This window comes from Brienomyrus brachyistius, chromosome 14 (genome assembly GCF_023856365.1).
Source record: "Brienomyrus brachyistius isolate T26 chromosome 14, BBRACH_0.4, whole genome shotgun sequence".
Taxonomy (NCBI): domain Eukaryota; kingdom Metazoa; phylum Chordata; class Actinopteri; order Osteoglossiformes; family Mormyridae; genus Brienomyrus; species Brienomyrus brachyistius.
In genome coordinates, this window is record NC_064546.1 from 19,955,553 (window position 1) to 20,079,703 (window position 124,151).

A 124,151-nucleotide genomic window follows, 5' to 3' on the forward strand; every position below is an offset into this window, starting at 1 on the left:
TGAGATCTTTAATCATCTTTTAGACCTGCTGCCATTTTCCATCACTCCATAGCTACTTATCTGCCGCAGGGTGGAGGTGAGCGCAAGACAGGAGATACCCTGCATGGGACAACAGTTCGTCACAGGGCACAGGCACTAGGGGCACCCCAGAGACACCACTATGCCTATGGGGACCGTAGGAGGATGTCAGAAAAAGCACCCAAAGTACCCAAAGCAAACATACAAACACAGACCCGCCGCCCTGGATGTGTGAGACCACAGTGCATAACCACCGACTGCTAACCACCGTGCCAAAGCTGTTATAATTATTATTTTCCAAATGACCATTTCACTGATTAGCTAGAGCTCAGTTTTTTATTTAACTGGGTATGTTAAATTCAAGATGTCTGAAATATGTATCTTAAGTACCATTCTCCAAAGCACAACAGTAGGCACCCCCCCCCCCCCCCCCCCCAGGCGAGGTGAACTGGAAAGCTGCCACCTGCTGTCCAGACGTGGTTAAACGCCTACGTCTTTTTCTGAGGCTGGAGGTGAGGGGGCCGCCTTCTGTTTGCCTTTAAGCCATCCAGCCGTGACAGGGTCGTCACGGACGGACGGCCGCCTATCCCCCCCCCCCCCCCCCCCAGCCCCCCACCCTGTGCGAGTAGCGATCATGGCAGGCAAGCAAGGCACCATGGATCTAAACTCCGAAGGTAGAGCCCGGCATTAAAAGACCCCCGTTGCCATGGAGACCTACAGCCGCGCATATCAGTCCAGCAGAGGGAGTAAATTATGATGGCTTCCCGCGGAGTGTTTGACAAGCTCCTTAAGTGGAATATGGCAACTTGTCTGTTCAAAGAGATACTCAAGCACCATTTCAGTGGAGTTCTGCTTGCAAATGTTTGATGTTTACAAACAGTGCTCCACATCCATCCAACCAGTTATCCAGGATGTGGCCATGGGTGGAGCGTGGTGCACAGGGTACAGGACCAGGGTACCAGGGTACAACCTGGATGGATGATAGTGCGCTACAGGGCAGGCACTCACACACAGTCAGCACGCTCTGGGGAGCTTCAAGATCTGGCAGTTTGTCCAACTGCATTGGTCTGGACTGGAAGAAGCCTCCTACAAATGCAGGAAGAACATGCAAATCATAGACACACGCAGCCGAGGGCAGGAACTGAACCCCAGCCATGGAGGTGTGGGATCCAGTGAGTCACTTTACTGCATACACACAATGTATCACATTCTGCATCAATCCCAGAATCCTCATCCGGACTGTCATTGCTGCATAGCAGGGTCGGTGCCATGGGGGGGTGGAGGTATTCACAGGCAATGTGCCATCCCCCCTCCCAAATTTCATCTATCCCAAATGACATCCACCAAGGACACAATCTTTTATTCTGTTTAAGCTTTATTTTTTTTAATGAAGGCATATTTCCTAAAGCAAATAAACAAAAACATCTGAAAAATGTAATATCACAACTTAATTTGGTGTCAGATTTTTCCACACAGCGCCCCCCTGCCCACCCCCCCACCCCCCAATTGACAACTTTTAGCAAAACTGCCTAGAGCTGCCATCCATCACGGTCCAGCACGATCGCTTTCCCCCGTACTTGCACAGACGCCAGCCACATTGCATAGGGGTTAAAGGATAGGAATGGACAGGAGTTCTAATTTTGAAAACATAGTTCTGAAGAAACTACTCCTCTTTTTAATTTGTGACTTTTATTTTCACTATGGTACGGTTCTCAGATCCGATGACTTACTTCTGCACACCGCAAAAGGCAGTACATACTGTTTCTGTTGGGTTTTATTGTGGATTTGAGCATATCGTAGTACAAAGGACATCTACCTGAGGTTAAGGCCACCATCAAGCTTAAGAGGAATGCGAATGAGGGCAAGTGTCAGTCCTGGTAGAAAATGGACCATTCAGATTTTTTATATTACACCTTCGAACCGGTGACTTTGATGGCTAATCTGAACTCTGACCTCCCCATTGGAACGATATCTTGAGTTTGCAGTGAATAAAGCAAAGCGTTATAGAACTCCAGTTCTGCCCCACTACTGCTGAGATGTCCTCCGTCACGTATAAATCTAAAGTATTGCTGCAGAAGATGTGCAGAGCACAAAGAAAGTTGCAGGCATATTTCACATAATGCATGTTATTGAAGGCTGATATATAATTCTGCATGGCCAGGTTTTCGTAAGTGATATATTTTTTTTCCTGAAGGTCAGCACAGCCATTTGCAAATTCATTTTTTTGTTGAATTGACACTCCGTGTTTTTTTCCTCAAAGGATTTTAATATGAACTTGCCAACAAGCCCCTTACGTAACATCCACACAACTTAAATAAGACCTTTATCATTCATTCACTCTTATGTGGTAAAATGTTGGCTGATTATATATTTCTTTTTGCAAGAATCCCTTTTCTTGTTCATCTATATGCTATTCTAGATGTGTCATCTTTTCTGATTATTGTAAGTTATATACTAGGGTAAGATATTTAAACCAATCTGGGAGACATCAATCTGAACTCAACTTTTAGGATGATTAATGAGGGACTTTCAAGATATTAGTCCTAAAGAAGAAACACTTAGTGAAATCCTGAGGTTTACACTGAAGCTTTGAGAGACGGCAATCCATCGAAAATCCCCAGGAGAATCTGAAAACTGTAACAATACTAAAGAAAGCCTGTATTTCACGTAATGCCAGGTTTCCCTGGGGAATCTCAGAATTGTAATGATACCAGTATTTTCTCTTTTTTTTGACAGGCTTCCGTAGCACGTAAATCAAAGGCACCCTGGATGCCGTATCGACTTCAGGCCATGGAACTGGAAGAGAATTATCTAGAAAATGGTCAGATGTAGCACTGATTTCGACTTTGTGACTGAGCGCATCTCAGTTCTTATTTTTATGCACAAGAATGGCAACAAAAGGAGCGATATTGAGTCTTTATTAAGCAGGCTGTTAATGGTTGATGTCTTCACAAGCTCTGTGTGCTATTGTACACCATTGGGGAAGATTTTTTTAAGTATTTTGTCACATGCTACTTTTACTGTATAAAGTTAAACAACGGAGTTATTTGACAGTGTTGATAAACTTATGCATCGTAGCAGAAAAATGGTGGGAGCAGAAGATCTGCAGTTTTCATTTGTTGTTGCTCAGCAAATAGGGCAATGTGGTAACAACAGGATGGTCGTGGGTTCAAATCCAGGCAGTGCGCATAAATTGTAACCATTCCCTCTGCTGTAAATTGCTTTGGATAAAAGTGTCAAATAAAATGAATATAGTACCCTGGGGGAGATCTGAGAGAGTCAAACAAAAAGACAGCCCAGAACAGCTAAAGGGGGCGATCTAATGTAATATTAGGGTTAAGTAATATTAGGTGGACAAAATGGAGAACAAGTCACAGATGTTTCTATCAGACAGACGTGACAGGCTGCTTATTCTGGGATTTATTTCTTTTCACTGCCGGGCTCTTTTTCTGTCCTCAAGCAAAATGAAGAGACCTGACATCTTGCGAAACTCCCCCTCAGAGCAGCAGTAGGATGATATTCTGGAAATGTCAGAATCTGCAGCATCTTTCGTGACACCAACCAAGATGTGTGCAGCAAGCAGCAAGGTGAGCGATACCCCGAGGGTTTAAAAATTCTAGTTATCTATCCATTCATCCGTCCACTCATTCATCATCCATCCATCTATCATCCCTACACTCTATCTATCTATCTATCTATCTATCTATCTATCTATCTATCTATCTATCTATCTATCTATCTATCCCTACACTCATCCATCTATCCACTCATCCATCTACTCATCATCATCATCCATTCATCCATCCACTCATTCATCATCCATCCATCCATCATCCCTATAATCAATCAATCAATCTATCTATCTATCTATCTATCTATCTATCTATCTATCTATCTATCTATCTATCTATCTATCTATCCCTATACTCATCCATCTATCCATCATCCATTCATCCACCAACTTTTAGCATCCGCTTATGCGGGACAAAGGCAGACCGAAACCCTCTCTGAGAAACACAGGGCAAATGCTGGACATACACTAGAGAGGATGTTACATGGTGTCCGCACACTACTGCCAAGTCAGAGTCACTAGAATCACCTGTATTTGCACTGTGGGAGGTCACTCACATCAAGAGGATTAAAAAACACAAATTGAACACACAAGGAGCCCAGATCCGCTATGAAGCCCACAAGCCCGAGGCTGTGTGAGCATGGTGCTACCCAATGAGCCGCTATGCTGCTAAAAGAGAGGGAAGTTATGCAGCTGGCTCACTCCCAGTCACCTGCCCCCAGAAACTGGACCAGGATCCATCACTCATGTTCAGCCACAGTCATTCACAGAAAAGCCACTCCGAATCAATCTTACACTTTCATTCTCTAGGTACCCTTGGTTTACAGGGTTAGGGCAGGATTTTCTTTTCATGGAATATTTCCATCTCTTGTTTAAGTTTTTTTTTTGTTGGCTTTGTATAAAAATGACTAAATTGATTCGTTTTGTGGCAGACATGGTACACTAAAAATGACTGATTGTGGGATGCTTGGACCTTTCAAGTGACGTGACAGAAGTTCTAATATTCAATACAATTCAATTTATTTTTATATAGCGCCTTTCACAAAAACGTGTCACAAGGCACTTTGCATGGGTGTAATACAGGGTTCCCGATTTTTAGTCCTGGAGGGCCAGAATCCAGCATAATTTGCAGATTCTCCTGCTGAAACACATCTAACTCAGCTAATTACCAGGTTTAGTAGGTGTGTCTGAGCAGAGGAGTCTGCAGACTGGCTCCCCAGGACTGGAACTGGAGAACCTTGCTGTAATACATTCCTACATTTGTATACAATAATTCAAAAACAGGAAATATAGGCCTTTTATTTATCATTTTGTTCTCCAATACACTTTGATTATATTGCAAGCTCATACATCCTGGATTGCAGTGTGTAAACTGGCCCCTGTGTGCGGAGTTTGCATGTTTTACTCCTGCTTGCGGGACAATGAGACAATGTTTGGGTTTATGTGATTTTTTTTGGATCGTGTGAGATCATGTGTCATGGTCATACCAACCACGATGTTCCCTTCTTCTGCTTCCTGAGCTGAGCCCCAGGGTTGCTATGACCCTGCAAGATGGCTATGAAGCCTTAATGGACGTGACGAAGCAGCACATACCAAGTGGGGAGCCGCCTGGTAATAAGGACGTTGCCACATGTCATACTGTCAGTCTTTGCTCGTAGGGTAATGTCAGGGTCGCCACCATCCATCTTTGATCACCTGGTCAGTGACGTCATGTGCCAAAAACAGAAGGCCTCGGTGCACGATGATTCAATTGTGTTTCATGTACATCTGCTGCTACTGGTCTTGAGTGCTATATATACCTGTTTTCCCACAGAGAAACCATTTAATTTGAGGAATGCCCCTTGTCATTTCGTGCCTGTACTCTGGAGAACCGGGATTATATCTCACTCATCAAGTTACTCTGAGAATTCATGTAATTGATGTAGGCACTGAACTACTCATTTTATAGATTAACGTGTTTGTGCCTGATCAGTACTCAGTGTGATGATAAATTTATTTGTTGATTTTACTGAGTGGGTGGGAGATTCGTCAGCTTTGTTGTGACTAATTCAGTGAGAGAGAAAATGTATTGTCAAATGCTTTTCAAGAACTTTTACGCCTAAAAATATGAAAACTTTTATGTAATTATATAGGAATGAAAATACATAGAATTATAATTATATAGAAATGGAAATACATCAAATGGGGAAATATTTCTTTAGTCAGTTGGTCAAAGTTTAATGCTTTAGATGTTGTCTGAATATAGGTCTTCTATTTATGTGCTGCCCAAGTATCCAGCAGCTACATCTATAACCATAAAGACAAACATAACTGTAACCACATCTACAACCTTAATGGCTAATCTAAACCTAGCCCTAGACCTAACCCTATCAGCTATCCTAACCTAACACTAGATATAACCCTATTATCAACCCCAGCCCTAGCTCTAACCTTAATCCTAATCCTAATCCTAGTTCAAACACCAATAGCAAGCCTTACTTTAATCCTCGCACTATAGTAACCTAACTCTAACCATAGTTCTTCTCCTAAACCTAACCCAAACCCTAGCTCTAATCCAATGAGCAGGCTTTAACCCTAGCAAGCCTTAACCCTAACACTACAGACAGAGATGAAAAGTTCAGTAACCCCGCTTCGTAGTACAGGCCACTGGTCGGATGAAACAAAACCTTTGCCTGGATTTATACTTTCCACCTCAGTCTGTAATGGATTACTTTTGTGAGTGACTTCCCCAATACTGCTTATCCAGAATAAAAAGATTCAGTTCCCTCAAGAATTTAGCGTTAAAAGGCCCTCATACACTGAAAAAACTGTCATACTGCACTTCCGTATTTGACCTACAGTTCCCCATTTGTGAGGATATTCTAATGAAAAACTGATTTCACGGAATAACACTGCTCTATCTTGCTGTCACCCATCTCACAAATCATCTTTAAATCCTTATTAAAACCAGACTGTGCTACCTTTAAGGATGTAGAGATAAGCCTTGGACGAATTTGTAGGCATTTTGTTTTTATGACCTATTATGATTCATGTTATCGCCACCTTTGGACACATTTTTTTTTTCTTGTGTCTGTTAATCTTCTTTGAGTCCATTTCAGGCTATGCCTTTGCCAATCAGCATGTATCCCCCTGAACAGGATGTCGTGCCAGGATTTTTCTCCATCTCTAATCATAGCTCAGTGAATATACCGTCATGCTTTGATCAGGGGAAACCTGCTTGCAGAAGCTACAGTATGTATCCCTTTCAAGAATAAACTAATTGGACAGAGACATGGTATATAGTCACAGAGGGGACATTATCTTAATTTGGACAAGAGGGAGGATCTACCATCGCTAGTTCGGACTGGTGGGCATTGAGGACCACAGACTCCAGCCACTTAACTGCATCCGTAACAGTGCTTTCAAAAGGTCATCACATAATAATGATATGTCTGATGTAAAGTTCTTCAACAGTAAAGCCTCTAGAATGCAGGACCCAAGAGTTGGGCGTCTAGAGAGGAGCCTGTCAGAAAACGAATTTGTCCCTGGACTCCCTCTAGGAGAGGACATGCATCCTGGACTCTGGGTACCCGTCCCTCCATCTCTAAGAGAATCCAATATTACCTTTGCCTCCTCTTTGCTCTGAGCCAACGAGTATCTTGCTACGTCATATGTCAGATGGAAGGTTACCACTTTGGCAAAATCCTCAAATTACAAACATCAAGAAACCTGGACCAACCCGTAGTTATACTCTGCAGTTCAAGTTGTAATAGTTTGTAGAGGATGGCTTTTTTTTCTACATAGAGTTTTTTTTTTTACAGTATGTCATGTCTCCTGTCAGGTTTAAGAAGAAAATCGCACATATTATCTTCTGCAGGCCAGTTAAAATGATGGAGCATCTCAGATTTGTTTGAAATACTGATTTTTTTTTTTTTAATTAACACCAAGATGACTTTCTTCAGATGGTGCAAAATGCTGAGAATTCAATATCGTGCCTGTAGTAAATAACGTGCTATTATCACTATGAATGTAGAGAGAACTGGATGACAGAGAACCATTATTTCTGAGTTATTGTAGTGGGAACAGAAGACAGCTAATCATGGAAATTATTATGCTGTTTCAAAAGGTTATTTTTCAGTTCTTCTCCCCAAAATCAGTATCCATTGAGACAGGAGATCTCCAATATGATTAGCACAGCACCAACAGCCAGCAAATGAATGTCATTTTTTCTAGAGTTCATACAGGGTGTTTCATGCTGCCTGTCTCTCTGGGGACTCTTCTGCTAACAAAAGGAAAGATCAGTCATCAGTCAGGAAACCTTCCCCAAGAAAGGAAAGCGCTGGTTCAAAGCAAAAAGCTAACGCCGGCTAATCTGTCAAGAAAGAATTGGGTTTAGCGTAGTTGATAGGCTTCCAATGTATCTGGTATTGATGATAATGAAGATGATGATTACTGAAGTGGGTGAGAGAAGAATGGGATGCTGTATGCCAACATAGCAGTATAACGGGTATGTTCAAACCCTCAAAACCAGGCTCTCTCCACTGCCACTATACATCTGTCATTGCTTTTGTAAGTGCAGAGCCTTTTTCATTCAGGAGGATCTAGGGCTGGAGAGCATTGAAGAGACAGAGAGAGAGACAGGGATTAGCTTGTAGGGGCGTTGCAACCATTTGGGGGGGGGGGCTGTCATGAATGATTGGCCCACACACAAAGCAACAGCCAGTGGCCCTTACAGATTATTCCTACAGGTGGAGCACGACCAGCTGCCAAGGTTTTCCATCATGGTTTTCTGTCAAAGACGGTAAAATAACCACAAGGACTCTGTACATGCTCTATATTCATTGGATTATCTCAATCAGTAAATTAGGCTTTGAGACCTGCATAAATCACCGAAAAAAAGACTTTGCACGGATGATGGATAATAGAGAACATGAATGTGGCACCCATTTTTAAATGTTTATTTGTCATTTTAGTCTGTTGGCCAGATGACCCAAGGCTACATTTTGCAGTAATTAAAATGTGCATTGATTTTGTCAGACCTAAATGTAGAGGGTTTGTGTAGAGAGTACAGTTTGTTTGAAAGAACTGTGAAAGTTTTCAATAAAATAGGACAGAAGTATTTTGCTCATATTAATACTTCGACTGTACGTCAATATTAATTGTAAACATGAATATTTATCCTATTATAGCATTAATGTAATACATCGTGCCATTTTAATGTATCAGAAAAAAATACCACTTAATGAAAATCAGGTCATGATTAATATCAAATTTTAGGCAAATTCCAGTGACTTATTGAAAGCAAATAATGTATGAATGCATTTTTTTTTTTTTTTTTCGCAAACTCTTTGCAAGACATCATCTTTACCTCAGACAACTTTGTAAACCCTTTCTAATAAAGGATCATTAAACTATTAAGAGCAATTTACTTTGAAATGTACTTTATGCATGTACTGTCTGACCATATTTTGAATAATTGACGGCAACTTTTCATCCTGGGCTTCACAGTCCTGCCCACATGCCGCTTGCAAAACAGAAGCTGTTTATGCTGTCGTCATGCTAATTACAGCCTGTCGATTCACAAAGCTACACACAGAAGTACCTCTCAGAAACCCTTTAACGGAGAGATATTGTGAGGGATATTTTGGACTCTTTTTCAAGCGTCAGCAAGCAAATGCTACGTGTGCCAGCGCTTCGACTTTCAAGAATGAGTGTAATCTACAATCAAAGCTGACACTCATAAAAAAGCATGTTAACGCCTTGAGGGGATGAATTAGCGGAGTAACGACCTGTGAACAACTAAAGTGAGTAGGGTGCCGACGCCTCCGCTTTCGAGGACGGACGACGCCGACAATGGAAATTGACAGTCGCCAAAGTTGCATTAACACCCTGCCAAAAACATATTAGCATCAACATAACCCGTGAACGATGGAAGTCCTGTTCTTCCAGCCATGTTCCATCACGTGGTGCAAGGTGATGCTAGCCTTCAATACATCAGACTAGCTACCAAATACGATTGGCCCAGAAAGGGTCAGTCATCTCCTAGGAGACACCTGAGAGCCTCCATCACCTTAGTTTGGGATGCTGTGAATTATGCATGCCTATTCTTCATGCATATAAAAAAAAAAACCGATGCATTCCTTTTAATTTAATCAAAATAACTGACAGGAACATGAAGGACGCTAAGTTTGCGTAGCAGGTAAAGTCTCCTGGACATGAACTTGGGATGCAGATGTCCAAAGAAGGAGAAAAACACTGACTCGCAGTTCTGCCAGTTACTTCAGTCGTCCATTTTGTCTAGGGTACCCATCTGATCCATTTCAGAAAAAATGACCAGGAGTTCTTACTCTGTGCTGACTGGTCAGTCTCCTATAACCATATTAATGTGAATCAGCTGGATGGGTCTGTCAATCATGGAAACAAACCAGTAAAATCACAAGAAGAATTGGACTAATTACCCGAGCACAGGAGCCTTTGAGTTTTTAAGTATTTTGTAAATCCTGAAGTAGTTCATAGTGTCCCCCCCTGACAGGGATTAGATAGTCACACTAATCTTGTCCTATGCAGGGTTGTGGGGGTCCAGAGCCTATCCTGGAAGCTACGACTGCAAGGGAGAGTTACTTCACATCTTACAAATTACCTTGCAATCTGGGTGCATGGCTCTCCATATCTTACATGACAGAGATATGTTCCTAGGTAGTTGCAATTTTATAATCGTAATACTCAAAAAAAAGAGATAGTGCCTAAGTAGCTAAGATGAAACAGGTGTATTTTTCATCCATTAGTATTTTTAACTGCATTAATCTTGCTTTCAACTTGTTACATTTTGTGTCGCTTCTATATTATTTCTTTGCTGCCTTTTCTCAGGCTGCATTTAATACCGCAGGCTCTGCTCAATTTGATCCAATTTAGCACATGGGGTTCCAGTCTTGTGGGCTGCCTGAAAAGGCCCTCATTCTGTAAAAAGGGAGGCCCTTTGATCACCCGATGTCCGCTGCAACGTGCCATCCCTGCTGGTGACCCGCTGTGAGGCCCCGCTGCCCCCAGTGACAGGGCCGGGCCTTGTATGTAGGTTCTGCTCTCTAGCCTGTTATTGTTGCAGCTCTTGCTGCAACAGCTGTTCATTATCACCCCCCCTCGGCAAAGCCAATGGCCCTAATGACAGTTTTGGCCTAGCCTTCGACATCAGGCATCCTTAATGAAACACAGATCCTCTCCCTCCAGCCTCGATGCTCTGTCACAGTGGCGGCTGGTCATCAAGCCCGCCTCCTCCACACCCCCACAAGCCCCCCCCCTCCCAAAAAAAAAAAAACAGTCACACCATGACCCCCCCTTCCCAATTCCCCTAATAGCATGCATCTCAGAGTCCCTGGACATGCCAGCTCTGTTGAAAATCCCAGCGAATCAACTGATGACCCATAATCCTGGAAACAGGCAAGGCGATGACTGGACACAGCTCTGTCCCGGACATTTATCCAATCATGTGCAGTTTCATTTACCAACGCCTACATGTATTTTTAGAAATACCCCAAAAGCTATGGCTACTTAACATTTGGTAGGCTTTGTTTTTGAAATGCAATCAAAGCAGTGAACAAAATGCTGTTTTTTCAATTAATGTATACATGCAGTCCCTGAGTTAATAACGTCCCGCTTATGGAGAACTCGTACGTACGAACAGACTGCCTAGACTGTCTAGTACATAAAAAATTTGCATTAAACACAGTGGTTGGTAATAATGAATGCACACACTGCTTTGTGACACTTCTGAAAACATTGCATGGCGTTAGCAGTTTGTTGGCTTGATGTAGAGAGTTTACTTTTATTATTACTGTATAATAATTACTGTTATTATGTACTGAATTATTCTATCTTTTTTTTACATACAAATTGACTTAAAAACAGATTTGGGGAACGGATGTTGTTTGTAACCGGTGGATTGCCTGTAATCTATATTATACATTATTTACTGGTCAATGTCAAAAGATGGATTTGATCCACGTTGTTCAGAAACTAAGCTAGAGATATACGTACAGCAAAAGCATCCCTTTGAACAAGGAAGGAGATGCGGGGGTAAAGAAGTACTCTGTACATACTCTCATCTTCTCAGCTACTTGCTGATTGCTGCTCGTAACAGCAGCCTCAGTGTCACTAGGAATGAAGAGCTGGCTTTGGTCCCCGGATCCAAGGCCGAACAATGTGGCCCCTGATCCACTGGGTTGGCGGATGGACGAGGCCAGCCTTGCCAGTCTGGGCTTCACTTATCCTTTGGAGATGGAATGGGATACAAACAAAGTAAAAAATAATGACAAACTACATTACGGGAGGCCGTGAAAACCTGAAAACAGCTTTATACAAAATCAATGGCCTGGCAGCTCGGGTGGAAAAATATAGATTTTTTTATGGTTTTTTAATGGACACTCAAAGGGAAATTAAGGGTTAGTGAGGCGGAGCAAAAACGGATGGATAGCCTCAGTCGGAATTTCTTCGGCGATTCTTGCACTATGGCTGAATGAAATGATGATAAAAGAGGTATAAAAGAGTCTTGCGGACCACGCAGAGTCACCTTTTCTGATATTATTCTCATGTAAGGAAAGGAGAGTGAACGACCACATCAGTACATTGTGTCTTCCTTTCTTTCACACTGACGGCTTGCAGATAATCTGAAAAATGTTTTCATTTTTTGCTTTTATTTCTGTAAGGCTGTTGCACTGTGGCCCAGGAGACATTGGCTGAATCCCTGAGCCCAGACCTGCGATTTCAAACTTTCATCCGTATACCCTCGGTGCAAAGCTATTGATTTTTGCACATTTTTTAATGCATGTTTATTGGTTTTTCCCTCAATTTTAATTTAGTTTGTTCATACCACTTTAAAGATATTGCTTGTCTCAGAGGATATAGCCTTATATCAACAACTTTTCCTGCGTTGATGGGTCTTATTCTTCTTCCTGTTTGGAACAGAATATTATCTCTATTATGTGATAAAGATTTCAGCCCCAAAATGCATGTATTTTAATGACTCGGTAAGGAGGCAGTGTGTGATTGGAAGGTTGCTGGGATAGTGATTTCAGTTTTGGTCTTCTGAGCAACACCCTTAACCCCCCTGTCTCCAATGAGTGTTGCTTTGTATGAAGGTATCTGATCAACATAAAAAATGAAGCTAGCAGCTCACAGAAGGGCATCTCCGTAAACTTGACCGCATACTTTTCAGTCTGTGACGGATCCTCCAGGACCGCCCATTCAGTGATTGCTGTCTGCTGCAGGGGGTCTGGAGGGGTAGGGGGGCCATGACCCTGTCGCGTGGCAATTCAGGGACAGGTCAACCTGTCAAAGCGGCCCCGTGGAGCAGACGGTGTCCGCACTCTGATACGTGTGGGGAGTTGGGGCCTCCCCGGCATGAGGCCCCCATGAGACCCCCATAGGCCACGCCCTCCATCCCCCCCCCCACTCCATCACTGCCATGGGATGCTCTTCTTGGGGATTGTTACTTGCAGCCTCCTCTGCTGTCTGTTGCCCCTGTGACCACCCTCACCGCTTAAGATATGCAAATCTCACTGCTTTTATTAACATAACCTAGCCATGGTGTCGGGGGGGCCAGCACTGCAGGAGGGACTCTTAATTTGAAAAGCCGCAAAAGCCATTCATGGTATTAAAGAATTTAACAAGCTGTCATACCACATCGTAAAAATGCATATTGTGCTCTTAGGTATAAGACTGATTATATACTTTGTTTGAATATTTGCTCTTCTGGTGAACTTATCTCATTGGTACAAAAGAACATTAATATTTTAATCTCATACCTACAGTACAATCGTAAATAGAAATTAACACTTTCCTTCAACTCAATGTTTTTTTTGTTTGTTTCTTGGTATTCTTTATTTTTTCATTCTTTTTAGTATTACAGCACATCAGTGCCTGGAATTTAATCTGTTAAACTGAACCATAAAAAAGGTAGTAATGGCTTTCTCATAAAATTGCTTTTGTGTAGACTGAAATGCTGTTCCATTACCTCTGAATCCTCCGGGTACGAAGGGGTGACGACGAGGATGAGAAAGAATTAGAATGTGCTTTAGGGATTTGATGCAGAAACATTCCAAGGTTAATTTCACGAGTTCAGAGCTATTAATGCTGGATGCAGCCCCCTCCCTAAGTTGTTAAAGGGGAGTGGGGTGTCCATGAAGTATCTATATCTTCCTATAATGGCCACTCTCCCTTTTTTTTTGATAGCCGAGTTTCTGGCTGACGATGGCATTTGTGTAGCTAAATGTAGCACAGAGAAGCATCTCTCCTCTGCTCGTTGCCAAGACAGCCCCCTTTTTTACGTGTCAGCGCCTCGTGAACACGGCTGTGCGAGAAGATGGACCAGAACCCCTCATTTCCTACGGTCCGCTACATGCTCATTATGTGCAACTGTGAAGCACAAGGCCATTGACTGCTGGTGTGGCCTCAGTACGGCGCTTTGATCTTCCCATGCTTACGTTCCTTTAAATAAATACAAAAGAAAACCTCTTGAACATTTGCTTTTTGCATGGGGAAACAAAAAGAGAATAGATTTCAAGCTTTCTTTTGTTATAATCCTTAAGAAGGGAGGCGCGGTGGTGCACTGGGTTGTTCTGTACCCTTACACATCCGGTGCCGAGGGATTAAATCCTGACACCAGTGTGTGTGTGGGTGCAGAGTGTGTGAAGTTTCCCTCCCGAAGTTCCAAAAACATGCAGTTAGGTAAACAGACCTCTCTGTATGGCCGACCATGCCTCTGTGCTTTTCCCTAAAATATCCCGTCGTGACTTCATTGCCCAAGCACACTAACTCACATGTATCGTAGTCCAGCCCCTAATATCTTACATATATTTTATTTTATTTATTTTGTTTTTTAAATGTTATTTTTCTTCCCGATTGCCTACTTTTTAAATCTTATTGCTGGCTCTTCTTACTCTGCCTCTTCTTTTTACTGCACCGTCGAGGAGTGACTTAGGTGAGACATTTCACTGCGTAACGTGTATGTGACACATAAACGATCCTGAATCTTGAATAAAGCCAAATAGTTGGTCCATGTCCTGTAGCCTAATTCCCATAATGCATGAGTGTGCGACCCACACTGGCCTGGTGTCCCATCTAAGGCGTCCTCCGCCTTATTTCCGGGTGCTATCGGGTATGGGCTCCAGTCTCAGCACCAATGGCCCATCCCAAATAAGCAGTATCGATGGCTGTGCGATTATCGGGAGCCATTTTCCAAAACAGTGCTAGAGGGAAATTGTCTCCTCTGCCTTCAGCGAAGGTAGTTTCGATGCAGAAAATAACAGGTCCCCCTGCATCATTCACAGAAGCAATCAAACGCTCAGTCATAAATGTTTTTCGGGCAGATGTATCGGGAGCTCGTTCGGGAACCTGGCGTCCACTACTTTGGCCGAATCACATATCTAATAGACGAGATCCTCACAGTCCACAGAGCCCCCTGCAAAGCCTCAGCCAACTGAGACCCTAACCCATTATTCTAATCGCCATACTGCTATGATATCCATTATTCATGATACCCTTCCTATCAAAGAAATGATTTGGCTGGGAGAGATTTCAGACATGTCTGCAAGTTATGGAAATAATTAAAGGTCCAGCAGACCCCTATTTACCAACCCTCTGACTTTGTAAGAGTACATTTCATCCTTTTGCTCTCAAATGTGACTTGGCAAGCTGGCAGAGCGGATGCCTGGGGGGAATTTGTTACCAGTTAGGACTGTTTTCGCGTTTCCTTACCTGTTTATTTATATAACTGGGTTACAGTCAACGCTGCCGATACAGATCCGGAAATTTCCCCGACACGCTCATGTTCGTTCTCATCTGGCCCCGGGGGCCCCTTTCTTTATTCTTGTTCCTCCTTGTCGATCTTGCGACTGGCACCCTTTTATCGCTGAGCCGCCGTTCCAGGGCCCACGCAGTGGGCTTTCCGGTGTGCGGGACCGCGGACGCGCCGCGATCGATGCTGCCCTCAGGACTCCGCGGGTTGCCGCGTCGACGGGCTTTGCACTTTCAGCATCGCCCAGACACTGTGAGGTCTGGTTTTTTTCATGGACCACTTTGCGACCCCTTACCCCAGTCTCATTTCCTGGCAACATGCAAGTATGCTACCATCTACCAAGAGGCTCTCAGCACAGAACTGTGGAAGCCATTTGCTTCAGCACACCTGAGTCCAGTTAAGAAGCTGTCCCTGCACATGATGGCTTAATCAGCTTCAGAGTCTTAAAGGGAAATCGTGCTGAGTCTGTGTCTTAGCCTTCTTGATACAAATTAAGGATTTCCTGAATGGCACGTCCCCTATCTATACCCCAGATGCTTCTGGTTTGGTGGCCCGGTTACATACAAACCAGTACCGTTTCCCCTCTCACCCAAGGTTGGAATCCAGTCTTAGGCCTTCATCTATGTTTTCCTCCCATTGTCTTGACAACTATGGTCTCTGCCCTATAATAATAGATGAATAATGCAGCCAATCGTCAGTGCTCTTAGTCTGAGTGTATGTGCATGGTCTATGATGGGCAAGCATCCCCCTGTGGCCTGGGCTTCCCAGGATAGAATTCAGCCCCCAGCAGCCCTGAGTGGCTACAGATGAATACTTATGGTCTGCCTGTTTGCATAATTAATGCATCATTAGATCCAGGTCTCTCAAATGATATAGAGAAGTTATCAAAACAAAGCGACATTTTCTTCTGCAAGCCTCTGTGTTTTTAGCAGAAGCTGTGAACGAAAACGAATTAAAATATTTCATTAACTGTCACTGAAAGGTTCATTAAAGATCGTAGAAGATCAAAGTGCCTCCATCTCCTAGTCTCTCGTCTCCGTGAAAGTGAAGCGATGAAAATAAATGGCGTGTCTTTATCGCACATTCGTACCTCGAGAGGGACGGTAAACCTCAGTCGGTCCCGATCGCGTGCTTCTCGGCGAGGCTGGATCAGCAGCCAGCGTGATTGGCACCGACGTCCTGAAGATCAGACGCAGAAGCCGCACAGGAATGGTTCAACACTTCCAACTTTCCTCTGGGTCTGGCAGGGGGGCCTGAAATCAGACACCGCTGAGGATTAACCGAAGGAAATTGTCAATGAATAATTCATGAGAACTGAGGTAGGAGGCACTGTTGTGGTTTTTAGTGTTTTTTTTTTTTTTTAAATACTTGCGGCAACTAATTGGAATCCGGAAAAGCAGTTAGATTAAACTTGGACCTACTCAAACATGTGGTTAAAACTGTGCCTATGGTTATGGGGATTATCTATACATCTGTCAGTACAGAGTTGCTGTGAGCTTGGAGCTTCTCTCAGGAAGCACAAGGCACTGGATTCTTTAAAAAAACTGCAGTTTATCCCTTTTACATTTATTTTTATTTAGCAGATGCTTTTGACTAAAGTGAGGTGAGGCAAATAGCACATTACAAACATATGTGCTTTTAAGCGACTTAAAGGCTGACTTTCCAATGAACTGCCAGGTACAAGTATAAGCAGTACCAGAGCAAGAGCTACACAATGTCTTGCCGACAAAGCAAGAACCTGATAAGATGGGTATCAGCGTCAAATGCAACATTAAAAGTATCCAGGGAACACAGAGTGATATCAGGCTAGTAGAGGAATTCCTGGAACAGATAGGTACTGAAGTTGATGAGCGGTTGTAGTTCAGCACGTTTGAAGGAAGTTTCTCATGCACACAACACTAAGAGCAATTAAAGGATGCCGATTCACCTAAACACATTGCTAACACTTCACTTAAAGCAGTCATCTTAATGCACATAGATACCTTCATAATGCATTCATAATGTATTATAAACAAGGCTGTATATATTTATAAAAAGGCATAACACATTATAGTTATCCTTATTATGCATTATGAATGCTCTGTGAACCTCACTTCAATAATGCACTACAGATAGCTTCATAATGCATTATAATTCTCAGTATACACCTAAATGATGCTTTGTATTGCATTATTAAGGTATCTATAGTACATTATAGATGAGAGCTTCCTGAAGCATTCATAATGCTTCCTATAAGTAGTTATAGATGTGTTTATAATGCTTTATGAATGCATCATAATGCATTATGAAGCTATCTATAGTGCATTATACATGAATAAAGTGTTACTTGCACATCTTTTTGGAATGCAGCACAAAAACAGTGTAGTGGGTGGAAACATGCAAACTCCACACAAACAAGCTTGAGGGGTGATTCCTACTCTTAGCCTTAGAGGCATGCAAGCCATTTTTCCCGAGGAAATTTCCATCTGCCACAACAGAAAATGCCAAGGCCATGAATAGATAAAGTAAATACCCAGCACAGATGTACTTTAAAGGACACCTATTAAGAATCTCCATGGATTACTGCGTTGATGTGCTGAGGGAAAAAAAAATAACTCTAACTCTAGTCATATACATTGATTCAAAGTAGTTAAGCCAGCAGGGATAAGTGAAATTTTCTGTGGTGGTTTGAGGGCAGGATTTTCCCAAGCTTCACAGCACCGTCCCAGGTAGTTTTTTGTGTTCCAATGCACCACACAGTAAAATACATGTAAAATCCATGCAAAAAAATGAAAAAAGCTAATTGTATGCATTATAATGCTGGTATTACATTCAGGGTGTTCCCCTGCCTTGTGCCATGTGCTTTCTGGACTGATTAAATGATTGGAAGATATATGGATGTATGGATGGATGGATGGATGGATGGATGGATGGATGGATGGATGGATGGATGGATGGATAAACATTACTATCGTTTTATTAGTGATATGGGCAAACAACGAGGATATTTTGATTAATATTGATAGAAGAGCCCAAACCCCATTTAGGACTGTTGCCATCCCTTTTGGAAATGAAATGGAATTTTCCAGCAACCATAAATCAATAAATCTTTAAAAATATTAAAAATCTGGTAGCAGTCTTGTTTAAATTATGCCAACAGAAAGCACCCTCTGACTGAGGCGACAGGCCTGGGGGGGGGGGGATCTTTTTTAGGGCGAATCTGCAATTTGAATGGGTTGCAGCATAAAGTCAATGAAGGACTGGGCTTGAAAACAAGACCCGGTGAATCCGGGGGGGGGGTAGAAGCCTGGGCTTGCCTGGGTTTGCCGGATGAGTCTACAGGGTCACATATTTAGTGATAATTGGCAGGTTACTCGGCAGGGGGGTAAAAAAAAAACTCCAATTCATACACAACTGGGAATGGATACTGATCAGCATTTCCAACCAGGACACCTACCTCTCCTTCCTAATACCACCAGCCCCTCCTTCACAGAGTCCATTTTGAAGCAATTTCCTTTTCACAGGGTACAGAGGTTCAGGTTCTTTCACAGAATGCTACATTTCCCTGTGGGGAGTCTCACAATCTGTGCATATATGAGCTGCTGACAGGTCTTTACAGGGCACCTTTTAGTGCTGGAGTCCTCCGTCCTCGTTCTGGATCTCCTGCGATCACACCTCCCGCCCGCAGCTCCTTTGCAGCCTCCCACGGCGCCATATGCTGTAACGTGGCACCCTGTGAAGAGAGGGACCCACGTGCCCCCCTGTCCCCGGCGGGTCACAGAAGGCCACTCGGCCCGTCAAAGGCCCGCTGTCCGTTCGAGGCCCCGAGGTCCCACCCAAGCGGCAGTAGGTCACTTTTTATTTATCGGCATGGTTGACGCCGCCACGCACCACGACGCCCAGCACCGTGCTCTAACCACATGCTCTCTGCGTCTACATATGGAGCGCTACAGCAGTCCAGCGCTTGGCACAGGGCAGAACCATATGCTGGGAACCGACGCGACGTGCCAATGACCGTGGGACTAAAGTCCGAGAATTCTGCAGGGCGAGTGCTTGTCTAGTCTTTCTGGTTCGGGCATTCTGGGAGTGAAGGGTTAATCTCCATCAGCCGACACTAGCATGGTTTTAGATGCCACCCATTACCGCTGACTGGCATAAAAATAAGATGAGAGACGTGGTTAGGAATGAACTATGAAAACATCTTTTAACGCAGCAGAGTCTCTTTCATTTTTATCCAATATCGGTTGAGATTTAAATTTTCTTTTTCATGCGGTAGGGTTCTGCTTTTGAACCAGGAATGTCTATATATGTCAGATCTTGGAATGCATTTTCAGAGAGGCATGGTAGCATACACACATGACACATAGAACCTTGTGAAGTCCCCAACAACACAGGGGATTCTCAGTCGAGGAACAAGGTTCAGTAATAAGAGACTGCAGCTGTCTAACTCTGCCTCTCTCCATCCTTGTACCTGTCTTACCGCATGGTAGGAATCTTACACCAACTGAATTTCTGAGTCACACACGTCTTGCCCACCGCCCAGAGGCAGGTGCTGCCTTTCACAGTACAGGAGGCTGCAGATTTTCATAGCTGGAATTTCCACTCTAGCTGTCCACCCTCTGCACACTATCCAGTCCAAAAGTCTCCAGTCATCAGAATCATCAGTCATGTGACCTTGTTTACATCAAAATAATATAAAAAAGGTCACACCCACAGATGTGGCCACACCCACTCTTTGTGAATGAACGAATGGCCTATGGGAGTTTTACGTACAAAAATGTTCTGAGACATTTGGTTGGTCCAAGCCTCCTCTAGTTACTTGGACCTACCTCCTCTACAATCTGATTGTTTATCTCTCTAAACCAGTCATTTTTCCTTCTGCCCTCAGAACATTGTTGTGTAAGTAAAACTCGTACGAGTGAACAAATGAAGCAGTACGACAGGTTTAAGGACTTTAGGCCAATATCATAAGCCGCTATGTCTGTGTCCTTGGTATGCGGCCCTGCCCACTGCGGGGGCAAGTGGACATTTCTGGCCAGCCTGTCATTAGCACTTTGAGGGAAATCCAATTGTGACAGCAGCAAGGGGTGGAGGAAGTGCAGAGAAATTAGTCTGAAGGACGATGAGGCACAGTAGCAGCCAACTTTATAGAAATTAGTCTTGGAAACCCATGGTGTGTGGGACTATGAAGTGCTGTAAATCACCACCCTGCTTGGCAAGATAAGATAAGATAAGATAAGATAAGATAAGATAAGATAAGATAAGATAAGATAAGATAAGATAAGATAAGATAAGATGTATTTCATTGGTTCCAGGGGACAATTCTTTGAAACTCTTTTGCCAGAGCTATTTGTGTATTTGCTTGAACAGTTTGCCTGATATATCTATCTATCTGCCTGATGTTTTGCCAACTTCCTGTCGGTTATTTTCCTGAGGGAGAAAACAGACAGTGATTGACAGCTTTCAGTGATCCCACGTCACGGCTGCCGAAGCCTTGCTATTTGCCATCAACAAACTGAAGTGACTTCGATACTGCTGAATCCATAGCCTCCTAATGTCAACACTTTGCGTAATTTCTCAACGAGAAGAATCCAAGACAGCGGAAAAGCCAATTAACATACTGATGTCATGTCCAGCAAAGACCTATGATGGAGCAGCTTGGAGCGATTTTGTTTGCAGGAAATCGATTGATCACATCTTTACCTGTCAAGGCGACTTGCATCATTAGTGCTTTCAGTGAGAATTAACCTTTAAATCAAAACATCTGCTGTCTGCAAGCTGCCAATAGATGGAAGCATTCAGTGCTAAAAACCTTGAAGTCGAGTGGACATTTCTGCAGACGCTGTCATTGTAATTCTGCTTGAGCGAAGGCAGAAGGAAGTTCTGATGGAAGTTCTGGCACTTTCTCGCCATCTCTGGGGCTTACGTTGAAGGTGAAGCTTCATCCTGCTATCTGGAGAGGGCTTTCCTGTAATCCAAAGCCATGCTGCTCAGCTCTCTCTTAACTGCTATATTCAGTGGCCTTAAATCTCCTTAGTCGCATGTGGGTGAATGTATGTAACCTGTAACCTGCACAAGTTGTACCTCACTCTGGTCTTCCAGGAAAGGGTTTCTGATTCACAAGGGCCCTGATTTTATATGCTATTCATCAATAATAGATTGACATACAATATAACGGAACAATGTTAGAACAACAGATTTTTAACGATTGATATTTTAAAACCCTGTGTGCTGTAATGTCTCTGATACAGAGTGATAGGAAGCCATTGAGCGATAAATGCTCCAGTCAGATAGTTACTATGGCAGGCCATAGGTTAGAGGAAAGAGCCTGTAAACTCCATAAAGTTAAATACCTTGCTACAGCAATAGTCAAGGAATGAAAAAAAACAAAAAGCGGAATCTTCTGAAGAGTCAGCGCATTAGTGAGGAGGAAGTCGTTCGAAATTAATTCTGCACCGTCGCATTTTCCTCTGACTCGAGGTTTTAATCGATTCACGTTTCCGCAAAGGAACATCACGATCAGTCAGATTTTGTTTAACCCGCGCTGCATTTACAGGGCAAAACCTATAATCACTTTTGAAAGATTGATACATTTCGAAAGGTCATATAAAATGGTATTTAAATGCTTCTGATATTTAACATTCAATATACGCAACCTATCGATCTAACTATACATCTGTTCCTTTCCAATACAATGCTTCCCTTACAGACCTTTCCGATACCTTCCCCAGGATGCCCAGCACATGAGGTAGGGCACAACCTGGATGGCATGCTACTCCATCAAATGGCACACAATCAAACTCAAACACACTGTGGGTGACAATGAAGCTAATGTGTTACAGATCATTTCAGGAAGTGAGACATTCGCATTCTTCAGGCTTTATGTCTTATTTTCGCTTGTGGTCCGACATGAAACTTGCTACCATGTCCACATCCTTCTCTGTATTTTCGGATGACTGGATGGCTCCGTTACCCGGCCCAGTTTCATGGAAGGCCCAGTAGTATCGGATATATATTTTTAATAAATAACTAATATGAACAACACTGAGAAAACAGAATTGATGTGTTTTATATATTGTTTCTGTAGCTGATTTGACCGCCCAAACAACAGCACTCCATTCCTGACTTTCCACCCCAGGGCAGGAATGTTTGATGAGGCAGAATTATGGTTTCATGTTTTTTCGCGAAGAAGGTCATACTGCGGATGAAACAAAGTGAAATTAAGGGATCCATGCTGCAAGTGCAAACCTCCCCATGTCTATTGTAGTACAGAGAAGAGGACCTGACAGGGAATTTCCTGACCCACCACATTTGCTGCATGACTAATCTGCGGTATCTTACCTCTATCCAGCTACTGTCTTATCCAAAACCTGCTGAAGCACTGAAATCTTTTTATTTTCTGCAACATTCTGCATTTTGAAACTAGAAGGGAAACAATGACCGATTGTAATCTGTCTTAAATTTGTGTACTCTGCCCAAACGAAAATCCCAAGCAGTATGCACAGTGCAGCCTACTGCAAGGAGACGCCTACCATTCGATCATATGAGGTCTGGTACCAGCACATGAAGATTGCATCAGAAACATCAGCGCTATGCCATTAGTTGCCATGACAGCTAGACTATAAACGTGGTGCTTTTATAATTTGGAAGCCTCGTTTAGGGCCTGTAAAATGCTATAAGCTGTATTAGTTTGTTTTTGTCTCTCATGCTGACCTGAAAAGCCACTGGGGGACACAAGGAGAACACTGTGTCAGGGAGATAAAATATTGCTTTATAGACTTTTATCTGTACCCACCATTACTTGTATAGTGCTAATCAAGGCTGACTGAGGATGTCTGTTGCACCTGGTACCTGACACAGTGGTCAGATGGCGGTAGAGCTTGTTGATGAGACAGATGCTTAGTCAGTCGGAAGGAGAACTTCTTTGTGACTGAAGGATTTGAGTTGTACTGGTATGGAAGCAGAATTGACAACTGAGGTGGGAGCAGGGAGGTGATATTGTTTAGGCAGACGATAAGCAAATCATGATCCAGAGTCAGTGATGGATGGATGATATTAACCCACCCCCAACAATAATTTGAATGAGAATACATTTCTACTAGAGAAAAACTAAAGTATATAATTAAGGGGAAAATGGTGTCATAGAATTCTCTTACATGAAAAATATGAGCACGTCTTCAGAGACAAAAGGAACTCTCTGACAGTTTCAGATGTGGTGATACTAGGAGAGTGGGCTGGGTTGAAACTCAGATGGAGGGGTGAGTGAGTATGTGTGTGTGTGGGGGGGGGGGCAGTGTCGGGGGTGGCAAATGTTATTATGTTGGCAGAGAAATGGAGGTTTGTGTTATGCTAATGCAGACTGATAGTGGATGTGAGTATCCCGGGTTGCCTCCGTGATTGATGAACCAGAGAGGTACAGCTGAATATCTATATTCTCCATCACTTAGGCTTTGGAAAGTTCAACATTTTTGGATTGTAGCATAAAGCCCCCCTTTTCCATCACCCGATTATCAGCAAGCATAGTACATTGCGGAATCCTTGCAGACTTCATATTACACATTTTCTCTTTAGCAAATTCTAGTCATTTTTGCTATTATTTATGCATGTAAGGCACACAGTAGGTTAATGAATGCCTCTGATTTTTAGCAAATTAAATACAAATGATGCCTGCTGTGTATACAAATAATATCCACTATGTATACATTCCTCATGTATATGTATATTCATATTTATATTTACACCTAAATATCCACAATGGCTTATTCCCCAAAGTCACGAATGTCTGACACAGCTGCCCCAGTAGTCTTGTTTTCTAACACAATGGATGCATATCCATCTCAATGTGCGTCACTGTCCTGTTGTATGAACATCTAACAGTTATGGAACATACACAATTTCCACCAATCTGGTGTGGTAAAAAAATTTGTCCTTTGTATTTTTATGTTAAGCGTATTTACATCATCGTTTATTCTTTTTGGGAAACCCCTTGAGGTTTTTCCAATTATGTAGTCTTGTTTGATGTGTGGATTATGTATGCAGATATTTTATTTATCTTTCTTACCTGTGTTTGCCATTTGTCGGAGAGATTTTGATAGCTGTTTCACATAGATTACATTTATGTCTCTACAGTCTACAAATAAGGAGGAAATGTGAAACCCAAGAGCAATGTCTAGTATAGAGTTTCTGGCTTTCACAGTTCCTGTTTAGAATGTAGCGTCTGTGGTGCTGTATTCTGCTGTAGGGAATCTGTAGCTTTTATAAAGAAAACAACAAAAACACTGTTCAAAACAGTGCAGAAGACCTAAAGTAGTATGTTAACTGTACGATAATCCAGTGCCATTCAGCTGCCTATGTTTTATGAATCCGTGAGAACAAAAGAGACAAAACACAGATTTTAAAAAAGGAGTGGGTTTGACAGTGTGATCAAAATGGTTTTTAAATTTTGACTAAGGCCTTCCCTCCTGCCAGAGATAGCAGGGAAAGGGGCCATGGTCGATTCTGCCCTCGACAAAAAAAACTAAGCGACAAAATGTTCCAGTTTCCTGGTTTCCAGCAGGGAAAATTTTCCAGCTCAGTCCACATTCGCTGTAGTATTCACCGCAAAGACACAGGTGCATTCTGAGCCCTGGAAATTAATCTTACACTTGCAATGGCCATAGACGAATTTATGAAGCGCAGAGTGTGAACTGAATTTCATCCAACCCGAATGAACTGAGGGAAGTAGATTAACAGGACTGCCAAATGTTGGAGGTGTTGATCTCTGTCCACCTCCAATGAAAGGTAATGTGTCATAAGAATGCTAATTTTCTGTCTGGCTGGTACAATGCAGCAGTACGCATTAACGATAATGGGATCACAATGGCAAATGGGAAAATCTAATATCCCAATTCATAATGAAATCTTATATTTGCGGGACAAACATCAAACTCAAAATGCTATTTTCCTTATTTAGTCTGCAACATGTGGCTGTCAAATCTTTATTCTGTGTTACTTCCTCTTTGTTAATAAACATTCTTAATATGCACAGACATGCTGGGAGTTGCTGCTGTAGTGTCTCTGAATGAGGCACTTGACCTGGATTGCTTCAGCAATACACCTACCGAAATGTAAATGCAAATGAAAGTGGCTGGGCTGGAGAAAAATGCCGCAGTATTATGGAATCCACGTATCACACCTACTCACTATAGTGTAGATTTATCTGTAATCTCATCTACTCATTACGTAAAATGGAAATGGGAATATCTGTAGGAAAAACATAAAACTTGGCTGATAGCATTTAAGAATGTAAAATAATCACCCTATTATGTAGTAAACCTCATGCTGTTTGACATATATTCAACTAAAATGATTTGTATTGTGAGGGCTGCATCATATGGCTTTAATTTCCTCTCTCCTCTGAGCTCTAAATGTCATACTGGTTGTCACAGCCTACCTGGCCAGTCAGTAGCTAAGCTGATCCAACAAGGTCCAATAAGAAGCAAAGCTGTCATATCCAGTAAAATATTCACTCTTACATGATTAACTGAATGGTGACATGATTGAACTTTATTGGACAAAAGCCGGAAGCCAAAATTAGGATGACATTTTTAATAACAAATCCATCTGTATCAAGAGAAGTTGATATGCGGTGATATACGATTATTAAACGTCGAGCGACTGATTAATAAGAACTTATTCCTTATAATACGATTTATTGGTGTGATTAAAACTTGAAAAACATCTCCCCATTCATTTTATTAGTAGAAACAGTGATACATTTGGAACGAAAATAAACAGTACAATCAATGCAACCATGTGCCTGGATGAGTGTTTGAAAAAGTCATTTTAGTCTTGTATGTTTAAAAGAACAATCCACAATAAGCGGTTTCACTTTAAACAGTTCTGGGTATCCGCGATCACAACGCTGCACAGCTACAAGATAACATTTGCAGTTATGCAAAGCCAACTTTCATAGTTTTATATGCTACGCGGGTAACGCGTTTTCATGGGCGTTCTGTAGCACGTGATGCGGCTCGGAGGCGATGCCTCATAAACATAGAGCCTCCGAGGCGCCGCAAGCCGCAGAAGGTCTGCGTTGTGCGCGCATGAAACTATCCAGCTAGCTATCTGTCAAAACGCAGCATGAGCTTTAATGTGAGCTATCCGTCAGAAACAAAATAATATATCGGCGCTTGTTAATTCTTCAATAGAAATAACGCCCTTAAATAGTTAACGGTTTGTATAGCAGCAAATATTAAGTTATTTATTGGAAAATGGAGAAGACCGCTCATTTTATCAGAGGATTCTATACATGTGGACAAGCTTTTTGAAGGTAATCCACTTTAATTGCTCTTAATTTTTTCCCCCACGTATTACATTACATAGTTATACTTTAATTGCACGTGTTATTAATAATTTATGTACGAAAAGTAGTGTTATGTTCTGCAATGCTGTATTTCTTTTAGATTAAATCGGCCTACAGTATAAGAGAAAAGTCAGGGATTTCTATGGTTTAAAAAAACTGTTTTGTTTGACGTGAAGAATGTAAAACGTAAAATATTTAAATTTTAATTTAAAAATGTATTGTTGATTAGAAACATAAAGCCAATGAAATAAATATTACTCAAGGAACTCAAGGCCATTTTTAACATTTATTGACATGCAGCTTTTTAAAAACAGATTTTTATGTTGACATTTGGATAAATAAATCAATATTATACAAGGGCATGTATACGTAATGTACGCTAGTGTAATTATCCCTACTGTGTTTAATTACTGCCAAGTTCACTTAATGAGTTGAGCCTGGAGTCAAGTTGGATGAGTTTTTATTGGGGTGATTTTTAGGGTGGAATAGAAGAATCCTGTTTCACTGGAAAAGTTACCAAGAAATTACATCATAATTTCCGTATTATTTTATTAGTTTTATTTGTAGGACAAACGTAAATCGCCATAAATAGCATAAAAACATTACAGATGAATTCAACCTTAATAAATTTTATTAATCTTGTGCTATGGTTCATACCATGAACCTAAAAAAAAGTGATCGGTGCGTCCCTCTGGCTATTTTTTTTCTATAGATTAATGCCTTTATACACCAGCAAAAAGCCGAAAACAGGATGAGAGATGCTCGCACCTGGAGGATACACCTAAAATTAAACCCATAAAGAAAAGCAGTAGCTGCCTATATAGATTAATGCGATTCATTTTTTACTATTGTCGATATGGCAGTTATTTCGCGTGGCAGAGGGTTTTCGTTTTATGATTTTTCTAAAAACCTCCATTTAAAGGCTGCTGCAAAATTTCGTCCATAAACCAACAAGTCAATATACCTAATAAAAAAACGTTTTGTCGCAAGTATTTTTATATTAGACTATCATTAACGCAATAATAAAAAATATGGTAATATTACTGACAGAGCAGTAATAATATACTGTTAAATGTGTTACTTGTCTGCAACAAATGAGGTAACAATATTCCGTTTCCCATAGATTGAATTATTGCTGGCAAACAGGTTTGCGGTTAAACGTTTTAGAGTAGGTTACGACGCATTTAAGACTTTGATGTAAAGTTTAGAGCGCGTTTTCATGTAAAATTACATGGTGCGGCAGCGCCGACTGGTGAAGTTTATTTGTAATGACACCTGAGTCAACTTGATAAAAGATTATCCTTTTATTGATTATTTAAGGGTAAATTGTCCATGTTTTTTTTTACTGTAGAAAACCTTTCCCCGACGTTTTCCTTTTTGTCCTCTTAGGTTGTCTTGGGAAAAGTTTCAGGCTTTTTTTTATCTCCAAGAGGCCTAACCATGAAATCTATACTGGATGGTGTAGCTGACACAACCTTCCGAACGATTACTACTGGCCTGCAGTACCTCAGTTCCAATGATGCCATTTACGACGATGCCACCATAGATGCCGACTTCACCAAAGGCATATATTCCGCGCAGAAGCCCCTGTCGGCATTCCGCAGCAATGCCTTCCAGGGGAAAGTGCCGAGCGACGAGGAGCTCATCTTCAAAGGCGTCCCCTTCTATCCCACCAACGTCACCGAGCTTTTCGGCAACAGGAGCGGTGCCACTTTGGGAGGTGACAGTCTCCAGTGTGGGGAGAACTTCATGGACATGGAGTGTTTCATGATCCTGACGCCCAGCCAGCAGCTGGCCGTGGCCGTGATGGCTCTCACTCTGGGCACATTCACCGTTCTTGAGAACTTGGTGATACTCTGCGTGATCCTACAGTCCCACACGCTGCGCTGCCGTCCCTCCTACCATTTCATTGGCAGCCTGGCTGTGGCTGACCTGCTGGGAAGCGTCATCTTCGTCTACAGCTTCCTGGACTTCCATGTGTTGCACAGGAAGGACACCCCCAACGTTTTCCTGTTCAAGCTGGGCGGGGTCACGGCCTCGTTCACCGCTTCGGTGGGGAGCCTCTTTCTCACTGCCATCGATCGCTACATCTCCATTCACAAGCCGCTGTCCTACAAGCGAATTGTCACCAAGACAAAGGCCATCGTTGCCTTCTGTTTGATGTGGGGTATCTCAATCATCATCGCAGTGCTTCCTCTGCTGGGCTGGAACTGTAAGAGACTCAACTCCGTGTGCTCGGACATCTTTCCCCTCATCGATGAGAACTACCTGATGTTTTGGATCGGGGTGACCAGCGTGCTCTTGCTCTTCATCATCTACGCGTACATGTTCATCCTGTGGAAAGCACACCACCATGCAAAACGCATGATTAGGCGAAGCTCCCAAAAGAGCATCATAGTCTACGCTGCAGATGGCACCAAGGTGCAGACCACCCGTCCGGAACAGACACGTATGGACATCCGACTGGCCAAGACGCTAGTGCTCATCCTGGTAGTGCTGATCATCTGCTGGGGTCCTGTCCTGGCCATCATGGTCTATGATCTCTTCTGGAAGATGAACAACTTCACCAAGACGGTCTTTGCCTTCTGCAGCATGCTCTGCTTGTTCAACTCCACAGTCAACCCCGTCATCTACGCCCTCAGGAGCAAAGACTTGCGCCATGCCTTCCTGGGCTTTTTCCAAGCGTGCAGGGGCACCAGTCGGACGTTAGACAACAGCTTGGAATCTGATTACCAGAATGTCAGGAATGCCAGTAGGGCAGCTGAAAGCTGTGTGAAGACCACAGTAAAAATAGCCAAAGTGACCATGTCCATCTCAACCGAGACATCTGCAGAGGCTGTCTGAGAGGCCTTTTGTACTTGTGAACATGGCGGTGACTCACAAGCCCATAATCCCTCAGCGCTCCTCTGAGAGTTATGCGAATTTTACTTAATGGTGGTGACATAACACTGGTAACACGTGGGAAACTGAAAAAATACAGAGGAACTGTGAAAAATCAAGACATGTATATTTTACCTGACAAGTACTAGTGTGTATTAGTACTTGACTAAGTGCCAAAATGTTTGTTAATATGAACTGGGTGAAAGGACTCCTTGTGAAGTGGCCTGAGACATGGATTCGTAATGTTAGATAGGACATCTCATCTTTATTAGTACGGAGGTTTAGTACTAATGTTGTCCAGAATGTTTGTGGTTTTTAATAGGAAGAAGCTGTGTTTTTACTGTGAAACAAGATTCTTAATAATGGAATCTTTAAACTTGCAACAAAGATCGCTCAGTATACTTCATTAGCTATCTTGGCTCATAAAATTGCATTAATGTAAAGCATATCATGACAATATAGAATTCCAATCTCTATGGTGTCAGGATAGATCCTCTAAAAAAAGGTTGGCAAAAACAGGAGACGCAACCTCAATAACTATATGTTTAACAGTTTGGTTATTGAAGATACTATGAATAAAGATGTCATTTTTTGAGAAACTTTGCTAATGTAACTAAACTTGTAGATATTTATTGAATTATATGAAAGGTATGTGTAACATTTCATTAGTGGAAGCACTTATTTTTGATTCGATTTATGAGATTATATTTCTGATTTATGTATACATAAAAGAAGGTATGTACAGAACATATAGTGAAAATAAAGAGAAATGATAACCTCATGGATTAACAGAAAACATGCACCACGCAGGCTGTTCCGCAGCTTTTGATAATGGCAGTCAAAGGTTACCGCTTTAGTATTTAGTTTTTCAATGAAACATGAAATGAGGAGACCAGTGTATGGCGACTGCAGGACATACCAATGGGCAAGCCTGAACTGCGTGTGTCGTAACAGCTCCGCATTTTACTGCATTTCGACTTTGCTACTTTAAGATGTTCACATTGTGTTACAGTATTTTGTTACAGATATAAATTACCTTCATCCAACAAATCTCAAATCCAATAAATTACATTATTTAGAGGAAAAGTATTTGAATTCAGTGTTATTACATAGCATATTACAGTTTACCTTTTTTACAGAATTTAATAGTCCTTCTGAAGAAATTCAGACTAAGTGTGTAAATTTTAAATGTTAAAGATCTGAAACCCTCTCGTCCAGCTTCTACACCATCTATGTAGGAGATTAAAGCAGCATTGCAGTAATCAAACTTGCCTTGTCTAAAGCCATTTATGAGGCTAGTTTGCACGCTCATCTTCTGACACTGGTCAAATACCTATTGATTGTTTTCAATTAACGTTTATCTGACTTGGATGGCAGTGATGCGTATCCCTTTATAAAAAGCAGGATGTACACATTAAAGTCATGTAAACAGGCCAGTCAGAGACCAGTCACACAGACTCACAGATTCCGCACAATTTAGAGTGACTGATCTATACGCACTAACCTTGAACAGCACCTCCATGCTTGTAGGAGGAAAGCCTACAGAAAAATGCTATAGTATAGTTTACATTTCATGGCTACGCAACAGTATTAAAAATGACGTTAGCATTGTGTTAATTGGTTTGTGTCGTAAATCCAGTGTCTGCACAGTGGATGTTTTTGATTGATAGAAATTTTGTTATTCTGTGCTGTAAGTGTGATTACTGTTTTATGTATTAATTTTAACTTTTGTTAGTATAGTGTGCTGGTCACACTAATGTAATCTTTCAAATCCTAATAGTGACCATTTAAATGTTTTGTGTTGTGGTTGTATTTATTATCTTATTATTGTTTAACAGGTAGCAGGCTGGTGAAGTGTTTATGTATTGTTAATGGCTATAAATAGATAAATAATGTGTCTTGCTATCTTGCTTAAAATTGTTGCAATTTATTTTGTTACAGTGAATTTTTCTACTATGTACAAAGTGCAAAATCTTCCCTGGTCCTGGGTTTTGGGATCAAATCAGAAACAGGAATAGTGGAATAGAGAAATAAAGCATTACACAAAAAAATGTATGTGAATTAGCTGTGTTTATTAACAGCTTCTTATGAAATGTAAATTAAAACATTTTTTCACACTCCTTAAAATAATTATATAATTGGATACTTACATTTAAAGATAAAGAAATTCTGCTTTCTGCCTATTCAGCATGTGAAAACAATTAAAATGATAAGGTTCACACCATGCTACTGCTGTCCTTCTGTCGGTACTGAAATTCAACACCTGCTAAGCTTCACACAGAGAATCCAGTAGGGGGTGTGTTCTAATTCGTTGTTCATACTTTCACAGTGCCCTCTTCCAAACCTGTACATCTTTAAATAAAGACACAATTGTCCAAAGTGGAAGCCGTCTGTGTTTTATAGTTTTGTTAAATAATATCCAGAAACAATAGTCGACGCAATAGAAAACATCTTTTCAACAGACGTTTAATCTTTTCTCAAGTTGTTGACAGAGCTATATCGCCCTCCGGTGGACAGTAAGTAATAGGGCCATGTTGACACAAACTACAGCTAGCTTTATTGGAATCAATATTCATATGCAATTTATTAATTACAAAATCTCAAAAGCTTTTGCCCGAATATTTATGTTTACTTAAATATACAGATATTTTTACAAATCTTGAATAGTAGATAACATCTTTGATATTGAATTATAACTGTTGTTCATTGAGAGTTTAGTCATCTTCATAGCCACAAATTGTCATAAATTGTCCGTGGATAATTACACTGTAGGACTTACGAAAGGCAAATTTTAAATCGCAATAAAATATATCAAACAAGTTAACGTAATAGAGATGTATTAAACTATTGCTCGGTTTCAGTGTATCTTTCTAATAAGCTTTACGACTGATATGATTAACTACTACCATTGAAGCTTTTATGCAAAAAGAAGTATGAAGGTTTGAAGTATGAGTTTTTTTTTCTTCGTTCACATATTAGAAGAGGCAGATGAGAAAGTGTAAGGGAGTTACCTTTGGAAATGGGAAATGTTCTGTAAATACGTAAAGCATGAAGTCAGGAAAAACTACAATTGCCTACAGGAGACGACTCGGTCAGCGCCTGCGCTCAGGGACCCGGCTGGAGACTGACGTTGTTGTGGACGCCATGTTAGCCGCTTGAGGGGCGAGATACCGGAACGCAAACGGGAGGGACGGCTGAAGCGAGACGCTCGTCTTCATCCGGCAATGTTTCCCATCTAGCCGAGCAGGAGTGATACGAAGCAGGAAGAGGGCCTGAACTGTACAACGGAAAGTGACCGCACCGAGCAGCAGTTTTCCGCCTTTAGAGAGTCGCTTCCAGTCAGAGTTAGGAGGGTTAGTCCCCTCGGCGCATCTAGCCGCTAAACCCAGGATCTACCCCAGCATCGTTGATTTTAGCTGAACTGGAAAAATGGCTTGCGGAGCTACTTTGAAAAGGACTGTGGATTTCGATCCGTTAATGAGCCCGGCGTCGCCCAAGCGGAGGCGTTGTGCCCCGCTGTCTTCGTCCAGCTCGTCCCCGCAGAAATACCTTCGCATGGAGCCGTCACCTTTCGGCGAGGCGTCGGCCAGACCCAGTACAGGTCGGTACAGCTCGGCATTAAACATTAAAGATTTCAGCGCTCACTGGGGTTTACTAATGCAGCTTGGGGCTGGTTAACGTTCGTGTGATCCAGCGTTAACGGCTGGGTACAACCATCTGACCCACTCAAGCCTCACCGGCTTTTAAAATCTCCAGCCGGTTAGGTTCTTAACCAGCACACCGTCAATGCAGACCCGTGTAGGTAACGGCAAGTCTACTCGGTAACTAGTTGCTTCGAGATTAGAGTCAAATTCCTAGTTACCTCCTCTGAAAAGTAAAGTAATTTACAAGAACTGATTACTGTGTAATGTAGACAAGTCCTACGGAGTTATCAGTACCACTTAGTGGCTTTTAAACCCCCCACACCGCCCTGCTTCCTGGTGAGCAGACGCCATCGGTGCTGATATTTGTTGTCGTCAACGTTGATTTTTAAATCATTTCAGACGAAAATGCATGTTTCATGGGCTCTGTTGCGGTGCCGTCATCCCTGAAAGACTTCAGTATCTGTATGTAACTGGACATGCTGCTAAACAATTTGTAACTTAATTTAGCGTTGCATATTTTCCCGAAGATATGTAATTAGACAGTGGCTCCAATTAACCAGCAGCCTGAATAAAGGGTACACTCTATGTGATAACTTGTGGCGTTGATAGCTGGTGTACCCGCCAAACAAAATATATGTAGTGATTTTAGGCTTATCGAAGTATATTTTCTAAGTTGTGTGCGACACACTAATGGTTTTTGGCCAAGATCTACAGATCACAGGAGTGACATTTGATCTGATGCTCGCAATTATAAGAAAGCTGTTAAAGTATCTTCCTTTGGGTGTGTTTGGTTAATAATCAGCTAACTATTCAGTAAGCAGATTATGATAATTATTTGCAGGTTAATAAGGGACCGTTTTGAGTCATAGGATGCTGTTTACACTGCCATGTGAAAATCACAAACGTTGTTTAGTTATGTGCTGATTGTGTTTTCGTGCTGGTATCTCACACAGGAAGTGGTCTCTCCCCTCCTGTTAGAATGATCTATCTAATCTTGTTTCCAGGCACCTATTCATTTATGGGAAGCTTGTGCACGGTTGCATTATCTCAGTACAAGTAGCCTCTGTCCCCCTTGTTTCTTTGCTATGTTCGGTCAATGCAGTTGGTTTTAATAAAAGTCCTTTATCTGCCACATCACATACGGTTTGTGCAGTGTACATTTATAGGCTTCTATAACAAAAGACAATTGAAGAAAAAGATTTTCCTTGAATTGGTGTGTAGATATATTGTATTTCTAGAGATGGCTATAATGAGACCCTATCAGGAAAGGAAAAAAATTAAGTTGCTTATAACATCTTAGGAAACCATTGCTTTCAGACCAAGTTTCTAAATTAAATGAAATTAAATCTTAAACCGAGCTAACAAAGTACATCAAGCTGGTTGCTTTTAGATTTTTGTCACCCCTAAAATGTCCAGCAAGCTTCTGTGCTCCAGACATGGTTTATGCTCCATTACGAGAAAGTCTTTGCTAAATGAAATATCTGCTGTCTTTAATAGTCTTGTTTTTTCCATTCCCATCTGCCATTAACAAGCAGTAAATGGCCCAATTTAACATTGCTAGCCAATTCAGAGTTCTGTGATATCATAAAGTTAATACTACTTGGAAAAATCGTGTAAAATGATTCTTAAGCCTGTTTTGCTTGTTGACTTCCAGCTGCACATTTGACAGTTTTCATTGTAACACGTGTCACTCAAATAACAGCTTGAAACTGATTTTCTAAACAGGATTGTCACCAGGTGCCGTAAATAGTTTTATTTGTAAGCAGTAGAGCAACTTTGCAGTCTTTTTAGTGGAGTCGAAGCGTTTATCATTTTAGGTAGCTGTTTCTAGATGGTCAAATTGGGGCATAATGAAACTCAATTGGGATGTGTCTCTGGCTAATGGAATCATTGGTACAACTAAGCAGCATGGAGAACATGCAACATTTTGTTTAATTGTAAAAGTCACTGTAGGGTAATACATTTTTCTGGCATTGGGACGGATAGGATCTGTCCACCCTTTTGCTTTTAAATCCCCAGGGAGCAATCTGCTTCCCACAAATAGCAAACAGCTGCCCTCGTTTGAAAATGTACTGTGAAATAAGGAAGCAAACCGAACCGAGGGATGTTTCATGTTGCATGTGTTTGCAGTTTTTCAAAGATTTATAGCATAGAAAAAAAACAACTGTGTAGTATAGCAGAAATTTAACAAAGTGGCATGTAATTGTAATCATGTTACCAATATCAGGGTTGGTGTGTACAGTAAGGAAGCTCTCACGTATTTGATTACACCACCATGTGGGATAGTCATACTGAACAATAATTGCCCAGCTCCTCCCTAACCGTCTCTAGTTTAAGTGGAACGTAATTTACGAAATAATTAGTAGTATTTCCAATGAAATTAAATTCCCAGACAAACTTGATACTTTCCAGTGGGTGGGTGGTTTCCGTTGCTAAAAGTGCTTACTGCCACATTTCTGTCCCACGTTCCCCAGAGCAAATCCTGTATAGCATAAAACAAGAATATAAACGCATGCAGAAGAGGCGTCATGTGGAAAACAGCTTTCAGCAGTCAGATGCCTGTTGCTCCCCAGATTCTCCTCCGCTTCCCTCTGTCCTGAGTGGACCCACGCTGCCAGGTAACCCGCGTCTGTTGTCCGTGTTGACATTTGCTGGAGTCAACCTAATGGGTTCAAGCACTTTGTAATAGTCTTAATTTAAAAGTGCTAGTTGAGACAATAGCATTTGGACAGTTGAGAAAAATGGATTTGGTGCTGCTTACATTTTTCTCCATTTGTTTTTTTTGTTAGACACAAGCTGAAATAGGTAACAGTGTATGAAACCACTTCGACCACTAGAGATCATGCAGCATTGCCTTTGTGTTTACAAAAATGCTCTGCTTTTTGGTTGTGTGACGGAAAAGTACTTTTATAGAGAATTTGATGGGTGTTGAGCAATTGTTCATGGGTGCTAGCTTCCCTTCTCAAAGAAGGGGACGGATATCTTAAAAATAACTTGCATTGTAAGCATCTATGAGCTGGAGAAAGGGCTGATGTTATTTTGAATACAAAGTCCACTTGGATTTCTTGAGAGAGCTAGTGGTCTCTCTCACTGTGTGAAAATATTCCCTCCATACCAATTAATCAATGAAGATTAGAATTCAAACATTTGAATAAGCAGGCAATTAGTGCATCACCAAGACCATCGACATGATGTAGTGTAGAAAACAGTCCACAGATAACTACCTGAATACAATATTCAAGTGACTGCTCTGTAAGCATGACGCATATCGATTGTAGGGTCATTGACAGGAAAAGGTCAAAGATCTGACTTTGCTTCTCAGTAACATGTTGATGATAATCCATTACAGGGCTTAACCTTTTGAAAAAATCTCTCAAGGTACGTTGTCTGGAGCATCATCACCAACTAGGAAAGAGCAGCCTTTATTTACATTAAGACAAGTAGGAATGATCTGCGAACGTCTGTTGAATGAACGTGAAGACAAGGTCCGAGAGGAGTATGAGGAGATACTGACCTCAAAGCTAGCAGGTATGTTGGCTTGATGGTAAAATCTTCCAGCTTGGTATCATGGAGCCACATTCTCCTTAAGATGACGTTACATTTCTCTCTGCCTTTTATAGAACAATATGATGCTTTTGTGAAGTTCACACATGACCAACTGATGCGACGATTTGGAGAGCAACCTTCTAGTTGTAAGTTATTTACAGTAAAGTTACTTTAATCGATGGATGATCTCAAATATTTGAGTTTGATGCATCAATATCTTTTGGTGTCTGGATCGTAGGTCATTGCTTTGTCGAGAGGCTAATTTGTTAGTTTTTGTTTCCAGATGTATCCTGAGGAAAACCCCAGTGACAGCTGTGGGTGCCCCTTTGCTCTACGACTGCAGCGAACCGTTACAACGGATTGTCACAACATTTACAGAGACGTTTGATGTAGGAATGGTAGCAATGCCATTGTCTCCCCTTTGGACACAGGCTGCTTGACGCTTCCTGTCAGTGATGTAAAACAAAAATCGCAGCGAGGGGCTTCCTGAAGTAACTGCGCATACGGACATTGCTCTTAATTCCTACCAGTGGCCTGTGGCATTAGCTGTATTAATATTGTTCTTTAGCTCCTGATTGATTTTCTTCCCCCCCCCCCATTCCATTTTTTTTATGTGTACCATAGCAGTGTAGCATAGTGTGGGGTTTTTTTTTTGGAGGTCAGTCCATAAAGACTGATTGGGCTGAAGACAAGTAGCTGCAGGTAGCCCCCGGCCTTGTCGTCTTTAGTGTCCCGCAGGTTACGATAAGCATTTCTGCATAGCAAGTCATATGGTGGACAAGTTACCTCCCCCGGTTATTTATTTTGATCTTGTTCTTTTAATTGCCCTTACATGGACTTCAATAAAAAAAATAATAAAGTTACATTAAGCACACAGTGAGACCTTTCTATACAGCCCTTTAGAAATCATTTAAACTTTGCATTCTGGTTTGGATATTTGGGTCTCATTTTATTGGATGTTTTAGGCCACCACTGGCCATTTTCAGGCTTGGCAGCCCCCCCAGGTTAACCGTGCCACATGATCAGTCTTCTGCTTCGTGGATTTTATGAAGCCCAGGAACTCCAGTTCTGACACAGCTCGAATGAAACGAGCACTTCGAACAGTTAAGGAGAAAGCTGTTCCATTGAGGGGGGCCCTTCGTTTCCAGAAAGGTCCATACCACTGCATTACCGGATTATGTAAACAGACACTGACACACAGACCTCTGCACCTCAGCTTGAATGGGCCCATTAAGTGAAAAGCCTCCACAACATAGAAAGGATACTGTTTCATTTCATCAACTTGTCCTTCTGCTGAGTCTGGATCCTGGCCATCAGCAGCGGTAGCAACAGTACAGTAAGCCTGCAACAAAAGACACAGCAGTTTTCCTGTCTCTCCCCCCAATGCTGTTTGACTTCTGCTGCAGCTAGATATGAAATTCCTTCAGCAACCTAGCTGGTAACAAGCCTATAGCCAGTTTCGCAACTCACCTGCAGCCAGTCGTACAAGTTTATAAGCCTGCCACATTCCAGATGCAGCTTGTAGATGATGCAGATGTCAGGTGCCGCCCTGGAGATGGTACCTCCTTCACTCTTCAGAGCTTCATTCTGCCAGTATGAATCACTGTGAGTTTAGTTCGTTTTGAGCGGGTGGTGAAACGCTGTGAATGGAAGAGTCACCTGCAGGTAGTAGTAGGGGTGACAGAGTGCAGTCTGAATGGAGGTTCGAGGCGTGGCGTTGAGGTGTCGGCGCACGGTGGCAGAAGAGCTATAGTAGAATATCTCGTACAGCGGCTGAGATTCTGGAGGCAGGAGGTGCATTCTGGGTACAGGATAAATAAGTTGTACTGCAGCCATCTTAGTATTGAAACCAGTGACCCGTCAAACATTTCACTTACTTGACCAGACTATCCAGATAGTCCACTGTGTGGTTCCTGAGAACCTCATATGGTGTTTTCGACTTGTTCCTGCGAGTCTCTCTCATCTCCATCAGAGTCTGAAAGATGAGAGAATAGCGCTTGGAATGAGGTACTTTATGGCACAGATGCCCCAACTGAATATGAATTTTCTGGAGGGCCGTTCATTCAGAACCTTCTGAAGGTGGAACAAGTCTGTCTTCTGGAGACTTTTTCCTGAGGAAGATTCCTGCTCACTCTCGCAGGAAATGGTTTCATCACTGAGCTCTGTAAAGCCAAAGTTAGATTAAAATAGGTTAACATTTCTCTAGGTACGGTACAATAACAAATCAAGCAGTTATTTCAGATAGCTGCACGGGGACATTTTAGTATAGCGATCAGCTTACGGTCAAGCGTTTTTAACTTGGCGATGATGTCTTTCAGTTGGTGCGCCACTTCTTTTACTGTCTTTGTCATCCCAGGTTGTAGAACCTCAAGACACTTCTGCAGAACAGCAACCAGCTCATCTTTTGCAAGCATCCTGCAAGAGATTTAGCAGGGTGCAAGTATTCAAAGTCACCGTACACCATCCCTTAAACTATCCCCAAATAAATGCTCAGGTTGAAACTTCAGTGCAGCTAGCTAACGTGTTTACAGTCTCTCTCCCTCAGAGAACACAAAATGATTCCTTTAAATGAGTGGTAAATAAATAAAGGAACAGTAAAATTCAGCTTACCTGAGGAGCTGCATTGCAGATTCATACTCCTCATTCTCCCACACGTTATTTTCAAGACACAAAACGTGTAGCTCTCGGATCTGAGTACAGGGCACATGGTATCGTGCTAAAGAACTCCGCAAAAGACAAACCCAGCCCGTAATTTTTCAGCTATAAGTACATGCGGGGGCTTTCGACTTGTTTTTTCATTGAACAAGTTCTAAAATACACCAGGGAGCAGGAGCTTCGGTCTGTAGATGATAGTCAACTCCTGACTGTAATGGGGGGGGGGGGGGGGGGCACTGAATGACCATGTCTGGATCAACGGTCACTGGAGTGGATAGAGGTTCTTATTAAATGCCTTGCATGAGTGCTGACCTGCCTTCCTAGAGGGAACTTGGGAAGAGAGGAGGTGAGGAGGTGAAGACATCTCAGAATGGGGTAGAAGTTCCTGTGGTAGCTGCAGAGATCCTTTAATAAGTTCTTGGTCACCTCCTTTAAAAACAACATATACATACGTGTGTGTATATTTTATATTTATATATTTTATATATACATATATATTTTTTTCTCTTCCAAAATACACATGGAAAAAAAACATGACTGACTACATGTTCTCTTTAAGAGAAGTTTACCTTTACATGGTCATCACTGGTTAGCAGCTTTACTTGTTCTTGAGGCTCCTGCTTCTCCACATATCTGGGGGGGGTAACAGGAGGGGGAAAAGGCAGCCGTTACACCAACCCGATCCTCACGAGCCAAGGTCCGGTTCGTTTTTAGGCACCGCAGTGCAACCCTGCCCCGACAAAAAAAAATGCCGACTGGCTCCTGAGACCTCATGACGGAAGGCAGCTGTAGGATCTTCTCCACGTCCTCGTGGCTGAGCTGCAGCAGCTGGGCGAGGGCTTCCTCCTCCTCACAGCAAAGCGCGCTCAAAGGCTGGCCAAAGAAGTGCTCAAATAGGGCAAGCTGTAACAGGAAGACCACAACAAAGAGAGAACGGTTTCTTCAGGCTGTGTTTGACCATAGTGATGCCACCCGCAGGGCTTCTCTGCCGCTTCTCCCCAACATCACAGGTCAAAATGCGAAGTAGAGCCAGAAAAGTACAGAAGAAAACAGGACGATAAGAATTACAAGTTGTAGGTAATTGATGTATTTGCGCAACTCTAATGAACCAAGCTGCGGGATAGGGAAAGTATTCTCAGCAGGTCATACCAGCTGCAGTTCAGACCAGGAAATCCACCTGAAGCTAAGCAGGTTTGGCCCTGGCTAGTACTTGGATGGGGGACCAACTAGGAAAGCCGGGGTGCTGCTGGAAGAGGTGTTGGTGTTGGTGTGGCCGGCAGGTTAGATAGTCCTGTGATCTGTGTGGGTCCCAATACCCCACTGCAATGAGTGAAACATAAAACTGCGGTCCTGACTCTGAGGTCATAAAAATATCACTGGGCATCTTTCAAAAGAGTAGTGGTGGCTTGCTGGTGTCCTGGCTAAAACTGCCCACTACGGCCCTATCAGATCAGGCCTCCTAATCATCCGCTATATCTAACTGGTGAATTCTCTCCTGCCCCTTCACCACATTAGCATACTGGCACAGAACTGCTGCTATTGCATCATCCAGGTGGGTGACACATGGTGGTGGTGCTGGTTGAAGTGGCTTCCCATTGGTTTGGTGAAGTGCTTGAAAAGTGCTGTATAAATGTAGCTTTCATTCAATCGGTACCTCCAACCCAATGCTCAGGCTGCACAAGAGATATGACACACAAAATATAGAAAATATATGGGTTAAAGTACGATATTAGTTTCCAGTTAGAGGATTACCTGCAGACCTCGGATAAAGTTGCACACAGAAAAGTCATGGTAGAGAAAGATTCCCACCAGAACCTTTAGCACCTTCCCACTGATCTTGAAAGGAAACTTGGAAGTCAGCACCAACTGAGGAGGTAAACAAATCAACTACTGAAATACATTTGTGATTTAAAATAATTCATAATTTCCTATGGACATCTATAGCAGCAATGCAAGACCGCAATAAATAAGCCCATTTCAGTTACCTTGTCAATGACTGTGGCCAGATGCTGGGTGCAGGACAGAGACTGAAAGAGCTCAATACACAACAGGGAGCTCACAGAGTGGGGCAGCATTCGCTGAATGGTGCTGGGGGATGTGGCGATACCGAAGACAAACACTAGAGGGAGCTGCTGAATGTACTGACTGTCAAGATCACAAGAACCCACAATCAAGATACGACCATCAAAATTTAACTTAAAAGGTGCCTATGAGTGATTAGCTCAGTACCTGCATATGACAATGAAATCCTGCAGCACTTGGGGGCTAAATGCCTCCAGGTCTTTGAAGATCACTACTAGAGGGGGTTTCTTTGGGAAATCAGGCCCTGAGCTGCTGCGCTTCTTCCCAGGAGACTTGATACAGGATTTCTACAACGAACCAGGTGAGCACAACACACACTGAAAACTTTTACACCTTTTGGGTAGGAATATCTAACACCACAATCATTTTGTGCTAACCTGCTCAGTTACATGCCGCACTACTAATGATGGCAGCGTTATACCTTGTTCACGTTCTGGTACCAGTCACAAAGAATGCTGAGAGTGCAGTAGACCCCCTTCCGTGGAAGTTCACTGATCTGATACCCAGACTCCTCTTCTGTGTCATCCTCATCGAGGGCCACGCTGCCCCCCATCAGCCTCTGCATGACTTTCTGCATCAGATGTTGTAGTGCTGGAGGGAAATTAAACACAAATCAATGAACAGACGCGACCAAGCGGTCTACAAACTCCAGCATCGGTGTCTTTTCATCCTCTTTCGTTTTAGAGGTGTGTATTTCTTCATAGGCCATTTTTATCATATTCCCCCTTCTATAGTCGAATCTGTTTAGAGCCTCCACATACCTCCACACTCCTTAGCCTGAACGGAAGCCACAAACGGTGACACGGACTCCCTCAGCAAATCAGACAGGCTCTGAAACGTCACGTCATGGTCTGGCACATTTACACCTTAAAAGGACAAAGTTGGTCACTTACAACCTTTCTATTGAATGTATTTTTCTAATGGATGTAGGGATTTTATAGAAGAAAACTTACTGAACAGCAACATTAGTCTACGGTTATGTATACACCTTAACCTGGCTTTACTACAGAGCAGTATTTCCCAATCCATGTTTTTGCTCCCTCCGAGCTCCCTGCCACACCTGGAGCTGAGAGGGAGCAAAAACGTGGACTGTCTGTGGGTGCCTGAGGACCAGACCAGGAAACACTGCTGTAAATTATTATTATCATTATTATTGATTATTTTATTTTTTAAAAAGGGGTTCAGATTGCAGCTAGAAAATGGCGAGGTCTTCAGTGTTCCTCACCCAGAACCAGTGCGGCTGTGGGGATTTCACTGGCCCGCATGCGCGATTCCCAACCATCAGCTCTGGACTGAAAGCTGGCCACAGACTTTCTGATGAACTCAAGTAGACTGTCCAGGACCTTTTTGTTTAAATCATCCTGCACGATCTAAGGGGGGGGGGGGGAATTAAATAGAAAACAGTAACAGAGGTCAAATTTGACTGTCACCAACTTCAGAGGTTTATCCAAACTCACTTAGACTGGCAGTTAATTGGAACACTTAAATAATTACATAGGACAAAACAGAAAAGCATCCAACCTCTCATTACCATTACAGCAATCTGCCCTAATGAATCTGATGCTGACTGTAAATGCACTGCATTTACTCTTCTCTCACCTGCACTTCCTCCTTCATGTCCTGCCACTGTGACTGGAAAAGCTGAAACCGCAGTCTGCTGTTCTCTGGATTTTCACTTCCATCTATAAAGTAGTCCTCTGGGATTAAAAGCAAACAAACGATGAAACACCAGCATGACAATACAACATCCTTCATGATGTAATATTAATATTAGTAATATTAGTATTCATAATTAAACATACACTCGTTAATATGAGGTTAGCGATAGATGAACTATTTTCATTTGGCCTCTTGGAGTAGAATATTGTTGTCACCACTTTTACATACATTATTTAGCATAATTTTCTTTCTACGATTCCTGTTTCTCAAGCTGCTAAATCAAAGGCTAGACCCGTCAACTAGTTTTGCGTTTCTCAAACTTATTTGACCTGGGGAGCAGTCATGTCAGGCTTTGGGGCTGCAGGGCCCTGTATAAATGACTACCCCCCACGTATGCATATCCGCATAGATACAACGATAGATATTATTACTATAAATAATGATATTATAATTATTATTATACCTGACCTGACTGAATTTTGATTGGTGCAGAAACGAGGCTCCGCAGATGTAGTTGTAACTAGTTGTAAGCATCAGCTTTGAAAATACGGTTTTATATATACAGGTCTGGAAAAAAAATTGAGACCATTCTATATTTTTAAACAAATCTGCATTTTTAAATCATGGTTTAATCCTGGTTCTGCTGGCAGAAGGCTACACTGGAGGCAGGCTGCTTCCAGGCTCAAAGTTTCTAAAACAGCAGGACACAAGAAGCAGGAGACACTGACAATAACCAAAAACCAGACGAGTAGAGGGCAGAAGCAACTTTCTAATGCCAGAGATGACCGTCAAGTTATCCGGATGACATCAAGTGACCTTCAAAACGAATGGGAAACTTTAAGTGCAGGTGTGAAGTGCACTGCTAGGACAAGTTCGTATCAGGCTCCTATAGAAGAAGGACTGAAGTCCCTTAAAGCAAGGAAGATGCGCTTCAGTAATGAGAAACAGGGAAGAGCCAGGCTGGAATTTGCTATATATATATATATAATAAAAGAGGGTGGAACTTTCTTATTAAAATTACCACACACATCTGAGCAGTTTTCGTGTCCCTTTAATATTTTTAGGATGTGTAAAAGGCGATTGACACTGACACACATACGGACTTCAGAAAAGTCTGCCTTGCAATTTTACAAACACCAATTAGTTCTCACCTGCACTTGCACAAGTTTTCCTCTTCTTAGAAGTCGGCTTGAAGACAAAGCAGCCCTAAAAACATACATTCGTATTAATGCCTGAAGTCCGCAAAATCCACGATGCTAATCATTTTACAGTATTACTTGTTGTTTAGTTTATTTTGACATTACCTTAGACACAGAAGAAGTAGTCATTTCTATACAGAGATTAAAATAACATCAGTTTATTTACATGCACTTAGCATGCAAACTAAACAGCAAACTAACAGCAAAAGACGTCCTTAAAAAGAGCTTCCCGCGTTTGGCGTAAGAGGTCATCTGTCATCCAAAGCAGTGAAATCATTGGACAATCCTGGTGTGTTAGAGTTCAAAGGTCATGTTACAGAAACGTTTCCAGGTCTTCGAATGTTTATTCGGATATTTGCTTTCTGTCCATTAGGGTTGTAATCGCTTTTATGGTTTGTCTTATAAATGGGAGTCACGTTGTGTATTTTTCACGCAAATCAAAATAAGATTTGATAATCAAAATGATAAGGTTGGTTTCTGAATCATTCCAGAGTCTTCAGTCAGTTCCGAGTTTTTGCGAAGTTCAGTCGTCAGTCTAATGTGGGAATGTGCGTTTCTTTTTCCATTTTCCTTTAATGTTTTTTCCAAGCCTTTACTTTTAAACTTATACGATGTGTCTGTAGCGCTGTAACACTAGGATTTATGCTCAGAATTAATTAATAATTATAAACTAGCGGAAAAGCCCTGCAGACAACGTCTAAACTGGTCAATTGCATGCATGTTCACAAATGGTGATTTTTGTACATTTTTGTAGGTTATACGAAATTACAGGATTTATTTTATGTATTGAGTTGCCAGTTCTCGTGCATCTGGCGTGATTCTCAGGCTTTCAGACTCATGCGAGAACTCAAATCTGTATAAACTTACAATTAGCTACATCAAAAGGCGCTGGGGTAGTTTGCAACCCCCACAGGCTATTTATAATGTAAAAAAAGGTGCATACATGTAAACTGCAAATGTGTGTGTAGACTTGTCTGCAACTGACAGTCTAACGCCATTCAGCAGACCGAAGCTGGCAACCCTGCTAATATCTCGTGCACTGCTGGTTAGGATATAAAGCTGTTCCCCGTTGTATGTGCCGAGACCCCAAGTCCATAACTGAAACCGCGGATAGTGTTGAACTCTATGTATACTATGTTTTTCCCTATACATACTTACCTTTGATACAGGTCTATTTATAAACACAATAATAAAAATAAAGGCACAATAACAAATTAACAACAATAACTAATAATAAAATACAACAATTATAACAATATACTGGCATTAAAGTTATATAAATGCGGTCTGTCTCTAAAGTGCGAATAGCATATACACATATAGCATGTCTGCGCTGGACAAAGGTGTTAGTCACGTCCCGGGCGGGACGTTGCGCTATTTAAAACTTATGAGTTATTGTTGGAATTTTCAAGTTAATATTTCTGTAACATGGATAAGGGGGACCGCTTTAATTAGGTAGTTAGATGTTAATGCTTGTTAAGCAAGAGCAATTTGAAATGTTACCGCACGAGATGACAGTAATGCCATTATGAATTATGTAAAAAACGACTAGGCACACATATTACTGTTTTAATTAATACTCAAATACATTTTTGCACATTTAATTTGTATCACAGTATGATAACATAGAATTATTGCATGCATACTTCCTACACCACTAATAATAAAAATGTATGATAACGTCTAAAATAGTATATGATGTGATAATGAACAGACACAATTATTTCCTAATAATGATTTCAAACATTATGAAAGTCAAAAGCTCATTCCTGTGGTCTATAACTTATGGTAATAGCAGGTACTACAGTGACAGTCTGTGTGGTTCTCTAGCTTTGTGTTGTCCATCACGATGAGCTGGAAAAAAGCAACAATGACAGGAAATTTTAATTCACACAGTAAGCAGTGGATGACATGTTTAAATAAATTAGATAAATGCAACGATCACCTGTAATGTAAATGAAATGCTAAAGTATCTATTGTTTTGAATACATATTTCATAAAGTGAAATACTTCTAAGTTCTGAATTCCAAAATGCAAGGTTACAGGATTGTGGATATGAAAAAGGTCTGGTTAGCATCTTTTAGTCCTTGAACAAGGGTTTGAGATGGGCTGTATCCCAAAGCTTCCTAGACTCAGTATAGCTTCAAAATCATTTATGTCAAGTCCTTAAAGATGCCTACCGTTTTAACTTCTTTAGCTACGCAGCAAGTTGCCTCAGACGTTATGTTCTTGGGGACCACCATTGTCATCTTGGACCTCAGGGGGGTAGGATAAGCTCTGGAGAAGCAACAGCCCTCACACTGGAAAATGGGGGCTCCTGGCCTTGAGAAGTACTTGTTCTTCTTGAGCTTGCACTCTTTGCAGCTTCCTTTTGGGGTGGTTGCAGGTAGTATGGGACACGGGGAAAATGGGAAGAGTCTCATCAAGGCTCCTCTTTGATTACTCAGTATTTCTTCAGTTCAGTTCTGTACCGATAATCATGATATGTAGATATGCATTATTGAAAACACAAAAAAATTGCTATATTTATAACTATTATGTATATTTTTTTTTTTTGTCGCACATTCAGCAAATGAATGATATTTCAGACTTGCCTTGTATCATCTCACTGTTGGGAAAAGAATCTGCAATTTGCAATAGCATCACCAGTGCAAGAAGACAGGCTCCAGTCAGTTTTCCCATATAAATCATCGTACCTGTAATAACTGGAAAATCAAAGTAACATTTTTCACAAACAGCCGTCTATGGCTTGACCTTCTTCCATTTTCTTACTAAATATGTGCTATTCACCTTTATTATAGTGCAGGACACTAAGTAAAGCGCAATTAAAATATATTAAAAAAAATTTTATGACAAACCTTGGAGTCCTCCTGACTTCTGTGGTGGACAGTTCAATGAGGATGCTTGGGTACTAATGTGGGAATCTTTATACCTGCTCCCTTCCGTCCACAAGTACACACCTGGATTAACTAAAACCCTTTGGCCTTATCGGAGATCAGAATCAGCATGAGCTGCGATGAGATTACGTATGTGCGTTTCCAAAACAGGTTACTTTAATTACCATGGTCCACTAAAAGCTACCTGTCGTAATAACATTAAAATATCATGCTGCAAAAATGTGATCAGAAAACAGCTTTTCTTCCATTATTGTAAAAAGTTATCCAGCGGTATAATAAAATCCTTCTCCTCGGCACGTGTATTTTGTTTTGCGTATAGCAGTGTATGAGCTACTGCTCACGCATACCAAGGTTTTCCAACCACGCACTTACCAAAGAACATTCAGTATATGACCTTTAACAGAATGAACAATATGGTACAATACTAAAAATAATTTGCTCTGGATTTGTCTACATTCTTGCAATCCACACAGAAGGACCTGGTCATATAAACCTACAGAATCAAGATGGCATTTCTGCCTGCTAGAAACAGGTCTGTCCTTATGTAAGCCCTTTATCAGACGTGTCACTATTTCCATGCAATGATCTTAGAGTGCATCTTCAACTTGCTTCGCCACGGCAAGCGATAACACTCCATAACAACACAGAAAATATTTCAGTACTTGAAGATACATTTCATTTCAGATTACAAGGACTGTTCACATATTTGGATACTTCTCAATACTAAAAAGAAGAATGCATTTCATTTTCATCTAAGACCTTCCTCTCTTTACTTTTACTTAACTGTTAGCTGTTTAGTTTCAAATGGTGATTAGTGCCTGCTATACTGCTATACTGCTATACTGCTATACTGGATTATGCAATGTGTAGTATATTTGTACCTTGGCAATTACCTTTAAAAAGGAAAAATAGGAAGATATTTTACTAGTTATTCTATTGTTATTTGCATATGAAATTAACTTTCCATTGGCAGGTGTTATAACATCTGCTGACCTTGGTTACTTTGGAGACCAAGCCACAGTTTCAGGCTGATGTAACTGGATCTAAGCATAGAGCACATACAGTAAAGCCCCACACTGACTGGAGCGCGAAGGTTCTAGCAGATACAGTATAAATATTCTTTAGTTTGTTTCAAAATAGCATTTTTTTTTACCTTGATGATTGAAAAGAAGAATGAGGAGATTAAATACCTGGTACTTTGTATATATGCCATTCCAAGTTTGTTAGCATGCATTAGCGGCAAACTGCCAGGACATGCCTGTTATTCAGCTGATGGGATGGGATGGGGGGGGGGGGGGGTTACTGGTTGTTACCAATTGCCTAGGTGACACTGGCATTTTTCAGTATGACAACATAAGTCAGGATGACCGGAAAAGTCTCCATAAGCACTTTAATGGATTACAGTTTTGCCTTGAACAAGTCTTCCATAGCTGACCTGTCTTCTTCACCCCTGCCTATTCTCTCATATATACAACCTACATTCCTTAACCCAATAATTACCTATGTAGGCTTAGTTGTCCATTACATTCGTAATTTATTTATCATTGTTTTCTAAAATATATCTTAGTTTACATTACTTTAAAGCATTTATTTCTGTAACTCGACGAGAGAACTATATATATGGATTGACGTCCACAGCTGAAGATTATGCCAAACACTGAACTCCAAATGAAATGAATACCATTTGTCCATCTTCTGTAACACCTAATTCAGTACAGGGTCATGGTGAGCCCAAGAAAATGCAGTAGATGACATTCATACTGTAATATCATACATTTGTATTATAATGTTGTATCATGCTCTTCTATTGATTGACATCAATACACATTTCTGTGTCAAAGTTTATTTAATTATCAGGAGAGTTTTGCCATTCTCTTGATTTTCATGCATTTGCGATGGCATAATTATTACTTAGTGTAACTTTAAAACCATATCACAGTGTAATTTTTTAAATGTCATACATCATATACTGAAAATACATATAAAATGACCCAATTAAAATTGTACTATTACCAGAAGGGAATAGAAGATATTCATGGGACCCGCAAATGCCTTTTAATATTGACACAGCTAAGTAAAGGATAACTACGTTGCCAGACAACATCTTGTGAGTCTTGGAAACCGGCTGTTTAAACAGCGTAAGGGTCAACATTGACTCCGCTCAAATTTTAAGTTACGTTTCGTATAATTTGAAATTAATTTTTGTTGCGAAATCAAATTGCTTTGCTTTTTCAAACTTATCTTGTACTTCTACCATGGACTGGAGAATCAGAATTAAGCAGCAATTACAATATTATACTATAATGACATGTAAAGACACTGACCACATATACAAAAGGCTATCATGCATGATCATGTAAAGTTCTACGACAAGGAAGTGTCCTTTACCCTTCATATATAGGTATTTAACTTTGTTTGACATGTAACGCCTCGTAATCTTGTAAGATGACTTTGTGGGTCAGCGTGGCAAAACAAAATGCAGTATTCTGTGCAGTTTAAATAATTATGTATACACAAATAAATCGGGATAATTTCTTTTAAATGGCTTTTAGTAAGTGTGTAAAATATTAAAGAATAAGCATAGCGGACGTATCCTAAGAATTTCTCGAATTATTAAACGTAATAATCCAAATACATATGTAAAAAATACAGACCTTGATTTCATACCAATTTGTATTGTTTCTGTATTGTTTTCAATTTTTAAAGTACTTCAACAATTGAATAAGACCAGGTATTTTAACAGTTAAGCAAATTCATTTAAAGTCTTTAAATGTAACATACACATAACCTTCAGCAATAGAATTTTACTTGTAAATGAAAGGGATAATTTACCGCACAATTCTAAAATAATTTTATATTTTTTTAGCCGGAGGAAAAAGATGCATTGTTCATTTTGAAAGCATTGTCATTTGTATCTTTATGATTAAATATCAGCTTGGCCCATATGTACGCTGTATTTTCTATTCAACACGTATGTCTGCAACAACTTTATTCGAATACTTATAGGCTCTACTGAGTATATAATACGCAATGTTAAATATAGATATATAACCATATTTCTAATAAAAAATAATGAACGTCATTATTATTTAAACAGATTAATTTCTCATTGATCCTCTCATGTATTCAATTTTAATATTGCTGTTGACAAATGTTCAAATACGTATAGCTATCAAAGTTACCGTTATAGAAGATTAAATGGGTGTCACTTACCCTCATGATAGCTATGCAAACATGTAACAACAATGACTTTAAATAATCTTATATTTATAGCTTTTCCGCAGTGCTCTCCGCGGTAAGCCGTATGACAATAATTTAGAGTCACTGAGTAATTCAGTCCCGGGACTAAGCAAGGCATTTCAGTTATTTTAAAAAAATTCTGTTAAATATGTTTATTTATTTATACTATTAATTGGGGAGAATACACACCAGAGAAGCACAGCGAACATTTCCCCCTTTCGTACTGCCATCACAGCAAACGCAAATACAACTTCGGAGGAAATTTCCACAAGTCTCAGAAGTGGGGTGGTGCTGAACAAACAGCTCCCGTGAATGTCATCTTCCCTGACCGAATTCGGAACGCATCTTTGGGCTGACACCGGATTTTCCAGAAGAAGCTGCGAAAGGTTAGCAATGCCGATGACTTATCGATCCTCAAAACTAACATTCCCAACTAAAGTGCGGCTACTGAACTAGATCATGAAGAGGCAAAACGTGAGGACACTCGCCCTGATAATCTGCACGATAGTCTATTTGCTTTTTGGGGCTGCGATCTTCGATGCACTGGAATCTAAACTGGAAACCACGCAGAGAAAGAAGATGCAGAAGAGGAAACTGGAGTTGATGACGAAGTATAATTTAACTGAAATTCATTTTGACGAGCTTGAATGGGTCCTTTTACAGCTGGAGCCTCATAAAGCGGGCCTCCAGTGGAAATTCGCGGGATCATTTTATTTTGCGATCACAGTGATCACAACAATAGGTAAGAAAAGATACATAATAACATGAATAACTATCAATGCCTTAATGGGAATTTGAATAACATCCAATATATATGACTAATATTGTCTAAGTAAAACTGTGGATTTGGTCATCCCAAACTTTTTCCTATAGGGTATTTGCACTAAAACGCAATATCTTCCAGTTGTTTGGTTAGCGATGTCTCTGTGGGATCCTCTGATCTTAAATGTGTGGGGGGGTAAAATCTGAAAGGGGAAAAGGTACGAAAATCCCCATATAAGAAATGTTTTATATATATTTGGAAATGTACTGTAAACGTACCAGGCTACCTGCACTTTTAGTGTTTTGTGTACACGTGGAAAAAAAACTCCCCAACAGCTGTGCAATGGTGCCATATTTTCCGGACCATTAGTTCAAATTATCATTTCTAGGAAATACTGGCATGCCATCCAGGGTGTACCCCAGCCGCGTGCCCTATGCTGCCTGGGATTGGCTGCACCCCTCCCTGCGACCCAGAGCCTGCAGTTAGAAGATGGATGGACGCATTTCTAGGAACAGGAGCACACAAAAACCCTTGCATAATGGGAAACATTATGCAAACTTAAATAGATCCCCCCCCCCCCCCAAAAAAAAAAAAAAAAAAACAAGTCACAGAGACAAACAAATGGAAAAAAATACAAACGCAGCAAATTTGAGTGAAAGGTTTCAAATAAAGAATATTTGCCAGGAAGACAGGGTATCACAGTGGGTCGGACTGTTGACTCACACCTTCAGAAATGGAGATTCAAATTCCACCTCTGTTCTGTATCCATAGAGTTTGCATGCATCCTTCAGGTGCCCCAGTTCCTTATGCTATCCACACATATACAGATTGACTGGCTTTTCTAGATTGTGCACAGAGTGCAGGGCTCTGTGATTGGTCTCCCATCCAGGATGTACCCCTACCTTGTGCTGAACTGCTGTCTTCGATAGGCTCCAGGCCCCACAAGCTATGTTTGGTTGGTAGATGGAAAAAAGACTTGGAAACATGCATAATGTCTATATCAAAACGTGCTTACTCTCTAGGTTATGGACACGCGGCTCCCAGCACAGATGGAGGAAAGGTGTTCTGCATGTTCTATGCCGTGCTGGGGATCCCACTCACTCTGGTCATGTTCCAGAGTCTGGGTGAGCGCATCAACACGTTCGTCAGGTACTTGCTCTGCCGAATCAAGAAGCTCCTCAGAATGCATAAGACCGAGGTCTCCATGGCCAACATGGTTACCATTGGCTTCCTTTCCTGCGTCAGCATCCTGGGTATCGGTGCAGCGGCTTTCTCTCACTATGAAGACTGGAGCTTCTTTCAGGCATATTACTATTGTTTTATTACTCTTACCACAATAGGCTTCGGGGACTACGTGGCTCTGCAGAAAGACCACGCACTGCAGAACAACCCTAAATATGTGGCCTTCAGCTTCTTCTACATCCTGATAGGCTTGACGGTCATCGGAGCATTCCTCAACCTCGTGGTGCTACGCTTCATGACTCTGAACACTGAGGATGAGAGACAGGATGCTGAGTGCCAGGCTTTGCTGTCTCAGAACATGCAGGGACACAAAACTTGTGCTAGGGTCAACAGCACCACCTCTGACCTGGAGGGCTCAGTGCGGAGAGGTCTGTTCTGCGTCTATCCCGAGATGCTTCACTTTCAGTCCATGTGCACATGCCTTTGTTACAAGGGTCGGGAGAAGGTGCCCTACACCATCCCCATGATCTTCCCCCGGGACTGGACATCCTCGAACGTCGCTGCGGAACAGGAAGAGGACTTGGTAGAGCACGTCCCAAATTCTTGCGCTAATATGTACGTGTGCAGTTGCAATGTGCGACACCGGTCTGTGATTAGCGGTACCCCTGCTGTCTCATATCATCATGCAGAAAACGGGGTGCTTTTGAAAAGGCGCAGGTCAATTTAGCGTTAACAGCATTCCTAGTTTTCACACAAGGCTGAAGATATATATTAAGTTTTGGGCTGAGGACATATATTACTTGGTCATTATTTTTATTCGAAAGGGAGGTATCACTGTTCTTATAATCAATATAATTAACTTTACTAATGAGGTAATAGAACAATCGTAAACACACACATTCAGTTATGATTCAGTTTGAATCACACGTGCTTACAGGGAAATGAAACAGTTACATGTTTTGACTGAAACTATATATCTATGGCAAAGGCACTATGATATACAGAAAAACAACGCATACGATACACCAGGGCTGGACAGGGATTAAAGATCCCACAATGAATCTTGCCGATCCGCAAATCAATCCTCCCACCAGGAAAATGTCCGGTATTCCAGATACGTAGAAATGTGCAGGTACATTCACCTTGCAAATTAGTTATTTACAATTCTAAACTTTATCCCATTGGCCACCGAGCCTCGTACTGATAGAAAACTTCGTAAGTCTCTGTCTTGTTTCCTCACTTACTTGTACAAATAATTTTTCGGAAGCAGGTCACTGTGACAACACCAAGACCTACTCATGATACTGCCTGTGAAACGAGAACCAGGAGAGAGCACCGCAATCAGTATCATTTTTCCAGCATCGACATCAACATCAGTTGACATCAACTGAGACAACAATTAAATAACAGATTTTATTGCTGCTTTCAAAGTTGCAAAGATTGTGATCTTCCAGGACCAATATGTTAGAACTTCGATGAAACAATACAGTATTTAACAATGAATTTGACTTATAATTGCTTTGATGACACTGACTTTCAAATAAATATATATATCACTTTTAATTAAAAAAATATATATGCTGCTTTCATTTGTTTGTGCGAGCCCTTGGACGGTAGACAAGTATACAACAATATAAATATTAAACTTAAGTTTTTCGTGACACCTGTCACGCCCCGATCGTCCGAGCCTCCCGTGTGCAACGCCCCCTCATCTACCCAGTGTGGAATCCCCGTGTTACTAGCTGTTTTGATTCATGTTGATTGTTGCTGTGTATTTAAGTCCGCGTTAAAGTATGATTCCACAGTCCGGTCATTTACGTCAGTCCTGCGTGGTTCTCCCAAATAAATCCCCCGTATGGGGTCAAATTAGTGCCAAAAGTCGTGCGCATAAAAACCACGCGCGCATGCGCTCGCGAGCAGAAAATCCATGCTCTCTAAGCGCTCGCGTTCGCTGGACCCTATCTACGCGATCGCGTCTGCTTTGGTAGAAGATGAAGATAATTGACCAATGGATGTGGGATTCACACTGTCATGACGTCGGAGCAAGTAAGTCTTACACTGAGTTCACACCTTTTAGAGATTCTGCTTTCATATTCCACGTTAAGGATTGGAATCGCGTGTGTCTTAATTAATGCAGAGTTGGAATTCAATGCGGTATAGCTGGTATCTCGTGCAATATTGTTTATTCACAGTCTGCTATCATAATTTGGGAATTTCCCGGTACGTCTTACCGTATATAAAAGAATGGGCCAATGTACGGTAAATTGCATTGTGAATAACATTTCTTAATACAACATCACAAAGCCAATTTAATAAATTCAAATCCTGGGAAGCGCGCTCCTCATATATTAGTTCTCGGGTTAGTGTTAGCAGACTATAGGCGAAACCACCTTAAGTGCTATCTATTAATGTTTATTAAATTAGCATTAGAATGGAGAGGTTTTTAATATCTTTTGTCCTTGTAGCTGCTAAATACACTCATTATTAAAGCCATGAAGTTGTCTGCGTGCTACATGGGAATCTCCACTGAGTAAGTGTTTTTGGTGGATTTTATTTAACTTTATATAAAATGTATCATCATACATGAACAAGCACCTCACAAAACAAAAACATTTCATTTTCATAATTAAAACTTTTGAATGGTAGGCCTAGTGTGAGACAAGATCAGAGACAAGATCTTGACACCTCATTAACTATAATTTGTTCTGTGAACAGCTCAGATACCACCTTCTCGAAAGTCTTCTGCATAAAATAGAAATGGGATTCAGCGCGACTCCACTAAATCTGGATTACCTGGAGTTCCTTTGTCATCAGGAGCTGTATCTTCTGCAGGCCCTGTCTAATCACATTGAAGTACCTCCTGCTATCACCCTGGCTTTGCAAGAGCTCTTTGACCTTGTGAGGGCACATCTGGAACGTCCAGCCCCATGTGTCACACAAGAAGTCACTGCCACCAAAGGACGACCCAAGATTTTGATTGAAGAACAACGTTTGAAAGAAATGCTCCATACTGAACTTACTGTCCCTTGCATAGCCACACTGATGGGTGTTTCAAGAAGAACAATCTTAAGAAGAATGAAAGAGTATGAGCTCTGTGTTAGGAACACATATAATTCCATCAGTGATGAGGAACTTGACAATTTGGTTTCTTCTGTCTGGAATGATCTACCAAACGCAGGCTACAAGATGGTCAGAGGGAGGCTGCAGTCAATGGGCTACAGGGTTTGGTGGAGAAGAGTTGCAGCCTCCATGCATAGGGTTGATTCCATGGGCATCATATCAAGGTTGTCAAGTCTTGGCTGTGCTGTACGCAGAATGTACTCTATACCAGGGCCCTTGTCTCTGGTACACGTGGACACAAACCACAAGTTGATCCAGTTTGTATTAACATCAAATTTATTTGAAGTTTGTTCATCTACAGCCCTGGGTGGATTGGTGTGAGGTGGTGGTGGGGCTTTGGAGAAGATTTCCTGCCGATCAACACTGGCAGCTTATATCTATGTGTCATGGAGGTCTCGGGACTCACAGATATTCAGAGACATGTGGACAGTTTACCAGTGTTTTCAGCAGGAAATAGTTATTACTACAAATTGTCACCCCCCCCACAGAAACTGGATCTGGCTATAGTGGGAAAATCTTTGTTTTTTTATTATTTGTGAGAACTTGAAAACCCTTAAATTGCTTTCAGCAAAGTAAACAAAACTTGGAAAAAATATATGCTCATTCACCAGCAGTTTCTAATCTGGGGTCTAAAGTGGTCAGGCTTGCAAGTGTATTTGGTTATTTGTCTATCCTAGCCTGTTGCAGTGTATATTTCCTGTATATTTTGCATGTAAAATGTTGTTTGTTATGTCAGTGCTTAATATTATGATGTAGTCTTCATGAACTTTGTTTTAACCCGACTTAATGGCTTTCTTCATCTTGGCCAGGGACTGCATTTGAAAAGTAGCCACTTGACTAAAATTGACACATTTTCAGAAATGCCAGCAACAATACTGATAATGAACACCTCTCTAACAGACTCTCAGTTGGTTTAGAAAAAAGACTTTTAAGAGAAAAGAAAGCCTTCCTTTGGTTTTGCATTTTTCTCTTTTTTGTTAGCTGTGCACAACATATCAGAAGAATACATTACAATTAAATTAGTTAAGAAATAACAGATTGTGTATATACAATATTAAGGTGATAACAACAACCCTCACTGTCTCTAGGTGCTGCTTCAGACAGGGCATTCTGCAGCAGGGACACCACCCGTCGTGCAGCATTCTGCTAATCTCCCTATCACAACAGCCCACATAACAGAATAACATTAGTGTATGATTCAGTAGGGCTAGTCCAGGTCTGGAAAGTAGTTGGGCCAGATTTTCAAACCAAGAAATTTAGCTGGGCCAGACATTTTCAGCGGCCCAGTAAGCAGCAGGTAATGGCATTTTAAACGAACACAAATCAAGGTACATTATTTTAAAAAGCTACAACTGAACAGAGACTGAGAGCAATATTTTTTTTCCACTTCTGAAATAAGGCAAATATTCTGGTCGTATCTGACCTAGACGCATCTCAAAGTGCATAAAAAGAAAAAAAATGCCTATTAGATGGTAAACTGCCAGACATAAAGAAAAAGGGAAAAATCGGCTATAATTATCATCCGCTTATCATCATCCGGGCTCACCTGGAGCTGCTCCCGGAGGTGCCGCTATGACTCATGGGTAACATGCCAGAATGGGACGGCACCTGTAGGCTGGACCAGTTGTCATGGGACGGCAACATGAACAGACAGGTAGACGAGCTGTCTGAATAAGCAGCTGCAAGTATAACACAATAAATGAAGCAGGTATGTGGTGGGCAGTGTTACAGCGTCTTTAATATGGTCAATACAGAAAAGGCACGTCATCATGTTAGGTATATACTGCCTCCAGTTACTTAATGCCTAACTTTAATACATTGATTGATTTGTTCACTGCTGTAGCCTGTGTCAACTTTCCTTTCAGACAGATGTAAAGTCCTTTCTGTTTTTGTTCTGTAGAGTTTTTTTTTTAACAGCATATGGCTGAATTCTGTTAAACCTCAGATTGAAGAAAATTGTGTTAATTGAAAAGCAAATATGAAAAACTCAGTCCGCAGGAATGTTTTTCAGAAGATTTCTGTGGACTTTTGGAAATTTCACGAAATTCCATCGCTCGATTACATAAACACTGAGTGAGATTTCATTCCCATTACTGCAACGTATGAAGAGGATTATGACTTATTACTTTAGGTTATCGGACTGAGTGAGTTTTGGAAATTTACTCTTCAATCGATAACTGAAGCAGTGCTGTGAATGCAGAGGTTATATACGTCGCATATCAACAGAACTGTATGTTTATATCTTATCTTAATTATTTTGATTAAATGTCTGACTATTCCCAATATGTGTGAACATACTTGACCAAATAAAGCTGATTCTGATTCAGTCAGAGGGTAATCGTCGGTGTGCTGTACTATCGTGGTGACCCACACAGAGAGCTTAGGACCATGATTTCAGTGTGCACTTGTGTGAGGGGACAGGCAGGGCGGCTGGTCACTGGGTGATGCACTCCTGTGGGTATAGGGGCTGGGATAGGGTGCGGAGCGGTTACTCCTCAAGGAGGAGTAACGGTCACAGCCGTGGGAGGAGGAGAAGGAGAGGGTGCTCCCAACCTGGGGGTGTGGGTTTGATGAAGAGCACAGAGACCCTGAGCCTGGGATGAACCAGCTGCCTACTGAAACGAAAGTGGATAAAGACAGAAACTAGAACCTCAAACTAAACAACACAAACAACAATATCAAGTTATATTCAATCATTAAACAGTTATATATTTAATCTAAACAATAGTAATAAATATCGTTCCAATTCAAAATATCATTTATGGGTGAATCTTATGACTTGCATTGGGAAACAGGAAACGGGCCAAGCTGCAGGGCCAGTTCAAAGGCATAGTGCGAGGCGCCCAGAAGGGGGCGCGGTCTGGGCGGAGTCAGCTAAAGAAGAAAAAGGCCTGGCCTTTTTCTGGATGCTGTGGACTGTGTTTGTGTGTGAGCTGCAGCTGCATGTTCCTTACATTTTTTTATCAACACCAGCACCGTGAGGTTTGGCCTGGACTGGGTCCTGTCCTGCACGGTTGAAGGCATGTTGACTGATGGTCAGCCCGTGTTCTGTTGGATCCCACAGAAAGGAAATGGGAATCCCATTTGGATCGGATGCTGACAGTTGAAAAAAAAAACTCATGTCTGTGTGTTATGAAAGAATATCAATAAATGTTTCCGAAAGGGGATGACTCATTTGGTAATTATTTACGGCTTATGTTATGGCTGCCAATTTACAGTCTTTACTGAAGTCTGACTTCTTTCGAGTCACCTTTAATATAGATTGGACACTCTCTATGCAATGTGCAATACTTATATAGATGGTAAATGTTTACCTGCTTGCACAGATGGTTGATTAGGTAATTAGTCTAAGTGTGTGTGTGTGTGTGTGTCCAATCGCATGTATGTCCAAGGTCCATAGTAAAAAATATACACTGATCAAGAGATGCCCGAAAGTGGATGAAATAGGACATTAGTGGGGGTATCACTTAGTGTAACGGGTGCAGGAAAATGAGCAGGACTGCAAGCCAATAATGACCCACTGTCCTTATCTAGCACTTAATATAGTATGCATACAGTGATGTATCTACAATGGACAGCTACTATAAGCAGAGAGCACAGCACAGGTGCTTAATCTGTATGCTATTTCCATCCATCCATCCATTGTCCAAACCACTTATCTTACTGGGTCGCGGGGGGTCCGGAGCCTATCCCGGAATCAATGGGCACGATGCAGGGAACAACCCAGGATGGGGGGCCAGCCCATCGCAGCTCACACTCACACACCATTCACTCACACATGCACACCTACGGGCAATTTAGCAACTCCAATTAGTCTCAGCATGTTTTTGGACTGTGGGGGGAAACCGGAGTACCCGGAGGAAACCCCACAACGACATGGGGAGAACATGCAAACTCCACACCAATGTAACCCAGGCGCAGACTCGAACCCGGGTCCCAGAGGTGTGAGGCAACAGTGCTAACCACTGCACCACCATGCCGCCCCCCCTGTATGCTATTTCATTCTATAAAAAGAAACTTACTGTACTGTACAAAAAAGTATTTCACCACTGCTTCTTCCTCAGCTCCCACTGTTTGCTAGCACATGCATCTTTTGATTTCTTATTGCAATCTGTGCTTTATATTTTTCGTGAAATGTAAGTGCATTATCTGTTTATTAAGTGCTGTGGTTTAATATGTACATTATTATTTCAGTACTGTGTATACTGTCCTTAATGTCTTGCCTCTCATATAACTTGAGATACGCCAAAATTGACATGCAACAAGTGGTCCTGGTTCCAAATGCGGAAGTCGATGGATACCTGTACTTTATATGCTGTAGTGTGCTGGGTGTCAGACATTGCAATGCACCTTGCTTTGATTTTGACCCGTTAGATCAGAGGGAGGTAATCTTATCCAGAAAGGGCCGCTGTGTATGATGGTTTTCACTGCAACTCTCTGAACAGCGACCCTAACGGTTATCCCAATACATTGATCTTACTAGCATATTTAAATGTGTACCTATTCAGGAATATAGTGGTGAAGGCATTCAGAGGAGGACTGATGATTATTAGAGGGAACAAAGGGGCTTTTCAGACAGATTTTCGCCCTAGTCCAGTACTCATTGACAGCCTAATACACCGTGTTTCAGTTTCTCTTGATAGTCAATACATGTCACAGGATGTACATTAATCTGATGGGCAGGCCCTCTTACATATGATGGAAACACTACAACAACTTAAGAATAAGGGTCAGAAGAGTGAAATACATATAATGAGTGTGTAGCTCAGCAGACTAAGACTCTGTGGCTGTGATCAGAAGGTCGACAGTTCGTGCTCGGAATTGGCAGAATAGCCACATGTCCACAGGCTTTTGAACAAGACCTGAAAACCCTGGGGGCCTCAAGGTAGCAGTGTCTTCACTGTCACCCCCAAGCTTGTTCTTGCCTTTATAGAGAGTAAGATGGGGCAAATTATTAATCCCATGGGGCCTCAGCAGAATTACAAATCAGTACAAGGAAAATAGTTGTTAATTTTACATACTACCTTCTGCTGGCCTCATGAGAATATTCAGATTATCATATTTCCCCATAATTGCAATTTTAACATTAAATTTATGATTTTCCCATGGTTCTGTGGCCGCTTAATATGGTAATTATTGATGAAAACTTTTTTAGAAAGTGAAACAATATTAAAATTGCTTTATTGCGTAAAAAAAACTGTTTTTGTTTAGTAAAATAATGTTTTTTCACTCTTTATACTGCCGTCTTGTGGCAAAATTTAAGTACTGCAGTTTGAAAATAATTAAATGATTTCTTCAAAAAATTGCAGTACCTACGTTTGGCCACGAGATGGCAGCAAGAAAATAGAAAAATTATTTTCCCACGGTCTAGTGGCAGCTTTGTGTGGTAGTTGTTTGTATTAAAAATACATTGGACCAAGTCAAATTATTTTAATGAAGAAATAACATCTAAAAGCTGTTATTAGACCGTGGGAAAATAATTTTTCTATTTTCTTGCTGCCATCTCGTGGCCAAAAGTAGGTATTGCAATTTCGGCAAGAAATCATTTGTTTTCAAACTGCAGTACCTACTTTTGGCCACGAGATGGCAGCAAGAAAATAGAAAAATTATTTTCCCACGGTCTAGTAGCAGCTTTGTGTGGTAATTGTTTGTATTAAAAATACATTGGACCAAGTCAAATTATTTTAATGAAGAAATAACATCTAAAAGCTGCTATTAGACCGTGGGAAAATAATTTTTCTATTTTCTTGCTGCCATCTCGTGGCCAAAAGTAGGTATTGCAATTTCGGCAAGAAATCATTTGTTTTCAAACTGCAGTACCTACTTTTGGCCACGAGATGGCAGCAAGAAAATAGAAAAATTATTTTCCCACGGTCTAGTAGCAGCTTTGTGTGGTAATTGTTTGTATTAAAAATACATTGGACCAAGTCAAATTATTTTAATGAAGAAATAACATCTAAAAGCTGCTATTAGACCGTGGGAAAATAATTTTTCTATTTTCTTGCTGCCATCTCGTGGCCAAAAGTAGGTATTGCAATTTCGGCAAGAAATCATTTGTTTTCAAACTGCAGTACCTACGTTTGGCCACGAGATGGCAGCAAGAAAATAGAAAAATTATTTTCCCACGGTCTAGTGGCAGCTTTGTGTGGTAGTTGTTTGTATTAAAAATACATTGGACCAAGTCAAATTATTTTAATGAAGAAATAACATCTAAAAGCTGTTATTAGACCGTGGGAAAATAATTTTTCTATTTTCTTGCTGCCATCTCGTGGCCAAAAGTAGGTATTGCAATTTCGGCAAGAAATCATTTGTTTTCAAACTGCAGTACCTACTTTTGGCCACGAGATGGCAGCAAGAAAATAGAAAAATTATTTTCCCACGGTCTAGTAGCAGCTTTGTGTGGTAATTGTTTGTATTAAAAATACATTGGACCAAGTCAAATTATTTTAATGAAGAAATAACATCTAAAAGCTGCTATTAGACCGTGGGAAAATAATTTTTCTATTTTCTTGCTGCCATCTCGTGGCCAAAAGTAGGTATTGCAATTTCGGCAAGAAATCATTTGTTTTCAAACTGCAGTACCTACTTTTGGCCACGAGATGGCAGCAAGAAAATAGAAAAATTATTTTCCCACGGTCTAGTAGCAGCTTTGTGTGGTAATTGTTTGTATTAAAAATACATTGGACCAAGTCAAATTATTTTAATGAAGAAATAACATCTAAAAGCTGCTATTAGACCGTGGGAAAATAATTTTTCAATTTTCTTGCTGCCATCTCGTGGCCAAACGTAGGTACTGCAATTTTGCGAAGAAATCATTTAATTATTTTCAAACTGCAGTACTTAAATTTTGCCACGAGATGGCAGCAAGAAAATAGAAAAATTATTTTCCCACGGTCTAGTAGCAGCTTTGTGTGGTAATTGTTTGTATTAAAAATACATTGGACCAAGTCAAATTATTTTAATGAAGAAATAACATCTAAAAGCTGCTATTAGACCGTGGGAAAATAATTTTTCAATTTTCTTGCTGCCATCTCGTGGCCAAACGTAGGTACTGCAATTTTGCGAAGAAATCATTTAATTATTTTCAAACTGCAGTACTTAAATTTTGCCACAAGACGGCAGTATAAAGAGCGAAAAAACATTATTTTACTAAACAAAAACAGTTTTTTTTTACGCAATAAAGCAATTTTAATATTGTTTCACTTTCCAAAAAAGTTTTCATCAATAATTACCATATAAAGCGGCCACAGGACCATGGGAAAATCATAAATTTAATGTTAAAATTGCAATTATTGGGAAAAATGATAATCTGAATATTCTCATAAGGCCAGCAGAAGGTAGTATGTAAAATTAACAACTATTTTCCTTGTACTGATTTGTAATTCTGCTGAGGCCCCATGGGATTAATAATTTGCCCCATCTTACTCTCTATAAAGGCAAGAACAAGCTTGGGGGTGACAGTGAAGACACTGCTACCTTGAGGCCCCCAGGGTTTTCAGGTCTTGTTCAAAAGCCTGTGGACATGTGGCTATTCTGCCAATTCTGAGCACGAACTGTCGACCTTCTGATCACAGCCACAGAGTCTTAGTCTGCTGAGCTACACACTCATTATATGTATTTCACTCTTCTGACCCTTATTCTTAAGTTGTTGTAGTGTTTCCATCATATGTAAGAGGGTCTGCCCATCAGAGTAATGTACATCCTGTGACATGTATTGACTATCAAGAGAAACTGAAACACGGTGTATTAGGCTGTGAATGAGTACTGGACTAGGGCGAAAATCTGTCTGAAAAGCCCCTTTGTTCCCTCTAATAATCATCAGTCCTCCTCTGAATGCCTTCACCACTATATTCCTGAATAGGTACACATTTAAATATGCTAGCAAGATCAATGTATTGGGATGACCGTTAGGGTCGCTGTTCAGAGAGTTGCAGTGAAAACCATCATACACAGCGGCCCTTTCTGGATAAGATTACCTCCCTCTGATCTAACGGGTCAAAATCAAAGCAAGGTGCATTGCAATGTCTGACACCCAGCACACTACAGCATATAAAGTACAGGTATCCATCGACTTCCGCATTTGGAACCAGGAAAATTGCATGTCAATTTTGGCGTATCTCAAGTTATATGAGAGGCAAGACATTAAGGACAGTATACACAGTACTGAAATAATAATGTACATATTTAACCACTGCACTTAATAAACAGATACTGCACTTACATTTCACGAAAAAAATAAAGCACAGATTGCAATAAGAAATCAAAAGATGCATGTGCTAGCAAACAGTGGGAGCTGAGGAAGAAGCAGTGGTGAAATACTTTTTTGTACAGTACAGTAAGTTTCTTTTTATAGAATGAAATAGCATACAGGGTGCAGGTGGTGCAGTGGTTAGCACTGTTGCCTCACATCTCTGGGACCCGGGTTCGAGTCTGCGCCTGGGTTACATTGGTGTGGAGTTTACATGTTCTCCCCATGTCGTTGTGGGGTTTCCTCCGGGTACTCCGGTTTCCCCCCACAGTCCAAAAACATGCTGAGACTAATTGGAGTTGCTAAATTGCCCGTAGGTGTGCATGTGTGAGTGAATGGTGTGTGAGTGTGAGCTGCAATGGGCTGGCCCCCCATCCTGGGTTGTTCCCTACCTCGTGCCCATTGATTCCGGGATAGGCTCCGGACCCCCCGCGAATAATAAGCGAATAATTAACGATAAGCGGTTTGGACAATGGATGGATGGATGGAAATAGCATACAGATTAAGCACCTGTGCTGTGCTATCTGCTTATAGTAGTTGTCCATTGTAGATACATCACTGTATGCATACTATATTAAGAGCTAGATAAGGACAGTGGGTCATTATATGGCTTGAAGTCCTACTCATTTTCCTGCACCCGTTACACTAAGTGATACCCCCACTAATGTCCTCTTTCATCCACTTTCGGGCATCTCTTGATCAGTGTATATTTTTTACTATGGACCTTGAACATACATGCGATTGGACACACACACACACACACACACACACACACACCCACACAGACTTACACTAATTACCTAATCAACCATCTGTGCAAGCAGGTAAACATTTACCATCTATATAAGTATTGCACATTGCATAGAGAGTGTCCAATCTATATTAAAGGTGACTCGAAAGAAGTCAGACTTCAGTAAAGACTGTAAATTGGCAGCCATAACATAAGCCGTAAATAATTACCAAATGAGTCATCCCCTTTCGGAAACATTTATTGATATTCTTTCATAACACACAGACATGAGTTTTTTTTTTTCAACTGTCAGCATCCGATCCAAATGGGATTCCCATTTCCTTTCTGTGGGATCCAACAGAACACGGGCTGACCATCAGTCAACATGCCTTCAACCGTGCAGGACAGGACCCAGTCCAGGCCAAACCTCACGGTGCTGGTGTTGATAAAAAAATGTAAGGAACATGCAGCTGCAGCTCACACACAAACACAGTCCACAGCATCCAGAAAAAGGTCAGGCCTTTTTCTTCTTTAGCTGACTCCACCCAGACCGCGCCCCCTTTCTGGGCGCCTCGCACTATGCCTTTGAACTGGCCCTGCAGCTTGGCCCATTTCCTGTTTCCCAATGCAAGTCATAAGATTCACCCGTAAATGATATTTTGAATGGGAACGATATTTATTACTATTCTTTAGATTAAATATATAACTGTTTAATGATTGAATATAACTTGATATTGTTGTTTGTGTTGTTTAGTTTGAGGTTCTAGTTTCTGTCTTTATCCACTTTCGTTTCAGTAGGCAGCTGGTTCATCCCAGGCTCAGGGTCTCTCTGCTCTTCATCAAACCCACACCCCCAGGTTGGGAGCACCCTCTCCTTCTCCTCCCCCCACAGCTGTGACCGTTACTCCTCCTTGAGGAGTAACCGCTCCGCACCCTATCCCAGCCCCTATACCCACAGGAGTGCATCACCCAGTGAGCAGCCGCCCTGCCTGTCCCCTCACACAAGCGCACACTGAAATCATGGTCCTAAGCTCTCTGTGTGGGTCACCACGATAGTACAGCACACCGACGATTACCCTCTGACTGAATCAGAATCAGCTTTATTTGGCCAAGTATGTTCACACATATTGGGAATAGTCAGACATTTAATCAAAATAATTAAGATAAGATATAAACATACAGTTCTGTTGATATGCGACGTATATAACCTCTGCATTCACAGCACTGCTTCAGTTATCGATTGAAGAGTAAATTTCCAAAACTCACTCAGTCCGATAACCTAAAGTAATAAGTCATAATCCTCTTCATACGTTGCAGTAATGGGAATGAAATCTCACTCAGTGTTTATGTAATCAAGCAATGGAATTTCGTGAAATTTCCAAAAGTCCACAGAAATCTTCTGAAAAACATTCCTGCGGACTGAGTTTTTCATATTTGCTTTTCAATTAACACAATTTTCTTCAGTCTGAGGTTTAACAGAATTCAGCCATATGCTGTTAAAAAAAAACTCCACAGAACAAAAACAGAAAGGACTTTACATCTGTCTGAAAGGAAAGTTGACACAGGCTGCAGCAGTGAACAAATCAATCAATGTATTAAAGTTAGGCATTAAGTAACTGGAGGCAGTATATACCTAACATGATGACATGCCTTTTCTGTATTGACCATATTAAAGACGCTGTAACACTGCCCACCACATACCTGCTTCATTTATTGTGTTATACTTGCAGCTGCTTATTCAGACAGCTCGTCTACCTGTCTGTTCATGTTGCCGTCCCATGACAACTGGTCCAGCCTACAGGTGCCGTCCCATTCTGGCATGTTACCCATGAGTCATAGCGGCACCTCCGGGAGCAGCTCCAGGTGAGCCCGGATGATGATAAGCGGATGATGATTATAGCCGATTTTCCCTTTTTCTATGTCTGGCAGTTTACAATCTAATAGACATTTTTTTTCTTTTTATGCACTTTGAGATGCGTCTAGGTCAGATACGACCAGAATATTTGCCTTATTTCAGAAGTGGAAAAAAAATATTGCTCTCAGTCTCTGTTCAGTTGTAGCTTTTTAAAATAATGTACCTTGATTTGTGTTCGTTTAAAATGCCATTACCTGCTGCTTACTGGGCCGCTGAAAATGTCTGGCCCAGCTAAATTTCTTGGTTTGAAAATCTGGCCCAACTACTTTCCAGACCTGGACTAGCCCTACTGAATCATACACTAATGTTATTCTGTTATGGGGGCTGTTGTGATAGGGAGATTAGCAGGATGCTGCACGACGGGTGGTGTCCCTGCTGCAGAATGCCCTGTCTGAAGCAGCACCTAGAGACAGTGAGGGTTGTTGTTATCACCTTAATATTGTATATACGCAATCTGTTATTTCTTAACTAATTTAATTGTAATGTATTCTTCTGATATGTTGTGCACAGCTAACAAAAAAGAGAAAAATGCAAAACCAAAGGAAGGCTTTCTTTTCTCTTAAAAGTCTTTTTTCTAAACCAACTGAGAGTCTGTTAGAGGGGTGTTCATTATCAGTATTGTTGCTGGCATTTCTGAAAATGTGTCAATTTTAGTCAAGTGGCTACTTTTCAAATGCAGTCCCTGGCCAAGATGAAGAAAGCCATTAAGTCGGGTTAAAACAAAGTTCATGAAGACTACATCATAATATTAAGCACTGACATAACAAACAACATTTTACATGCAAAATATACAGGAAATATACACTGCAACAGGCTAGGATAGACAAATAACCAAATACACTTGCAAGCCTGACCACTTTAGACCCCAGATTAGAAACTGCTGGTGAATGAGCATATATTTTTTCCAAGTTTTGTTTACTTTGCTGAAAGCAATTTAAGGGCTTTCAAGTTCTCACAAATAATAAAAAAACAAAGATTTTCCCACTATAGCCAGATCCAGTTTCTGTGGGGGGGGGGGGGTAACAATTTGTAGTAATAACTATTTCCTGCTGAAAACACTGGTAAACTGTCCACATGTCTCTGAATATCTGTGAGTCCCGAGACCTCCATGACACATAGATATAAGCTGCCAGTGTTGATCGGCAGGAAATCTTCTCCAAAGCCCCACCACCACCTCACACCAATCCACCCAGGGCTGTAGATGAACAAACTTCAAATAAATTTGATGTTAATACAAACTGGATCAACTTGTGGTTTGTGTCCACGTGTACCAGAGACAAGGGCCCTGGTATAGAGTACATTCTGCGTACAGCACAGCCAAGACTTGACAACCTTGATATGATGCCCATGGAATCAACCCTATGCATGGAGGCTGCAACTCTTCTCCACCGAACCCTGTAGCCCATTGACTGCAGCCTCCCTCTGACCATCTTGTAGCCTGCATTTGGTAGATCATTCTAGACAGAAGAAACCAAATTGTCAAGTTCCTCATCACTGATGGAATTATATGTGTCCCTAACACAGATCTCATACTCTTTCATTCTTCTTAAGATTGTTCTTCTTGAAACACCCATCAGTGTGGCTATGCAAGGCACAGGAAGTTGTGTATGGAGCATTTATTTCAAACATTGTTCTTCAATCAAAATCTTGGGTCGTCCTTTGGTGGCAGTGACTTCTTGTGTGACACATGGGGCTGGACGTTCCAGATGTGCCCTCACAAGGTCAAAGAGCTCTTGCAAAGCCAGGGTGATAGCAGGAGGTACTTCAATGTGATTAGACGGGGCCTGCAGAAGATACTGCTCCTGATGACAAAGGAACTCCAGGTAATCCAAATTTAGTGAAGTCGCGCTGAATTCCATTTCTATTTTATGCAGAAGACTTTCGAGAAGGTGGTATCTGAGCTGTTCACAGAACAAATTATAGTTAATGAGGTGTCAAGATCTTGTCTCTGATCCACACACTAGGCCTACCATTCAAAAGTTTTAATTATGAAAATGAAATGTTTTTGTTTTGTGAGGTGCTTGTTCATGTATGATGATACATTTTATATAAAGTTAAATAAAATCCACCAAAAACAATTACTCAGTGGAGATTCCAATGTAGCAGGCAGACAACTTTATGGCTTTAATAATGAGTGTATTTAGCTATAAGGACAAAAGATATTAAAAACCTCTCAATTCTAATGCTAATTTAATAAACATTAACAGATAGCACTTAAGGTGGTTTCGCCTATAGTCTGCTAACACTAACCCGAGAACTAATATCTGAGGAGCGCGCTTCCCAGGATTTGAATTTATTAAATTGGCTTTGTGATGTTGTATTAAGAAATGTTATTCACAATGCAATTTACCGTACATTGGCCCATTCTTTTATATACGGTAAGACGTACCGGGAAATTCCCAAATTATGATAGTAGACTGTGAATAAATAATATTGCACGAGATACCAGCTATACCGTATTGAATTTCAAGCTCTGCTTTAATTAAGACACACGCGATTCCAATCCTTAACGTGGAATATGAAAACAGAATCTCTAAAAGATGTGAACTCAGTGTAAGACTTACTTGCTCCGACGTCATGACAGTGTGAATCCCACATCCATTGGTCAATTATCTTTATCTTCTACCAAAGCAAATAGCAAATCGTAGTCAATATTTAAAAAAAAAAAAAAAAAACAATCAAAGAAGCGGAGCCATTAGCCACTGTTCCCGCCTCCAAAGTGTCAAAATTCTTCCTGTCGAGCGAGCGAGCGCTGTGCAGACACGAGCGCGTAGATAGGGTCCAGCGAAGGCGCGCGTAGAGGGGATGGGTTTTCAGCAAGCGAGCGCACACACGCGCGTGGTTTTTATGCGCGCGACTTTTGGCACTAATTTAATACCATACCCCCGACTCCTAGCTCCGTGCCCCAGCGATCACGACAACACCCCACGTATATTTAGTCCTTTGCCTGACACCTTAAACTTATTCCTTTGACTTACTTGTAACTTTCCTGTATTTGCTTCACTTTCAATATTATTGGTAGAAACAGGTGCTGGAACTCCCCTTGTTATTCAGTACTGGGTGCTGGTACATCCTTTATTATTTAGTACCAGCAGATACTGAGAGATGCCAGTAGGGCTTCTCTTTGGGAAAAAGAGGTGCTGATATTACCATTTATAGAAATGGTAAAAAATAAGTGATAGGCAATACTAACCAGCAGAAAAAAAACGGTTGACACGTCACTGTTACCTTGCAAGAGATGCAGCTGTTTCCAGTTAAATACTAACCAAAATTAAATAATATTGCATAAAAGTTAATAAATATTAAATCGACGTAATCCCGTCTGCCTCGGGCGCAGCTTCGGGAACGTTTCTAAGACCGCTGTTTCCAGCCCGAATAAATACGGTGATACACTCAAGGGCATAAATGCGGCCGAGGTTGTAGTTTAAGGTTTATCTAAGTTCACATTTTCAGTCACTGAATCGCAGACATGGGATTCCGAGACGCCACAATGACCGTGTTCGCGGCGCATCGGACAGCCGTGCTGTGCGCGGTGGGGATGGGGCTGGTTTCGGCCGCGTTGTGCGTCGGGTTCAGGTATTTTCGAAGACCGAAGAAAGTTAGTCGAGTAGGGGTTGTCTCGCAGGTTAACGTGTTTCCTCTGAAATCCGGCAAAGGACTTTCTGTAACTACTGCACAGTGCCTAGAAATGGGTCTGAAGTATGGCGAACTTAAAGACCGGTGAGTACTTAAGATTATTTTTGTTTTCAATATTAATAACGTGTATTAAAGGCAATGTAAAGCAAGGCAGGTTTATTTATATAGCGGGCAATGGAATGTGCTTTACCGAGGCAGAGGAATGCAGTGACAGACATTAAAATCACATTTAAGACAAAGAATAAATAATACAAAAAGTTTATGAAGTCAATAAAATTAATGACGTTTCATAATTTTGATGCTTCCGAAATAGATCCATCCGGAAACACTAATAAGGTGCGTGCGACAGTGTAATGCATTATAAACATGCACGTATTTAATACACGTAATATAAGTGAATCAGATGGCATGGATCTTATAGTGCTTTTACTGTGCGGATATTGCATTTGGTCCGGCGATGTTGGTGCCAGCCCGGTCAAAATGAAATTACTGAAACGACTGGGAGACACTGAGTTGATTTAATCCACAAGTATAATTGAATTGTGGTTTTCAACAACAGGTTGTTTAGAAACAAAGTTATTCACCTACGGGGAGGATTAGTAATTTACACCTGAAACAATTTCCGTTGCAAAAACTGAGATTAGAATGTGGATCACACAGCTACCGTGACAACTAATGCTCTGAACCAAGTTTGAATCAGGATTACCTGACCGAAACTTGGGGTTTGAAGGGCGCTGCTGCCGCCTGGTTACGTAGAGGAATGCAGCCCCTGGATTCGGACGCAGCCTTTGTCGCTTTTCGATGATTCGCGCAATGCATCTTGGGATCTCGGCTAAAGAACATCGCGTTTCTAGGGGGCGTCTGAAGGAGCCTTTGAAGCGGGACTTGTCGCGCTGCCGAGACACATTCGCCCTTCGGGTGCAGCCTTTAAAGGCTACAAAGACCGCATCCTTCGAAGGGTGCAACCCCTGAATTCGGATACAGCTACATAAGTGGCAAGATTTCTTCGGTTAGGCATTCTGTCATTCCCCGGTGCATATCTTCGTGATTTATTCAAGAATACCCCCCTGCGACCAATAAGCTTTATCTTATTTATTTTAACTCCTGTTTTGAGCCTCACATTTCAAACAAAACGCACGGTGGGTTTGCACTCATATCTTTATTGAAAATCTATGTAATAGAACGATGACACGGCAACAGAAAATATGCTTAGCACTCAAAAGGCTGTTTTGAGGTCCAGTGAGTGCGTGGATTCACTGTCACCCCAGAGAGCCCTTTTTGTGGAATGTGTGGTACTGCGCGATATTGCCACAATCAGGTGAGACTCAAAAGCCAAGACTCGCAAGTTCTTTGTCGATACATCCATGCACAAGTTTACGGTGTATTTAAATGGTTTTCATATTGATGTCCTGGATTTTGACATTCGTTTAGCTCTCTACCAAAAGTTTTTTTTTTTGTCTTTATCTTTGAACTGTTTGGGCTCATGGGTGAAGGCTTGATCCTTGAGGTGATTTATTTAGTTTAGTAGATGAGCATGTTTCCTTTACGTTTCGTGCTGGAGGTGCTGCACGCTCTGCTTTGTCTGCACAGGCACTGGCTCGTCGTCACGGACGACGGCCATCAGGTGACCGCGCGTCAGGAGCCGCGTCTTGTGCTGCTCTCCATGACCTGTCAGGATGGTCGTCTGTGCCTGAATGCCCCTGGAATGGAGCAGCTGAGCATTCCCCTTTCTCAACCTCAAAACCAGGTCATAAACTGCAGGTTGGTGTGTCTTTTCATCGCCTAACATCATGTAGGACCCTACTATACCAAGGACTTTGTTGTTTTCTAGTCTTGAGTTTCCTGTATAGACAGAAGTTGCTGCATTATATTGAAATATGACATTCTATGAAATACCCTGCAATTGTATGGTACTGAGGTACACTATGCATACACCGGGTCCATAAGTGTTTTAGGTTGCTGCCAGTTGCGGTATGAATCACATCCATTTTGGGGAGGTTGGATGCCATTGAGACATAAGTTTTGGGCAGGTTACTCACTGGTTAAGTTACAGACAAAGGTGGAAAGTTGAGGTCTAGAAAGTACAAAGTGAGACTAAGGTTTTGTTTTAACCAACCCCGCTAAGCATAAAGAGTCACAGTCACAGAGTTCTCAGCTGGTGGGTTGAAACAAAACATTAGCCTGGATTTGTACTTTCTGGACCTGAACTTTCCACCTGTCTGTGAAGGATTGCTCTTCTGGGTAACTTCCCCAACACTGTAAGGCATTCAGATGTTCTGTGCCACCGGTCTCACGCCTCCAGAGTGTGGAGCAGTGACATTCAGGGTAGAGACTGTGGGGAACCGGCATCTCTCTGGATCACTCGCTACCTGTCTGGTGACAAGACCTTCCGCGTGGTGCAGTTCGAACCCCAGATGAAGGGACGCAGCCCGGTGGAAAAATTCCCTTTTTTCCTTAAGCACGAAAAGGTAACCCGTTTTATGTGCCTTTTATTATTTCTTCTGCATCTCTTTCGAAATGTATGTTTTTTTTCTGTTGACTTCTCGAAGACGAATCCCATTTCTTTCCCGAAAAGGTTCTTTTTTTATCTTTAGACTTTCTACTGCTGATTTTTAGTTTTCTATCGGTATTACAAATTCATCCTTCTCTCAGGAAGGTGGTTGTTTAATACCTGCCTCCCCCCACCCTGAACCCATCAATTGCTGACAGTTGCATTAACCTTTGCCGCCTCCAGGTGGCGTATCCCGACACCGCTGCTATCCTGTTAATGACCGAAAGCTCAGTGACGGACCTGAACACCCGCTTGATGGACAAAGTCACAACGGCCTGGTTCCGACCCAGTATTGTGGTGACTGGCTGTGACGCCTACGCTGAGGTCTGGACATAAACCGTGTATCAAAAATATTTCCAAATCTGAAGGAATGGTTAAAAAAGGTCGTCACATTGTCATTTCACGTGCATGAAAAGAAACTGCACATCTATGGCGCAGTGTATAGCTGGGAAAAGAAACAGTTACGATACAGACAGTGAACAACAAATACTGGAGAGGGGGAATGAAGATTAAATCAAGATTAAATAAAGAAAGAATTAAAATCAAATTAGAATAAGAATCAGTACACAGCTGTAGACAAGATAGCTGTAGACATAACAGTGATGCACTGCAAATAATAAAAGTGAACAGTACAGGTGTACACTGTGATGCACTGTGCAAACAACAGAAATGGTGCAGTGCAAATGTGTGTTTATCAGCCCTATACGCAGTGGTTCTCTGTGCACTGTACGTCATGACACAGTTCAAGACTATCTACTATTTCTGCCACAGTTACCCTTTTAGTTTATACCAAACAGGATAGCCTTCATTCACTTCCGCATCGACGAGTCTTGGCTTCCTGACAGCCTATTGGCTGGTTGTTGATTTCCCTCCCCAGGCCACTCTCAGTAGGTGCTCACTGCGGCTGACCGCCAGCACCTCAGAAATCTTGCAGTTTGGGAGATGCCCTGACCCAATCACCTTGTGAAAGTCATTCAAATATTTCTCCCCGCCCCTTTGGTCTGCATTCAGCATATCGACTCAGAGTTCCAAATGTTGGCTGACTGTCTAATATATCCAAGACCTTGACACACCAATTTTACGAGATAGTTAACGTTATTTGCTTCACATAGGGGAGGTCAGGGGATGTTTTGGCGTATCGATGTGTAGTGATATGAGTGCGCAGACTATTTATGTAACCGTTTTTTTACCGCTAAGATCATGGTGCTAGGTTAAGTGGTTGGCCATAGCTATGTGTAGCTACATGTAGCTGTGTGGTTTTTGTGTTTTCAGACAATATGTCAAGACTGTTTGTTTATTTTTTTTGAGGATTCCTGGGACGAGCTGCAGATCGGCAGAGTGAGACTACGTCGCGCCATGGCTTGTTCGAGGTAATATGAAAAGTAAAGGCATTGTTTTTCGGGGTCATTTTCACCATTACACGTTCTGGGCGGTACAGTGTATTACGAGCCCCAATCTAGGGTTGGGGCGTAGCAGAGTGAAAGGGAAAGGGGGAGTGGAGTAAGGGAATAACAGGGTGTGGTGGACAGGGGGGACACACGTGGACAAAGGGGTATTTTAAAATAATATTTTTCTGTTTTTATTGACACTCCACGGACACAAAACAAACAAACCCGGTGCAAAACGACTCAGGAGTGACTATTGGCAAAACAATAAACAAAACCCAGCTTCTGAACGCAACCCAAGTGCAAAGAAAACAAAAATAAAACAACGTCCTCCACCTAACTCCCTGTCCAAACAACAGCGTACAACACACATCCACAAAACAAATTGGCAGTCACTCCCTGTGCACCAGACACACACACAGAACATACACAGAGATCAAAGCGGCAAAAGTCCGAGGGGTGCGCAAAGACGTTGACCAAAAACCGGACGAGAGTTCAAAACCAAATAGCAAATAAACCAAAGCGAAATTACAGACAAAGCGAAAATCTGAAAATCAATAAGCCAAACAAATCATACACAGTGATTTCAATCAAAGAAAAGCAAACCAACAGCAATAATCAATGAGCAGAGCTCTCGAGACGTCTTGCTTGTGGCTTTTCACTTCTGGGAGACGGAAGTGACACATGGTGCATACGGCAAGTCAGGGCGGGGTCTGGACAGGGAGGCGGAGCGAACGATGAATGGAGTGGAGAGTTGAGAAGACGAGCTATGTGGGTGGAGCTGAACCTAAACATGAACTAATAGCGGCATGTAACAATTGGCTTTGGCATGTGACATTTGACACCATGTGTCTCCAGAGTTGTGAATTCCAGCTCTGCACATTCTCACCATGTTCTAGTATATTTCCTCCCACACTGTAAAGGCATGCAGTTCAGCTAATTGGTGAGGTTCAAATCTACCAAGGATTTTCCACCATCCATCCGTCTTGTAACTGCTTATCCGGTACAGGGTCAGAGAGGGGGGAAGGGGTGGGCTGGGGCCTGTCCCAGGCGTCACAGGGCAAGGGGCTGGGGAACAGCTGGGATGGAAAGCCAGTTTTTGACAGGGTACTCAAATGCTCATAGTGGGTGAATGTGTACAAGTTCAAGACACTAATTTAGTTAACTGTGTTACCTTGGATTGTGTGAAGGAAGCAGACAACCCAAAGCTGACCCTCATAATACAAGGAGAACATATAAGTTCCACACCCACAGAATAGGTCTGAGATTCGAACCCCCAACCCTGGGGGGTTCAAGCAACAGTGATAAACTCCAAGCTAACATACCGCCCCTCCTGCTCTTCACTGTTGTTTAAGCCCAAAAGCATTTTACAGTAACAATATAGACTTGACACTAAGGAAGGCACTGTTATATGTCGGTTTTGGAAATTTGTTACAATTAACCTTTACTTAAACATAAATTACTAATGTACTAGTGATGTAATACAATTATCCCTAGGTGCCTTTTAACGACCGTGAATCCTGATACTGGAGTCATTTCTCGTAAAGACCCACTGGAAACTCTTAAAAGGTAAGAAAAATCCACTTCAGAGTGATTTTTAGGCAGTGCAGCGTTTGGCTGGACTGGATAAGATAACAGAGGAATGGGTGGATTCACTGTATTAAGAATGTAGTGTCTCTGTAGTTGAATAAAATGTCATGATATACTCTTGTTTACTGCCTGAACACTTACATTTGTATGTTTCAATAAATTAGATCATATAATCATTAATAATCACAAAGTAAATCAGAACGTACTGGTATAATAGTAGAACTCGGTTTCCTCTTTTCTCTCTAGTGATGTTTGATTTTCAGGTTATTCTTTCATGTAACTTGCATATAAAAGTTACCCATGTAACAATTGTAAATTCTAGAAAAACAATTGATAGTGTTGCCAAGAATAGTAAGGGAATAAATGCACAATTTACATGTCATTTCGACAGTCCTTTGTTGCTGCTGAAATATGTTTTCAGTGAGTGATATGGAGATTCCTGCTAATTAACTTGTAAAATCAAAGAGACTCACTGAAAGTGTCTGAAAAAAGAATTTTGAAATGAAAACGATCCAGTCACTGTAGTTTGCAGGTTAACTGTCTCCACGTTGTATTGCTGATAACCTCTTACTGACGCTTTTTCATGTGCTATAAAATTTCTTCATAGCTACCGCATGTGTGACGCGTCTGAGAAGCATGTTTACGGAAGCTCACCACTGTTCGGGCAGTACTACAGCGTCATTAAAACTGGAGCCATTCAAGTTGGAGATGCTGTGTATACAATTACTAACTGAATCAATGGAGTTTTTGTAAGTTACTTTAAAGAGAAAATGAAAAAAAATGTATACTGACACTGTATAAATATATAAATGGTAATACTCTCCCAATTATTTGCTTAATTACTCATAGCATCAATATACTGCCAATTATCTGTTCTGGTCTGATCTATAACATTATTGTATTTTTTATGCAGTGATGAGTACATAAAATACATTGATGTTGTTACTTTGGTTGTTGTACCCTAGTGGTAAAATTAAAGACTAGGGTGGTGTATCTGTTATATGAGGTGTTATGGCAAATGAAAGTCCATTCTTCTATAACGGAAGCAATTCAAATGAGAAATTTGTAATTCATTCAGTTGAGAAATATGCGTTTTATATGGTACATTCATAAGATTTCATCTCGCTTCATGAATTCTATTATGTAATTACATATAATTTTAATTCCAAGCAAAAGCGCACAGAAAGTCTCTTGTGCAAAATATACTTGAGTTTTTTTTGATCAGGGAACACATTATCATAATCCAGATGAGATCCAGAAAAACTTTCACCACTGAAAATCAATGCTGAAACCTGAACGCAGTCTAAAACGAATTTGCAATATCTATATTCCGTAATAAGTAGGCAAATAATTGTCTGTGATTTTAGATCTTTTGTATCAGATGCAATTCTATAAACGGTGTATCATTATACTTGGACATGAAACCAGTGACAGGATTTGCTTTATATTAACCAAGACAATCTGGTAACAATTTAATAAATGCTCTAAAATGATTAATCGCTTCTCCGACTGTATATCCAATACAGGGTCACTGTTCTAAAACATTAGATATCGGCCTACTAATAGGCTAAATATTAACGAAACTCTACGGTGAACGCAGCAATACTCCTAGTAGTAATGGGTTTGTGTTTAATAATGATAAGGATAATGATGTAATTGTATTTTCTTGCAGTAACGTCCGTTAAGTGCGCAAAGTTCGTCAAACAAGGCTGAGCGCATTAAATTTTTCTTTTAGCGAAATATTCAGCGTTTTGATACAACCTGTTGTTTACTGAAGTTAGAATTTTCGGCTTGTCATTTATTTAAGCTGTTTTACTTTTGAGGGGAAACTAATTTCCTCTTTTAAACGTTTTTTTCTTAAGCACGAAGACGGACTTAAGAAAAAAAACGTTTAAAAGAGGAAATTAGTTTCCCCTCAAAAGTAAAACAGCTTAAATGTATACATTTCAAGCATGAAGACGGACTTGCGTCAATGCGCAACTTTCGGGGTGAGACATTGAAAAAGGGAAGTTATAGCAGTTTTGATACAGGCTGCACTTTGTTCAGACTACATAAGGGCTGCGTTCCTGCTGCACAGTAACGCGAGCAGTCATATCCGCCTAGTTGCATTTGGCATCCATCAAAAACAGGATGACCTACAATTAATAGGAAGAGTAGCTGTTCGTTGGGAATATTTCACACATCTTGAGAAGCAAATGCGGGAAATACACATTATAAGTGTTCTGATTGGAAGCAATACTTAGCTGTTATTGGAGTTTCTTAAAGAGAGTTGGTCAACTGTATGACTTTTCAGCTAGCTTGCATTTTGAAATGTTATGTAGGTATCTTAATTGTTTAGTCTACGTGTTTATACAAATGGGTTTCGCAGCACCCGTGGATTAGGGGAACTGCCTTACTGCATATATTTTTTTTAATTCCTGAAACCATTTTCCTTCGCTTATTTAAAATTCAGCCACTGGAAATATCCTTACGGACACGAACTGTACGAATTTATCCTCGGAGCCTAACCAATCATCTGTAGAAACGCAACTTCTGCTTAAGAGTATTTGGACCAGCTGCTGAAGTTTTCAAGCTGTGTAAAGACTTCTCATCTTTAAGAAGAGAAAACAGCCTACACCTTAAATATGAAAGTATAAGTGCATATCAATCTAATACCGAGTACATGTACGCGAGAATGATGTATGGACATACAGCGGAGACGAATAATTTTTGTGCGTCCGATTTTAATTTTTTGTCTTCGTGCTACTCCAGTAAATTGTTTTTCGACTCAAGAAAAAAATGCCAACTTTCCTTCGCCGACACTCCGCTTATCCCAGGATATTCTGCAGGTACGGCACTTTTCGCATGTCGTGGTCCGCTTCAATCTTCGGGATCTCCGCTTCGCTGCGCTACGGCTAATACGGAACCTTTAAATGCCAGGACTTGGGCAAACCAGGCGTACCTAAATTACCTGTACGGGATGGAGCGTGACCCGACACCCCCTCAGCCATCTGCTGCACAGTCCACAAGCCTTAAGTTTGGGATCGATCGGATACTGTCCACCGATTTTGACATAAAGGCAAAAGAAGCCTCCACTTTCAGAGGTAAGACGTCGGTCTTAAGTAAGATTCAGTCTTCCTTCTATATTATATATCTTATGCGCATGACTTGGCAAACATTTTACAGTATTTTATTTTTTGGAGTTGTATTGTTTTGGAAACATGACACACACAACTTTTCCCCTAATTTTCTTTTTAAAGAAAACTATCATGTAGTTCGTTAAATATATTGCCCACATTGGTTTAATTTACTGTGCGTCATCTACAACCTAATTCAAAAGTTAAATATGGCTTCTGGGTAAACATGCGTTAAATCCGTAGATTAAGCATCTTAATTTGGTACAAGTCAGTTTTTTTTCAGATTTATTACCCGTATATGGTCATTTATGTCATCTTTATGCTCCTAGGACACGAAATGGATAATTTAATTAAGCGACTTATACTTGGTCCCACCTGTGCCTCCGATTTCCGTGTGACTACTGCATTTATTTCTCGCTTTCTTGTGATCCTGCAACAGATCTCGTATCCAATGTTAGCAGAGAAGGTTTTTCGGGACTCAATTGCTACGTGCAGTCTGCGACAGAGCGATACTACTCTTCTTTAGATACCCGTAACGCTTCCTCTGCGCCGAGCTCAGACGGCGACGCGGCAAGAGAAATAGCGCAGCATCAGATTCAAGAAGGGTATCCAGGTAGAAGATCTAATCACACACTCGAGCGTTATTCATTATTTCAAATGAACCTTTATAAATATGAAACCCAGCGTGCCATAAGGACATTTGTTCTTCTTGCGCAGGTCCGTACGCAGTCCTCGCAAAGGATGCGGCGCCTCAGACGAATAGAAGAAAAAGGTCGTGGTCGAGGGCAGTGTTTTCCAATCTGCAGAGAATGGGATTGGAGAAACGATTCGAGGTCCAAAAGTATGTTACTAAACCAGACAGAAAACAACTCGCAGCGATGTTAGGTTTAACGGATGCCCAGGTACGCTCAGAAGGCAAATATATCATTTATTCTAAGAAACAAGTTAAATTCCTGTACATACGAAACTTGATTTCTGGGAAATTGCTATTTCCACTACAGAGCCTGAGAAAATCTAGGCTATAATGTAAGTCTATTAACAGACGTATTAACTAATGTTTTAGTAGGCCCATATTTTCTTATGCAATTATTCATAAAGTTTTTGTCCAATAAATTTTAACGTTTATTCTACTACACGAATTGGTATAAATACGTGATTCATATTAGACTTGTCTGTCTGTTGTATAATGGTGTAAAAACACGGATTATTATAATTTTACCCTGCATTGAAACTATATAGTGATACAAAACTATGTCCTACGGCTGACCATTTAATCTCCTCCAGGTTAAAGTATGGTTCCAGAATAGGAGGATGAAATGGCGACACTCGAAGGAAGCCCAGACGAAGAAAAACAAAGCACAGCAGACTAATTGCTTGATAACTGGCAGCCTGGAAGCTATTCAGACGCATCACGAATCCGGTTGTGAGAGTGAAGGGACCGAATCTGAATTCGATGATGGTCAGCAAGGGTGAGGGCAACGCTTCAGCCAACAATTTAACGTCAGGACCTGATCTGAGTGACGATGAACACAGGGGAACTGCATTGCTGCTTTTTCTCCGGCATTTTAAAGAAAACATTTGGATTAAGCCTACTAATGTTGTCATTTGTGAATGAGACAGCATTAACATTCACATACCAAACACCCGAACTATTGAAAGAGTCTCACTAAGTACAACCGACTTGCCAAGCTTTGCTTTTCTAACAACTTCTGTAGCTTATTCACTTTTCAACAGCCTGCTTGTAATGATTCCGTTTTTGTAATGATTTTTATTTATATCCTTAAACAACAGTTTGGCAGGCATTATCGTTTGTAGACTATACTATAGTTTGATTTGTGGAATGTATTACATATCTTCGTTGCATTTTTATACCCAGAAACGTGCAGAAAATGTAAGCGTCATCATCCAATTTGTATTCATCAAAGAGAGGCTCCTTTAACATTAAAATGGTTGTACTGTTGTCATGGGTAACTTCTCATCTGTACCGATAGGATCTTCCTAAAATGCTTAACATGAAAAAGAATAACGTGCCTTAATGTCCCGAAGCAACAGTTTAGGAAAGACAAATTTCTCGCACACGTCAGTGGTCATAAACACGGTTTACGCATGAAACTATGATCCTAAGAAGAAAAAATTAAATTAGCAAATGGATGTACAGTAGAAAGCCTGCAACACTCAAAAACAAACACCTCAAGGACGTAAGAGGGTATATATATAACCAGTTTTTGTGGAGACATAATTTATTTTAAATATGGTAGTATTATATAAGGCAAAACATTAGAGAATAATACAAAGTTGAATAGCTCCTCCCCCCAAAAAAACACCTAATTGAAAATGTAAGGCTTTTATAAAATAAGTTTGACAGACTCATTTGAGACAAAATTCGTTTGAGAGAATTTTTTTTTCTTTTTAAGTTTCTGTTTACCTACATAAGCCATGTTATATCATTTCTTTATAAAGGGCTTGTATACGTGGTGGGTGAATATTGCAATTTATGTTTCATTTTATAATACATATCTTTGGATTTTAATTTTAAGATGTTGTTTTGGTGAATTAAATCACGTTAAGGTTTCCCTGTACCGTTTTGCTATACTTCTACGTATTTAGTGAAATTTCTTTATCGGTTGTAATGAAATAAACACAAAATCAATGCTGATAAGTTATGCCAGTAAAATACGCACCATTGGCAAATACATGCTATAGAACACACATGAATTGTAACCTTTCACTGTAAACTGTTTTCGATTAAAGCTTGAAATAGATATGGTGGTATTACACCGTCACGTGTTCTTTATGTTTTAAGTCGATCGACAGGTGCACGCACACACAAACCTGAATTTATCAGTCTTATGTAGGCTATTGGATATAAATCTATAATGAAACGGAATAATGACCCACATCGTGTAATGTAGATATATTGAGGTTAAGGGCACAGAAATTGGCCGATTGATTTATACCCGTATAAAGAATGTAAGATAAATAAAATTCACTATAACGTTATTTCGCCCTGGCATCTACTGACTTCTTAGCATATAGCTCATATATAGCTACTGTGTGTGTGTGTAAAGTATACCTATACATATTTTATCTCATTCAATCGTGTAGCTGCAGCATATATAAACATCTTTGGACCTTTGGACTGAACTGAGGCAGAACCTACGTCCCCGGGAACTGAAATGCAAATATTCAAATATTGGCAACTACTAGGCCTATAGTTTTGGATAAAGCAGCTGACTAAAATATTAAAAATGCTCAACTGCGCACAATGCAACAACACAATTAATATATGTGATTTTATGCGGTACTCTCTCTGCATTGTATTTACAGGGTTTTGTTTTATACCCCGCAGGTTGCACTCTACAGACCTAAAACGCCGGATATCCAAAGCATTACGTCCTCACGACTAGTAGGGGAGCGTTAATTTAGTTAATTTTAAGTCACGAAATCGAAACTTTAGCTTGGTCCTTTCGGATATTTATTATAGTTTTTTGATACATTAATTTAGGAAATACGAATGTCAGTAAATAGAAATCCACTTTAAATATCATCACAAGACAACGATTGATTAACTTCAATACAACCCTCAATACAACAAAATACCTCGTACAGCAACATTGCCTCCTACCCGTAGTCCACAAAACACTACACATCCGAAGTACCTACGGTAGACTCAAAGTGGACAGTAAACAGCAAGCATAGCTAAAAATGTCTCGATTTGGCTACTACAAGCCAGAACTCGGTTACTTTTTATCGTCATGATAAAACAGTATGAATATACATTTAGGCATATATATTAGATGCCTAAATAACTTTATATGTATAATAAAGGACAACGATAACTATCATTCTCATCTTTAAGGCAATTTTAATTCTTATACTCCATGTCACTGAAAACATAGTCCGTCGAATTTAAAGTTCAGAATTTTTCATAACTCTTAATAAATATCAACGCAGTGCTAAATAATACAACATTCAATGTATTCACCACGTCAAATGTGTGAACAGATTTAAATTGATTATATTAAAAAAAAAAAAAAAAAAAAAAATATATATATATATATATATATATATATATATACACACACACGCACATATGTGTATATATATATATATATATATATATATATATATATATATATATATATATATATATATATATGTGTGTGTGTGTGTGTGTGTGTGTGTGTGTGTTTTTTTTAAAAGGTCAACATGGAAATTAGTTCTTTCCAGGGGCTGAACATTTAAACATGCATAGGCCTATTTACAGATGCTATGAAAAAGCATAGGCCTAACATATAAAATATTCCAGAGGGAAAAATGCACTGAATGAACTTTCAGGTATGTACAGTAGACAGACAGTAAATATACACACAACCAGCAAATTTCAATGATGTTATGATTCCTGAAAAAAAAGAATCGTAACGGGTCCTTTAGATATTACGAACCAGCATATTAGCGCGCTGTCAAGGGCAGCAATGAGTTGGCAACGCGCTCTATTGATTTTAGCTTTTTCAGACAGCGCTATTAGGAAGGCAAGCAAATGTGGGGTTATTGGCTACTTCTGGAAAATTCCAAAAGGAATGTTTAATAAATTAAATTATAAACTGTTTTAATGTGTTTAATTTACAAAGTCGACATATTTCCAGTTTATAAACGTATCTCAAAACTTTTCTTAATATTTGATGCAACTTGAAGAAAGAAAATGAATATATACTGCTTATATATGGGAGAAGGTGTCCTCGGTGTCTCCTTCCTGTGCATGTAGGACCAGGTGGTCTTCAGACTCGCATTAATGATTTGACGAGTTGGGTGTTCGGAGTTGCCTCTGTGCACATATTGCTGCACTGAGTTGTTAATTTTACACATGTGAACTTGCTATTACTTTTAACAGGTCTGGCCATTCTCCTCTGACCAAGGTGCCAATTACTAGATGTTTTTTTTTCTTTTTTTGTGCAATTCTCTGTAAATTATAGAAATGCTAGAATCCCAGGAGCGTAGCTGCTCCTGAGATGCTGGAACCACCACAACTGGCACCAAGAATTCTAACACATTAAAAATCACTTAGATCACTCATCTTAGCCATTGTAATGCTTAGCCACACAGTAAGCAAACCCCCTGACCCTGTCTGTATGCTGTCTGTTATTCAGTTGCAGGCACATGACTCACTGCATGCAGTAATGAATTGACGTACCTAATAAAGTTGCCACTCAGTCTAGTTTGTAAATCTGTGCAACTGTGAACTTATGCATTTGTACTGATGTTTCGTTAGTTTATGTTTCCTGTACCAAACCTGGAAGGAATTAATCTCGGACTGTCAGCTCTAATGTGGTAACATAAGATAAATCATTCTTTAGGTCAAGATCCTACAAGTTTTGGCTGCATCCCAGATTCCATCCAAAGGAACAACCCAAGGTCCAAGATATATAGAGCAATGAGTCCTGTTAATCTTCTCAGACATATTTCACTTTGCACTTGCAGGACGCCTATAAAATTAGCACGTATTGAGATTTGTAACACAGCATAAAAAAGTGACACCCGCTGGCCAATTACTTGTCTGTTTTTCGGTCTTCGTATCGACTCGCGCCATCTTGTCTGTTTTTCGGCCTTCGTATTGACTCGCGCCATCTTGTCTGTTTTTCGGCCTTCGTATTGACTCGCGCCATCTTGTCAGGTTTTCGGCCTTCGTATTGACTCGCGCAATCTTGTCTATTTTTCGGCCTTCGTATTGACTCGCGCCATCTTGTCTGTTTTTCAGCCTTCGTATTGACTCGCTCCATCTTGTATGTTTTTCGCAAACATAAAATGCACATTAAAATGCTTCCGTGGTTTGTATGACATCCTGTTGGTTGTTGTTTTTCTTATAATAAGTAGATGAGCAAATAATATAAATAAAAACACCCGTCTTTGTCATAAACTTGGAGAATTAGATAATGCTTCTTTGTCTTTGCTTTAAACATGTTACCCAGTAACACAAATCTCAAGCACATTCTTTACCTGACCAGTTGCTCAGAAAAAGTTCATTTTAATATCTTATCTTCAAGGTTTTTTTTAAACTCCTTTTTACATTCCTTATAAAAAAATCAAGCAGAAACCTTCACTAATCTCAGATAAATTAACCCAAAATAAGGAAACATTGATAAAAGATTCAAAGTATTTCAAAATCGCTTGACCTACTGCTCAGTTGTAATTCTCATTATTATCATTATCCTTATTCATGATAGTAACCTCCTTTATAATGTTTGGTTGATCTACGGATGTGCAGTGTGGCAATTCTCAACATAAATCTGACTTTTCATATTACTGCAAATACATACATATCCCAGGCAGTGCTTAAATAAATTGTGAGATGATCTCATCTGATGGGTTTTAGGCTAATCTTTTTTCTATTGGCTGAATATGTTCTGTAAATCATCTTGTAAGGCATAATTATCACCAGGCTGCAAAGACTAAGGAAGATGCCAACATGCTGAACAGAACTTTACTACAAGCTTACTGTCTTACTTACATCAAACAATGTGTAATTTTATAGAAAAAAAGGCAGAAGTATTGCACAAACTTTATGTAACAAAGTAATTTTTGGTACTTGTGGAAAACGGGATAGTTCATTCTGCACTGAGCTTATAAACTTAATATGCCACAAGACTACATCTACACATCTGCAGGCTGTGGCCAATGAATATTACAGAGAAAGTTCATTTTTTAACTATACTTTTAACAAGTATTATTGGTAACATGGCAGCTGTTTCAAGTGAGTAATTTTTCCATGTGTGTCACCATTTAAACATGTGGTGAGATACTGTGACCTTTTATTTTTTTCTTGATATTCGCCAAATAGTTTCATATTATAGCAGAGCACACAATACACACACACGCCCATGCAGATAGATATATGTATACATACGTATGCCTACATGCAACTATATACAAGTCATATATACCCACAGACGGTCCACATTTTTGCTCCCTACAAGCTCTGTCTGAAAGACGACGTCTCTCTGTGGTTCACCAAGGAACAGATTGGGAAATACTGAAATAAGTAAATCAATGACTGGATGGATGGATGGATGGATGGATGGATGGATGTTTGTATGTATGGACGGGTGGATGTATGGATGGATGTATGAATGTATGTATGTAGGTATGGATGGATGGATGGGTGGATGGATGTATGAATGTATGGACGTATGTATGGATGTATGGATGGGTGGATGTATGGATGGATGTATGTATGACACACTCATCATCAGCAGAGAGGACTAGCACTTAGAGATTTATTTTAAATGTAAAGTGCGTTACTAATACAATCTATTATTAGGATGGACAGATGTATGGATGAGGTCTTACTGTATATGTCTATACCCATGTAATACCCATCTAATACCCATCTTCTTTCACCTGTCGCCTGGGAGAGTGTTAAGAAAAATACACACTAAACCTGAAAATGAATGGCACATCCATGAGTTAGGTTTTTGAGATGCTTCGTGTATAAAAGATTTTTTTTGACCGATGAATGGCTTCAAAGAATTGGACCTGATTGTTAGCTGACACTGAGACCTTTGATTGCCACTTTACAACCTACGGGGTAAGTAAAATAAAATAAAACAGCTAAAATAAAATCTTGGTCATCTTGTATTGCAAGACCCGGAGGAATTTATTATTTTTTGGGGGGGTTATTGGAAGAGAAAGCTTGACGTAATTTTATTCTTTATACCTCTGAGCACATTTTTAGTTCAGTGATGGGGAGAACTTGTTTTGGTTTGATTGATGTACACAAACTCCCGCTGGAACGTGAGAACACGCTGCTGCCAAATGCTATCAGCATTTCCAGCCCAGACAAATCCTACGGCATTTTATTACCCTGGCAAAAAATGTCAAGGTCTCTAAACTTATATTACAACATACTGAGACAACAAATATAGATGGTGCTCTGTCCAAACTGCACATGCCTGAATCCTTACAAACTGCCGGAATGTAGGATTGTGGACTGCAGTTGCTTGAATTGTTTTTAATAGAGATTCCTACTTTATGAAACAGGCACCGTCACAAAAGTTTTTAGAAAACATTTTGAGGCTCTTTGAAGTGTGGGTGATAATGTTTTTTTAAATCATTTTCCTCCCATTTTCTGACCCCAGGGGCATCGGAGGTGCTTGGATACCCTGGCAGATAAAGGGGGCTCAGCACTTGACAGTGGCCCTTGAATACGTAAAATTGGGAAACAACGGCAAGGTGACATTATGCTAAGGGGCCCAGGTCTTTTAAGTTCACCCCTGCCTGGACGATTGTGTTAAGATATCTCACAAGCCACAGCTGTGGCTATGTGTAAGCAAACATTTTAAAGAATTCCTATAAATATAAAACTTGCATTTCAATGATAAAAATACACTCAGAAAAGTAGCGACAGCTTTGTATAAAGACTATTCTTGAAGCATTAACTATTCAAAAAAAAAAGCTTGGGGTTTTTACAAGAAAACAGCCACGGGATGCAATGTAGACAAAGATATTTTTGCAGCACTGCCACAAGGAATGTTACTTGTAGGCTTTATAGTGGATTTTGCAGATTTAATTCAGGAAAAGTAGCATTTTTTTCATTCCAGAAATGGAGGTCCTTACTGGATTGCCATGTCTGCTAATTCTCTAATTCACTTTCAGTAGGTAATAGAATCCATCCATCCATCCATCCATCCATTTTCCAAACCGCTTATCCTACTGGGTCGTGGGGGATCCAGAGCCTATACCGGAAGCAATGGGCACGAGGCAGGGAACAACCCAGGACGGGGGGCCAGTCCATCGCAGGACACACTCACACACAATTCACTCACACATGCACACCTACGGGCAATTTAGCAAGTCCAATTAGCCTCAGCATGTTTTTGGACTGTGAGGGGAAACTGGAGTACCTGGAGGAAACCCCACGACGACATGGGGAGAACATGCAAACTCCACACACATGTGACCTAGGCACAGACTCAAACCCGGGTCCCAGAGGTGTGAGGTAACAGTGCTAACCACTGCACTACCATGCCGCCCCACCATAAGATTATAATACTTGATAATGATAATAATTATATTACTAGTTTATGTATTTACTGTTCTGTGCTTTTTATCGTTATTTTAGAGTGTATTTATTGAAAAAAAGTTAACTGTAAAACAGTATGCCATGTTACAAGCACTGTGTAAGTACGCTCTATGATACAATATATCATAATCGCGTAACGGAATATTTCTCAGAGTGTATCTCTCTTGTTAAGTGACACGTGACTGTAATGTTAAGTGACTCTTGACTGGTATTTTTTTTTCCAATATCACACAATTTAGCACGCATGACACTGCACCATGAAGTGTGTGGATTTGCACACAATAGTGAGAGTAGGCTGCCGTTTTCTCTGACATACAGGCTCCACGCTTCAGCGAGTGAGTGCTTTATGTCTCCATGCACAGAAAAATGACACTTCATTGTATCCCCTAAGCGTTGTACCACTGGGGAGACCCCAGACAGCAAACCCATGATGTTCTATCTGTAGAGGTTTACGCTTAAATTGTCCAGGCCTAATAGAATATACTGAAACTGTTAAATTAATCCTGAACATTTCTTTTTAGTGGGATGTGAAGATAAATTAAGCTGTTCTCTTCATATAAGTGTTTATTTACTCATACGCAAGGGCTAGCTAACCAATTCGAGAGACGATTTGATTCGAGTCAAATGCTAACATATGCTATTCGCTTTGGAAGCAAATATGTGGGAACTCTCCATATTGTCATTTATTATATTTACTGTACAGCTTACTTGTGCACAATTTGTTGGCTGCAAAACTGTATCTTATTACATAAGTAAGAGAAGGCAAAATGATATTAAGGAAACACACATTTTAAGCCGATTGCAGCTGTTGGGAAGTGTAGTAACACCTTCCTGTCAAAATAAGGAACCAAGAATGTTGCAGTGGATATGAATAGGTTATATTAGGGCAATAAGGAATTGCGAATGTCCCTGCGGTTTCTCATTTTCATTACTGTAATATTTTACAGAATTCAGAAAGTTTTTAGGTTAGACAGAGAGTGATGCAGGAAGAGTTTGGTGCAGACTATTGCTAATGTTCTGCATGAGGAACATGATTAGCTTATGTTGGACTGTATGTCTGGCATCCCGTCATGGGTGGACCCCAGCCTTGTGCCCTATGCTGCCTGGGAAAGGATCCAGGCCCCAATTGTCCAGAATAAGCGGTTAGAAGACAGATGCATGGATGGATGACCGATGGATCCTGAAATTGGTCTAGGTACCGGTTTACTCATGGACTCATGGACTGACATTTGGCTCATTTCAATATTTCATATAAAACTGCAGTTTTTAACAAATATTTCTTAGAACTCCTATGTCAATGAAGTCTCAGGTGCATTTTTATGCATAAACTGGAATTGGTGACAGTACTGAGATCAGCAGAGAACATTATTATGGTGACTATAAACACGTTCCATGCTGTCTGACTCAAGGCTAGCCTCTAAACCAGGGGTGGTGAACCTGATTCACAGAGAGCCGGTGCGGGTTTTTTGGATGACCTCTCAATTAGCCAGTAATAAAGCAGTGGGTCTCAACTCCACTCCTGGGGACCCACTGTTATTGGCTAATTGAGAGGCCATCCCAAAAACCCACACCGGCGCTCCATGGAACAGGTTCCTCATCCCTGCTCGAAACCTTCATATCCCAACAATTATAAAAAAGTTTGACAAGTCAGCAATAGAAATAAACTGCAGGCTGTGGCTGTACTGTACATAGCCCGATGGCTGTGGTGATTGACTTAGGTAACACAGTCGTAGCGAGCCCCAGGTGGCGTTTGCATTAAAGCCGGGGCGCTTACTAACCGAGGATTGGGATCACTTTCAGTTCTTATTTTAGCAGGGAAATTTACAGTTCCTGGCAGGTGTTGGTCGATCTTTTCATTTTTTCCTCTGAGGTTTTGCTCGTATTGCAGGACAAAAGCCAAAAGCTGGTAATATATTTGGTTTATTTGCTCCCGATGACCCAAGAAAAGAAAGCAAAATGTTGCACCTAGTATCTTATTCAGATCCTCAAAGGGCCGTAAAACAAAAGCAGTTATCGCTTCAGAGGACCAGGACCGTAAAACACATTCTGTGTTCTTTGTCGTCATTTGGTTTCTGAGCAGCCACATTGTTCTGAAGAGGGACTTAATCCACAAATACAGGTGGATATTTTACTGGAGAAATTTAGGGTTAAACCAAGCTCAAGGGTTTTATGAAAGGACCCCGTTTGAGACCTCTGAGCCTGTCTGGACCACAGTTCATGACCATCATCACCACAACTGATGTTCTAAAATACAAAAACCAATATATTAATATTTTGACATAAAATAGGAGGGTCAGGTTAATAGGTTTAGTAGATGTATTCATATATTCACACAGAATTTTCTTTATATTTCTTACCAGGTGGGCAGTGGTAGCTTAATGGTTAGGAAAGCACACTTTTAATTGAAAGACTGCAGGTTTGAATCCCTGACCGGCAAGGTACCCCCCCCCCCCCCCCCCCCAAAAGCACTGCTCCCCAGACACTGAATTAGCTGCCCCCCACTATGTCATGATGTTACATATGGGTTAAATGCAGAGGACACATTTCAATGTTGTTGTTGTGTGCTGTGTCAACAATAATTGCTTAGTTCTAAAGTATGTTTTGTACTTTGACATTATTTTAACAGATCTATTTGTCTATTGTCTTTGTTTCTGTTCTATGTTGGTTTCATCATTCAGTATCTCTTAATTTATAATTAAATCTTAGAACATGAAATTATATTCCCAACATACTATTGAGTATTCCTTTCAAATAATGAGAGTCTGTTACAGACAGAGTAAACTACAGTTATATCATTCTGTGCTAGTTTGCACACCGACCATGACTAGGTGAAATCTAAACGTGTCTCTTTGCAACATGGCTATGAAAAAAAAGTCTTTCTAAACCGTGAGTCTTACCTTTTCAGCTTGCGTCACATTACATCATGTGTTCTGAGATTGCTCCCAATGCATTATGGGTAATTGGGCAATTGTTGAGCAATTCCCATCAGCATAGTAACATGTGTCTCATGTCATTAATGTTCATTATTAGAGTTTGCAAAAAAACAGGAGACCCCAAAAATGACGCAGCTCAAAGAGATTCCCTTGACAGTATGTTTTATTTTATGAAGATAAATCAGACCGAGGTGCAGTAGTACCCCTTGAAAAACGTGAACTGGCCAATTCTAAGCCTACAGAAAGCCTGCACGCTCCATAATAGTCAGAAAGGCTCTAACAGACAGCACATCTGAAGGGTAACACTTTACTTGATGAAACACAAATAATATAGCATTAAGGTATTACTCATGTATTAATTAACCGCAAGCTAACTCTTACTTACATAGTGCTCTCACATTCATTTATCATAAATCAATTGTGATGCATGTTTTATCTCAGTTACTATTTTTGTCACTATATCTGTCAATCCTGTAAACGTTAGTGAATTACTGAAGGTACTACTAAAGGAACAAGCAATGAATAATAAGTGAAATACCGATCTCATGTTTGTTCATCATTAGTGAATCATGACGCATCTTTTGTCGCAAGTAGTAACTATATTTGTTTATGATTTGTACTTCAGTAGTAACCCAGTTATTACTAAGCATTTGTAATTCGTCACGCAAAGTGTTGCAGTCTTGTGCGCCCCTCCTTACAATTTCTTGTAACATCTAATTTAACTACATTTCTAAAGTATGCAAACCTCACCCTGCAAACAGGGCAGTGACAATTATAACGAATACCTCTTCACCAGCAATGATTCAAAAGCAAACTTCTTAGCTAGTGTTTAATTGGAAGCAATAGGTAACACCCGATGACAGTCAGAAACGCTCTTTGCCAGTTACAGTTGTAATGCATCATTAATTGAAAACATACCGAATGTGAAGTTTGGAAGTACTGGCAAGGGACTAGATTTTTCCCAGCTCAGAGTATTAACACATGACTGATTTTATAACCTAATCCCTCATGTTTGTAAGAAAAAAAGGGCTAGCGTATCCAAAACACACACACATACACGTTGAATTAAACTCACAGTCACACTTGTTTTTGTTGGTATTTTTTCTTAACAACTCTTAACAAAGGTCTTCCCGAAAGGAAACTGGTCAATTCATGTTTTGAAATGATGGCAACTTCCTCTCCTTTTGTACTTATGCCATTATGCGAATTTAAACGTCTCGGGAAGGGAGACCGCAAGCCAATTAAAGGCATGTGGCTTCCTCCCAGCCGTTCATGAAAACAACTGCTGAAAATGGTGAATGACTGACTGTGGGAATACAGGCTGTTACCATGCTGGAGGTAGTGAAGAATGACAAAACAAAACAGAATGTGTGGTCAACAATGGGCAGGGAGCAGACCTTATGTTTACAGCTAGGAGCAGGAGACATTTTGTGTGTAGACTTCATTAATTCAAAGCAAAAACGTAAAGAGGAAATACACAGTGAACAATTCGATATGACGGACAAATGACCTCATTTAGTGCTCTATACATAAATAAAATGCTTAAGTTAAAAAATTTGAAAGAGGGGCAGAAAGGGATTTATTTTCATGTTTTTTGCACCATATCTTCTGTTTGGAACTATTCCTAAATTAGCATACTTCTAATGAAACTATTAACGTCAACGTTAATATTAGCGTAAAAAGAACTGTATGAAGATAACCAATAGCTTGGTTATCTAATTTACGAATGGTGGTTTTTGTTAGTTTTATAAAACAATATAAAATGTAACTTCTGTTCTTTATTATAACTTTTAATATTATATGGCCCGTGGCAAGACCGCGATATAGGGGTACTTTTAAACTGCGGTGTTCTGTGTCAAAGCAGTGGCCTAATCGTACCACGGACAGACAAAGGCCTTTTAGCAAACCCGATCTTATCTCAGACCTTCAACAGCTGCGGTAATGGAGGCTCAATGCGCTACTAGGCTAACTTCCCTCTTCTTCGTGCTGCTAATCATAGCTCCTTTGTGAGCCTGCCGTGAGAGTCCGGCGACAGAAACGCCTGCCGAAGGCATCAACCAAAATCCCGGGCAAATCTGCTAAGGTAGCATTATGTAAAACGCACGTCCATCCATCTTTAAACTGCTTATCGTGCAGGGGCTGCAGTGTAGCTCAGAATCAGGATGGGATGCCAGTCCATCACAGGACATATACACATAGCAGTTAAGCCTGGACAGACCTGCTCTTAATGCATTTGTCTCCATTTTAGCTATGTTATCCAATATATATAAAAAGGCCTCAAAGCAATTAAATATTAATTAAGTATAATTAATACCAAATTTTGCAATGACCAAGAGAAATGTTCAACACGATATATTCTTAAATTGCAGACTCTTCAGAATAGCCCCCCTTCTGCTTTGATGACAGCATTGCAGGCTCTTGACATTCTTTCAACCAGCTTCTGGATGTAGCCACCTGGAATGTTCCTCCATCAGTCCAGAAGGAGTTTCCACAAGTTCTGAGCACAAGTTGGCTACTTTGCTCTTACTCTTCGATCCAACTTATCCCAGAGCAGCTCTATATGGTTTAGGTTGGGTGACTCTGTTTGCCACAGCACTCCATCTCTCTGCTTGGTCATGATACCTTGAGGTGTGCTTAGGGCTGTTATCTTGTTGAAAAATTAATGACTATCAGTAGGTGTTTCCAGACTTTTGACTGGTACTGCATATATACTGCAATTTAGGAACACCAGTGCCTAACTGCGTGTCTCGGAAGGAGGCCCACACAGCAAACTCTATACACATGCACAACAGAGGAGGGATTTGAACCCCAGGGAATGGAGTGCACAGTGCTCCTTTCTCAGTCAGCAACGCTCCCCCATTACATAAAACCGAAAAATGACTACTGCGAATATACTCCATCAGAGCTGCAACACCCTGCCCTTTACTTTTCTGGGATGTATATTAATGTCCATGTCACATGAAAAATGAAGGTTGGTAAATTTATTTGTGCATTTTTAGAGACTATGGTCATTCTAATATGTCATTGGGGTGTTAATATTTCATTTTTATGAAACATTGCTTTACTTTAAAAACTGCTATTCCTGAAATCCTCCAAGCTGTGAAAAAAAAACTGGGGATATGGAAGGATCAAGGTAAATGATTTAGTAAAGAGTACGGCATTTGTATAATTTAATAAAGAAAGGTTTTCTTTTGTGGCAAACGTAAGCGTTCAGTTTTATTTTTCAGGAAGGCTATAGGTTTATTGGGACATAAATTACACAGGGCTCTGTGGCAGGAAATCTACCATTATACAGTTTTAAATGTGCGAGGGTTTACATGTGTGAGAAGCTGGGGCTGATATCATACCACACAATGTGTCCTGCTGGCCACGTGATGTACAAGCTCCAAAACACATCTGCATATGTGACTGTTTCGGCATTTACAGGCTTATGATAGAAAGAATTATACATAAACTGCCATTCTGCACAATCAGAGGCTAAGCTAGCAACGTTATAAAAGTTTCATTGTTACCTTTTTGTGATTGATATACATCACAGCCAGAAAGCATTCTTGCTAAATTATAATACAGAAATACACAAAGCCACCGATTTATCATAAAATTAACAGACCTGCGAATAATAATATGAAGTTATGAGGATTTAATGAGATGCTGATGTAACTTCAGTCAGTTTGTAATTGTGCAAAAGCAAAATGCAAATTTTGGGATTATATTATTTTAGGCAAAGCAGTTGGAGTACTCGCGGTCAGAATAAAAGAGACCAGGGGCCACTTTATGTGAATGCATGACGTAATCATTTTAAAAGCAGCACTGGTGATTGGACTGAAGCTTCTTCTTCCAATAGCAGAGTCGCTATTTCTGAGAAAAACAGCGGGAGTGCATTCAACCGTTAAGCGCGTCCCAGTATTATCGTTTACCGTTTATTTTTACAATCCCAAAAAAAAAGCACAATCCTTTTTCTAACATATTAAACAACTTAGGTGGCTGACAGACGTTTCTAGCTAAATTAGCGTGTTACACATATCATTTTTCTGTTGATGCATTTCCTGAAATATGTTGAATGTAGTATTGATACATTTATCATCTTGAACATATCGTGTCATCAAACAGATGAGAAACAATTCATGCAGCTGCATTGCTAAGAGAAAGTGATGTTACATATGTAGCTTTAAGAGCCTCTTATTCAATGATGAACATGGTGATCATCAGCATATGGAAGCCTTGATTACATCCCTTAATGTACAAACAAGACATTCATAATTAATAAGCCTACTTTCAAATCATCAATTTGTATGGAATGGACTATGCTCAACCACTCTTTCTGTCTCTCTCTGCTTCTCTCTCTCTCTCTCTCTCTCTCTCTCACACACACACACACAAACACACACACACACAATCCTGACAGCGATGGTGTGAGGCTTACATGGCCCTAATTATTTTTGAATGAATAATTCTTGCATTTACCATTGCCTTAGCTTTACACTTCGTCATCAACTACCAGTATCTTGAAAAAATGTAGAACTCTATCAAATATATTTTCCATCTCTTGGAATAGCTAGAGGGGAGGAAAATTTCCTGGCTGAAAACAAAAACCATATTACCAGCTCAGTCCATTAATCACAATTCAGTTTGAGTGTAATTCAAAACTTTTTAAAACTTCTGTTGAAAACACGCTGTTGCTGGAGAGCAGTGGTTTTACGAGTGCAATAAATTTGTCGGTGTATATTCACTAGAAATTGTAAAAAAATAACTGCAGTCGACCTGTGACTGCTAGAGAAAGTTCACTCACTTCAACCAGTGTGTTGTTGATGCAAACTGATTGTTATAGTAGCCTAGCCAAACCGTAGTCAAGCCCACTAGCAAAAAAAAGTGCATGCAAACCACCCAGTCCGCATTTGCATTTGGCACTACCAAGTTATTTTTATTGTTGGTGGTAAACACTGTTACAGGTTGTAACCGAATGTAAAATAATGTATGACAAATATACAACACGGGAAAATAAGTTGAACTGACATTTTCTGTTGTTTTTTTCTCCTTATTATTGACATTTCAACATACTGGAACAGTTTTTTTGTGAGTTCCTATAAGCTTTATTGAAAACATCAGAAGTGATCTAGAGATCCATTTATCTTGCATTTATTTCTCCTAAACAGTGTCACGTGGCCCCATGGAAGCTTCGCGAGGCAGCACAAGGCTGAGGAACGTCTCAGGGCAAACATTCCCAGCAATCTAGTATCTTGGGTTTGCTTACCTGCCAGTTTTTGGGACTTCAGACACCATATCTCTCAGGAGTGAGAGTGGCAACCCCTAACAGCCAAACTGCAGAAGTACCCATGGATGAAACCCATCAAACTTGGCAAGAACGTGCCCCAACACACACACACAAACACACACACTGAGAGAAAGAGAGAGCGAGAGCGAGAGAGGGAGATTAGGTGTCCATTCATTTCTAACTTTAATCCCAACACGATGACCCTAACCCTAACCCTACCTAGCCGGAAACCTACCCATAAGTAACCAAACAAAATACAAGATTTTTGGCATTTTTTGTTTTTTATTGCAGTCATAGACTTTTATAAAATTGAGTTTCCCCTTGTGGGGACCAACAAAATGATCCTCACAACATCAAAATAACAGTTTATTCCCCCCACAATGTAGTATATACATCACACACACACACACCGGCATGCTTGACTTGTGAATGCTTCACTTCGTACCTCCATGCCAACTCAGAATTTCCCCTTATTCAAAAATTCAAAATGACTAAAGTAACAAAGTCAATAGATTTCATAGCTTACCTCATTTTACTGTGCCTCGTAGGGCAGTTTATAACACAAAAGTGGCTGCAGCTAAGTGAACTATAAATTTCCAAGCTGTACTGAACTATAGAGGAAATGAGTTGGGCAAATATAAATGATTTGATGCATGGCTCATAGCTCCAGGCTAGTAAGCCACCCGCCACAAATGCAGAAATTTATATTTTACATTATATTCATCAGGCCAGTGACGGTCGCCACGGTTCTGTGACACAAAGCCGATGACAATTTCAATGACGGCGTATACTGCCAGGTTTGCTGGGCCAAATCCTGACCATAAAAAGTTATTTAGCAATATTACAGCCCTCTCTGGGTCATTTAAAAAAAAGAATAGAATGAATATATAGTCCGCGACCCAGTAGGATAAGCGGTTTGGAAAATGGATGGATGAATATATAGTTGCTGTGCATAGTTGTTGTGTAAGTCTGATTAGACAGTTTTTAAATAAGTCATGAAACTTGTGGGAGTTATGTTTACTTGAATCTCTGCAAATGCCTAAAAAATATGAATAGCTAACATACACAAAAGTATATACATAAGAGTATTGTGTGTGTATATATATATATATTATATATATACAATACTCTTATATATATACTTTTATGTATGAGTATTGTGTATATATATGTATTGTGTATATATATGTAAGTCCGGAGCCTATCCCGGAGGCTATGGGCACGAGGCAGGGAACAACCCAGGATGGGGGGCCAGCCCATCACAGGGCACACTCACACACCATTCACTCACACATGCACAACTATGGGCAATTTAGCAACTCCAATTAGCCTCAGCATGTCTTTGGACTGTGGGGGGAAACCGGAGTACCCGGAGGAAACACTACGACGACAATCCGCGTCCCAGAGGTGTGAGGCAACAGTGCTAACCACTGCACCACTACTCCACCCCAACCAATAAAATATTTTTTTTATTTATCATCAGTTAACAGATCTGCAAGCAGCAGGGCTCACATATACAGGTGATCTAATCAGCTTATTATTTTTTTCCTAAGAAACCATCTACAATTTTCCAGGGAAAAAATGCTGCAACATTTTCCTTGCCAGCGGTTTGACCTCTGACCTACTCCAAGATTTAAAAAAAAAAAAATTATAAACTTACAGAAGACCACATAATGCAATAATGTAATGAACTTAAGTGAAGACTTGCCAATTAATCTCTTTCTTTTGCTTCTCCTGTGCTTAAAGTACTTAAACTTCAGGGGAACCTAAATCCCAAAGTGAGGTTACTGCACTCCTGCAACCCCAGCCAAAAATTACAACTTTGAATGAAGAGGCTATTAAATCCAGAGGCTGTTAATGTGACCTATTAATTTTAACAACTCAGATACATTTCAGCACATTTAAAATTCTCACGTTTTAATGGGTAGTTACGTTAATGGCAAACTGGGTTCTGAACCAGAAACTTTCAAAACGTTCACTGTTTTTCAAATTTTCCTTTGGGTGGAACTGGGTGGTGCTTATTCAGTCCATAAAGAGCTACTTCAAAATCTTTTTCATTTTCTCAAGGGCAAAGACAATATGAATATAAGTATAATATAAATTTGTAATCATACCCTGTGGTCCAACAGAAAGACATTTCGTTTTAACCACATGTTTTCCATAAAAACCTGACCTCCAAGACCAATTGTACAAACATTAGGTTTTTTGGACATGCAGGAGCAACTACCGAATTAGGATGTAAATGCAAACTTAACTGTATTTCTGAGATAACTAGGTTCTTACCAAAGACCAACTTATAGACTGTACTTTTAGTGAATTGTATATAGGTTTAATATTATAAGGTGAGCAAGTATTAAGAATTAGAAGGACCCAGACCACGTCTATCAATAAATAATACTGATTTCCATTATAGGCCTACTATTAATAAATAGTCTTTTCAAACAGAATTATTTTGTAGCTTAAATTATTTCTCATAAGGATATTTTTCATGTCATTGACTAAACAGAACATTACAATATATATGCCGGTCTGACCCCAGCCTTCGTCGTGTCCCCGTTTGGCCAGCAGGTGGCGCTGGCCATTCTGTTCTCCCCCCTGTCTTTTGTCAGGCCCAGTTTGCCCTTCACTGTCCTCAGCCTGCTGTAGGGCTCATTGGGATGAGTGTGTGGCTCTGAGAATTCTAACCATTGGCAGTGTTTCCCAACCCAGTCCTCGGGGACCCGAACAGTCCACGTTTTTGCTCCCTCCCAGCTCCCAGCCAATCAGGAACATTGAATACCTGGTACATCTGCGCTAGGAGCCATGAGGAAGCAAAAACATGGACTGGTCTGGGGTCCCCGAGGACTGGGTTGGGAAACACTGCCTTATGGGTTTGAGGCCAACCCCATCTGCTACTTTCTGTTCTCCAGTATTTATTTTCTATTTTTTCCATCTTAGTTTTCTTATTCTAGATTTGCCCTGGTTCTGTTCTAGTTCTGCTTTACCATTGTGTTGTATCGCTAGTGTGTGGTTTGTTTCCTAGTTTCTGTGTTAATTGTTTCCACCTGTTGCTCGTTGTCCTGTTCTTTTTTTTTTTTTTATGTGGTTAACTTGGTTATTCTCACCTGTTCTGCATCATGTCCTATTAGCCGTGTGTCTGTAAGTGCCAGCCTCACTCGACTCTTTAATGAGCCATTGTGCTGTGTTGAAGTTACTGTGTGTTGTTGCTATTCTGTTTCGGTTTTCTAGTTCTGCTCCCTGTGTTGCTCTTTTTTCCCCGTGTTGTTACCTTTTTGATATTTTTGTAGTTCTTGTTTTCCCCATTTGCCTTTGACCCCTCGCGGTCCCTTTTATTTTGTGCCTTCCCTAGTGTATTCAGCTTGTTTAATAAACCCCCAGAAAGGCACTTAAATACCCCCAGTCATATATTACAGAATATGAAACCTTTGGCGGAATGAAACTGATTATGTTTTTGGATTGAGTAGCAAGTTTACGTACCAATTTTAGTTCAAAACTGAAAAAAAAAAAATTCTCTTTGACAAATCATGGAATTTAATGACGACATTCTTAAATATTTCAATATTTGCAATTTCAGATTTATGAGAGTTGTTGCTGAAAATAATTATAATTTTGGGAATGATGTCTCCGATAAGCTGTAGTTTTAAACATCATCGGCCTATAGTTTTCATGATCTGAATTCTAGTCATTTAATATAAATGCATTTCCATAATCAAAAGGGGAAGTGAAATTCTGAACCTAACTGAAAATGAGTGATATAGTTCAGATGAGTACATTTTATGTGACATATGTCACGTATATTCATTCATAGATTTTCCATACCTGCCGGTCCTAGGCAGGGCCGCGGGGGGTTCAGAGCCTATACCGGGGAGGTGCAAGGCAGGGAACAACCCGGGATGGGACGCCAACTCACCGCCCCGTAATCTCACATGTAGGCCTGGGTTCCATGACTGCAATAAAAGATGGGCTGTAAATTTGAATAGTGACAATGCCTACGACGTGAAATTATAGTAAAATGCCACTAGATGTCATCATTTGCCAAAAACTTATGAAATGTGTGTTTAAATAACTGACAGCCATACGCTTATTAAAATGTAATTTACCGACAGGCAAATTGCAGAGTTTTTGCATATAAAACTGAAATTGTTTAATATCCTTTTATTAGTTACAGTGATTATTAATGCGTTATAACAATACGGAGCATAGGTAATTGGCAGTCTCATCCAAAAAAACAACCAAAAATGGAATGAGTTTTGGAAATATGCTTTTCACATAACGAGATTACACACAATTTCCAGGATGGCTTGTAAGCAGGATGATTCCTGTGTGTGATAATAGGCCTATTGTACTTTAATAAAATTAAAAGGTCTAACAAATGTCTCGATTAATGAATTAAATTTAATTCCGATTACAATTTCAGCCAGCAGAGGGCAGGACAATATAAGTTTTCAATTCATCTGTTGTGAGTGTGTCCGTTACTATACGGGTTCTTGTCTGTCATGTATTACCTTGTTTGTTGTTGAAGTACCGAAGTTTTTATTTTTGTTTTTAAGTATAACTATATACCAGGGCAGATAGAAATAACTACTGCACAACAATAGGCTTTTCTTATACGAATCAAATTACCGTTGTAAATCCATTTATATTTCTACCTTTTCGATATTACTCAGAGATACATAGCCTTCTAAATAAATAAATACAAAATATAAGTAAAATCACTAGGTCATTAAGATCATATCCAGTGTTATGCTATATATAATATCTTTGTATGCTGCTGAATCGAAGTCGCATGTGAATAAATGCAAGTTTTAAAAAAATCTTTTTCATAAAAATAATGTACATTTCTGCGAACCCCACGCCCCCAATTGATGTGTTTTATTCACGTGCAGGGCTCATGGACTGTACGCCACATATCTGGTTGAATCATTCCCAACTGAATGATCGCATGTTCAATGCACGTGAATCATGCAGAAAGGTGTGTACGGACAGTAAAGTGAGTTTTTACCAGCAGAATCCATACATCGTGTTAAGTAGGAGTGGAAGATGGCAGAGCGCTGTAAAATCTCACACGAAGAAGCGATCTCGGCGAGGCAGTCACTAGGTCAAATGTCCATCTGCATTATAATGTGTGCCCGTTTTTTGTCGTGAGACAAACTATTTAATCAGCGTCTCTTCTCACCCTAGTGAAAATAGTCCTTTAAAGTGCTGCGTTTAAAAAACCACAGGAGTACGTTATATGTTATTTTAAAACTTAAATGTTGGGGGAGAAGGATGGAGAAAGACTTTGTTTTGACCCAAGTGTGGTTTTTAATGCCAAGTTAGCTAAGGATTTGATTTAAAACACTATATAAACCCTGTCGTGAAGAATAATAGTATTTCCACATATTATCACGTCAGATATTTAATTTTAAAAAGGTTCATCTACACTTAAATTAGACAAAAGCCTATATATTCCTGTTTTGACAGGACCGCGCATCACTTTTTAAGGGAAAAAATTAAAATGGGTGGTATAACTTTGCTTGAGATTAGTTCAGTTACGTTTTTATGGTAACTTGGCAACGATATTTTACATCAAAATGTGCCACCCAGTGCGCAGGCTGGATCACATGAGTTTTGTGGTTATTTTAATGTCTAGGAAAATTTAAATTACTTGCATTTGTACCCGTATCAAGAGCAAACTTGTAGTGTTTGAATGGGGATTTGTCAGTCATATCCAACGAGGTGAGAGTGCAAATTGCACATGCTTAAATAAGCATATTCAATTAATGTTAGTTATAGCTTTAGATACTGTAGATTAACAAGCATAAGCCAGTCACAGCATGAAGTACTTAGGATATTCATCCGTTTCCAGTCGCGTATTCAGGACAGGGTCACACTGGGCTTGGCTCCTAGCCCAGGAAAATCCATGGCAGACAGGAGGGGAACACCTGGACAGATTTTAATGAATGAAAAATCATAGTACATAATCCTGAATGGCAGTTCAATTACCTTTATTTGTTTTTTTATATATAAATCCCGTGCTTTATATTCCAAACACATTCATATCACAGAACAGTATATAGATCCATCAAAACACAATGGCATACAGGAATGTGCAAAAATGGCCCGCCACCCCCCCCCCCCCCCCCCCAAAAAAAAAAAAAAAAAAAAAAGTTGTGATTATTTGGCTTTTCCGTGAATGTTACACTGTCCGTACAGGTTTATTCCATGATCTACTGTACTTATGTTTTCTTAGACTATTCTATACTTTTTATTTTAAGTGGTCCTTTGTCATTCTTTGACTTTCTTTTTGTCCTGCTTTTCCTTGCTCTGAGTTTGCTTGCCACTGACTTTGACTGCAACCGTTTTGTTTCCTATTACAGAGTCTGCTTGACTTTTTTGCTTCTTGATTGAGAAATTTCCTGCCTGGGTTATCGCTGACGGTCCTCCCCCAGGGATAGAGTTCTTTTTCTGTGCTTTTTTCTCCTTCTTGGTTTTCACTCGCTGAGGGAGTACAGTTTGCTTCGTTTTGGGAGAAGCCTTACCCCCGGCTGGCTGCTCACCCCGCCGCTTTGCCGCGCCCCTCTGGGGGGTGGGGGCAGCCTCCACTTTTGGTGAGGTCATTCTTGGTGTGGTCAGTCTCGGCTTGCTTGTAACTGGTACCTTGGTAGTAAATCTCACTTTCTTCAGTGGAGATCTGGTAGGTTTCTCGTTGGATGCCAGTACTGTCACTATAAAGATATGTTCAGGATAAATGAGGATAAAAGTGAAATATATCACTTTCGAAGAAACATTTGAACATGTTTTTTGAAAATGATTTTAAAGATTTATTGGCTTATTTCTATGAACACTTAGATGACTGTGCTACAAGCGTTTAATCTAAATAAACAAAGATTCTTCCAGCTTTTGTGCAAATTCTAATTTATAGATTTTTATCAGTTACCAACTAAATTGAAGCAAAATGTTATATTCAGATTTCATGGACATCTTTATTGTCCATACCATATCAAAAGGAAATATAAAATATTTAATTTCACTGGGGGAAAAAATGGAAACTGTGTTTGCAACGTTTGTTAAATGCTGGTGTTATAAGACAAAACACAGGAGAATGCTAAAAACAAGTGTTGTGATTGGTTTTCAGAGCCTAACTTATATCTCATGCATTGTTCCTTTGTAATTCCTGAATAATTAAATAAAAAAAATCCAGGAACTGTCACCAAAACCAAATTTCATAGCATGATTATTAAGAATGTTCAAAATCACGACGTAGTAAAAACTTACATTCTCTTGGAACAAAAGGTACTATTTTCCCTTTGACTTTTACAGGAAATGATTTTCGTTTGCATTTTCCAGGTGGCGCCCTCCTAGGTAAATCATTCCCAAATACAAAATGCAACCAGTATGTCAGAGTTATTTCACGTCACAGTTAGGTGGCTCTTATTCTTAAGAATCTGTGATCATGGCTGCGGAGTGAAAATCCAGAGCCCTAACGACACACTATTGTATGAATCAACGCATACAGAATGTTGACAACGTTTTGTCTCTGATCTAAACTGAAAGTGAGAAAAGCAGGCTTATTTGTTGCAGAGCACATAAATACACACGCATACTTTTATTGAATAATGCTTGTACGTTAAATAATCGACTTAAAAATTGTAAAACCAACTGTCATTAAAAATATACATCACTTTTTTAGTCACTTTTCGTGACTTATTAGTCCATTAGGTTTTTAGAAACCTCCACCCCTCAGAACTGTTTTCATTGCTTTAAATTAATAAGAAAATGATAATGAACTAATTAATTCATTAATTAATTATTTAGTAAGTATACTTAGTTAAGTATATTCTAAATACCTGGAAGGGTCCATAAATTTGTAGATGGTTCCAAATGGAGACAATGTGGTGGGATATGAAGTGGCCATGAAGTAAAGTTCTCCTACAAGAGAGAATTGTATCCATTTGTAATCAAGCTGAGATGATAAAGGTCTTCATTCATGAAAAGGATTGAAGGATCTGTCCATTTGCCAGAAAGAGATGCCTGTAAATTGGCTATAAACACTTTACCCACTTCATCCTCGGCAAAGGAAGTAATGAATTTGTGGTGATGATTGATCAGTCCGGGGAAAGAGCAGGTCTTTGTGTTGCCCATGCAGATGGCTTTCTCTCTCCAGGCTCCCAGTTTGTCTTCCTCTAAGGCCATCAGCCGCCTTGGGAAGAAATAGTATTTGTCATACTGGCAAAACGCGATTTTAACAGAACTGAAGAGCAAATTCCCAAAACTTACTAAGTCCACGGGGTACGTTTCAGACAGAATTTCTGTGCACTTATTAATAATGTGTAAATATAACAAAAGTTGGATTAGTTGAGGAATGAGTGAGTTTTTGTTCCAAATACTGTAATACATAATGAGGAAGCCTGACTTTAGGTCATTGGTGTTCTCGTCTCAAAAACAACAAAAAATGCACTGGGTGAGTTCTGGAATGTTTTTTTGGAAATCTTCAACTGTGCAAAGTGCAGGGAGTACGCTACACTACGCTGCTATGCGGTGGGAGTAGCGGCCAGAAGTCGTACAAGGCGGAATTGGTGCGCAGAAAAAAAATTGATGTTGTGGACAGGAAACTGGAGCCCAATGAACACAATTTGGACTTACAGTCCTCTTCGTTCGTATGTCTGAAAGTTCGTAAGGTGAAAGTTCGTAAGTAGAGAAGCGTCTGTATTATTATAAAAAAATATATAATGTATGTGTTACCATACTCTGTGTTTTAAAGATGTTAAATATTTAAAGAACAGCTTGTAAAATGTGTATATTTCTTAAGTCTCTTAAAGATCTACTGATTTTATTGTCCATATGTTGCAATACATAAGAATTTATATGGATATGAAGATAACGTTATGGATCAAAAAAAGAAGAAGAATAAAGCTCTCCTACTTTTACCCATTCATGAAGTCTCCAAAGATGTACAATCCATTCAGATTGGGAGACTCACATCCTCTGTACACATAGCCGCCGGTAACTGATTTTCCAATGTGGTGACCATATGCGAAAATCGGAGGTATGTCGTCTAAGCAGTAAACATACGGAACAAAAAAGACAAAACAAAAACAATGTATATAAAAATCAATCAAGAACTTGCTGTGTGAACTTTGAGAAATGCAGCTGCATGAATTCTTCTAAATAAGGTGTAAGTTGCTATCCTCAAAGATACTATGGAAACAGGAATAGGAGGTTGGCGAAGGTTGTTTGTTTTTGTTTATTTCTTTAATCTTAGCCACTGACCAGCCTTCGTCTTCTGGCAACATCCTTACCTAGTGAGGAGTTGTGACACAGCTTGGCATCAAAGCACTCAAATCCCTCCTTAGCTCTCCAGCCATAATTGCCTCCTTTCACAATGATGTCTACCTCCTCGTAACGGTTCTGGCCCACGTCGCCACAGAAGATCCGCCCTCTCCCACGCCGGGTGACGGGGTCGCCGCGATCCACGGAGCAACGCCACGTATTCCTGACTCCGTACGCGTAGACCTCGGCCCGCGCGTTGGGGTCGGCCATGAATGGGTTATCCACCGGAATTCTGTAAGGCTTGCCGTCACTGGTGTCTCCATCCACATCGATACGCAGAACTTTCCCTAACATGGCACTCCTAGGCACAGAGGGGGAAAACGGCATTTCAAAATCACTGGGCTGCCTCAAAAGAAATTTCTGGGATTTCTTTGTGCGTGTTTCAGAAAATAAAGACAAATGTATATTAACAATACTAAGCACAAATTTTTTTTCCGAATTTCTTATCTAAATCAACTTACAATCGAGGAAAGAGTTAAAATATGTGTGTGGTCGCTAGGATTTGGTATCCATGACCTTTGCATCGTTAGCGCAATGCTCTACTTTCTGGGCTACGGAAGCTATCGCATCTGTGTATCCTCTTACTTATTTTGGGAATTGCCAAACAGGCCGAAAGGGTCCCCAGCTTTCCCACCGTCCCCAGTGAAGATGTACATGTAGCCATCCTGGCCGAACAGGAGCTGACCACCGTTGTGATTGGCTGCAGGCTCATCGATTTCCAGAATCACCCTGGAAGTGAAAGTCAAAGCGTCTGTATCTCAGCTGTATGATTCATGGATCAAACACAAAGAAATATAAATATCATTGGTTGTAGTTAGTTAAAAAAGTAATAAATAAAATATAAATAGTTATATGAACATGACATGTTAAGACAAGCACTGAGATCTGTTCACTAAGTGTGTCTTTAAGTTAATGGTAAATGGACTGCATTTATATAGCGCTTTTCTACTCCTACAAGTACTCAAAGCGCTTTACATTTCATGCCTCACATTCACCCATCCACACACTCATTCACACACCAGTGGCAGAGGCTGCCATGCAAGGTGCCAACCTGCTCACCGGGAGCAATTTGGGGTTCAGGGTCTTGCTCAAGGACACTTTGATGGGGTCAGGAGGAACCAGGGCTCAAACCTGCAACCCTCTGGTTGCCGAACGAGAGCACTACCTCCTGTGCCACCATCTTCCCCAAAAAGTTGAATTTGTAGGTAAGTCGGAACAGTCATTTCAGTACATATACAGTACAATATAATACAACACTGCTAAAGCAAACTAAAGTAGGCAAACAAGTCTTGTGTGTGACTTTGCTGTACAGTGGTAGGAGACATACATGAGTGGCATATAATGCAGACTCTAATCTGCTGACCTGTAATTTCCTGTAGGCGAGACTCAACATGAAGTTCAATGCACCCTTTAAAGGAAAGCCTGAAAGCTTTCTGATAACCTCCATCTCACTGCACGCATCTAACAGATTCATTTACAGTTGTACATATATTTGATATATTGATCATCCATCCATCCATACATCCATCCATCCACCCATCCGTCTTCCAAACATTTATCCAGTACAGGGTTGCAGAGTGATTTATATCATTGGAAATAATAATAATACATATCAGGGGTCTTGTTAGGCTTTTAAAACATACAGGGATAAGTCTAGAGACCTAATTTGTCTAACGGTTGTTGAAACATCTAAGCTGAACAGCCTTTCGCCGCTTCCTGGGGCTTCAGTAATAGAAATGTCCTATGTGACGTGTGAGATGTGATTAATGTTGCTCGTCCTTAAGGTGGTATTACACAAACTGATTATATACGTGTGCAAAAACTTCCTAATCTGTTAGGCTACCCTGCCTCTTCTAGGCCTGTAATATTCATTCTTCCTGTACAAGGTTAAGGGGGACCCTGGTGTATGTCCGAAGCAGAAATGGACGCAGGGTAGGGGACACCCTGGACAGGAGGCCAGTCTCTTACAGGTCCCACGTACAATCATGAACCATGGACAACTTTGTAATCCCAGTTCATTAATGGCCACTGGCATACAGGTCCTGAGCTGTACCATGAAGGGAGACTGGTTACAGCACAGTTCCAGCTCGCCTCGGTTTTCCACTGCAGAAGGATCTGCTCAGTAAAGGCCTGGCCGGGTTTGGAGAGTGACAATGACATAAAACTGAAGTGTTTCTTTACTGTTCACAAAGTGTGCATCGTAATTTACTATGTGTTAATTTCCACTAACACGTCTTATAATCGCTGTGCTGTATTAGCAACACATGTTAGCATTCGCTTACATAACTTGCATTACGAATCCATTCTGTTCAGCTGTTTTATAGTACTTTTTTAAGTAGCAGGTTGGAAATGTTCAAGTTCCGAGTTACTGGGGACGCAATGCATCATAGAAGCAGATCACTGGTATATCCGTGCATTTCGACCAATCAGATGGTGGTGTAAGCAAGACCATGTCAGCTCAGGTGCAGATTGGATAATTTACAATGGAAAACTGTCAATTCAGGTATGGCTTGATTCTTGGTGGCAGAAGGAAATCACCATCACTGAATGCATGTGGACGACCAAAGGAAACTGGACTCACCAGAGCAACAGGGAGAGAACATGCAAACTCCACATACAGAGAGGGAGGTAGAATATTTCTCCCAATCTTGGATGTATGAGACAACAGCGCTGCCCTCTGAGCCAATATACTGTCCCCAGAATAACATACATGTATTAAATTACTAATACATGGATGAAAGTCAAGCCCAAGTGTGCAAGGTCTCCTTTGGTTACCTGTCAGTAGTCTTCGGCTTTCCAAATACATTCCAGAACCACGCAGAATAATGGAACTCAATTATTAACTGGATCATTTTCTAATTATTATCTTGTAAAGTCTGCAAAGATGCTGGATTTGAAAATGGACGTGCCGACATGCCAGTAATCACAACTGTGCATGAAAATCCAGGGGAAGTGAGCACAAAATATTTATGGAATTGTTACTGGTAATTTCAAGTATAAAAGAATCATAAATGAAAAGGAAATTCTCAGTGAAGGAAAAGCTAAGAATGTGTTCTTACTTGGCAAAAAAAAATAAACAGGGTATTTTTAGTGTCAAATCAAAAGAGAAAATTATGAAGTACCAGCGGTATGGGTGAAAGTTATTTCTGTTTTTGTAGAAACTGCACCAGTACCAGTCAAAAGTCTGGACATACCTGCTTTTAATTAATTTGTCTCTATTTTTGCTGTGTGATTCACCTTATAGTAAAGGGCCTTGAGGCAATGAAGTAATACATATCAAATATCGCAACAGCTAAGGCAAGTGTTCAACAGCTCAAAATTTTCACAGACTTTAGACTCATTAAAATAACCCCCTTTTGCTTTGATGACAGCGTTGCAGACTCTTGGCATTCTATCAACCAGCTTCCAGATGTAGCCATTTGGAATGCAACTCTGAAAGTCCTGAAGGGGTTTCCTATAAGATCTGGGCAGAAAATGGGTACATTGCTTATTTACTGCTCATCCCAGAGCAGGTCTATATGGTTTAGGTTGGGGGATCGTGGGGGCCAGGTCATCTGTCACAGCACTCCATCTCTTTGTTCTAAAGATAATGCAATACTTACGTAACCTTGAGGTGTGCTTAGGGTCATTACCTTGTTGAAAAACAAATGGTACTTTTTGGTCTGCTGTGACTTTTGAACTGTGACTTTTGCTGTGACTTTTGAACTGTGACTTTTGCTGTGACTTTTAACTGTTCCTGTATGTGTAGTTTTTTCTGTCAATTTTTTCGATTACAGAGTAGCCTTCTTTATGTCATATCATGCGTTGGTTACATAACTAAAGATGTATATTAGAAATAACAAGGGTTAGTGCCATGGATGCTGAATCATTTACTCTTGGTTTATAAATGCACGGTACCTCTCGGAGCTGGGGTCGGCTTTGTTCATGTCATTCGCAGACACCCTCATCTCACTGATCCGGACCTTTTCCAGCTGATTCTTTATCATGATGGAATAGTAGATGAAGAAACGGCCATTACTCCGGTAACGGGGATGGAAAGCCATTCCTAGAAAGCCGCGCTCATCTCCCAGCCAGGGTGTGGTCAACACTTCCTGAGTTATATCCAGAAAGGGCTCCTCGAGGCGGCTGCCGTCTCGCAGGTAAACCCAGACGAAGCCCAGCTGTTCGGCCACAAACATGCGGTGCGTGCCGTCCCCGCTGTGAACCATTAGCACGGGGTTCCTCAGTCCATTAGCCACTTCTGTCAGGCACAACTGCAGGCAGCCCTTGGGGTCCTGCACCACCTTGCCCAGGTTGAGATTGAGCGTGGAGCTCTGTAGCACATTGGGATAGCAATAGTCCTGGTCGGGCAGGTTGACCAGATTACAAAACTTGGAACGGTCCTTCTGACAGGACTCCTGTAAGCGCTTGTCATTGGTCAAATGTCTGACCACAGACTGGCACTTAACATGGAACTCGGAGCAGTAGTTAAAGCACAGGCCCGGAAGGTTCCGTACCGGGGTATATGGGTCCTCGGCATCGTAAAGATGAGCTGCGTAAGGGGAGCACTCCTATGACAGAAATACAAGAAATCTCTCAAAGGTTGCAGTTTTAAAACAGGAATGTATGCATGCTCACATATTTATTTCACTGAAAATTCTCTGAAATTCATTGTGTTAATGAGCCATTTTTGTTGCATGACATCATGTTAATAACTTCATACAAGCCTGCTATTTTCGGTTTTACAAGAACTTTAATAGCAAAAGGACACATCGGCCCTCATGAAGAGTAGGCCTGATGACTGGGGTTATTAGAACGGGTTGGGGTCTCTTGTCTGTTCCTCTCAGAAATTTTGTTTATGTTGGTCGTGTAAAGTCCATAACCCCACCCCACCCACGCTCAATTATCCCTTAAAATACTGTAGCAGAAGTATAAATGATCCCTCCAAAACAATCGGAGTAATAAGAAATCTTTCTTAGGTTTTGATAATTGCTATACCTTATTTAGTAGTATATTGCGAAATATTTTAATTAGAAGATGGTCATGATTGAAAATTTGCAGAGAATGTACAAAGCGATTTCAGATGTTTCATTTACGACTAGGCGTCGTCTTCCGCTTCTCCTTTGCAAATAATATCATGTATGGTAACACCCCAAGAGTGGAAAGTTATCACGGTGCTCACCGAATGCATTCTCTATGCTAATCATGACCTAGCCCTTTAGATGGTTTATCCTAAAGAATTAGAAAAGTGTTGTTAGTGAAGGTAAGCACTGACACTATTAAATTTCTCCTGCATAAATATATCGAATAACGTGATCCCAGCTACCAGGGAACGTTCCCAGTTTAGTCAATGTTATGTAAAGGTCTTCTCAAAGTTGGCAGAATGTTTTAATGGTGCAATTGTTATTCAGATATCTCTATTCCCTGAACATCCTATTAAAGGTAATTAATGTTGAAATAAAAAAAATCTAATAGGGCTATATTCACACTTCGAACGCACCGCCCAGCTTCGAACCCATGACCTTAGGGATAAAGATACAGTGCTACGGGCATGCCCTTTAATTGTTTATGCATTATTATTATTAGTTGTTGTAAGTAGTAGTTGTAGTAGTGAGATAACGTTCTGGGAACGTCAGTAAAACTGGACATTTCGAACATTTCTATACTTCAGTTGTAACGTTCGGTAAACGTTGCTAGAACGGAAAATTGTTAGCTGGGAGGATGTGTAACCTACGTGTTATTTCACACTCAGGGAATGCCCAGCAGAACATTTGGCGTGAAAGAAAAAAGAGGGTTAAACGCCGCTGCAGTTTGCAGTACAGTTTCCTATTTAAAAAAATAACATTTATATAGAAAAGAGCATGCGCATGCGCACAATGACACACGCTGACATGTACATAATATTTTAAATGAATAATATTAAGAGATAATAAATATATCTCCTGAAAAAGCGGAAAATATATGAACGGATAAATAACAGTCAAATCCAATCCAAGACACCTAGCCAGAGTCAATATATACATTTTAAAACAAAATAAAACAATTTGTATAATCATTAATATGCATAGATTAATGTACCTGACAAAGAATGTTTTTTACGAACTCACCACAGAGTTCGTGCCCTTGCATATCATAATAATCCATTATATTCCAGTATCTCTCCGCGATGCTGTTATCAGTATCCTGGTCACAGCAGCCAAACTTTTCGTAATCCCTGCAGAACTCCAGGTGGAACTGGGGTTTAAACGGGGGCTCGAAGTCCAGACACTGAGGATGAGCCGATGCATCTCTAATCGAAGTGACCAGCAGTACTACAAAAAGCATACGTGAGAGTGAGAGCTTGATGACCGGTGCGACTGCGGTCTTTTTTTGCGCGTAAAATCCCCAGGCTTCCCATAAGTGGGGTCGAGGGTCCCGGTCGCTCGTCATTTTAATTCGTAAAAGCACGTATCTGTTTGCTCTGGCTGTGTGCTGCTTTTACATGTTTGTGTGCATGTCTTTGTGTGCGTGACGGGTAAGGCTATACGATTTCAGCTACTCCCTACGTCACTCAGGTGTCGGCTGTCAGGTGGTTTGCTTGTAAAATGAATTACAAGATGCAAAAAATATATATAAAAACAAAATACAATGCCACAGAAATACTTATAAGCTGATTCCTCGGTTGGAACTTTTGCTGCTCTGCGTATATTTAATGTGGCATTTTAATAAATCCCAGTTCAAAGACATTCTGGGCACTTTACTCGCAGTGACTGAAAGCTATTTTTAAAAAATCATATCAGTACCTCCTATAGGCACATTAATACAATAGACCTTAGCTTCACAAGATAAAGGTTTTATTCTCGGTTTTTGGGGATCTCTGCATTTCGGCTTAGGCTACGTAGTATAGGAACAGTAGTCCGCAAGTACATATAAAGTTTGCTTCATTCAGCTCTTGACCTGAATTTAATTAGTAAAATATCTATTTCTGCATCTGTCAGAATGATGAGACATTCTGAAGTATCAGAATACCAAAACGGAATAATAATATTTGCACTGGAACTCATGCATTCAAATTAACGCAATCATACAAATTGAAGACATTTAGCGCACCGGTGTTATAGAAATGGGGAGATGTGATGTTAGTTGAACAGAAATGGAAACCTTAAGGAAGTCAGATTTTAAAAAAAAGTATGCTAATTGATACAGGGCAATAATTGTGTTTAATAAACAAACTCTAATAATAACTGCCGGAAACGGTGTCCAAACCCAGGCTTTGAGAGCAAATGTATCGCTGAATTTTGAGTGTATATTGATTGCAGCCTGAATTTCACCTAGACCAGGGGTGGCCAATCTTACCCAGAAAGAGCCTCTGTGTGTGCAGGGAGTCCTCACACCTGGGTGTGAACAGCTGAGCTACAGGTTACCCCAGAAACCCACATACACACCGGCCCTTTGCGGATAAGATTGGCCACCCCTCACCTAGACCATCAAGTGAGGTGAGGCTGTATGGTTACATTAATAATACAATGTAGCCAGTTATTACAAAAGACCAGTACATCCCGAGAACCACTGTACTGTTCACACATACTGAAGACTCTCGCACATGAACGAGGACATACAATGATTTACATTGTTATGCTAACAATAGTAAAGCAAAGTATTTGCAGGTTATATCATGTACCATACTTGCTTTGCCCTTCTTATAATAGCAGGATAAGAGCATCTGCCTTATCCATAATGAATGAGCATCACTGTACAACATCCTTTTAAAATGCCTGCACAGCAGCCCCGGTTTTACTGGCAACTTGTTAAAGTGGGGATGTGTTTTTGATTTTCTTTTACAGGGTTGTGAAGTGATTTAGTTCACAGAGCTATTTCTAAGAAAGTGAGATACTGAAGAAACCAGCAAGATAATAAAAATGCAATAAACGTCATCATACCACATATAATAGCCAAATTATATATCATGCATTACTGCGACTGGAGAAATCATTTATTCAGAGGCTTAATTAAATGCACTATAACCAACAGTATATGTAATGCTATATGTACCAAAATACAGTTTTTGATGACAAAACGTAATTGTAACAAATAAAGTACACAAAAATAACTTTTTTCTTTTCTTTTTTTGCTATTTCTGGATACCTTTCTTAACATGTCTGCCCCTGGGTGTTTAACAGTCAATGTCTAAAACACAGTATGGTTTCGTGGTCTTGAATCCTTTCCAAAATTATTCTGGGATTGGACTTAATTGTCCCCTCTGCATTTCGCTTCTTGGTATGTCTTACCATATCATAACAATATGGGAAAAGTGTGCTATACAATTACTCTTGCATGGCTTATTGCTGAACGGGTACTGATGCAGCAACATTCCTTTTGAAATTAGCTGACTGGACCTACACACAAAGGTCTATGTTTCAACATTGGTAGGGATGCATCTCTCCATTGTTCTATAAGCTACTTACACCAATACACATAAAGAGGTATCAAAATTTATTTCTCTCTAAATTTCCTTCCATCCATGCTTGCATGCATGCATTCACCCATCTATGTTCTTCTGCTGCTCATCCAAGTCACAGTTGCAGGAGTTACACTCTAAGCAAAGATGCCCAGGTCTCCCTCTTACCAGCCACCTCCTCCGGGGGGGGGATACCAAGGCGTTCCCAGGCCAGCTGAGAGATATAATGTCTACATTGTGTCCTGGTGTGTCCTGGACTAGCCTTCTGGTTGGACGTGCCCCAAGCACCACCCCTGGTGCCCGAAACACCTCAGCTGGCTCCTTTCGATGTGGGGCAGCAGGAGCTTTACTTAGAGCCCCACCCAAATGACCTAATCCTGACCCTGTTTCTAAGGCTGAGCCAAGACCCCCTGCAAAGGAAACCCATTTCCTCCTCGTACTCTATGTCCACAATCTCATCCTTTCTGTCACTACCCTGAACGTGTGAGAGTCGGTCAGGGTAGAAAAATGTAGGTATAGATTGACGGGTAAATCGACAGTTTCTCCTTCTGGCTCAGCTTTGTGTTCTCCGCAACAGATCGGCACTATGCTTGCATGACGGCAGTGTCCGCACCGATTGGCCTGCTGGTCTTCCGCTCCATTCTTTCCTCACTAGTGAACAAGATGCCGAGATACTTAAACTCCTCCGCTTGAGGCAGTAAGTCTTCCTTGACTCCCCCAGTGCAGCCCAGTGAAGGTTGCCGGATCATCTGCAAAAAGCAAAGATATGATCCTGAGGTCCTGGACCTTCACCGCTCTGTCCATAAAAGCTACGGTACCAAAGGACAGCCGTGGAAACCTTGTTACCTTGGAAACAAGTCCGACGTCCTGCTGGCAATGTGAACCGAACTCTTGCTCAGCTTACATGGGGACCTAATGGGCCGTAACAACGAACCTCATACCCTGTATTCCTGAAGCACCCCCCCCCAAAAGGACCCCCCAAGGGATATGGTCATATGTCGTTTCGAAGTCCATAGAACATAGAACTCTACATCTAGAGTGGTTTGGCAAACTCCCACGAACCCTCTAGTATCCTCGTGAGAGTAAAGAGCTGGTCCATTGTTCCATGACCAGGACTGCATCCACATTGTTCCTCCTGAATCCAGGTTTCAACATATGGACCCTCCTCTCCAATACCCCGGAATAAACCTTCCCCGGGAGGCTGAGGAATGTGAGCCCCCTAAAGCTGGAACACATCCTCCAGTGCTTATAGAGCCTGTCCCTCAATTTGAAGTCAATGGGAAGCAACCTTCTCATTCTTGTCCTTCTTCATCCGGACAGTTTCCTCTACCGCTGGTTCCAGAACCTGGCTATAAATAGACAGTATTTGTATCTCCCACACCAGCTCAGGCTCCTTGCTCACCATAGAGGTTGCATTTCATGTTCCTAAAGTCAGTTTTGGTAGCTGACAACTGATCTACCAAGGCCCCTGCTTTTGACTGCCACTTGATCCACAATCCTGCAGACGCCCACAGCCCACCCTGCAGGCAGGGGATCTACAGAAGGATGGCCCTGTGTAGCTCTATCACATCAAACAATTGCCAGATTAAGGGCCTTGATCAGACAACCAAATGTGAAATCAGTCTGCTGATCGTGGGATTTGAACCAGCTGCAGTGTCTTTTTTTTTCATGTCAGCTTGATGTTTGGTAACATTGTTTTCTCAGGCCTTGTTTTCTGCTTGAAATTCTCAGCCTAGAGCTACTACCTCATAAAATGATGCCGTTCACTAACCAGCACGGTATTTATGCGCATACATTACCTTGGATTCCAGCTGCCTTCTACGTTGTTTGATCATCTTATTATGTGGAAGGTCGTCATATGTCTTTTGACAGCTAAAATAAATCACATCCATAACTGTTCCCTTTCATGCCAGATTATTTTGACAAGATTTGTTACAAATCTAGGCTAAGTAATCTTCAAAGTCTTATTGGTAGCCTGCTAGCTGTTCCATGTTTGTCGGTCGTTGGTCTGTAGTTATACGTTTGAGTCAGTGTCCTTTTTGTTGCACAATACTGTCAGTACTGTCTTCCCTTTAATACACTGAATGGAAGGAAAACATATATTTTAAGCTGCCAGAATCACTGCAAGAACTGATGGGTTACCATCCATTTTCTGAAACCAGTGAATCCCAACTGGGGTTGCAGGGGGGACTGGAGCCTATGATGGGAACAATGGACACCAACCCTGGGCAGTCACCTACACACCACAGGATGTACACATTCACCCAATTACAGGGCCAATTTAGACTCCAATCAACCTATCCTGTAGGCCAGTCAACCTATCCTGTAGGCCAGTCAACCTATCCTGTAGGCCAGTCAACCTATCCTGTAGGCCAGTCAACCTATCCTGTAGGCCAATCAACCTATCCTGTAGGCCAGTCAACCTATCCTGTAGGCCAGTCAACCTATCCTGTAGGCCAGTCAACCTATCCTGTACACTTTTGGACTGTGGGAGGAAACCAGAGCCCCCGGCAAAAACGGGGAGGGCGTGCGAACTCCACACAGAAAGGACCAAACCCAGGACCTTCTTGCTGTGATGCAGCAGCGCTAGTCACTGCACCATCACGCCCCCCATGATGGGTTACATATTCAGAAATGCCTCTCTGTAAACCAAGCTGCCGCAGACTGGACTTTTTAAACACTGGAGTGTGTAAAGGAGTATGTGATGCTGGAAACACAACATCTGGCACCAACAATCGCGCCACATTTAAAATCACTTTGATCTTGTGTCTTGCCCGGCTAATGCTTAGTCACGCAGTAAGTGGCCCTGTCTGCGTGCTGTATGTAATCAGCTGTGGTCACGTGCCTCCCGGTTTGGAGGAGCAGGCTATGTAAGTTAATGAGCATGTGTACCTATAATAAAGTGATCAATTCTGCGTGTGTGTGTGTGTGCATGTATGTGTGTGTGTGTGTGCATGTGTGTGTGTGCATGTATGTGTGTGCATGTGCGTGTGTGCATGTGTGTGTGTGTGTGTGTGTGTGTGGTAAAGGTATTCCCTACATTGTGGAGACAAATGTCCCCATAATGTGATAAAAAACCTGTTATTTTGACGTTGTGGGGACCATTTTTCTGGTCCCCATAAAGATAACCACAATTTTATAAAAATCGTTAACTGCAATAAAAAATGTCAAAGGTCTTATATTTTGTTTGATTACTTGTGGTTAAGGTTAGGGCTGGGTAGGGGTTAGGGTTAGGGTTAGGATTATCATTTGTGGATTTTGGTTTTTCCCATAGAACTGAATAGACAGTCCCCGCAAAGTAATGAGTATGTGTTTGTGTGTGTGTGTGTGTGTGTGTGTGTGTGCGTGTGCATACTCTATTGAACTCATCATCATATGCCCAAAATGCACGCTAAAGCCCTTTAACTTGAAACTTTTTGTAACAATAAACAAACAAGGCGTATATTTCAAAAAAGCAATCAGTTCTTTGAAGTGAAAGCAAAGAGTAAATTGTGATTTAAACCAGTCTCATATGCACTTTCTCCTTTTAAGCATATACTTTAATAAAATTGTATACATTATTATTATCATTTTTTGCTCAGAGAGGATGAAAGTGAACAAACGTACAACTGAAATGATTTCACAGATTACTGGCAATCCCATTAGTGCCCAGTAGTGTGCTTTATATAGGTTTAGGCAATCTTGAGACAGCTTAAACACATTTAAAAATATCTTTGATCACGTCCTCTGTAGTTTTTAGCAATTTCAGGCGGAAGGGTTAGCTATTTACTAAAAATGCCGCATGAGATTTCATAGATGACTAGGGCCCCCACCCTGAGGCGCCCAGCACTTTTAAAGGCCCCTTAGCACGCAGTGCGTTAAGACATCTTACTCATTTCATATAGGCTTCAGCTTTCTTGCGGCAGCTTGAATACGTTAAACAGAACTTTGATCATGTCCTTTGTAGTGTTTAATGATTTCAATACAAAATGTTAGCTCTTCACTGAAAATGGAAGTCATGCAGGTTGAAACACGGTAAAAAAAAAAACTGAAGGAACATTCTAAGAATGACTTCTGACAATAAATCTGTACAAAATAAGTTTACACAATTTATTTTTTCATCATCGTGTATTAGTTATGGTAAATGATTCCGAAATATTTCTTGACAACATGAACGTCTTAAAATCATATATTGAACCTATCGAAAGCTTTAGAGGGGTAATTAAAATGAAGAAAAAGCTTTTTAAAAACATTCCTGCATGTAAATTTACGGAAACATGCCATTTGTTTAATACATCTAGCAAAACCTCATTAGTGTTTGTTTGTTTAACTATTTAAGGTTTACAATGAAGCAGCTTAATTCTAGTCATCTGATTTGATCGTTTCAAGCTTATAAGCAGCATTTGTTTTTTCCCGTTCACCTTTTAACGTTACATGGTGCGTTATTTAGAAAGCAGTGTTACTTTTTTGACATATGGCTGCCCCCTGGTGGACAATAAAGTTTAGCAACTATAATTAGTTAGATTATGTTTACCGTTGGGGCGGCATGGTGGTGCAGTGGTTAGCACTGTCGCCTCACACCTCTGGGACCCGGGTTCGAGTCTCCGCCTGGGTCACATGTGTGCGGAGTTTGCATGTTCTCCCCGTGTCGTCGTGGGGTTTCCTCCGGGTACTCCGGTTTCCCCCCACAGTCCAAAAACATGCTGCGGCTAATTGGAGTTGCTGAATTGCCCATAGGTGTGCATGTGTGACTGGATGGTGTGTGAGTGTGCCCTGCGATGGGCTGGCCCCCCATCCTGGGTTGTTCCCTGCCTCGTGCCCATTGATTCCGGGATAGGCTCCAGACCCCCCGCGACCCAATAGGATAAGCGGTTTGGAAAATGGATGGATGGATGGATGTTTACCGTTGTTAATTTAAGTATGACGTTCCCGAAAGCACGTAATTGTTTAGGGGGGTTATTTGTCAGTGCGTTAGGGATCTAACGTGGGTTTAAATTCTGTAGTTGAGAGAGTAATTATATTGCTCTTAAGCCATTAACCCCCATTGCTCAGGGATGCTGTGTCACTGCTATCTCAGCCTCACTCATACGTCACTTTGGACAAAAGTATCTAAATTATTTTAGATAAATATTCGACATCAGTGAGTTATTCTTATACTGTCACGTCACAGGCAAAGATGGCGACGAACGCAATGATTTATTAAAAGGGGGATTTATTAAATGAAATGAAACTACAGGCAGGGCAAAAGGACAAGGCTGTAAAGAGAGGCGAGATTAAACAACTAGCAGATGTGGCTCACTAGAGGAACGCAAGATGTGATACACACACACACACACACACACACAATATATATATATATATACATGCAGCTAATTTGTACTCTTCGTCCCATTTGGATAATAATATTGTTATAAAAATAATTTAATCTGTATTCCAGCATAACCACCATCATCATCATCTTCTTCATTTCTTCTTCACCATGATCAGCATCACAAGCAGTTGTATGTTAATTCTCTACTCAACAGTCTGTTTGAGCAGTCAAATTTAATTCATTTGTGTGTGAAATAACATTTCTGGGAAAATGTAGCGTCCACTGATGTACCATTGATTGGTCATAGAGTGTCAAGCAAACTGGACTGTTCCAACTGGTTTGTTTACTCTACCTACAGTCATTGTCATCAGGTGGTTCCTTGTGACAGATTTATTCAAAACAATAAGACGGGAAGCCTTTGTGTGGAAAGTGAAATAATGAGCACCAAAGGAGCAGCCTTCCAAAATCAGCCGTAGAAGTTCATTGACTTCATCATAAAACATGTTTTTGTTTTTAACTGGAAGGTACACTAGCCTCTGGAGAATGCATTGTGAGAACAATTATTGCGATAATGTTTTGCCCGTGTAGTTGTATGTCACGTGTATTCCATTGTTCTGCTAGAATGCCACTTGTAATACAATATTTTGTTATACATATTGCATAAGTTATATATAATTATAATTTATATATTTTTTGCAAAAAAGTTGATACTGTAAATAAAGCTAACTAAAAGTATAAATCTAATGAATAATGTAGTTCAGATAATTCAAAAACATAAATTTCTATAATGACTGGAAAGAACTTTGCCATCTGAGAGAACAGAGAGCTCTTAAGCACAACCCCCTACACACACACAAAATCACAAACGTTTACCTATTAATACAAACATTTTCATATATATAGTTCTGTGCAGTTGTCTGAGGCAGTCAAAGAGAATGTTTAAATCTATCTAAATAGTAAGTGTTTATTTGTTCAGAAAAAAATACAATCTAACACCAGAACATTTTCCAGTTAAGAGTAACCCATATGATGTGGGTTACTGATCCAGTCAAAATATACATTGGCATATTGGTGTGGTCACTGCAAATACTGGACTGATTTTAGCCAGTTTCAAACTGGCTAACAGACTTTGACAAAGATAACATCATAGTTTCACACTAACATAAAGATCATTTAATCATTTTCTTTGACTACCTAGGACTCTTGTACAGTATTGACTTTATAATTACAATTTGTTTTTAGCTAGAACAGGTTTGCAGTGAAACCAGAGAATTTAGTCGATTGAAGGTCACATACAATCACACTTGTATATAAAATCACACACTATGGGCGATTAGGAGGCACCGATCCATCTCAACGTAAATTTTAGGACAGAACTCACAGGAAACACACATGAACACAGGTAGAACAGGCCATCTCCACACTCACACAAGTAAAAGTAGGAAATGAACAGCCCTATACCTAGAGGCATGCTGCTACCATGCAACCCTGTACTGTAACCTTTGACCAAGATATTTTAACAGACGTCTGCAATATCAAACTGCACGCAATATTAAAAGCTAACTTCCGTTAACCTGGGAGGAACACCAGCCTGTTTGGTTGGTTTTCTCTGACCTGAGAAATCCTGATGTGTGTTTAAACCTGGAACATTCTCAGAAATACCCTCACCCTAATTTGGGGCCTTAGGCTGAATCACAGACATAGAATTAGACGTAGAATCCGGTCAGCTCAGTATATTTATAAAGAAAGAAGAATTTACTTATGGAGTGAACTTGACTCATCTGTGATCAAGAATCATTCTTATCATTTTTCATGTACCAGATAACATACATATTTTTATTCTGCAATACTAAATATGCCTTTAATTAAGCCTGCAAAATAAACAAAATGCAGAAAAAAAATGCAGTAATCAAAGCAAGGGTACCATAAAGGAGGGGAAGTTAAGATGAGTTCAAGGATGCTGGAATCATAGTGGCAAACATACCGTTATGAGACCCAAAATCTTTAGCAGCATCCTTGAATCAAAAATAAAATGCTGAGGACCTGAGAGGTTCCATTTTCCACCCCACAGGAAAAATAAAAACAGTAGGCATGGGCATTAGAAAGGAAACAGGTATTTTCCTGTCAGATGCAACTAAAAAAAAGCTAACTTCCAACACACGTGTCTAAAGAGAACAGATGCCTGGTGGTAGGCCAGCTAATGTTCTCAAAACGTTTGCTGAACATTACAATTAAGGTAAGGAAAAGTTCAAAGTGTCCAGTGTTCCTGTCGTTCCCAGAATGTCGTCCCACTACTACAACTAAAAGTAAAATCAAAAGACAAATGTAGGGGATGGTAGAGCAGTGGGAAACACTGTAGCTTTACACCTCTGAGCTCATGGGTTGAAAGTAGGGTGACATGTTTACGATATACAAGAATAACATTATCATAAAAAATAAAATTTTATTTTTTAATACTAATTACATTAATAGGACGTTCACGAAAGAACTTTATCGTGCTGACATTGACAGAACCTTTGTTAAAATGTGAAACGTCGAAATAATGTTACAGTTAGTCCAGTCAATAGTCTCTGTCAACTTTACTTAACGCTAACTAAAGGTCTGGGAACGTTCCCTGTTACCTGGGAAGATTGGACCACGATGGACATTTCTCAGCAACTAGTCATCAAAAGTGTTTCCAGGTGTTTGGGAAGGGAAAACTAAAGCTAAAACAAGCTTCCTTCATCATTTATAATTCATAAACTTTACAAACATAAAATACATATGATACAAATGATGAGCGACTAACTAAATTTGGTTTGACTTTATTGCATCATCATGGATAATGTTTATAAAAGCCTTCCTACATCAATCATAGGCTGACCGGTTAATCATATTATTATATTAAATATAGACGATACTGTAATATCATCAATATGTGTGACTAAGTAAGTTAAGATGCCGCGTCTGTGATTGGAAAATCACCAGTTCAAATCCCAGGGTCAGTAAAGTGATTTCTCAGTTAAGACTGAGCAAGGCCCTTAATCCCGAATTGTTCTATGCCTGAGCCTATGTTATGGATAAAGGGATCTGCTACATTGCTGCAATGTTGGCATCGCTTTCAGGATGTTCCCTTGCCTTTGCTCTGTGCTGTCTGAGATAGGCTCCTCTGACCCACCCCAGGATAAAGTAAATGGATAATACAACACTTTGTTGAAGGATGCTCATAAAGAATACCTGGATATTCTGAAAATGCCTTTTTTATGTGCTTTTGTAAGTAACCCGAGCATTGTAAAAGTAACAACGTAATTTGCTACACTGATTCTATAACCATATACAAAATAGAAATAGAAGATTTAAGAAAACACGTTTTATGTTTGATAATTAAGGTAAAAGTTTCAATTTTCATTCAAGTTTATTCGTCTGCTATTTGAGCAGTCAACTCACCAACCCTGGGGCTCAGATACAATTTAGATTTAATTCAGCGATTCATATGCAGCTAAAAACATTTTAATTTTAGTTTAATATTCAGTCAAAATATATAAAGCAAAAAAAAAAAAAAAAAAAAAAACAATAAAAATGGACAAAAATATTAAATGAAATGTATTTTCGTAAAGAAACACCCCATTTGTCAAAGTGAGTTTGAAAGGACCAAACAGGATCAGTGCTACTTAAAAAATAACAATGCAAAAGTCATTAGTCATTTCCTGCTGTCTGCCTCACATCCTTTAACAGGAAAAGCAATTGATAACACAAAAGTCTCCAAAAAAAAACTATGCCAACAATGCCATTGTATATGAATAGTGGTTTTATTACATAGAAGGGGATGCATATTTTTATTTCAAGATGTAGTCCATCTTTATGATACCTGGTACACACATTGTATCATATCTCAGCTTAGCCTAAAACTGAATCCATTCCAAGAGGTGTTACTGTACTTATGCTACTTGTTGGAGAGATAAAACACACAGATCTGAAACCAAGTTTTACTACTTTACTATACAGAGTTGTGACCGAGCTGCCATGTTAAAAATTGGGTCGCGGTGCTAAATATGTTGAGAATCACTACAGTGGAGAACAAGGAGCAAAAATGTGTACTGTGTGGCTGGAAGTTGGGAAGGAGCAAAAACATGGACTGGCTGGGGTTCCCCAAGTATGGAGTTGAGAAACACTGCAGTCCACACTGCCCATGGTCCAGGAATGTGAGCAGGAGATATGTGCAGAAAATGCCCCCCAGCAGCCTGGCATTTCAGGGTACGCCCCAGGCCTATGCGCTTTGCTGAGTTGTAGAATCTCAGCCGGAGACTGGGTTCTTATGTGAAGAGAATATTATATTTTAGCTTGGCACAGGGAAGTTCGAGCGGTTCAGCTCTGCGCACAGCGTCTCTTCTCTGCTCGAGCAGAAAACATGCGCACATCAACAAGTGCTGCGGCAGTGAGCACAGATAAGCAATTCCTTAATGGGAAAATTATTGCGGCTTTCGAGAGGAGTCAGACAGCTGCTCAAACTTGATACTGTACATTTGCAGAACATTCAATCTCGTGCTTTTCCGCACGTTGACTAGCCTTGCAGCTGGTTAGTTCTTTCATCTTATTAATAAAGGTCAAATCATTTGAACAATTGTGATATTCATTTTCGTGCATCAATAAGATATTTTGCAGTCGAACACGTTTTGGTGTATAAGCAAAAGTAACTAACTTAAAACCAGATATGGTTCGGATACGCTAAGATCACCATGAAATTACATCAAGCAGACTCTGCATATTTAGCTATTTTAATTAACATTGTTTTCTATTTTTCTTACGCAGTTGTTTGAGCTGGGCTCTGCCCGACCCCCACGAAGTTGACTGAAATGTTGATTGATTGATATTCTTTCCTAATGTTTGTATCCAGTTATATACGCAATATGCAACGAAGCTGGTTTGCGTCCTCTGTTGTTTGTACAGAACACACGCACTGACTAATTATCACGTTGGCTTTGATGTAACTATTTTCACTTAAATTTATCGTTCCCCTGCTCACTCTATTTAACAGTCTTGATCATTTTCATAGCACAATAGTAGACAACCAGCAGACTGGTCTCTGAAGAACAATACGAAGTACAGGGGCGCTGTGTTTTTTGTTTTCAGAACGGAACCTATAGTTTGTCGACCAA

At 40.5% G+C, this 124,151-nt stretch overlaps 9 protein-coding genes across 12 annotated transcripts in view; 6 read left to right on the top strand and 3 right to left on the bottom strand.

The window, feature by feature from the left end:
* Positions 1–26,392: 26,392 nt before the first annotated feature.
* On the top strand, positions 26,393–31,944 carry LOC125707061 (cannabinoid receptor type 1A-like). Of its 2 annotated transcripts, none has more exons than XM_048973946.1 (2): positions 26,393–26,646; positions 28,031–31,944. In XM_048973946.1, exon 2 carries the CDS (start codon positions 28,120–28,122, stop codon positions 29,521–29,523), a length of 1,404 nt encoding a protein of 467 aa, XP_048829903.1. In that variant the 5' UTR covers positions 26,393–26,646; positions 28,031–28,119; the 3' UTR covers positions 29,524–31,944. The 2 variants fall into 2 exon arrangements, with proteins under 2 accessions (XP_048829903.1, XP_048829901.1); XM_048973944.1 differs by having other exon boundaries at positions 28,069–31,944.
* Positions 31,945–32,609: 665 nt separating this feature from the next.
* Positions 32,610–37,612, top strand: LOC125707076 (akirin-2-like). The gene is made up of 5 exons (XM_048973967.1): positions 32,610–33,160; positions 35,678–35,821; positions 36,582–36,731; positions 36,824–36,895; positions 37,033–37,612. Exons 1-5 carry the CDS (start codon positions 32,989–32,991, stop codon positions 37,041–37,043), a joined length of 549 nt encoding a protein of 182 aa, XP_048829924.1. The 5' UTR covers positions 32,610–32,988; the 3' UTR covers positions 37,044–37,612.
* Positions 37,613–37,671: 59 nt separating this feature from the next.
* On the bottom strand, positions 37,672–44,592 carry orc3 (origin recognition complex, subunit 3). Its single transcript, XM_048973936.1, has 20 exons — positions 44,450–44,592; positions 44,297–44,351; positions 43,086–43,183; positions 42,712–42,856; positions 42,248–42,352; positions 41,908–42,077; positions 41,634–41,773; positions 41,390–41,549; positions 41,157–41,270; positions 40,174–40,307; positions 39,974–40,037; positions 39,717–39,833; positions 39,360–39,439; positions 39,031–39,164; positions 38,820–38,911; positions 38,627–38,724; positions 38,409–38,550; positions 38,220–38,336; positions 38,015–38,091; positions 37,672–37,843 (listed from the first exon to the last, which is right to left on the bottom strand). Exons 1-20 carry the CDS (start codon positions 44,471–44,473, stop codon positions 37,732–37,734), a joined length of 2,178 nt encoding a protein of 725 aa, XP_048829893.1. The 5' UTR covers positions 44,474–44,592; the 3' UTR covers positions 37,672–37,731.
* A 1,458-nt stretch (positions 44,593–46,050) lies between these two features.
* LOC125707077 (glycoprotein hormones alpha chain-like) lies at positions 46,051–70,894 on the bottom strand. Of its 2 annotated transcripts, XM_048973968.1 has the most exons (4): positions 70,782–70,894; positions 46,935–47,049; positions 46,525–46,708; positions 46,051–46,198 (listed from the first exon to the last, which is right to left on the bottom strand). In XM_048973968.1, exons 2-4 carry the CDS (start codon positions 47,033–47,035, stop codon positions 46,121–46,123), a joined length of 363 nt encoding a protein of 120 aa, XP_048829925.1. In that variant the 5' UTR covers positions 47,036–47,049; positions 70,782–70,894; the 3' UTR covers positions 46,051–46,120. The 2 variants fall into 2 exon arrangements, 1 of the variants encoding a protein (XP_048829925.1); XR_007382170.1 differs by lacking the exons at positions 46,051–46,198; positions 46,525–46,708; positions 46,935–47,049 and adding exons at positions 67,914–68,340; positions 69,004–69,061.
* Positions 50,941–53,153, top strand: kcnk3b (potassium channel, subfamily K, member 3b). The gene is made up of 2 exons (XM_048974216.1): positions 50,941–51,223; positions 52,267–53,153. Exons 1-2 carry the CDS (start codon positions 50,941–50,943, stop codon positions 53,151–53,153), a joined length of 1,170 nt encoding a protein of 389 aa, XP_048830173.1.
* Positions 69,747–77,094, top strand: marc1 (mitochondrial amidoxime reducing component 1). The gene is made up of 7 exons (XM_048973961.1): positions 69,747–70,159; positions 71,666–71,836; positions 72,378–72,543; positions 72,810–72,950; positions 73,935–73,996; positions 75,509–75,580; positions 76,209–77,094. The coding sequence occupies exons 1-7, from the start codon at positions 69,909–69,911 to the stop codon at positions 76,333–76,335; spliced, it is 990 nt and encodes a 329-aa protein (XP_048829918.1). The 5' UTR covers positions 69,747–69,908; the 3' UTR covers positions 76,336–77,094.
* A 415-nt stretch (positions 77,095–77,509) lies between these two features.
* LOC125707073 (H2.0-like homeobox protein) lies at positions 77,510–81,479 on the top strand. Of its 2 annotated transcripts, XM_048973963.1 has the most exons (5): positions 77,510–78,429; positions 78,521–78,684; positions 79,157–79,330; positions 79,435–79,619; positions 80,002–81,479. In XM_048973963.1, the coding sequence occupies exons 1-5, from the start codon at positions 78,380–78,382 to the stop codon at positions 80,188–80,190; spliced, it is 762 nt and encodes a 253-aa protein (XP_048829920.1). In that variant the 5' UTR covers positions 77,510–78,379; the 3' UTR covers positions 80,191–81,479. The 2 variants fall into 2 exon arrangements, with proteins under 2 accessions (XP_048829920.1, XP_048829919.1); XM_048973962.1 differs by having other exon boundaries at positions 77,510–78,684.
* A 20,658-nt stretch (positions 81,480–102,137) lies between these two features.
* On the bottom strand, positions 102,138–111,718 carry hhipl2 (HHIP-like 2). The gene is made up of 9 exons (XM_048974217.1): positions 111,368–111,718; positions 109,208–109,860; positions 105,896–106,039; positions 105,280–105,611; positions 104,909–105,035; positions 104,038–104,180; positions 103,828–103,909; positions 103,256–103,338; positions 102,138–102,705 (listed from the first exon to the last, which is right to left on the bottom strand). The coding sequence occupies exons 1-9, from the start codon at positions 111,716–111,718 to the stop codon at positions 102,266–102,268; spliced, it is 2,355 nt and encodes a 784-aa protein (XP_048830174.1). The 3' UTR covers positions 102,138–102,265.
* Positions 111,719–124,077: 12,359 nt separating this feature from the next.
* The window catches only part of LOC125707058 (complement component C1q receptor), a 2,195-nt gene continuing 2,121 nt past the window's right edge, over positions 124,078–124,151 (top strand). Inside the window, exon 1 of the mRNA XM_048973940.1 lies at positions 124,078–124,151. This exon is cut by the window's right edge and continues 2,121 nt beyond it. The gene's annotated coding sequence lies outside the window, so the exon portion shown is untranslated.

What these genes read in the sequence shown, in the direction of transcription:
- marc1 (XM_048973961.1), top strand. Translation starts at nt 69,909, where the DNA reads ATGGGATTCCGAGACGCCACAATGACCGTGTTCGCGGCGCATCGGACA. An exon ending in TTTTCCTTAAGCACGAAAAG is followed by an intron (nt 72,544 to 72,809) that starts GTAACCCGTTTT and finishes TGCCGCCTCCAG; the next exon opens with GTGGCGTATCCCGACACCGC. An exon ending in CCACTGGAAACTCTTAAAAG is followed by an intron (nt 75,581 to 76,208) that starts GTAAGAAAAATC and finishes ATTTCTTCATAG; the next exon opens with CTACCGCATGTGTGACGCGT.
- orc3 (XM_048973936.1), bottom strand. Translation starts at nt 44,473, where the DNA reads ATGACTACTTCTTCTGTGTCTAAG. An exon ending in TGGCCACAGTCATTGACAAG is followed by an intron (nt 41,271 to 41,389) that starts GTAACTGAAATG and finishes TTACCTCCTCAG; the next exon opens with TTGGTGCTGACTTCCAAGTT. An exon ending in CAAGTTGATGAAATGAAACA is followed by an intron (nt 37,844 to 38,014) that starts GTATCCTTTCTA and finishes AACTGTTCGAAG; the next exon opens with TGCTCGTTTCATTCGAGCTG.
- LOC125707077 (XM_048973968.1), bottom strand. Translation starts at nt 47,035, where the DNA reads ATGATTTATATGGGAAAACTGACTGGAGCCTGTCTTCTTGCACTGGTG. An exon ending in AGTGAGATGATACAAGGCAA is followed by an intron (nt 46,709 to 46,934) that starts GTCTGAAATATC and finishes CCCAAAAGGAAG; the next exon opens with CTGCAAAGAGTGCAAGCTCA. An exon ending in TAGCTAAAGAAGTTAAAACG is followed by an intron (nt 46,199 to 46,524) that starts GTAGGCATCTTT and finishes GCTTTTTTCCAG; the next exon opens with CTCATCGTGATGGACAACAC.
- LOC125707073 (XM_048973962.1), top strand. Translation starts at nt 78,264, where the DNA reads ATGTACGCGAGAATGATGTATGGACATACAGCGGAGACGAATAATTTT. An exon ending in AGAAGCCTCCACTTTCAGAG is followed by an intron (nt 78,685 to 79,156) that starts GTAAGACGTCGG and finishes ATCCTGCAACAG; the next exon opens with ATCTCGTATCCAATGTTAGC. An exon ending in TAGGTTTAACGGATGCCCAG is followed by an intron (nt 79,620 to 80,001) that starts GTACGCTCAGAA and finishes AATCTCCTCCAG; the next exon opens with GTTAAAGTATGGTTCCAGAA.
- LOC125707076 (XM_048973967.1), top strand. Translation starts at nt 32,989, where the DNA reads ATGGCTTGCGGAGCTACTTTGAAAAGGACTGTGGATTTCGATCCGTTA. An exon ending in GTCGGCCAGACCCAGTACAG is followed by an intron (nt 33,161 to 35,677) that starts GTCGGTACAGCT and finishes CACGTTCCCCAG; the next exon opens with AGCAAATCCTGTATAGCATA. An exon ending in ACTGACCTCAAAGCTAGCAG is followed by an intron (nt 36,732 to 36,823) that starts GTATGTTGGCTT and finishes TGCCTTTTATAG; the next exon opens with AACAATATGATGCTTTTGTG.
- kcnk3b (XM_048974216.1), top strand. Translation starts at nt 50,941, where the DNA reads ATGAAGAGGCAAAACGTGAGGACACTCGCCCTGATAATCTGCACGATA. An exon ending in CACAGTGATCACAACAATAG is followed by an intron (nt 51,224 to 52,266) that starts GTAAGAAAAGAT and finishes CTTACTCTCTAG; the next exon opens with GTTATGGACACGCGGCTCCC.
- LOC125707061 (XM_048973944.1), top strand. Translation starts at nt 26,626, where the DNA reads ATGTGGACAAGCTTTTTGAAG. An exon ending in TGTGGACAAGCTTTTTGAAG is followed by an intron (nt 26,647 to 28,068) that starts GTAATCCACTTT and finishes TTGTCCTCTTAG; the next exon opens with GTTGTCTTGGGAAAAGTTTC.
- hhipl2 (XM_048974217.1), bottom strand. Translation starts at nt 111,718, where the DNA reads ATGACGAGCGACCGGGACCCTCGACCCCACTTATGGGAAGCCTGGGGA. An exon ending in CTTTGCCGAGGATGAAGTGG is followed by an intron (nt 103,910 to 104,037) that starts GTAAAGTGTTTA and finishes TCTCTCTTGTAG; the next exon opens with GAGAACTTTACTTCATGGCC. An exon ending in ACCTTTTGTTCCAAGAGAAT is followed by an intron (nt 102,706 to 103,255) that starts GTAAGTTTTTAC and finishes ATATCTTTATAG; the next exon opens with TGACAGTACTGGCATCCAAC.